Consider the following 144,179-nt stretch of genomic DNA (forward strand, 5'->3'; position numbering starts at 1 on the left):
TAGAAATGTTTATAGGCACTAACAAACACTACATTTTCTGCATAAATTCCTATTTAAACGAAAAAACAAAAACCAAAAAACAAACAAACAAAAAACCAAATACCAAGCCTCACATTATAGTCCAGGACACTGGATGCACAAACTGACACAGTGAACAAAAGGACACCTCTGTCTTATGAAGGTTGTTTGCTGAATTTTGTTTCTCATCTGCCTTTGGTCAAACAGCTGGCAGGTTGGTATGGTTCCAAGGAAACATTTGGAGCAGGTGGGAAAATTCTTACCTCGTTATCTTTCATCATCATATACATTGGTCCTTTTTCACTGATCTTATTTATTGAGATCTCTAGCTTTAGCAGGAATTTCTAGGCTTTAGTCCAAATGCAGGCCTTTCAGTGTATTGGTCTATGTTGTTGCCCCTCCAGTAATGCTTTTTAGTCTTAGAAGGCAACTAAAAACAGGAGGCTTTGAAAGAGTCAACTCTTTATGAAATTTAGATTACATTGTTAAATAATTTTCATAGTCCTCTGTTTCTAAATTAAGCCCTCATAGCCCTGAAAGATAGAGATGTATAACACCACTTACCTGAAATTAAAAGAAATATTAGAAGATCTCTGAATTACATCTGGCTGAATAGCTCCATGCACATGCTGCAGCCCCAGCAGCTAAGAAGTACAGGTGGAAACAACTGGGTAAGTTCCAAAATTAATCCTTTACTCTCTGAACACAGCAATTTGACCATGCCATGTAACTCAGGCAGCCCCAAGCTCTGCTCATCAATGCCACTGGGAGACTTAGCAACATTCCTGAATGTCACAAAACTGCACTTTCTTCGCTGTATTTTTCCTGTCCCTTTTTGGGCATTCTCAATTCTAACCAGCTGAATATGGGGAAAATTAATCAGAGCTTCTGTTACTGCAAAACATTTTGTGTGACTGAAATAATTATCTACATGCAGTTGTCATTTGGAGAGCTCTACTGCTGAAATATGTTGATGAGAAACATGGGATACAACAAAAATACCAAGTTTCTGCAGCAAATGCTTGACATAAGGAGGCAGTAAACTTAAGGGAACAAGGAAGAGGTGAAGGAGTGTGAAGGTGTAAACAGCAAATGGGGAGAAAATGATGTTGATTAAGAAAATGGAGCACTCTAATTCAAGTCCTACAGTATCCCTCCCCCCAACCCTGTTTGTCCCCACAGCAAAATCTGGTTTAAGTCTCTGTGATTCTTCTTCACCTTAGTTTTAATATGGACCTCCCTGAAATTAGTTCTGCCCACTTAACTCCAACAGCAGTAGATAACTGTCAAGTCTACTGTGATATCCTCATCATATCCCTATCCCATCTCCATCTACCCTGAGGCTCCTCCTGTGAGTGACTTGGACTAATCCGAGTAGCTGAAAAAGGGGAGTACATGCAGGTGGCATATTTGCAGTGTCGGGTCTCACCTGTGTTACAAAAAAGGCCTGAAACAAGCACTGCTGTTTGGCAAGATGCAGTAGGTGGTTTTGAGACACAGTTTCTCCCTCCTTCTCAACAAAAGCCACTCACTGCCCATTTGCACACTACAGATCTGTGCCACAGATCACTGCACTGTCAAGCAGAACTTCTAACCAGAGCAAATCACTATGTTAGCAGAGCTGCTCAACTTCTGGACTTGCACCCAGCACACAGATTGAACAGGGTGACACAACAGTCAAAGACTTGCTGGAAAATATCAGTCAGAGCAGTTAATTTTAAATATGAAAATAAAGATTGCTCATATAGCATATAAGGTCCCTGTAGAGGTCCCAGCAAGCCAGTAGTCCCTGCTCAAAAAGCTGGGAAATGTTGGACAAAAGTCTCTGGTTCCTGTTGGTCAGAATAGAAGAGTGCCTGGTCTCTTCTGACCAAAACATCTGTGGAGGAAGTTGGTACCTCTATCAAAAGCCTTCAGTCCGAAAAGGACCAAGTTATCACAAAGACTCTCAAAATGTTATTGTGTTTTCTTCATCCCATCTCCCAGCTTCTTTCCAAGAGAGAGAGTAAGAAGCAAATAACAATATGACAGGGTACTGGCAAATAACTAGGAAAGAAAGTAGGCAATATAGCAACTGGCCATCTGAGGACTCTTCAGTATGTCCTCCATGATCTGGAATGGAAATTTTCATTGAGAAGCTTTCATTTCTTTCTCTTCCACTCTTCCGCCAAAAGAAAACTTTCTTCTCACAGAACATGGTATCAGAGAGGAACAATTGCTTTCATAGTTAATGCAGCCCATAATCAAACCAGGCCATCATTGCCCTGCCTGGAGACAGTAGAGTAAAAGGTTTTTAAGCTAATGTAAGTTAGTTTTTAGTAGACATCAAAGAATTTCTTAGGACATAAAAATAAAAATATAAAAAAGCTAAGCCCAGCCTTGTTTAGTGATCAGCTTTCAATTAAAAAATAAATAAATACATCTGGGTATTTTCTATCTTCAAAAGCCTTGAAAGAAAATAAGCTGCATTCAAAGTGGTATTAATAATGCTCAGTCTATTTCCCCTCTCACTGTCATTCAATGCAATTTTCAGCTAACAAGAATGGGTGCCCTATTTGAGCTGACAAACCCTATTCCCCCTGGTAGGAGAGGCACTTAGCATGGCATTACCATCATTACATCTCAAGGTTAAAGGCAATGAAACTCCAGGAGAGGCAAAGTCAAATCAGTTCAATTGTCTGATTGTTCATACTCATGAAGTAGTGAGGCTGGCAGGGGTCCAGAATAAAACTTAGGGCTTTCCAGAGTAGCTCCTTTAAGGTAATTCATTGCCCTCCACAGAAGCTTAAATCAGAAGGGCTAGAATGGTCACAGTAAATGTGACTCTTGACATTTCTTAAAAGTAATATTAGCAGATAGCCGGCTGCTAGGCCAGATGTCAAAGGTGCATTAAGAGCACTTGGTTTTGATCTAACTCATTCCTAGGAAGTAGAATGGATTTGGCTTTGAGCAACACAATAAAAAAAGATTGTGATTAATGAAGCAGTAGGACTTAATAACGTAAGTTGACTCCCAGTTCCTTCTCCCTGACATTTTCACTGTCCACAAAGCAGTTCTTTTACTTACCAGCAGGGAGATGTAAAATGTTAATCATCAATCTGTGGGCTGTTAAAGAAGTTCCTTTCTCAACTGGAAAACCGAGGGGGAAAGATAATAGGTTTGGTTAACAGAGCTGTTCAGATAATGGAGAAGTTCAAAGAAAAGCTTTCATGGAGTCATCAGGGGAGCTCTGTGCCCTAATCCATCCTTCTTACTAACCTGAGTTCAGCATCTAGGTAGGGACTTGAATTAGGGATTGAGATGGAGAAGACAGAATCTTTCTCTTTGTTCAGATGTTCCAATTCAGCATAGCCTAGAACAGCAAGAGAAAATGAGAGGATATTTCTCCTTGTGCCTTATAATTTGAACAGAGCGCACACTGCCAGAAATAACCAGTTAGTGTCTGCATTTTTGGACTTTCCCCTAGGTAGTGAGATAAAATGCATAAAACTGCAAATTTAAGACAGAAAACTAAATAGAATACAGTATCTAATAAACAGTGGATATTTATAGCAAAAGTGAGCATACAGAGAGCTCTCTGTACTCATTAGACTATTACAGAGAGCATCATACATAGAAAACATATTTAGTAAGCTTGAGTTTGGAAAATTGGAGTGACTCAAATATTTAGAACAGGCTTCCTGCAGCTCTGTAAGACATTTTGCAATCTGTGGGCAAAGGAAACACCAGCTCTGCTGTTCCACAGAAAGGATGAGGATGTAATAATTCCAAATACTAAGCCATGGGGCAGCAGCTGCCTAGCTATGAAAGTCAGAGGGCTCTGGAGATACTACCAAATTCAAGAAGCCTGTCAAAAGCTCAATCCACCTGGGGCATCAGGCTGGATTCAAGATACTAGTTTGTCCTCACAGGGCATCTAAACTTACTTTAACTACTGTCTCCAAGTCTTCAGCTTCAGGTGTACTCTAATATGAGATGTAGGTCCAAAAAAAGAAAAAAGGCTTTTCATACTGCCAGCTGCTCTTAGTAAGAAACTTACTGCATCACATTTCAGAGCTTATTAGCCAAGCAATGAGCTTCAGCTGCTCCAAAACAGCCTGGAGCCCCACTTTGGAGGTGGCTGCTGTAAATTCATCTGAAAATACAAGTATCTGGTTCCTTGCACCATTACAGTAATTATATCACCTCTTCAGAAGACAAGTTTACTTGAGTGTGCCCTGAATGCGATAGCAGACTTCAAAATGGGAAGAGTTTTGGTTTAGGTAGAGGTAGTTAAGTGCAAGGCTGCACTTTTTTGTGGCTGGAAAAAAAAAGGCCTTTTCCTTTCTATTTACCTCTCATTTTGCTTCCTTATTATTTTTTATTCTATTTCTATATATTTGTGTCTTTTCTTGAATTGAATAGAAATATCCGTAAAGGTCTTTACTTTTGTAGTGGTTTTGATGCTTGTGGAGCGGTGGTGGTGGTGGGCTTTTTATTTGAGAGTTTTATTTAGTAACACAGATGTTTGTTAAATGAAATGGTAATTTTACAAGATCTGTCAAATTTTAATTGGAAATCCGGCACCAGCAGTGCCTATAATTTCTTCCACTTTTTGGACCCTGTTTGCTGTAATTAGATGTCATTGTTTCAATTTTTTCGTAGGAGAAGAGGGAAAGGAACTCTTTGTAAGCCAAATTTTCCCTTTCCACAGTTGTTTTGCAAGCTCTTATGTCACAGACTCCCTTGTGGTCAGGCTGGTAGGTGGAGCAATTTGTAAGGAAGGGATTTGTATCTGAAAGTGAATGCAGCAAAGCACAGGTGCAGATTTTGCATCTTATAATCTGATTTCCTAACAGGCGTGTCAATCTCCAAAACACCTTGTGACAGGATAATTTTCTTGGGTTTTTGTGGGTTGGTTTTGGTTTGTTTTGTTGTTGTTTTTTGTTTTGTTTGGGTACAGAGGGGGTGAGGAAGAAGTCATTGATTTATGAGAAAATAACAGAAATCCAAACTGATGCTATTGGAGCAACTGGTTATGTAAACAACAATGGGTAGATCAGGTGCCAAGAAACCACTGGATATGAGCTTTGCAAAAAAGTAAGACAGATTTCTCAAATAAGCAGCAATATGGGGAAGTTAAGTGCAAATTACATGCCTGACCCTAAAAAAACAAAAAAACAAAAACAAAAACAAAAAAAATCCCATAACAAATTATTTAGCACCCAAACAAACCAAAGGATTATTCAATGTCAGTATGTGTTTCTGTTTGAAAATGTTCTTTTTTGCCCTCTGTATTATTCAACAAGCAGGTCACTCCTTAATTTTCCTACTCTTATTATTAGTTTTCCTACACTGATACCAACAGAAGATATTTTATTCATTTTATAACATTTTAAATATCTAGGTGTAGGAATTGCCTTCCCCAGGGCTGAAATGCAGTCTGTGGTAAAGAGCACATCAGATTTTTACTAGTTTTCAGCAGGAAACAAACCCTACATATTACTCCTGCTTTATATGCATGAAGAGACCAGCTTGGTCCTTAAGTCTTATTTACAACAATTTTGAAAGAAGAAAGATGACAAGAAAAGAAGCACTTAGATGTGGCAAACAAGCACGTTCAAGAAAAGACTGATGCATGGGTGCTTGATTATGTATTACTAGCATATTGGCTTAACTAATTAAAGCAGGTTTCCTTGAGACTGAAGGTTACACATATACTATTCCTTTCAGGCTTAAGAGGTTGGACAAAGGTCATGTAGGCAAATCTACCTGTGATAAGGACTCTGTTCAAGAGTCATCATTCCATGAAGGACACAGAGGATGCTTAAGAGCTTCTCAGCTAACGTAGACATGTGTTGTTTCATATTTTGGTCACATTTGGAACAGTGCATAGGTTTTCTTTTCTATATTAACTGATTCTGTTTTTCACAGGAGTCAGTGGATTATCCTGCCACCACCCTTGAGAGAGAGAGAAGGTTCAACTTGTTCAAGAAGACAGTAATGAACTCATTGTAATGAGCACAGGTAACTAGAATAACAATTCCAGTGGAGCAGCTGAGAAAAGAAATCTCAGAGGAGGGCCAGGAAAAGACAAAGGCAATCAGGCTGCCTGCCAAGATCTCCATTCCTTTTTCTCAGTGCCATACAACACAGAGGCCCATTTCTGGCTACAGAATCTTTTAATTGGCTCTCTAGGAAAACAGGCTGTTGAGAGCAGAGCTAAAATGTTATTACAGTTGTAGAAAGTTTCAGATTGTTTCCCAAAAAGCCCATGGAAAAAAGTACAGTAGTTTAGACCTCTATGAAGCAGAAGTAAACAATTTTGTGTTTATATTCAAAGACCACAGAACAGCAAATACAGTAGCAGCCCGCTCATGCATTTGGTGTTTTGAGTACATGTTCCCAAAGTGAGGAGAAATCCCCTGCTATTTCTCCCCTTTGCAGTCAGCCCAGAGAATCATGACTGATGCCTAGACTTGGGCATTCAGATAGGATCTAGGATTAGATCCCATGGCAGCAATGTAGTGAGATAGATAAGGGAATGACAGCTTGTGAGCAGAAGTTGAGGGGTATGGCCACAGTTACTGATGTAAAAAGAGAGGTATGGGAAAGATTGCTAAAAGGCCTTCAGTTAGATCAAGCTCCGCAAGACCAAGGAAAGAGTGCATATTAGAGAACAGAAGGTGAGTATGAACAATGCAAAATTAAGGTAGTGGGTAACAGTCTGAGTCTCAAATAAAGGTTATTTGGGTTGAATTTCTGTGCTGGATAAGGGAGGCTGTAGGACTAGACACTAGGAGAAGCTTGAAAAACATGGCCTGTTAACCACAGAGTAATGCAAAAGCAAGATTTTTATAATGAATGTGCTATTTCCTAAGAAAACTAAAGCCTGATGCCTACTTAATGGCAGCTCGAGGTGGTAAATCAAAACTTTAGTGGCTGTCTAGTAATTAAAATTGTGCATCCCTGACATGCTCATTTCCAGTTGTTCCTCCTGGCAATCAAACACAATTGATGGAGAAATGTACAAAGCTTAAAATAGTTTTTGTGTTAGTGCCTTCAGTGCTTCCATGGTTCTGGACCAACACTGTTAGATTTGAAGGCCACAAAAAGCACAATTTCATCCTTATTGACATAAATAACTGTAAAAAAGATGTAAATGTTAAATGTAAAAAGAATGTAGTTAGGTGAAAGTAATTATTTTAAGTTTTCTGGCAAAGAGAGGATGAACAGCCAGCTGTCTGACCTCTCTCTTGGGATCCCTAAGGTTTCCAATTAGTACACACATTCTTGCAGAGAAAAAAAGACAAATCCATTCTGTGCTGATATCCGATTTGTTTTGTAACAATCTATTATGTACTTAAAGGATAGTAATATAGATGTGTCTACAGAAATTAAATTTCAATGTCAGAGTTCTATGTAGCTCTCCAGAAAGTCTATTAATTTTAGATCAATACCTATTCCATGCTAGAATTTCACTAAATGAAGAAAAAGTCTGGTATACTTCCAGACAAACTCCATCACTTTAGCTATGCTCAACAAAGTTAAGTGTTCTATCCCAGCCCTTACCAAACTCTGTTCACATACTGCCACACACACCAGCCCACAGCATTAGGCTTGTTGGCACAGGCACATTTGCAGTGTGTAAATTTGTCTATGCTTTGTGACTGTAATATTCTTGCAGGAGTAAAGCAACAACAGAAGTTGATGATGAGTTTGAGAAAGGACAATTATCTAACTTGGAGAGAGACATATTTTTCCAATTTTGACCTTAAGTCTGGTCCAGTTGATACATATTTATATTTTATCAGAATACATTTGAATCACCTAGGAAACATGGCTAGTGTTCCACAAGCTCAAAGTTTACTAAAGCAAAGGAAAGACTAAACACACATGGAGAGGTTCACTATTACATAATATATATGAGAGTTTAAGTTTTTAATGGGACTTGAAGTGGAAACTTTCCTTTATGTCCAATGTGAAATACCTGGCAAATTGGCATATTGAGGAATGAAGGAGAGAAACATTTCAATTTCTGATACGAAGCAAGGTAGCAGAAGTAAGTTATCATGAAGCTGGGGCTGGTCTTCTTTGAAACATGGAATACTTTATCATTTTGTTTATTGTGATTTTACGTCTAATGTCTTTACGGGCTGGTGTCATCTGTCATACTTGTAGCTGCAATGTGTGAAGTTTCCTTAGATTAATGATGAAGGAGCAGCAAAGGATAGTATTTTTGCTTGATGCTATGTAAGACTTCCTGTAGCTAAGGTCTCTTACTACAAGGACATTTTCACTCATGCAGAAGTTACAGTGATAAAAAAAGTTTTGTTATGTGGGTTAACTATGAAATCAAAACAATCCAGAGAATCATGTAGGTTCACACAAACAGAGGTGGTCGGTTTCAGCTGACAAAAGATCACCTCTGGCACCAACAAAATCTGGACAGCAGAGACCACTATGTAATTAAGGGACCAAGAGGATAAAGTCCAAAATACTGTGGTGCTCAAACTCCCCTGAGGTAGATACCACCCTCTGGTTGCTATTTAGATGTCATTAACTCAGCATGTGAGACAAATTTAAGTCTCAAAATTCAGATGTGAGAGAAAGAGCATTAACAGATGATATTCTACCCGAACTCTTGTAATGGACTCGAAAGACTAACTATGGGTGCAGACTACAGTGGAGTCACTGCACTGTTATGCTGCTTAGGATGCAGCAGGGACATTTATTTCTCCAATTTAAAGGAGTCGTATGAGTCCAATTCCTCCCTCAGTTAATACTTCAAGGACAAATTGAAGTTAAATACTATCCTAAGTCACATATTTGGGCTTAGGGGTCATGAGTCCAAAAACTCAACTCTGTCTCAATTTGCTACTCACTAAATACTGGTAAAATTCAATAATTATAGTCATCTATGAACTCGTCTTCACAGTGATCATGTTAAGTGACAAAGACTTTTCTTGCTGGAACTTCTGAGGGCTTCTTTGCTCAGTGCTAAGGAGAGGGAGGTCAATGCCTGCCCTAGTTTACAGCCCAAATATCAATTGCTGGCCCAAATCTCACTGAACCAAGACACCCACATGTCGATGGTACCAAAGCAATATGTGCAGGGCCCAAAAAGGGACAACTTCTGCCCTATTTTCCTATGCAGACATACTGTTAGACCCACCTGCCAAATAGGCCAGCATAATTTCACTATCATTCCAGACTGGTGGTCAGACACAACAGATATCTATCATCTATCTATCTATCTGTCTATCGATCAATCTATTACCTATGCTGTTCAGGGTTTCTCTGAGATCAAAAAATGATCCACACTTGGTAATGGAGGTAAATGAAGCAAATGATATTTTTCACTCTTAAAGGTACAGTCAGGTCAAGTACTACCTCAGTCTTCTGCTGAGGAGACTGATAAAGGTCAAACAATGAAGAGTTCCATGATCCAAAGTTCTCTGAAGCAGCATACTGGTACAGTTCTCCACACAGCTACCAGTAAAGGGCAGCTACTATGAAAAATAATTTGCTATTTGGGATAAACAGAGATCGTTTCCTTATTTCCTTCCACACTTGTATACCAACCAGGCAGCTGCAGTCAAGCATTAAGGAGCTGTGTTGAACAAGGACCATGGAAATGGTAAGACTTTGTCTTTTTTGTTTGAAGCAGTTACTTGCTATTGAGTACAGCCTGGCATTTATGCCCAGCATGAGGTCTCTCTTTATGCTCTCCTCTTAAATACAATATACAGAGAAGCTCAGATATTACACTGATTTAACAGTTAGAGGGTCTTTCATCTTTAGTGCTGCCCATATTTTGTTGATCAGAGGTCACCTGAAGTAAATTATTGTCCTCAGTTTGACATACTGTGGTCCCTTGCAGGAAACAACTCTCCTTTTTTGTCACTCAAAGGGTATTTGAAGTTGGCCATACCTCCAATTTGTTACATGTCTACAGGCCCCTGTCTGAGTCACATGGCCTCAGCTCAAATTTCTGGGGAAACAGGAAAGTTCAGATCAAGATTTGCTATGAAGTCTGTCAGAACTTAGTAAAATTACAGATAGACAACCCACATGATTGGACAGTGTGCTCTTAAATTAATGCAGGATAAGAAACCAAGACAAGAAGTAGATACATCATCTATTTGACAGACACAGTCAAGCTGGAAGACAAGGGTGACATAGTGAAGTGTGACAAAAGTAAATGCTACTAAGGTCTGCACATGGGATGGCCCAGCTCCATGCATCTGTACAGGCTGGAGGCCAATTGGATTAGAAGCGGCTTTGCAAAAAAGGACCTGATGTTTTTAGTGAATAAAAGAATGTGTTTTTACATTTTTAGTGAACAAAAAAGCTAGCAGGATCTAACAAAGTGCCTTTGTGGTAAAGTAAGTGTCAGGGCCCTTGATGGATGTAGGCTTGGTGATCTCTCCCCTTTTCTTGAAGTAGTTAAGCTATATTTTCTCTGCTGCAGTGCAGCTCTCCTTGAGATCAGATCACTGTGGAAAGTCATGTGCCAAAGGGCCTTTTGAGGCACCCTGTCTCTTCTCCTGGGAGCTGAGGCCCTCAAGATTGCTTTTTGCCTGTAACTGCTCTGTGCCTGGATAGACCCAAACCTGCAGCCTCTGCCTCATGGCTTGATGTTAGACTTTCCTCATCACTACACCATGACCTGGCAAACAGAGCTGTTGGCAGCAAGAAACACATTAAGAGACAGGAGGGAAACCAGCAGTAAATGTCGCTGGGGCCTTCTAGGAGCTTCACATCAAGAAATGTGGTGGACACAGAAACAAAGCAAATTACAATTAGATGCAGGAAAACGGGTTTCAAAGTACAAAACCAGGAGTGACTGAATGCTGCAACAGGTAGCCAAGGAAAGTTGTGAAATATCCTTTACTGGAAAAAAACCAAAATTTAACTGAGAAAGAGAAACATGATCTAACTGTAACAGCTTTGTAGGTCTAGATGACCTTCAGTGGACACTTACAAACCGAAATATCTATATGAATTGAGGGTAGTCCTGGTGGTCTTTTGCTCCAAAGAGATCATCTGAGGTCAATGTGAGAAGCAATAAACTTCAGAGAGGTCATTCAAGGTCATCTGACTCTCACTGTCTGACTAGAGGTTATCTCAGGTCAAACTCAGAACCATTTATCTATCAAAGAGTCATATAAGGCCAAAGAGATCCCTTAATTCCTTCCTAGCGGATCACTTAAAGTCTAATTTAATTTGAGTGATTTTTCAGAGAATTAATATGAGAGCTACCTTAGTAGATCAAATCCATAGTATCAAATCAAAGTGAAAACAGCCCTGATATTTTGGCCAGAGGTTCTCTGGGGCTAGTTTCAGGTGTAACTAGATGCCAAGGGGATCATCTGAGTTCACCAAAATTACTGAGTGCTGTTTATGACTCATTTGAAGTAAACCTGAAATCCATCTTGTTATCCAGAAGTCATTTCAGGCCAACTGGGTCTACTTTTGCAGTCTGTGGTCATTTGACAGCAATCTGACAGCCACTTAACTATTTGAGAGTCACTTAAAGCCAGCCATCAGTCCACATTTCACTCCTAGGGGTCACTTGAAAGCGACTTGAGATACAGCTAGGGCTCTAAGTGTCATCTGAGGTGAACATAAGATTCTAGTAAGTACTTGCTTGGGGTCATTTGAGGTTAACCTGGAAGTCAATTAACCTGCCTGTGATCACTGGAGGTCATCATAGCTACTCAAGAAGATTATTTGAGGTCAGCCTGAGGGTTAAATAAGTGCCATAAGGTCATATGAGGTCAACTTGAGGTCCAATTAACATGTCTGAAGCTGGGGTCTTCTGAAATCATCATGAAACCCAGGTATACATAAAGCATTGTTTGAGGGTCATATAGATTCTTCTTTGGAGCCTAGTATCATCTAAGGACAGCTCAACATCCAATTTCCTCCTCAGGGGTCATTTTAAGATCAACACTTTTCTCCTTTGGAGGAGGAGGAGCAACAATTTAAGCCTAAGATCCAATTAACCAGCCAGGGTGGATTTGAGGTCAGCCAAAGAATCTCTCAGGGTTCATGGGAGGTCGGTGCTGCCATTGTTCAGTGCTCAGTGGTTACTTAAGGGAAACTTGAGATCAAATTAATTGCTTGGTTTGTCATTTGAGGTCAAACGGGCCCTCATTTGGAGCCAAGAGGTCATTACAAGGTAATCACAGCCTTTGTTTCCTGTCTGAGGTCATCTGAGTTCAATCTGAAATGCAACTCTCCCTGCAGGATCATCTGAGGTCAACCCTTATGGTTGTCAGTTCAGACAAACATGAGTTATAATTGCTTGTGAGTGTCATTTGAGGTCCAATTTGCCCTTGTTTGAGCACCAAGGCTCATCTGAGGGTCATCAACATGCTAGCACATTAGCTAAAAGGGGTAACCTGCAGATAACATGATAGCTGAAGATCTGTTTAGAGGTCAGTGCTACTCTCATTTGATGCCAGGGGTCACTGAAGGTCAGTTGAAAAGGCAATAAATTGCCCAGAGATATACAGGCCCCTGTTTTCATTCCATAACATATTTGCAATCAAATTTATAACCAATTATCCTGCACAGGAATAATCTACAATCAACTTTAATTCCAATTAGTTAAAACAAATGACCGTTTGAGGCCATCTTGGCCTCCTTTGGTGCCAAGAGGTCATCTGAATTAACCTAGACCACATTTCCTTAGGATAACTTGAGACCAGCCTTAAATCCAGAGAAGCACAGGTATACTCTTTGGCCACCTCTCACTTTTATTTGATGTTATAGGGTCTTTGAAGACCACCCTGTCCCTCCCCTGCTCTCTCAGTTGCTATGCAGTGGTAACCTCTATATTTAGGGTCTTTCTCCTCAGTCCCCTAAATTGATTCACAGAAGGTATCTGAGATCCATTTTAGGCTTCTTCTCTCATAGAATCATAGAATTTTCAAGGTTGAAAGGGACCTTTAAGATCCTCTAGTTCCAACCCCCCTAGCTCCAACCCCTGTGCCATGGGCAGGGACATCTTCCACTAGATTAGATTGCTCAGAGCCCTGTCTAGCCTGGCCTTAAAAATCTTCCAGGGATGGGGCTTCCACCACCTCTCTGGGCAACCTGTTTCAGTGTCTCAGCATCCTCATGGTGAAGAACTTCTTCCTAACTTCCAATCTAAATCTCCACTCTCCCTACTCCTATCACCACCTGGCATCCTAAAACATCCCTCACCAGCTTTCTTGCAGGCCCCTTCAGATACTGGAAGGCTACAATGAGGTCTCCTGGAGCCTTCTCCTCTCCAGACTGAATAAACCCAACTCTCTCAGTCTGTCTTCATAGGAGAGGTGCTCCAGCCCTCTGATCATCCTCATGGCCCTTCTCTGGACACACTCCAGCACATCCATGTCTTTCTTGTAATGGGGGCTCCAGAACTGGGCACAGGGGGCACTAGGTTGGGTCCCACGAGAGCAGAGTAGAGGGGGAGAATCATTTGCCTCAACCTGCTGGCCACACTTCTCTTGATTCAGCCCAGGATCCAGCTGGCTTTCTGGGCTGCAAGTGTGCACTGATGGCTCATGTTGAACTCTTCATCCACCAAGCACTAACTTTTTCAGTTTATGCTTGGAAACATATTTCATTCTACACCCATCAAGAACAGAAACATTTTGAAAATGTTTTTTTATTCTTCTGAAACAGTACGAAATAAATTGACAAAAGGACAACAAATAAAAATCCATTCTAGAAAATAGAGATGTAATTTCCCTTCTGTCTTTATTGCAGTAACAATAAATTAATAACCCCAAATAAATCACAACAAGGAATCAAAGAAATGAAAAAAGCCTTTCTGAAAACAAGGTTTGCAATTTCTGAATGTTTCATATGTGTAAACCACATCTCCAAAGCAGTAGCTACCAGAACACATTTTGCTTTGAGTAATCTCAACTGAATTCCTAAGTAAGCTTCTTTCAAGCTTATATTAAAAATCTGAGTTTATAAATACTTTGGGTTTCATTTTTTTTCAGAACTTTACTGCCCAACTAGCCTAAGCAAAGTAAGCAGGAGGTTTTTTTCCCTTAAAATATAAAATAAACCCTCGAATGTTCTTCTAAGCAAAAAAATCCCATTGAAATTAATAATCAGAAAACCCTATGATTTGACAGACAACATTTCCTCTTCCACATTAGTTGTCAAGCAGCTAGAGAAAATGGTTTCATTCCACATGCACCATATTTTTGGTATGGGCCCTACTGCTGTTCCCATTAAAAGCTGCTCTGCTTTTTTCATGTTTTCAATGGGCAAGGGCTTAAGTTTAAGGTCAATGCTTAAACATCCAAAGACAATCTAAAGCATGTGAAAACATATGAAGGACTGAAAAGAAACAAAAATAAAGTTTTCAAACTACTTTAATTATAATTTATTACTGAACTTCTACAGTGTTGGAGATGGAAAGGTCTTTACCCAAGTTTACAGTTTAGTGAAATGTGAATCAGCCCTCCCAGAAAAGTGCATAAAAATGAAACAAAATCAATTAACCAGCAGAATCACTCAACTTTTTCAACTTAATGTCTCAATGCATGGAAAAATTAGAGCTAGGACATATGCATATAATAGAACAATTTCAAATCCTCCCTTTTCTTGTTTCATCAGAAGAATATTCCACACTGAGAAAAATTAAATATTCATGTTTAAATCAACTATATTTTAAGAGAGATTAGCATCTTGCAGCAATCGTCCATTTGAGGGGAAGGCAGTATGAACCCTCATGGGTCCATAAAATGAAGTGAGATGAATCTACACTGAGAGAGAATTCTCACAAGCATTGCTGTAAGTGCAGAAGCTACTCAGCCTTTAATGCAACAGGAGGGTTGTCAAGAAAAGATTGTATGAAGTACGACTTGTGCATATCTTCAAAACTTAAAAAGAAACAAAAGGTACTCATGCCCAGACTAGTATGGAGCTTATTTTTTTGTGTCTAATAAGTTTGTGTTCGGAATTCATGGCAATGACTGGGGAAAAGAACATTATCAGGGTAGAACTTAAACTGTCTTTGGCTTTAAAGACATATTTACATGGCATTTAACATCTAAATTTGAACGCATACTAACAGTTGGAGACTCTTTAAGGAAAATGCTGTCTTTAAAGTATATACATAGGCATGTAACCACATATTCCCCTAAAGCCAAATTTGAAGATAATACTGGAAGCAGACATTCTACCTTGACAGCAAAGGGATCAAAATCCACCATCATTCTGTTGAAATTCAATTAAACAATCTCTTTCAGAGAGGTTAAGCCTTCTGATAAATTCAATTGCTTCCAAAAAAGGCATATAAATAATTGTATCACTATTAGACAAAGTTCTATGTACAGCAGGACATTAAAAACAAGAAGTTAAATATTAAATTGAACATGTTGTTCTTTGTGACTTTTAAAATCTTTGTTGCCAATTGTTTAAACATTCTTTAAAACTTTAAAACTTTCTGAAGTTAAAATACTATAAAAAATGGCTCACTTAAAAGCTGAGTCACATTCAAGGTTACTCCTTATTTTTGTCTTAAAGATCGTAGACTTTTCAATTTCATTAAGTCAAAATGTCCAATAAATTAACCCTGCATTGATTTTGATATGTGAAAAGAATTCAAGATGAAGTTCCCACCAAATTTTTCAGTGTACCTGCTACATCTGAGACTATTGTTTAAAACACTGATTCATTACTCGTACATTCTTGGTTTGCTTCTGCATCAAAATCAACAATAAAGAAAAAGTAGTATTTCTGCAATTTCCTGGAGAGCATCCTGTGACCAGGAAAAAGCCTACACGGGGCTGAGTGGGCTCTGCTGCTGAAAATCAATAATTTGCATGTGTATATACATGCAGTTATTTACGAAATATTTACCAAAGGGCAGATAGAGAAACATCAAATTATTCCCCCTTGGAAATATTCTTGTCACAGTTATTTTCCTAAGAAGGAACAGTTTGTAATCACAATCCACATATAAAAAAAAAAGGCAATGCTGAGACAGCTGCTCTAACTCAGGGTGTGATCTGCTCTTGGCATTTCACCGAACTCTTCAAGAAAAGCCAGCACAATAGTACTGAAGAGAAGTAAATAAAGAGGGTGGGGTTTCTTTTATTCCTTGCCTACAAAGTACCTCAAGAGCAGGCAACTGCTGCCTTCACACACCTGCCTTTTGTTCTTCTGGACTAACCCATGTCAGTGGTAAGAGGTGGGGTTTTGAGGTTTTGAGCAGCAGATGCATGGGCTGGGCTCACAGCCACCAGTTCACAACCTCGTGTCATGCTCCACAGGCTCATCTGCATCATCAGCTCTGCTGGTGCTTGTCTCCATTTCTGTTTTGAAAGCTGGACTGAACTTTTCCAGTGTGAGGTCACTTCTTCTCAAATCTATGGTAAGAAAATAAATTCAACAATGCAGACAAGTAAATGCTTGAAAAGCACATACACGCCTGGCGGTGTCCAGTTCAGGTACTGGTGGAACTTGTTAGGTGTTTCCAGGAGGAAAAAAAGCTGCAGCAGGGCAATCAGAGCAAGGCAGATGAGTTACCTCTGGGGGATCCAAAATGGTGAGAGCTGACACAAACAAACCTTCCCTATCTATTAATTTAGCATATTTTCCCCTCTATTGCCTATAGATGCCACTGCCACAAATAATCAAAAACAGTAACACTACGGTTTCTATTTCAGAACCAAACAGCAATTATTACGCCATGTAGATGTGTGAGTGGAAATTAATCCAGAATAGCAATCAATTTTGGCTCTGAGTCTTTTATCTGCCTTGTAGCAAACAGAAGCACATTCTACCAAATCTAGTATGAACAATGGGTAAGCCAGCTAAGTAGCAGTAAGGGCTGAGTGTATAGGATCCTATGCAAGGATCCTGCAGTGTTTTTATCAAGATAATCCTCTACCAATATTTAGAGCAGTACTCTTTCTCATTCTAAAAATTACTGCTGATGTTATGAGTAGTCATGACCATGGAAAAATGAGCAGAAATCCATTTTGCAGAGATCCAGTGGGTAGAAAATTTTGTACTGAATGCTAATATCAGGCTGATAGGCTCCAACCCCACAGTTTTTGGTCAATAAAACAAGGTGTAAAAGCAATGTTCTCATATTTGCCTTTCCACAGAGAAAGGGTGCCTGATATAAACTTTCAGCTCAACAGGATTTGAGATTTTATCTTTATAGAATACCTAGGCTCTTACCTTCTTGCAATTATATAGCTATACATAGATTAAAATTAATCTTTACTTTGCATACCAGGAAGTTTCAGTCTCCTGCAGCAAGAGTTACAACGATGTTTTGTGATGAAGTTTCTTATTGCACCTTCTCCCAGGTTTGCCGGTCCAAATACCATTTTTCCAGATCTAAAACAAACATTAAATAATCAATGAACTCAAAGTGATTGAAAGGGAGGGAGATAATGACATTTTCTATTTTTTAAGTTAGAGACATGATCCCTTTGTTTAAAGACAATCAAATCTCAGGGTACAACGCAACTTTCTTAGCTCTGGACAAGAAAACTGCCATTTAGCAGTTTTACATAGTTTACATAGTTACAGTTTTACACAGCATTAGCCTATGTGTACTCTACCCCCTCCTCCTGAATCTCAGAGGTGCTCTAAAGGGAGACAGGATAGATCCAGCAGCTGCTACTAGAACACTTCAAGAAAATCTGGACACTGACATTTAGACAACATATGTCAGCATCTGAGTGACTGTTGCTGTCACAGCTCATTCTCATCAAGAAAATTGTTCCATTTGAGGTTTGATGGAAGGCACCTGGGAACAAACCATAGCTATCAAGGATTTATTTTTACCTTACTTAAGGACAGAAAGCCAAAAGCAAGCAGAGCCCTAATCATATCAATATGCAGCACAGAATGGAAAAAGGAAAGGAAAAGAAAAAAAGAAAAAAGAAAAAAAAAGGAAAAAGAAAAAAAAGGGGGAAAAAAAAAAAAAAAAAAAAAAAAAGAAAAAGAGAAAAGAAAAAAAGAGGTATGCTGCTGACAAGCAAGCAAGTCTTTAAAATTTATTAGCTCCTTCCTATGCTCATTTCCATGTGTCTGCATTCAGTCCAATTCAGCAACATTACTAGGGGATCCATTTGTGGAAGTATATTGCATATTCTGAAAGAAGCTGACACAATTACAAACAGAAGCAAGCCACATACACACATATATTAGAAGTACCATGTAATTATAACAGTTTCTAATGTAGTCTGAAGGATCAGTGTTTATCAATTTTAATATTTCTCCACTGTTATTTTCAATAATTGAATTGATATATGGACATCATGGAACATGGGACACAAGAAACACAGCCAAAGAAACTTTATGAATGCTAGTGTTTTCTTTTCATGATATGCGGAGTGGAAACAACACATTTTAAAATCTGAAGTAAGAAGATTTTTAACTCTCATATCTATCTGTAATCCATAGTAACAAAATACAGTCTCTCTAAAGAAAGCAGTTTTCAAATATGACACTCTCCTCTTTTACACAGGAGAAAAGCAATTATTACCAAAAACTACAATAGAAAGCTTAGTGTCTTAATTTCTGGCAGACTCTAAAGACTATCTGTCTCATGGATCATCTGAGGGACTTGTCTAATTGGCCTTTACTGCAAATTAGTATATCAAATGAGGCAAGAAGTGAAATATTTAAATACTGTGTATACACTTCAAATGACATGACACTATATATTTATTTCTGCCTCTTGGTATCATATGGTAAAATACCAGGAAGAACAAAAAATATATTTCCTTCAGCAAGCATAGGAAATTGGACTTTACTAATGCCAAGGCTACAGAACCAGTTTAATATTTTCTCTAAATGTTATTCCATGCTAAGCACAGCAAATAGCACAAGACAAAGTGGTAATTTTCTTACACTGTTGTGAGATAAACAGGAATACTGTCTGCAACATATGTGAAATAATCTGTACTCTCCGCTGAGTACCAGCAACAGTCCAAGAGGAATACTAAATTAAATTTGGAAACATAGTTCAAGAAATATGGGGATAAAATGGGACAATGAACAGAATGGCCAGCAGCCTAGAAATCATGACATACATTAAGAGATTAGAGGGTAGCCTAAGAAGAAAAAAGATAAGATGAAGGAGGACATAGTGACTATCTTTGACTTTAATGAAATTTTCTTCTCTTTGTCAACAGTAGACTGGACCAGACAGAAATATTTCAAGAAGTGAATCAGAACCAGTCTTTCAGACACTAACAATAGCAAACTGTTAAAAACACTCTGGGAAGTTTTTAAGGTCTGACCTGGGAAGACTTTAAGATTTGTCTATACAAGATTTCTAAAGACAGGAATGGGCTGGTACAGAAGAACCAGCTCAACTCCTTGGGTCTCTTCTAACTCTCCAATATTTTACAAACAAGGTCAATCTCCTGGTTATTCCATAACTGATTTTCTTAAAATCAAAGAATTATTAATAGGGTTGGAAAGAACCTCTAAGATCATCAAGTCAAATCAACAACCCAGCACCACCATGACAAATAAACCATGCCCTGAAGTGCCACATCTACATGTTTGTTGAACAGCTCCAGGAACAATAACACCACCACCTGGACAGACTGTTCCAATGGCTGACCACTCTTTCAAAAAATAAATTTCTCCTAATATACAATCTAATCCTCCCCTGGTGTAACTTGAGGCCATTTCCTCTTGTCCTGTCATCGGTTACTTGGGGAAAGGGACAGACCCACACCTCATTAGAACCTCTTTTCCAGGTAGCTATAAAGAGCCATAAGGCCTCCTCCCAGTCTTCTCTTCTTCAGACTAAGCAAATTTTATCTCTGAGGAGACAAAAATACTGAGCCCAGCTTTCCTCCTTCCAAAGCAAATGCATAAATGTGAGCTGATGAGCTTTAAAAAAAAATACACACATTGCTTCTTTTGTGCATAACCTTACCTGATAGTTATGCTCCATAAATGCCTACAAGATTGTATCAGATTTTGGTCCTGGCTCACAGACAGGTGACAGACTGTGTTGATGCAAAGAATGCTTCCTATAGTCCAGAGCTAAAAATGCTCAAATCAGATAATAGTAAGACATTTACAGGTCTTTATTGATGGAAAGTACAGGACAGTTAGAGGCTTCATGGCAAGTAGCACCTTTCCAAGCAGGTGCCCAAGCCATTGATTCAGAAGGCTTTTGTAGATTAAGTTGTAGTCCAGCTGCCTCAGCTGTGCAGGTTTCTACAGGAGAAGCTCAGTTCATGAAGATGTTTTGTCTATGGGCATCAATTAAACTGTAATTTATAAATTGTCGGACTGGAAGTGCACAGCTTGATAAATATTCAATAGATTTGTTCTTCAAAACATATGCCAATGAGTACTTCAGAGAACATGGTTCCCATTTATTACTACACCCTTCACTCACACTTTCTTCTTGAGAACTCTCAGAAGGGAGAATAAGAGGTCTAGCACCTCTAACTCATCGTTTTCACAATTTTAATGAGGTTTTTGACTGCCAGAACCCTTCTTCTCACTCCCCTTAGCAGGCCTTATGCATTGCTACTTCCAATTTGAAACTAAGCCCTCTATCTTCCTCATCTCTGAATCCATTCTAGAAACACTTTGCACCTAGTTTTATTTTTAAATTTTTTAAAATAAAAGTTTTACTCATGTGAACTTTGTTCTGAATTTGGCAAGCAGTACAAGCACAAAAAATCATTGAGTATGGGGACTGAGGAAATTCTGCCCAATGTTTGGGTAGTAAAGGAGCCTGCAGAGATTTCAGTGTCACTACTTTGCTTCTGTGTCCTGATTACTTTTGCTGTTGAATATTTTCATGCACACTATAACCATATCATTTTATCATTTCAAAAACCCTGTGCACATGGCCAGGTCTTCAACTGATATGAAATATCCATGAACTTATGCCAATTTATATCAGCTCAGGGTCTGCCTGAGTTGTCACTGCATGAGGCATATTTTCCAAACAGATGTTATTCTGTCTTCATATGGTATACAAAACCAAGAAACAATACACTATCAGAGAGATAGAGGTCACGTTACAATTGCAAGGTTCATTTCAAGACAGCATGCGGGATGCACAAATGACTCACTTCAAGATAATAACATATGCCACTAAATCAATGAAATTAAAGACACAAAACTTACATAATTTTACAATTAGTAGTAGTGATAAAATTTGAATTAGCCCTGTCAGCCAGATAACATCTATTTTCTCTCAAGTTTCTAAGAGAGTGAGAGCTCAAAGTAACTTTTGAGGTAGCACAGAGGTTTTGATTAAGTATCTTACCTACAAATGCAAACTTAAAACAGATCTTGCTACTTCCAGAAATGTTTATCTTGTGAGCAGATGAAGGTTAGAGTAAAGACAGTGCTTTTACATTGCTGTCATTACTATTTTAGGAAGTATTTCTTAGAACTGTGTATCTTCTACCTGCTTACAGAATCCATCCACAGTTTCACTGCCTCATTTCTTTAGATCCCTGAACCAAAACAATATAGTTTCACAACTTGCTGTTCTGAAAATTTCCCTGAACATAAGAAAATAAAGATGGTTTTGATTAAGTAATCAATTCTTGCTCTTTATCAAGGACTAGACTGTTTTACAGATGATAAAAAACAAAACAACAAAAAGTTCTGAAAATAAGATCTGAGTGACCAAATGTTCATAAGCATGACCAAATTACTTAAAAACAAAAGTAATCCAGAAGAGCAGTATTAAACACGAGGTTCAAGGCAACGTAGATAAATATTATTCCTATTTTAAAGACAATAAGCTGAGCTGTAATGTGGAGTAAGGAGGTAACTGACTGGCTACACTTTTCAGTAATAACTATTACAGTTTATACTTCTGTTCTTAAAAATCCACTTGAACAGTTTCAGATAAGACTTTTTTATACAGCTACATAAATACCTTAAAATGTTTGATAAAATCTAGTGAATAAATACACAATGGACCTCTCTGTCTCTCTATTCTAAGCTATCCTTATGCTTTTGTCACAGTCCTATGACCTAGTTAGGGAAAAGACTTTGCTACTGTGAGATGCTCAGCATATTTTTGATGTTGCTTGTGAAATAAATATTATATGGCAAATACACCTCCATTCATATTTAAACATTCATACAAGATTAATACAGCCATTTAGTACTAATCCTATTAATGAAATGTTAATAGTGATCCCAGAACTAAGAACCTGCTTCCAAAAAATAATTTTTCAATTCTAGGGAAGTCATCTTATGTTTTTATAGTTAGTTGTACTTTGCATTGTTAGACTATTCATAGATATATCTTTCTCCCTTCGATCAGATGCTGCAAAATAAGCAAGAGGAAGCCGAATTGAGCACAGATCAGTGAAGGGGCAGGAATGTCAGGGCACAACTAAGAGACTACCCAGAAAAGAGGATCCTGCAGGACAACAGCCATCAACACAACTGCTTCTCCTTTCATTACAGCAAATACCAGCAAGAAGCAAGGTCACAGGATGGGAGAATAGCCATGGTTCTGGTTCTGAAATTTGATGGATGAAGGCAGACTGCTACTTTTGTGTAGTCTCTCTCTCTATTTTTGTGACTTCCCATGCATGATTTACCGTCTCCATAACTCAGTTCTGAAATTGTAACATGAAGTATGTTTAAATGCACCACTAGGACCTATCAGAAAGACTAGAGATCCAGAGGCCCTAATCTCATCCTCAGAAGCCACTGTGGCCCCATATATTCCATGAAAATGTGTCCTACCAGTTAGGGCAAACTGGACTGCCACACTTAAATTCTTCATTACCTCCCTCGGTCCAAATCTGTGAAAATCTCTACAGGCTCTTCTGTCTCCTATTCCTTATCTCTCTGCATGGCCCTGCAAAACTCCTGTGCTCCCAGCACTGCAACACCACAGGTTCTCCCCACCACATGTTTGGAGCTGGGATATTTACAGCCTGCAAGCCTACAGTCCTTCAAAGCACAGTATGGGATGTGCCATTATTCTTTCATTTAACCCAAAGACCATGGAAAAAATAATTGATTTCTCATACGAAACAAAAAACACTCTGAATTTGCAGACTGGTGTCAGAATATCTGAAATGAATGACAATTTCATCAGAAAAACTTACTTTTTGTCTTCAGGTTTAATCACAGATGGATCAGTGAGGTTTTCCCCAACACCTACAAGAAAATCAACAATGTGTGTTACAAAGAGAGGTAGTAATGATTTCATAATCTGAACCTTTAAAAACGTAATTGTCAAATTTGTCTGTAGATCATAAAGTGTCACAGCTACAGTGCTCATGGCTTCAGCTGCTTTGAGGGTTATCTATATGTAGATGGAAGGCTTACACAAATGCACTAACAAAACTGTGACCAACCCTAGGACTACTATTTAAGTTGGAGTATAAGCACTAATCAGATGTGGATCTTACTGATATTAACAGATCTGCTATCAGATACACATTCTCTTTAAGGTTCAACAAACACAACAAGCTAAAACTTCATGATTTGCAAATGCTTGGGTCTGTTATTCTTTTTTTTTTTCTTCTGTGTGGCCATGGAAGCATGCTAAATAAATAATTTCATTATGATACATGAATGCTGATGTCTGTATTGCAGATTTCCCCAAACTGACAACATACTGCCATTTTACAAGAAAAATCATTTCTTATATTGGAAAAAATCATTGTGCTTTCACAGTTATGAAAAGTGCCTATGATCATTTGATCTGCACTTATTTTCATTTCAATAGGCCACTGATGGTAAGATTATGTTCTGCAATGAGCACCAGTAAAGACTATCTAAATAGCAGACTATCTGAATAGCATATTGTGACTGGAATACCTCCCAACTGCAACACTTTTCAATGAAGGCAATTTTAGTTGATGAAATTAGTCATATGTACCCAGAGATGGCCTTGGTATTATACAGTAAATTGTGATAGAGATTAATGCTAATAGAACTCCAAGGGGAGCTGCCCTTGCACCTTTCCTAAACTACAGATTAGAGAACTACAAGAAGATAAACATGAGGCCAACACTAGAGCAGATTTCAGTTTGTTTGAGATGGAAACTGAAGCCCCAGTCTTAATGAGATTTACATAGATGTTTAAATTATCTACATTTGAGCCAACACAGTTGATCTGGAACTGTCGAGAGCTGTATAATAAACTCAAGCAAACTTCACACAAATTGTAGTAGGCTATGGTGAAGACACACTTACATTTCTATATATTTTTTCATGTGCAGCTAAAACCAAATGAAGGCAAGGATGGCATTATAGGCATATTTTGCATAATAAGCATGTCTTTTTGTAATTCACAGCTTCTGGATTCTGTAAAATGTAAATATGTTAAGTCTCTGTCTACCCATACACATTTGTCTTGACAGAAATGACAAACAATAGTGTTTATACTGTTTGATGGATGCTGTTCATCTTCTGAACATTGTCAACTCTTTTATCTTTTAAAAATATGCCATGTTCCCACTTACACATGTACAGTGAAGAGATCACATGCTCTTTGAAGGAGTCACTAGACTGTGAATAGCATTAAGGACTGCATCTTATGTAAACTGCTTAGATTTATTCATATGAAAAAATGCAGATAGCTGTTTTCACTCTTCTGACAGATATACACCTATGTTATTTGTGCATGTATACATAGGTTTGTTTGATTCTTTGTATTATTTATTTATCTTAATTAAAAATAAATATAACTTTGATGTGGACTGGTTTTTTTAGAGCTGGTTGAAAGGACCCAGCACACTGCCTACCTGCTCTTTTGCTCATAATGCCTAGACATTTGAAACCAAATTATTTTTCCATTACAGCTATATTAATCCAGAGTTAATACTCATTTATCAGCTCCACACAATAGATACACAGGGTTTCTTGAGCTTCTCCAGTATGAAAATGAAAACAGAATTTAGTCCACTCCTCGGTATTAAATTTTCTTCTGAGAGAATTGTTTTGATTGGGTTTCAAATAGTGATCCCATGCTAGCTGTCACCTTGCAAATCCAGGACAAGAAGCTCCCCGCGGGTGTACACATAGGTCCAGTGAGAGAAGGCCAGCATCAGTTCTTCCAGTAAGCTGCTGGGAGTAATCTCATCCCCGTTGTTGTTATTGTATTTCTGAAACTCTCCAGTCATGTACTTCTCAATGGTCAGCCACTGGTTTGCTGAATGGCAGTAGATGAGGAAAACTTCCAGGAACCTGTAGACATAAATGCTGTCTATCAGGAGCTGGCAGGGTAACGATCAGCCTCACAGTCAGCATACAGAATGATGCAAAGTAAATATACCAAAAAGGAGGACACATCTTCCATAGCTGGAACATTTTGAATAGCAAGAAGTACCAAATGGTGGGAGCACAAACGCTTTCTTGATTTCGTAACTCAAAACAAAGCACTAGATCAGAAATTATAGTTTACAGGCAAACAACGTAAACTGATTTACTTCAGCCCACTATAAAATGACCTATATCAAATCATCTTATGTTAACTGTTTAAAGGAAATGCTTGCCTAAGTTTAGGGAACAGCATTACAAAGGAGATTACTTTGTAATCACAGATATCTATAAAGACAAATTCAAAGCTCCTTACGTTTCCTCTTAAAAAGCTGATAGACTATCATCACAAAACAGTGTAAGCAGCAGCTATGCTAAACCAACTATGGAAAAGAAGGTTGTACTAGACCAGGGACACAGATGAGAAGATAAAACTTTGGTGCCTAATACTTAAAAGACAGGGATTTTACCTTGGTGTGTAGGGAATAGTATGAGGCTTCAGCTGATTGAAGGTATAGATTAACTTCTGGGCAGCCCTTTGCTGTTGGATCTCCTGAAGAAAATAATGCTATAAACATTACTTTCCTTTTCATGAAGAAAGGTGCTTGTTAATTTTTCAGAACAAACAAAAACCCAAACACCTGATTGCATACTGTTTAAAAGCAGGAAATACACTCCCCTCAAAACATTTTTCTTTTCCAAAAGATGACATCACAGCACATGTCTACCATGCTGAAGACATTCACAAGAATGTAAGAAGTATAACACCTAAGGCACATCAGGCTAGACCAGTCAGTGTGCCTTGAGGTCTGAACTCACCCTCAGGCAGAGATGTAATACTGTACCATCATGAAAGATCTTTTGCCATGTCTGAACCACCTCTGGCAGAAAAGACTTCACAATAAATACTTGTCCCAGCTTTAGTACATCATTCTCAGACCAAGTACAAATGACCTTCATGGCCCTCCGGAGACCTCCATCCATCTCCTCCCGTGACAGGACTTGGATCATAGCAGCCATCCCACGCTGGGACCAGGAAGACATGCTTTTATCAAGGTTCATTGGTGAACTTTCTTCTAGTCGATAGACCGTCACTTCCTCCCCAGCTTAAATTAAAGGAAGTTTTCTTAGGAGAATTCACACATTGCAGAAACAGAAGAGAAGCGCATTTTTATTTGGTATCTTAAAACAACATAACACCTTTCTGACCTTTGTAAGTCATAATTTAAAAGAGAGGTCTTTATCATTACTGTTCCTCTGTGTGAAAATTTCCCCAGCCCAAATTTAAGTTGCTTACTACATAAATTCTGCTGATCTAGTGTGACAGCTAATGTAAGGGGTCAAAAGAGCTTGTATGAAGTCTCTAAAAAAAGATGAACGAAAGATCTCCTGAACATAAAAAAAGCTCATTGCCTTTTTGGTCTATATAGCTCTATTTCATTTGCTACAGCTTTGTAAGTATTTAAAGATGGTTGACCTTTAAAATTACCTATTTGTAAAGGGTTAACATTTTATCTCCATTGTAGGAACTTCAAATATCCTGAGTATGGCTCCCTCTGTTTATGCATTTATGTGGAAGGGAAAATGTTAGTAAGACTTGTTTAGAATTAATCAAGATCCATAGAATGATCAATTTTCCTTTTAATTGTGCTTAATAAAAATCAAAAAACAACAAAAAACACTCAGAAAAAAAACACACATAAAAAATCCAAAAGAATAAGGCAAACAACACTTAAAAGCTTGTAAATTACCGACTATGAAATTAAAGAGCTAGAGAGTGCCACCCTTTGACGGAAACAGGTAGCTGAATTGTTTCAAAAGTGACTTGGCCACCAGAAGCCAGGGTTAATAGACTGAAAAGGACATGACTTTTCACAGAAAAATTAAATCTAGAGGAGCAAGCTAAAGCAAAATAACAGGTAGTTCCATTGTTTCAAACTACATTTTGCCTTTTCTGAAAACAGAACAAACCTGGTGACTTTTCACTCAGTGGCAAGCTGTCTCCCTATATAGTTGTAATAGCATTCCTTGTAAATCTCCATGTAAGCAAGACACCTTTCTGTTGCCATCATTTGTAAACTAAAAGAAAAGTGAGCTAATTTTTAAACATGGCTTTCCTTCTTGCAAGTAACTTTATTCACAACGGTTATTAAAAGAAACAGGTTTTCACTGGCAAGTGTGATGAGATGACTACACCTACAAAATGGCAAAGAATGGCTTAACAAAGGACACTCTAAATTCAGATTAGAAGACTTCCTCCCTGCTCACAAAACTACTTTCACCGGGTAGCACATTGTAGATGATGTCCAGCATCACGATTTGTGCACATTTTACATTTGTAATAAAGCATTAGAAAAGCCAATATCTTATATAAAAGACCTACGCTAAAGATACTATACCCAGACACATTTTTAAATCTTACATTAATTCTTCATTTTATTATCTTTTGACAATTAAATACGTAGAAAAGTGTGTCTCTCGGGAGCTTCAAAGACTAGAATGTTCAATATGCTCATAGCTATATTAATTATCTGCAGCAATCCAGTCCCAAGAAATACTGTGATGCTGCAAGTATTAGCAAACTGTTGCTGTAAGACAAAATATTTTACCCATTGAAAAAAAGGCATGTAGATCTCAAGTGTCTAGAGGCAGAGCTTCTGCTGCTGTTAGCCAATGCTGCACACTAATTTCAGAACACTTGCAAATTATTTATGTATTATTCAGTACCACTCTTCAGTTACAGCACAGTTCTTTTTTCTCTGGTACACTACAAGTCTTCTGTATCAGGTACAGAAGTAGTGACCTTTCAACCAGCACCTGGTTTTCTTCTTGATGGGTTATCCTATACATATATCTACACACACATGCATGTGTGTGAGAGAGAGAAAGAGAGAGAATGCAGGTATTAAAGTTAAGGGGAATCTTTTTACTGTTTTGAGCTATCCTAATGACAGGTATAGAGAAGATGGAGTGAGATTTATTGCTGAGGTTGACAGCAACTTTGTGAATGCCAACAGATACAAGCTACAGCAAGGGAAATTCCAAGAAATACTGGGAAAAATACTAGGTTCACAGTGAAGTCAGTCAGACACAGGAAGAGGTTGTCCTGCAAAGCTGAGGAATGTCCATTCACAGACATATTCAAAATGCCATTGGACAGGCCCTTAGCAACATGAACTGAACTGGCTGCAGAGAGTTGCACCTAGTGACCCCCAGAAGTCCCTAAATTACTGCATGACCACAATTCCATCCCAGTTCATCTCATGGAAAAGAATTGCTGAAATTAATCCAACGAAATTTCTGAAACACAGTCTTTGAAAAGATAATATACAAACTATTTATGAAGAAAAAAAAATAACCAGGAATTTGATACTCACCAAAGAGCTGGACTGGTGTAAATGGTATGGTCTGAGCAAGTCTCATTAAGTTGTTTCTTTCAACAGCTGCAAACAATATAGATTTCACTACTATACTGAAAAACAACAAACTGACTGAGTTTCAAAAACATGTGGCAAAGCTTTACTGTAGTGTACAAAGCCAAGGAAGATGCAGAGTGATCCTGTGTCATATCTGATCACTATTCTACCCAGCTAGCAACTCCCCCTTCCACACCCATGATATCTCACAAACATCAGCTGCTGCTCTTCCCCAGTTCATTGACTCCTTTATTCTAAGGAAACAGGGATAAGATACTAGCATCCTGTCTGATGTGAACATCCAGGATGTTCACAGGATGAAGCATCCTGTGGTATGTCTTCATCCCCCTCCTTCCACCAAGGGCTGCAGCTACTTTCTCCTGCTGCCATCTCCAGTGCAGCAACACTCGCACTGTGCCAATTAAATGCACTGACCCCAGCTGCCCTTACTGCCTATCTGTCAGGCTCAGAAGTACCTGGGGATTTAGTAAGGCATGGCAAGAAAATCCAAGCTTGGCTTGCACAGAGCCCTGTTTCTTCATCTGGGCTCCTTGCCAAACATCAGTAACATTATTCTATCTCCCTAATTCATGGCTTGTTTCTCAGGCAAGCTTTGAAGTTCTTCAAAACTTCAGAGTGCCAACTAAGTATTTATGGATTTCTCCTCACAATGACTCAGTTATCAGGGAGAGAGGTGCAAAGTAAAAAGTAAGCAACAAAGAGAACAAGACTAGTACAAGAAGGCAATTCAGATGCTAGAGCGCTGACTGCCTAATTTCCCTGTTCAGTGGCTGAAGACAAAACCAGAGTCCAAAGCAAAGAGTGAACCCCAGCAGAGCTGTGATTTTCTGCAGAGCAACCAAAAAGCCCTGGTAGAAAAATTTTCCAGAGCTTGGATACCATCTAGCCTTCTTTTTTCAGATTACTTCTCTGAGCAGAAATAAATTAGAGATTATTTAGCCCAAAAGAAGAGAACAAAGGGGACCCGTGGCATGCCAGCCTTCATTTGAGGGTCCTTGTTTGAGAAGATCTGCATTTCAGACTCCAAGTCTTGTTTATATATTTCAAATGCAACAGGCATTGGTTAACGTGCCTAAACAGCTTTGGAGCATGGACTGAAAATCAAGGTCCTCCCTTGATGCCTCACTACGAGCATGCTCTAGTCAAGAAATAACTGAATGGCAGGGATAAGGATGTGAACAGGGGAGCAGCCAGATTTATGCCCTGCCGGCACCCACTCTAGAGCCTCTAGAAGAAATGTGAAGTGGACTTCCAGGAGTTGATTAATTTGGGTCAAAACTCAAGTTCTTTTGGGTGTGCAGAAAGGCAGAATTGCATTTGCTTGCACAATTTGATAGCAAAAATATGGTATATGATGCAGGCATCAAAATTCTGGCCTTAGATGGCTACCTTCTATCACAATCTTCCTGAGGAAAGAAAGCCTACACTGCAAACCTCTTGAGATGTTTGTCAACTCACAATGGAAACCACTTTCATTTATGCTAAAATTCTTACCTAATCACAAATGGCATGCCTGACAAGAGCCAAATTAACCACTGCAACAATACCACGATGTCAGAGAAATTACTCCTGTACACTGATTGCAAATGATGAGGTGTTATTTCCAGTGAAAAATGCATAGGTTTTCGAACTTCAGAAGGCTGCTAATGCTTCAGGTTTACCCTAGGTTTCCCTTTAAAAGAGGCCAACTCCAGTAGGCAACAGACTTCTACTGTCAAGCTCTCCAGAGTTCTCTGAGAAAAACTGAAATCCAGGTCTTGTGGGAAAATATGTGCTAATTTAGTTTAGGAAAAGATAGGACTGTAGGCAATTAGCATCCAAATTATTTATTCCCTGCCAGCTTTCCAGGACTACACAGGTATATAAACATAGATTAAGTAGTACAGGACCAGTTAATTGAAGAAAATAATTCCAGAAATTATGAAGGAGGTGTGAGGGAAAGTGGCAGCTATAAACAAATTAGTGCCTCTTCTGCCACCCCCAGGATTCAGAGCTCTATTCATTGTTTTTACTGATATTCATTGTTGTTGATATTCTGATATTCATGTTGTTTACTGATATTCATTGTTTTTACTGATATTTTGAAAGCTATTATCTACATTTTACTCAGGATTTTCCAGAAATACCCAGATTAGCAGCAGGCAATTGTGCAACTCTTCGAAGTAAAAATCACAGACAATGACAAGGAAAGAACTAATGTTCTTTTAAATTTGTTACATTAGTCAGGTATCTTTCTGGTGTTTCCAGCTTACCTGAGTAGTGATGATGAAGATCTTGAGATGTTTTCAAGGAGGCAAAGGTGTCTGAAATAATGTTTAAAGGATCATTATGTTAATTATTATATCAGAGATAAATGCATGGGGTTTCTTTAATTCCTTCCATCCCAGGGTTGGTCATGAAACAGATTAATCAGAATTACTGTCTCAGCATTCTAAAGAAGAGAATTTCTAGTAGGTGTAAATTATGTTATATTGTACAGTATATTGGCAGATTTCAGTTATCATGGTACTATAGCCAGATGACTTATATGTTCAAGGAAATGGTGAGAAACCTGTGATATTAACATCAAGCACGTGTAGCTTCTCTTAGCCAGGTACACATCTGGGACATTAAAAGCACATTGCTGTCCATCCTACTTCAGAGCCTCCCGGAGGCATGGTTTTTTGAAGTCTACCCTCAGTCATTAAGCATTCTATTAACTATAATGTTACATCAAAGTTGTAATAACACTGCCCCATTAAACCACAGCATCTAAATTATGTTAAAGTATAAACAAAGAAATAATTTCTGTTGTTACATATCTAGCAGGTACAATAGGATCAGTTTGGTCCAAAAATCTTTGTTTCATAAAAAACTTTTTTAATAAAGCCAATATTAATGGGTATGTTGTCATTTATTAGATGAAATCTCTTTTTTCTATTGGAAAACCATCCTTCAAAATGCTAGATTTAAGAAAATACATATACTATACTATTTTTAATTCTGCAAAATGAGATAATCAGAACCAAATCTTCATCAGACTATTTTCAATATTACATTTTCTTCTTCATATATTTTATTTGCTTATATTTCATTGGCTAGTGTAAGAGATCTTAAATAAAAAAAACACAAAGAAATGTTGGTTGAAGGGAAAATGCTTCAACTGAGCATCCCTGGTGGTTCAAGGTCCCTTTCTCACTGGACCCAACTAGTTTTCTTTCATTCTATATGTAGTAAAACAACAGGCGTGAAAAGGGAGATGAGGGTTAAGTCATTTCTTTTGAGGATGGGAAAAATGGATTTTAATCAAAGCAATGGTGCACTCTAGAGAGCAGCCCCACAACTCACTATGCTTGTGGGAGTGTTCTCCTCCACTGCAGCTTTTTGTGCACAGACAGACCTAGAATGATCAGTGCTTGAAGGGGAGATAAATCTTAAGAGAGACTTGTTTCTGGATCACAGGTAGCCTCAAAAAGAAACAGATGCCCAGCTGCTCAGCCTCTATCAGCTTAACTGGCACAGAGGAAAACTGGAAGACAGACTAAAAGGCAACAAATACAAGTGAAGCTAGCCAGCACTCCACTTTTGTAGAACAAATCAATCCCTTGCTACAACCTTGAACTTCGTCATTGGCCATTTTATAATAAATTAATCCTTCACTAATTTTGTATTTTCAGGGAAGCTACACACAGGAATTGAAACTTGAAAAATCAAGCCTACATGAAAAATCTTTGTATCACAATGGATCCTCAGGTATACACCCTGCTTTAACTCAGATGACCTCTTAGACTGCCAGAAATACAAGCAACACCATCACCTTAAAAAAAGTTTCTTCCTGCTGAAAAGGGCAGTGTTATTGGGCAGACTAGAGTAAAAATGGATTTGTTTTTTTTTTACTTTTAAGATTTTTCAGGTATCACAAGAAAAACATGTTCTTATTAAAAATATTTCACATTAAAGTACAAATTAGTGACTAACATATGAAACAATAGTTGAACATTTTCCTGTAACCATCCACCTCTAGTAAATTAACTTTCTTTTGGATTTTGTACTTTAGAATTTTCAAAATGAGATTTTCAGAATTAAAATGAGTGACAAGCAACTGAAAACTTACTGTCAGTTTCCTCTGAGGTTCTCAACCTGTTTAAAAGACAAACATTTTATATTTTACTTCAAAATATCTGTAATTAGGCTAACATTGCTGTATCTGAAGATAAGTCACCAATGAGAAGGCAAAACTCTCAATGGTTTGATCAGCAACTGTAAAACATAATCCATTGTTCACTACAATAATTAGTAAATAACCTGTTATAAAGAATAGACACATTTTTATCCATGCTTCTCTTTCTGTGTCTCTTCTCTGTTGAGCCACTCATACAATTATATGAACTTGTGTTCATATAATTTACACTGCAATAACAGTATCAGTCAAAGACTACTTCAATCACATACATTTTGTTTATTTTTCATTCAATGTTGAGATGAATTCATAGCTACTTGCTACAAACATTACTACTGCTTGCACAAAAGCAGGCTTTTCAAACTGATGGTCCTTCAGATTACCAGGACTGTAGAGACCACAGCATCTGCATTAATGTTTAAGCAGCCTTTCTTACAGAAGAGAGTGGATGTGATTCACCTCACCGACTAGCAAGATCCCACTGAAGACAACAGACTCAGTGACAGAACCAGGCCACCCAAAGGCCTGTAAGGTCTGCTGGTAAGTATGCAGTTTGCCTGCTTCATGCAAATGACAAAAAAAAGACGAAATGACGAAAAGAAAGAAAAAATAGGGAAAAAAAAAAAAAAGCCCAGAGTGGGTAAAAACCACAGATCTTTTTCCTTTTCTCATGGTGAAATCACATGGGATGTGACAGCTTTCTAGTGTCTTTTATTTTCCATAACCACTATGTCACTAGGTAAGCAAGATATAAAAGGATTTGATGAAAATAAGAAAGAAAAGGAAAAGGAACTCTGAGACAGCACTGCACATGGTAAAAATACCCCCAAATTAAGATAATGATCAGTCAAGCTGGGAGAAAAAACTTAAACAACCCACAATAAAACTGAAAACATTTTTGAAATCAGTACACTTTCACTACGTATAATCAAAGCTCAATACCTATTGAAAACCTATTAATAAAACCTAGGCTAAATATTGCATTAATTTGCAGACTCAGTACGAAAGAGCTTAATCAGAGAATAAGAGAAGCTTTCAGAAGCTGCTAACATTTTAATTATTAAAAAACTGAAACATGCAATTTGCACAGTAAAAGCAGATGCAATTTTTCATGCTCACTAGATTGGAATAATGGCTAGTTAATGATGCTATGGTGATCCTGGTGATTGAATTAGAAAACTGGATTGTTGTTAGACTAAAAAGGAGTGTCTATTCCACCTAAACATACAGTTTGTTTAAATGGATCCCCTTTATCTCCATCAATAAGGCTTCATTTAGAGAAATTTAAACAGCCTAAATTTACTTAACTTAATTTCACATAAATTTCTCATTCCAAGTATACTGCAGAACTGAAGTGGAAACCTGCAGAAAGTATACAAGTTTCTTTCTAAAAGATGTGATTAATACCTTAAAATGCTAATAATACATACAAGGAATTCCTGTTTAGATTGCTCTTCTTGGTGGTGCCAAATATGCTATTACTGAAATCCTGGAAAGAAGAGAGATATTTTTACTGGTAAAATCTGTACACCTCTGTCATATACACACTGCATAACTCAAAAAGATAGAGTCTTGAAAGCACTTGTTATCCTTATTATATGAATAATGACACTGACAGGCAGGCAAATCACAACATTGCCATATGTGCACTGAAATGAAACTGATCTGTTCACATTACAGTTTTCCATGCTGTCTTCAAATATTGAATATAATACTCAGGCACCCACCTACATCTCAATAAGCTCACAATAGCATGTGAAGGATCTTCTAATACAGCCAGTTTTGGAGAAGTCTATTTTGGAAAATTCCAATTTAGGGATAGGCCTTAGTGTTGTTGAAACTAATGTGCACCCTAATCCTTTATAACAGAAGAAGATAAGACTGTGAAGCTTTCCAGTGAAATTTAGAACACTTATTCTTGAGGTCTTATAATTACAGATGTACTCAAATAGTCTTTTAAACCTGCATGTATATTAGGGAAAATTAAGTCAGCTGGGGTCCTCCACTTCTGCTAGTCAGAAAGAGGATTATTTTTCTGATTAGTAGCACAGAAGATTTCAATCCTCAAAAAAAATTCAAAGACAACAAAATTTATAGATAATTTAAGTAGAATTTAGCTTTGAATATTATCTAAAACTTAGGTCACAGGTTTTTTATTTCACTTGTGGATTGCTTCTCAGATTAAAAAATCTTTAACAAACCCAAAACTTTCCTATATACACCCTTACTTTGCTCTCTGCAACTCATAGGAAGGGATTTCTGAACCACTGGTGATCAGTGGGTAAATACAAGAATGACCACTTTAGAAAAAAAATTTCTTTAAAACAGATCATACTCCAAATGGAACAGCTGGATGAAGCAACAGTGTTACATTTCAGCAATATATATAAACCCTCATAAGCCAGACAGGTCTTAAGGAGAGCCACTTCTGGAGGCTGTATCACGGAAGAATAAATAACTTGAAGATGGCATTCTGGAAGTGATGAGTTTTCTGAGATCATCAAAATTCCACCCTTGAATTTTACTCAAAGCATCTTAATGAGAGTTTTGAAGTATTGGATTGCTTGGCTCCTTCACAGTTTCCATGGCTGTACCTTTATTTTGCTTGTCTGACCTTCTGTCAGACAAAGATTTCAAAGATTTCAAAGACTTACCGATTTAGACTCTAAGCTATTTACAGAATCAGTAAATTTATTTCTATTTCTCTTTCTCTTCATTCTTTCATACAAAAGCCTGAAATTTTTAAAATGGAGATTTAAGTTCTTTTCCCTCGTATTTGGAATTCAAATTCTACAACGCTATTTATACTGCTGAGAATACCCCTGTGCAGTTTAGAGAAAGAAACAGTTTCGTCCAGTAGCTACACTGTTTTAAAAAAGGTAGAAGCTTCTATAATCCAGGCTCCTATTCCCAGTCTTCAGGAAATACAAAATCATTTAGTTCATAAAAGTCAATGAGCCTATGTTTAATTACATAGGGAGAGGATCTTCACATTATGAAGCTGTAAATGAATTCTGAAAAATAATAAGTTGCTGTGCTTATTAGCCAGCAATTAAGAAATCTAAATGTTGCAATTATTATCAATATTTAAGCCCCCCTGAGCAAGAAATAACTATCTGTGAAAGATCTGCAGTTTTGAGTGCTGTAGAATAAACTTTGGAAAGTTAGCTACAAAGCTATTTATTTCACTTTTCTAAACAATTCCATCCAGAGGTTCAAGATGTGTGCTCACTCGTCACTTAATGAAACATCCACACGTGCCATTTGTGACCAACGTCTTCATACTTATAACCATTCTGTGATTCACCAATTTATTATGCTACTTTCATAACCTTAATAGAGTAATAGCAGCTGCTAAATTATTTATTTTCTTGCACACATGTGCCAGCAGACAGCTAAGTTCCTCATCTTTCAAGAGGAACTTCATGGCAAAGAACACATAATGGCAAGTCCAGGGACATCAGTAGAGCCACACTGAGCACAGCCCTGCCAAAACTATGGACTAGGATGTGTAATCTTAGGTCTTACCTCTTGAGGATGCCTCAGGTAATCACAAAATGGTATGGTATGCCTACCCATATCTTGATTTTTCATTTTCTGATGCATGAAATTGCGACGTTCCAAACCTAGCCAAAAGAGCAAGTGTCAGCTCTTTCCAAAGTGTAAACAAGCAGCTCTATTGCTATAAACTAAATGTCTACACAGTGCTATAAAATAAACAACAATATACCAAACTGCCCAGCAAACACATAACAGGCTATAAAAGCAATAACAAAATTTCACAGGGTTAAACAAGACTGTTTACATTCTGTGTCAGCAGGATTTCATAGGTGTGCAGCTCTTCTCAGACCACACTGTGCTGAGTCACAGCATTGCCTGATGTTTCTCCCAGCAGCTTGCAGGATGAAGCCAGTGAGATGCATCACAGCGAAGCTGAAAGTTAAGGTGAACTATGCAAAGGATTTCTGAGAATGAAACACCTGGAAAATTTCTCAAAGAAGAGTAATACTATTCCCTTTTCATTCCAACAGAGACTATACAGAATTAATTTCTTCCCTTCAGAGAATGTGTTTCTGAGCAATGAGTAATGATTAATGCATGCAGAGGATCTGCCAGAAGATACAGTGCTGCAGCACTGTCTGTGAGTGTAAATGCCCTGGGATATTCACCAGAGAGTTTATTTTTGCAATTAGCCAGGATGCCACTTTAGAAGATATCTCAGGAGAGGGGATAAGGGTATCATCCTCCTTGCTTGCCACTTATTCCTGAGGATTATTACTCTGCTATCTCCCACAGGAGTCAGGCAGCACTCCTGGAGAGATTTAACTGACCGTTGATCCAACCTATGACTCTTTCCCATCTGCAATGACAAGGCAACAAGCAAGCTGTGGGTGCCTGCAGCCCAATTCCAACTAAAAATTACACCATAATGCAAAAGTGGTGCATGACACTTTGAATTCATTAATTGTTATTTGTAGAAAATCCACGGAGGCTGAAGGACAACACACAGTCACCAATACAGTTAAAGTGAAGTCGTCTATTAACAATTCACACTCGCTTTATATAGAGCCCTTGTTTATATAAATGATATCTTATAGGTGGCTATGTCTTGGCCACAAATCCTGTTCTCACAGAATTCTGCTGGCTACATCATTATCCTGTTATTCTTCTTTTCTGTTGCCAAATCACTTATCTTTTTCCCATAGCTCATCTTTCAGTAACCTTACAACTATGCCTCAAGGCCCTTAGCTTACTCTAGCCAGAGCTAAATAGACAGGACTGCTCACATGTCTGTTTTCTTCCAGACAGTTTCCCAACAGTTATTTATTTCTTCTTTTTAAAAGCTGTTCTGAATTTCACCATCTACAAAACACCACATACTTAGCTGACTGAAATTAGAGACAGTGAGCCAGTTCTTGCTCTGCTTCTCTTGCTCATCCCAGACATTGATCTCTGCAGGCTCTGAGCTCACTTGGGTGTTCTGAGGACAATCATCCACTGTAATCACCTGAGCAAATCACACAAAAAAAATGACAGTTGATTTATAGGATGACTACCTCCTCTGCAGTTCCTCTGATAACCCATGACATGGCCTTTCAGAGCATTGCTGCAGTGCCAACGACTGAACTTGTTCCCAACTGAGAAAAAGATTTTCCCATTTTTGTTTCAAGTTGCAGAGGACGCATTGCTTTTGTCTAGCAATTACTGCTGATGGAAGATGTAGCAGTGCAGCTTTTTAAAATGAAGTCTGAACTACCTCAGAGTATACTCAGAGGTACTCGGTTTCACAGTCCAAGCCTAAGAGATGTTGCTGACCCTAGCATCTAATGCAAGAAAATTGGCCTTAAGTCTTCATCTCATCTAACAGAAGTAACTCTTTACAGTTGATGAAGATCCTGGAAATCTCTTCATAACATTATAAATAGATTTTTATATATGTACACGTATAAATAGTTATGAAAGTTGTGCCATATGTATGACACAATCAATATGCTGACTGTAAAGTTCTAAATGTTTTATGGATTTAAAAAAACCACTGCAGGACTCTTATATACAGGATACAGAATTATGAGGCCTGACTTGCTTAGAGCTTTAAACCACCTGGCTCACTACTCCTTCAGTCTGTTCTAGATCATATGAAGCTTCTCCAGGTCCTCCTGACAGTTGAAGTAAAAGGACTGACACCTTTCTGTGTAAAATCAGTTAACACTTCAGGTATATGGTCTGGCAAAGTCTTTAGCCTTCAATGCATTCAAATTAAAATCCCACACAATCAAATAGAAGGGAAATTAAACTGAAACCAGACACACATACAAGACATCCCAATTTGCATGCAGCATTGTAAATGTAAACATTTTCAACTAAGCAACACTGCAGAAATGGTCTTAATGCAAAAAAACCACAGCTTGGGAATATGTGATTCTCTTGCACCTGAACATACCGGCACCTGAAGGGGCTTTTGATTCTTCTTTTCTCTCCCAAACTTTCCATCTCTGTTTTGTAGTTTTGCTTTTGATACCTCATTGTAGTGTAGATGACTGGATCCTAAAGACTCTGTAAGAAAGAGTCAAAAACACCATAAAACTACAGAACCTTGTTTACTAGGAGATCTGTTGAGACTGAGAGCTGGTAGATATCTCAAGCAAGCTGAGAAAGACTTGAGAGACCCAAGGCTAATACTCATGGCATTTCAATGCGAAGATGTGCACCATCACAATATAAACCAACAAATACTATCCATCATCTCATTACTATTCATAACACTATATTTTAGCTGTTCGCAAGCAAACTTGGTGATGGGCTGAGAGGGCTTTCAGCTGTTAATAAAAATGTTCAGTCTCCATGGTTCCATCTCATCTAAGATACTGCTAATATACCTCCTAGGTATTGTGTACTTCATTTTGGCTCCTGCAATTCCTGCATTGCATATCCGGGGTAGAAAGCTTCCCCAGATGGACCACAGCCCTTCTGCTACCCCAGCTCTGAAGCCACAACCATTGGGATCCTGTGAGATGGGGAGAATCAGAGTGGCTGACACATAGGTGTGGTGCAACTTGGAAGACCAGGCACACTTCAGAAATTGCCTACAGCAGTTAGAGCCAATACAGAGAAAGTGAAGGTGTAACTCAGGATTCTTCACTACTGCCCTCAATTGCAGTATCTCCCAGGTGCAAAGAAAACATTTTTATAATGTCTTGGGCACCCTAATCAAAACTACTGCACAGGTGAAATGTTTTATAATTACCACTTATGGCCTTGAAGGTTTTCCCTCTTTTTTCTTTCTTAGGGGACTGCAAGATGTTGGTCTTGCAGAAACTCCATTCCCTCCAGAGTGGGCTGATCCAGAAGGAGGTGCTACGTTTTAACTTGTTCTGTGAAATGATGCCGCTGTGACGTGACCTGTCAGAGTTGTAGGAGAAGGACTTTGATTCTCTTATCTGGACATTCCTGGGAGGAGTACCCGTGCAATTGCAGTCACTGTTATAAGTGGAATGTATGCACTCAGCCTTCTTTTGTTTCTTCTCTGAGCTGAAAACTCCTTTTTCATCGCCTTCAGAGAATCCCCAGTTCACATAACCACCTTCATTTTTTTCCCAGTCATCACAGGAGGTTGCTGCAGTCTCTTCAATATCCAGTGATGGCTGGACACCATGACAACAAGCAGTCTCTATGGCATTAGCCTTTTCTGATGGCAAATTAACCTGGTTCCATTGATAATCTTCTGGCTTTTTTCCAATGAGGCTGACACTCTGCAATTTTTTCTGCACTACAATGCTACTTTGCAGTTCATCTCTGAATGCATTTTCCTTGTACTCAGCAGGAGTGCCCAAAAAGGAAAAAAGGACTTTCTCAGAAAAAGACCCTCCTTGATGGTCAGAGGGCACCGGTAAAAACTGTCCATATCTGGGCATTGACTTCATCTCAGAGGATACTCCAGAAGTGAGAGTATCACTTTCTGTTTCTATTTTCCGAGAGCTGTCTTCTACAACTTTTTTACTCTCAGCCCTCCATATGTGGTCTGTGCATTCTGACGGCCACTGACTCCTTACCAGGCTCCGTAAAAGGGAAGGTGGCATGCTGTAGTAGTGGTACTTCTTGTCACACAAACACTCAAGGCTGCTCAAGGTCTTGGAATAGAGCACATTGCTCCAGCTATGGGGCAGCTTCCTGCAGCTTCGATGTTTTGTGTCAGCCAGTAAGGCTTCTTCCACCTGTAAAGTGTCTACAGCTGAAAGCACTTTCAGGATGTCCACTGTCAAGGCAGACAGGTCTTGCAAATGTCCTATCTGGCTGTCGAGGGAGAGTAAAGACTCCTTGATATAATATACCTTCTCATGCACTTCTTTAAGCTGCAGAAACATTTCCTCCACTCTACATGGAAAAAATAAAAGATTATTACAATACTAAAACACAGAACTTTATTTCTGTTTCCTAGGCGTTGAAGGAAGACATTAGCACATTACAAAAAGTAGGTGTTGAAGAGAGTCCTTTGATTTATTTTTTTTAATGGTGACTTCCCTTCCCACAAATGTCTTAGTTTGACAAAAGCCATCCAGATTTACAGCACGTCATTCAGATTACTGGGCCAACATCCAGGGACTTACAAGGAAACAGGCTTTTTCCTTAAGGAGTATCTGTTTTAAAAACTGCTACTTTCTTACTACTTACTGTCACAGAACTACTAAACCATGGGAAACAGGTCACAGCTTTGGAAATGTTGCATCAGCTATTGCTGTAAATGTACCATCCTGTGAAGTATACTTCTGGGTAGCCAGTAACCCCGTCTTTCTACATTTCTTGTGCAAGCAAGAAGGACAAGGTTTACACAAGCCTACAGATATTCTTGCACCTCTCTGTTACTGGAGAGTGCTGGAAAAATTTTCTTCTCAACAACCTATTTGGTCTTCAGGAACAGACTTTATATGTCTGATGCCATCAATCTTCAGGTGAAATTCAACTGAGCGAGAAGCAAAGCCTTATTTTATGGTCTTCAAATCCCCAGTGAATAGTGGAGGAACTTCCTGGACTATAATGACAACTCTTCAATGAAATCTTTACTTTTCCCAAAGATCCTCTCTCCAGTGCTCTGTTACTAAGACAATGACAAATTAGCTGCAGCAATATACCAAAGTTGCTCTTTTCCTTTATTACTGAGTAAATAAAAGATATAGTATTAAACTGAGCTGAATAAAATCAAAGACTGGTATTCATCTAAATTAATGTGTTGTATTAATGTTACACAATGCTGTGAAGTGTGTTTCACCTTTGCACTCAGAAAAAAATTCCTTTCCAGATCTATGTTTATCCACTAAATGAAATCTTCTTGCTGTAAATGATTCTGCAGATTTTGAACAAAGCTACTTATTTTATTTCTTTTCTAGAGGACATTAATTTTGCTTGTGTGTTTTGCTTTAGTATGCAGAAAATAAGATTATGAACAGGCAGAGATTAAGAGGCTATCTTTCTCTAGGCAAAACCAAAATTATTAGATGGCATCAGTATTGGCATTCAGTAAGATTTTTAACAGTGCTCACTTCTTTAACTCTTCCCATTAAATCTAACAGCAAATCTATGGCTGATTTCCATAGAAAACTAAAATAGGCCAATACTGACAGTTTTGAAACCTCATCGACAGCTGTGTGTTGATGTTTTGCAAACCCCAACACTTTGTTGCAGATAATGCTTCAACAGTTATAAGGTTATGTCTGTGAACAGCAGTTATACTTAATTACAAGAATTACTCCCACTGCATTCCTACATTTCTAAGCTTTTAAATAAAAATATGCATTGTATGCCATACTCTGGCATGTTTTTGTGATGCTATTTGGTTTGCAAAAGTAAAACACTTTACTGCACCCCTTTAACTCTGCATCCCACACAGCTCTGAGGATATAATTCTGCCAGCAAGATTTCTTAGCCTGCCTCCCATGCAGCTCATTATATTTCCATCAAATTAGCAAGGCTTATGCATGTTACTGCTCCTCATGTTCAGAGTGCCCATAAACTCTTCTAAAAGCACTATCTTACCTAATTCTTTTTATATGACAAAGGTATACGAAGAGCTCAAATTTGAAGTAAAACCCACCTTTCCGTTGTCAGACGGATCCTTTCACTGTCACTGGAACTCAAGCTTTCGTTCTTCTCATGAAAATATTTTTCCACACACTGCTCCTCAAAGTCATGGAGTTTCTTTAACTCCTCATCACTCAGGTACAGCTCTGAATAAAGGAAGCAGGACAGTTTAAAATCTTGGGCTGCTTATGTTGCTAGTCCCCTAGCACAAGAAGACTTCTGAGAGAACAGATTGATTTTAAGTCAGTATAAAGAAACATATAGGGTGGAAAGCTATTTCTCTGATCCAGACTCTACATCTTCCAAGCTCCCTTTTCTTTCCTTTCCTTTTTCTTTCCTTTTTCTTTCCTTTTTCACTGCACTTGCTTGGGGGGTATCTGTGCCAAGCAACACAGCAGTTTTTGCTACAATCATGTAGTACTTGACTGCAACACACAGCTCAGCAGGGAAGTTCCCTACAACTCTCTGGGGTCCCACTCTCACTTCAAATGAGACCTGATCACCTTCTATGCTCTTTTCCAACCCAACCCACCCATGGTCTTCTCACTAAGTAGTCTCTTTATGTCAGTATTTTCATCGATTTTCCACAGGGTGGCAGTGGATCCTTATTGCTGAAACGAATTAATTATACCTACACCAAAACTTAATTACAAAAAATTTATTAAGCGGTGCACAGGCATATAGAAAAGAGACACAAAGGTATATAAACAGGAAAAAAGTCCAAGAGAAATGTAGGCAAGGCATAAGCTCTCTTCTATCTGAGGACTTTTAGATGTGGTAAGCAGTGTTTCAGTTTTTCTTTAGCCTAATACACCTTACAAGTAAGACACCATCTATGCTGTGTCAGTGACTTAATATGATGCATGCATATAAAATAAGCCATGGTACTTCAAAGGCAGGATGATGTATCCAGTCATGATGGAGGAGCTGAGCCTGGGAGCAGCAGTAAAGCAGCTCAGCATTGATTAGTTAAGCCCATTTCTAAACTCTTTAACCACCTGTGAGCGTGTCAGATATCTTCAGGGATTCCTGTTCAGCACAGAAAATCCTAAGCAAAGCACAACCTAGGCAGGGTCTGTTAATCTCTGTTATAGGATATCAAGGATGTATGTCGCATCAAAAAGGATGAGGCTGTATAACTGTATGCACCAACATTCCCCAATGTTTTTTTTAGGTTAGGTAACAGCCGCCAGCCTCCCCTCCTCCCCATTCCCCTGTGTCACCCCACCAAACACCAAGCCCCATTCATTCCTCTTCCAACACTTTGTGATCCTCTCACTGCAATAGTTAGGGCTGCCCTTGGCAGAGCTGCAGGAGCTGCCAAGGGGCACCTTCACCTTGAAGAGGAATCTGAAAGGACCCTGGGATGGACAAGTTGAGGTTGGGAAGGGTGAAGGTGGGGCTAAGGTGCAGTGATGAGCCAGTGCACGAAGGGCAGGATGAATTGAGAATGTGGGTGGCCTCTATACTCTCTCTTGGCCTCTGCTATCACTGGTTCTCCTCTGCAGCTAATTTCTCTGGGAAACTAAAAAGTGTTGTTCTTTTAAGGAAAAATGTACAGAAATGTACCTTCCATATTGTTTGTTTTCTTGCAAAATAAGGCTACTGTATTCTAAATAAAGAGCTGCTGTCACTTCACTTCATCTCAGAGTTGTAAAGTATCTTGACTGATGCACAGTATGTAGCAGAGGAAAAGCCAAATATACAAAGCAAAGCACTCCCCTAGACATTTTTTCCAATAAGAATTCTCAGACAAACGGTTCAAATCCAGTTTTGCAAATAAAATCTGTGTCCTACCCAAAGAAATATTTTTGGGGTTTTTTCAAGGAACTGAGTTACAAATTGAGGGGAGGCTGGCAAAACCTTGTAAACCAACCATTTCTTTTGGTCCCCAGTTTAGTTCTGCTTACTTAGTCCAACATCGCCTTCCTCTTGATCCAGTTCATTTGGGGGCTGATGGTGGAAGATGCGGTTTATCAGGAGTCCAATGTGGCTCAGGAGGATGAAAGGTGGAGGCAGCCATGGCTTCTCATGGTAGGTCATAATGTAGCGGTACCGATTGTACTTCCAGAGCTTGTTTGATATGGATTTCAAATCATAATAAACATTACTGACAAAAGAAATAGAAGGGAAAATGCGGGTAAGGTATTCCTGTGAGGAATATTCCCAATACTGCACAAGATGCTTGTCTACAGTTCTCATTTGACACTGAAGAGAAGTCCCAATCCTCAAGTGAGGTAAATCAGCTTAGCAACTTCCATTTAACAAAACACCAGCATGTGCCTGCAGCTAGTGCACTGAGAATGAGATCTTCAAAGCTGTCTAACAGATTTGGAGATCCAATTCCCATTCACATTAATGGGAACTGGGCAAAATATATCCCTGAAGTGGTTTTGAAATCTCAGCCAGATTACTTCAACTTTAATACATAGCCTAACTGAGAATTCAATACTGTCTGCCTTTTTGGACTGGATTAAATGTAGGAGTCAGGCTAAGGAAAAACTGTTAACAAAATAGTTCTGCTCTTTAGTGTGCTCCCCTTACACAAAATACTTGGTGCAAGAGGTGGCTCCACTAGCAATTCTCCTGCAGGGTACCCTTTGGAGCCATGATGACACTAAACATCACTGTTGTTGCACTGAATAAATTCCCAAACCTATTACCATCGAACCAAACACAGGAAAGCAACTTTAGGTTTTCTGGTACTGTAATTTCAGTTGCACCATCATTCTATACGCCTAGCACATAATCACAAAAATATCAGCTTTGCTTCTGGGAGCATAATTAAATATATTGCACATACCCATTTTTGGTCTCCCTTCTGAAACAATCAAATCACTAGGCAGAAGTTTTAATATATCATCATTGCTGAAGGTTAAAATCTAGACATAATTCAAATCACAAATTCACAGATGTGTATTAAAAAAAAATAAATGCCTTGCCACAATTTCAGGACAGGGATTTCTAATTGGAAGTGGGAATGGAATGAGTTTTGATAATTCCATTTTCCTGAATATTAATTACTACATTTCTTCATTTGAAATATTTTTTAACCTACAGCTGACTTTTTCTTCCCCAGAAATAATAGAACACTAGTAAAAAGTAATTATCTACTCAGGTTAGACTGCTTTTTACTAATATTTTGCAGAACTTGATCCACTACAAGGCTTTCCCTGTTAAGACATGAAATAGTAGCATTACCATAAAATTACTATAGAACTACTATGAATTAATATGGAATTGCTAAAAAGGCTCTTCCTACTCTGGCAGCAGACATTAATAAGCAGATAGTTTAAAACACTGCACTTAGATTTCCATCTAGAACATATCAAATTACACCAAACAACAGGCATCTTGGTACAACAAATAAAGCTTTCAGGAATAAAGGACAAATTACTTCAGAGTTTAATTAATGTTTCTTGTTTGCCCACTGGAGTTGTTCACTTTCACAATCAGATTCCATTTTTATGGCAAAACAGTTCAGGTGTCTGCTCACTATCCCCTTCCTCCCACTCTCCTGCTTCCACTGCTCTTTTTTATAATTCAAAAAGAAGACTGGAACACACCACCATCAACATGCCTCTGATGGTGCATTTTTGGTTGAGGGCTTCTGTAGAAGTGCTGGCAGAACATCTATTAGTTGCACTTGCTTTTGTAACAATACACCACAGTACCTACTTAAAGAAAGCAATAAGCAAGTTGACCATGATGATATACTGCACAAAGAGGTAGACAGCTTGGAGGAAGGGCGTGAGGAAAGAGCCAGGAGGACAGTCTTCATCTGTTTCACAGACTGAAAGCGAAGGACATACAGAGCATGGTTAGCACAAAAATCAGAGCAGAGAACATAAATGGCATGTGCCCCTCATTTGACTCAGCAGGAGACAGAACAGTCTTTGTTACTTTCAGAGAGACACATTATAAAATTTCCAACTACAAAGTCTACCTCCACATAAAGGAGATCTGAGAATCTTTATGATACCACTGCCTCACAGTTTTCATTGCAATTCAGAAGGTGTAGATACGACACAGTGCAAGGACTGCTTTATCAGTATTGTAGTTTTATTCCTTTAGAGCTCTAAAAGATCATATTAACTAATGTGCAATATGGCTACAAACATTTGTGAGATTAAGCAACAAATCATAGAAATTAAGGGTTCCCTCTTCATATTTTTAAACTATTAAATAAATACTTTTCAGTTTTAAAATTTTTAATCAAATTAATCAACTTCTATACCTTTGAGGAAATTTTAAAAGGCAGCAACTCTTTTATAAGACAGCAACTCTAAATTCAGGACATTTCCACAACATAGAGTCATTAGAAAGATTGTAGCCTTATTTCAGGAGTGACACATGTCTACACATTTAGCATTAATACATAATTAGATGGATTAACTTGTGAAACTTAGCTGTGTGTTTTCATTACAAGAATTTAGACTTTTATAATCCAAATACATACCCATTATGTGACTGTTTCAGTAATAATAATGGATGCAACATCTTAAATTATTTTAACAATTTGGGTCTATGCTGAACTATGTATCTTAAATACCTATATCTAATTGCTTGCCTACATTCCTGTACATTCCTATAGTAAGGACTGGTTTACTTGCATCCATCACTGAGCAGCACAAGAGTGCCTTCCATTTGTAATGCTCAAGTACCTCCTGTGGTGCCTGGCTCCCCTTTCTTACACGAAAAGGTGAAAGCCATACTAAAGATAAAACATTTTTCCTATTTATCTTAATCAGTTATATTTTTTCCTCTTTTCAACTGTTTATCTGTTAAAGAATTATGCCAGATAACTCTTATTATGGTGAGAAATATATTTCCTTATTTGTCCTTTCCAGCTTTCCCTTTATTCTTTCTATGCTTTAAGGCAACTTTGTAGACTTTGCTCCAAGAAATAGAAGCTTTGGATTCACTTAATTGGAAATTCATTTCATTGCCAGATTTCCTAGCCATGAACTAGCTTAGAATTAGTACCTATGTGCTTTCATCTGATCTTTGTAACATACTTCATTTGAAAAGCTACATCTGAAGGTTATAAAGCTTAGCCTTTACCAAAACCAGTAATATTTTCACCTTTATTAATGCAGTATTAGTCATTAAGGACATATGTATACTGTAATTAAAATTGTTTGAGAAAGAATAGACTCAACATTTTGTCAAAACTGTAGTAGCCCAAAGTAGACATGTTTCTACACATACTAAATTTAAGCTGTTGAACTGTACTGTACCTACCATCTATTTCTCCAGCATAAACTTCTCCAAACATCATCCAGTAGGGCTGAAATACAATATCTCGAGCCAGAGTCCAAGAAGGAGGCTCCTCTGGTGAAAGGATTGCCTTTCGTGACACTCCAAAACTCAACAGGACAATGGCCATCATGACTACAATATAGAACATGTTTGCTGTCTGGGAGACATGTTTGCATTAAAGAATTAGGGTGTGGTTATAGAAAAAGGAGTCATACATTTTAGGGAAGTGCATCAATCACTGTTTTTAAAAATCAGAATACAAAAACAAGGCTAATAATATAATGTGCTAGAGGGAAAAAAATACTGGACTGAAGTATTTCATAGAGATCCTCAGCCAAAAAGGCCAGAAGTCCTACTTGCACCTCAAGTCCTTTTTAAGATAAATAAGAACTGAAACGTGTATTAACAAAAACTTTATTATGATACCTTTCCTCAGAGATATTTTTTCCAAACTGAAAGCAAGGAATAGTAAGGAAAACTATTTTGCCTTCCAACACTGAATCAGAATTACTATGCAATTCAGAGTATAAAAGTAAGATAATTCCCAATAACTGAGGGAAATTACGGTGGGAATCTGCAGATGTCCCTCAAGACTAGGCACAGTTCAGCAGCAGTTTCTACACAAAAAGAGAAAAAAACCCAACTTTGATCTCAGAGAAATTTTGCCTACTAAAATGGGATATAATTATTTGAATAAAAATGTAAAATAATAATGAGGCAGTCTCCAAGAGCTAGGGGAATTATTTATAGTAGTGATCCCATCTGAAAGAGACAATGATTCCTCTTTCTCTTATTATCAAGCTGGAATAGAAACTCAACCCAAATGCAACTTTTCTCTAAGGAATGAAACAAAAGTAGCTTTTGTGAATAAATTCAAATAAGGAATAAATTAGAGAGAATTGAAATCTGATTACAGTCAACTCACAAGAAGAAAAATACATGGTATTTTAAGGTAGTACATTCACTATGAATTATTAGGTGACCTCTCCTCTGGCAACCATTCTTTCCTGCTACTTCTGACCTTTACGTCTTTCTCAACAGATGCCTTAACTACAAAATTATTGCTTCAAAGCATAATACTTACCATTTTCCCAATCATTGTCAGGTATGGGCCAGCATGCTGATTCACAGCAAAAAGATCAAGGAGCCGAGCATACCAAAATATTATATCCAAGCAGTAAAGCAGCCTCCCTGCCGTCCGAACAGGGGGGTCAGACCAGCGCAAGCCAAAACCAATCATAAATATGATGATAGCTATAGAATCAGTGAAATTCCAGTATTCATAAATCCACACTATCACTTTTTGGCGGAGTTTTCCAGGTTCTGAGATAAATACCTGAGAAGAAGGTGGAAAAAGAACCCCAACAAAATGCCATTAAAATCACAAACACATTCTTTAACTTTTTATGTCAGAATTGTTTAATGGCATTTGAGAATGTACCATTTGTTTCCTACTTTTCTTTTTTTTTTTTCTTTTTAAGAGGCCTGTGTACTGCTTATTGCCATTCACCATTAATTGAGGTTTATACTTAAAAGTGTCATATTGCTCACTATTCCATACCAAAAAGGAAAAAAATTTCTGAGCCTGAACCGATTCATGAAAGAGCATGCTGCTCAGCAGAAAAGAACAGCCAGTATAGAACTTTTAAGTATTTGTATCATTATAAATTAACAAGCATTTTCTAGGGGAATAGTCACAACCTGCAACAACCCTTTCAAAAGCCCTTAAGTCATGGAAAGTACCAACCTAACCTTGTCGATGGAAAAATAACTAATGCCTCCTATTTCAGACTGAAAATACAAAGATCCTTGTATTCCACCAAGGACATGCTAAAAAAAGGAGTGGTGGTAACTAGCAAGGTAAAGAATGAAATGTTCACTCCTTGAACTGTGAGGTGCCCCAAAGGGATTTTAAGCTTCACTGAGCAAATGTGTAAAGTGGAATCTTTGGGAAGCCATAAATAAACCCTTCTCACATTGTGCAAGTGAGGCCATTTGTACAGTGCTATGTGAGATCACACTGATAAGTACCCAGGATAGGAGAGATTTTGAAATGTTCCACCCTGATCCTGCAAGAAATATGTATATGAACACATTAATGTAAACAAGCGATCCTATTCAATTCAGCTGGACAAACACATGAGGAAATAGTTGCAGGACCAGGGCCTACAGCTCTAACAATTAATTGATAAAATCTAGAGAAACAGAGTCTTGTAGCTATATTTAACAAGGCCCTCAGCAGTTAATTAGCTGCAGGTGGGAGGCACAGTGTCTTTGCCAGCAGACCAGAACTAGTACATGGACAAAGAAAGATCAAGAAGACACAAATTTCAAAGTCTCCAAAGAATGTTAAAACTAGAAAAAAGATCTGTCCATTGTCACATCATGAAGACAATGCAACAGCTCAACAGTGATTTCCAAAGTGCTTGCTATTTCATATTCAGTTCTTAATCAGTTGGACTGTCTTTGTTTAGATTTTTTTCAGTTTTATCTCATGCAGTCACAGAACTTGTATGTTTATCCAAGCTTCAACATTTTCCCAGCATCTCTGCTGCCCCTTGTAAACCTTCACCTCTTGTACTGACATTGCAGTCTTTTTAAGTGGTCTCTTGTACTGACATTGCAGTGATCTGTTGTAGCAGACTTCACTCAGAATTCTTAATGCTTTTTTGCAGTTTTATTCCTCCAGAAGCACAGCATGTCAAATATCATATAAAATATGATTCACAATAGTACTGTTTACTGTTTACTGTTCACCAGTTCTACAGTGAAGGTATGTCCTATCTGACTGAAAAGTCTGGGAAATACATAACTGCATTTGTTCCCAGGCTCAAATTTGGAGAGCAAGTTGTGTTCAGAAGCTCAGATCTAATCCACTGTAGAGAATTCTGATTAATTTTGATTGGAACATCATTTATCCATTCTCAATGAATCCACCATTAAAAGCTGACAGGTTTTTGGTTTTTTTTCCAGTTTCATATATAGAAGGCCAGATAGACTAGATGAAGAGCCATGGATTATTCTAAAAATAACACTTAAAAATTGGTAACAATGTCCACACACTAAAGGCAAATCACATATTGATAATAAGAACGAGTGTGGTTCATACAAAAAAATTAAGAAGCAGGTGCCTGCATCAGGCCTCCAAATTTCAATTCAGCATTGAATTTAATATATTCAGTATTACCCTCAAATGACCTGCACATTACCACTGTCTTTACAGAGAAAAACAGAGATTAAAGGATAATCTTTAAAATGCATTTTCAAAACTAAAGTACTGGTATTCAGATAAAATATTTCTCAAAAGTAAATCGCTGATTTTTTTTTCTTTTTTTAAGAATTCAGGATATGGCATTGTTCAGTTTATGGTATTTTCTAGTTTGTAATATATCTTCTATATATAAGAAGTGTGACTGGAAAAGCTTACCTCTCTAACTTTTTCAACAGCAGTGCTGAAAATATAAGTGATAACAAGCCACTCTTGCACACTTGGTCTTGGCTCCATCTTCACCAACACAGTATAAGTGAACAGCATGAGAAAAGCCATGTACGCCATCTACAAAACACACAGTACATAATCCATATTCACAAAAATCTCCCACAGATTTCTGCAAACATGTTAACAGGTGATTATCATGACTATGTGTACTTAAACTACGGGGGCTCTGTCAGATTTTTGAGCCCAAAAGTTTTCCTTAAATTCTCCATATTTTTATTAGAATATCTTTAAACGTCATTAGGAAGATAGTGCTCTAGTGCTGAATAAAATGGAAACAGAAGAGGTAATATTGCTGCACAGGTGCACCTAAGTCCCAAATTCATATATAATACAGATTATTTTATCTGCACAACATTACTTGAAGGCAGGGCTATGCTTTTATTCTAACCTTCTGTAGGAGCAAGTCACCACTCTCAATGCCGTATGAATCATTGCTGGGTAATCAGTGCTCTTCAAAACCCAAAAAAAAACAATTGCACATGGAAAGCACATAAGGGTACCAAAACATACGATAAAGGTATCTGAGATAATAGTTAACTACACATAAGCCATTTAATAATGTGTTGTTAAAGGAGTATCAGTTTATTATATATATCATGGCCTGACCCAACAGCCTGATCTTTAACATCATAAGCTTTACTGACATTGGGCTGGCTACTAAAAATTACTTAATAAATGTATCTTTCTCTACAGTAAAGGATCTCCTACTGATTAATATTCACACCTTCAGAAATAGTTCCAAAAGACAGGGACACAGATATCTGTGAGGTATTTAAGACCAGCTTCAAATCTATCTCTACATGTGCAATTAACCACTGTAAAATGCTATTGTTGTTGTTGATGATTGTTTTGTATTTTTTTAATGCAGTTGTACAATTTTAGCAGAAAAACTTTTTGCTTCATTGTGAGAGAAATGTTTAAATCTATTCCCATCCATTCCCACTGCTAAGTGATGCAAATCCATGCTAAGCAAAGTAAAAGCAGAATCAGGTGATATCTGAAGGAGCAAAGGAAGGTTTTGGTAATCTGAGTTCTAGTATGATGACTAACCGTGTGAAACCAGAACTTGACAATTGGTGCATTGTAGAACTCATAGATTTTCCTAGTGCCAGACAGGTTTCCTTGTCCACCATCTAGCTGGCTTTCATCAGACTTCTGAGTAACCTTCTCCACATCATAATCCTTCTTTAAAAGAAAACAGCATTTTAAAAATAAGAAAACATGTTCTATGATGGCAAAGGTTGTGTCTTGCTAGGGCAAATACAGGCACAGATGTTTAAGCTTTGTTCTGAGTATACAAACCATTACTGCATCTTCATTTTCTCTGGCTACAGTTCTCTCATTTGCAATAATTAACATGCACCCTTTTCCACTATAAATATTTATTAAGAGTTTGCTCTTGTGACTACAGAGAGTGGATGGGCCAGCAGCAGACTTGAATCCATTCCCGTTTCTGCTACACATTTCTTTAAGTTTTTGAGCAAAGTCATTTAGTCACTCTGTGTCTGACTTTTCCTACCTGTGAAAGAGGGATTAACAACTCCCAACACAACATAACTGTGTTATCAAGAACTCCACTGAGAGCTGTGACACATTCTGAAATAAAGGAATGAGCATCACATTCTGCTCATGTATACAGTTGTACAAAAAATGACAAGACAGTAAAATTCTAAATGCAGAAACTAATTGCTAATTTTGATGTGTTGCATGACTGACTAGAAGATGATTAAATAAGTACTCTCTTACAAAGATCTGCCTAAAAAAATTTAACTTCTATATTAATTTCAGTAGAATAAACCAAATAAAAAAAAAAAAAAAACAGCAACACCAAAAGAACATGATATGCAGAATTATCCCAATGTGTTAACATCAGGTCTTTGAAGAGGAAGGAATTTGTCCCATGAAAGAGTGCAATTTCCAGCTACAACAGGTCACTGGAATGTATGACTGTACAGCACATGTACACTGTTGAAATTTTCTGTATGTTATTCTATAATATTTCATATCAGGGTACTTAAGAAAAAGTGGTAGCTCAACCTATTGTTTTAAGCAGTATGCAATATTACATAAAATCAGAAGTTGAGCTTGTTCCTAGAGCAGGAAGGAAGCAGACCTGTCTGAGGCAGGACAGAAAAGTGCTTATACAGATTTCTGTACCATAGGTGCTACCTATCCCACAAAAAAACATTTTTTACCTGACAATGTAGTCAGGTAGACAGGTAGAGAGGTGCTGCAGGAGATAATGGCTTCAAGCATGTTTCTGAATAAGAAAGAGAAAACACAGGTGTGATACTGACAGGCCCACCACAATGCTGCAAAAGTCCTCAACAATTCACCCTCTTTTATTAACTGAGAAGGTCCAAAGCAATCTAAAATACTTATCTGCTCTAAGACAAGAAGAGTAGAGAACAAAAATTTAGTGACAGCTCTCTCTTGAAGATTTATGCGAGGTATGAGGAGGAAATTCTTTACTGTGAGGGTGGTAAAACACTGTGGAATAGGTTGGCCAGGAAGACTGTGGGTGCTTCATCCCTGGAAGTGTTCAAGGCCAGGTTGGATGGGACTTCGAGTAACCTGTGGGTGTTAATCAGTGGTGCCCCTGTCCATGCAGGGGAGATGATCTTCAAGGTCCCTTTCATGTTTCAAAACATCCTATGCTTCTATGACTTTTGCACAAGCACAATTCCCTGCAAAGTATTTCAGGACTCAGTTCAGGTGACTAAAACAAAAGCACAGTGCTTTTCTTGTGTTTTCAATGGAATCTCTTCTAGGCACAGGAGATGCAGGAGCGGTGATGCTACTTTTTTCGAGAAACAGGGTAGCAGTTAGACTTCAGGAAGGGTAAGGATGTAATTCAGGATACAAAATAACAGGGAGAGACTAAAAGCAAAGGATGGCCATGGAGTGGGGAGTGGGAGGGGACTGCAGCTGAGATGCAGGGCAGAGGCTGCTAGCCAGGCAGAGTGGGAGGAAGGAGTGAGTTGCAAAGGAGAGCACCTGGACTACCTCAGTTTTGCTGTTTCCCTGCACTTGAGAGCCCTGCTGAGCAACCTGAATTGAGTTTTAGGGATGTCCTGAATTAAGTTTTAGCGATGCAGTTTCATGTATGATATGAAACCATTCTTAAATTGTTTGGTATACAAAGTAATATATGTAGTCATGTGTAGCTTTAATAGACATTGTGCCTGTGTAAATGGCAAATAATTATAACTTCCATCAAGTTCCTATCATTATGACCTGTACAGAAGTGACAACCACAACAGAAAAAAGTGACACATCAGAGGTGAAGGATAAACCCAAGCATCAAGCCCCTACTTCTGGAGAACACGTCCAGCTGACCGCCTTCTCCTAACTCCTCAGCATTATACTGTGGTAAACAGACAGACCCTGATGATTGATCATCTTAGACTAACCTGAGACGAGGCATCTCTAGAACTGGTTGGGCTCTGATCTCCATAATACCATGTGAATTGGTGGAAGTCTTGAGACTGAGGCACATGAGACATTTCTGCCTTGCTTTTAAACTCCAGCATCAAGATGGTGGGAGGTAGGAGAATACTTATTATGACCTAAAAGAAGACAAAAGATTTAGGAAAATAGTTCAGCAGTGGTAGCACAGACCTGAGGCCACGCACGGTGACTGCACAAACCCTGTGCAACTCTGCTAGTCTGGGAGTGAGCCACAGGTGCAAGGAGTCTCTGTATCACACTTCTAAAGACTACAAAGAATTGCTCTTGACTATTTTGTGGTTTTGAAGAGTGCTATGGTACCTGGGGATACTTTAGATACTCCTGTCTATGACCACATGTCAATCATCCCATCAGCAGCTCTTCTGGAGAGCCAGCAAAGTGGGACAGTGAAAGCAGGTGAGGAGGCACTGGAGAGTGCTGAGAGAATTGGAACAGCAAACAAAACTCCACAAAATGCATTCTTCTAATGTCATTCCACAGTTGCTTTTGCAAAGAAGTAAAAGACAGAAGCAAGCACTGTCTTCCCCTTTGCCCTTCTTTTTTCTCTCAGTGTGCACATTCCAATTCATACTTAAGCATGTCTGTTTGACATGCATTAGACACATTCATAACCACAAAGACATGTATAGAGCTCCTAAACAGTATCTAAATGCTCAGAAAATCTAGAATAATGTTACCTTAAGCCAGGAATTCTTCCTCATCTTCAGACGTCCCATCCACATATCTGTCAGCAGCATTTGTGTGCAAGTGTGGGATACAAAAGACCGCAGCCCCACAGACACTGCTAGTTTTAAGCAAGTCGAGTTGCTCCAGTTCTTCAGTTCATAGGTCAGTAATTTCATGGCCATCTGCTCATTTTGCTTGAATGCTTTTTCCAGCACATCTAAGGCAAGCTGCCCAAATTCCCTAGAGCAGAAAAGAATTAATAGTTAATATGTTCATCAACAACGTGGACAAGGAGTCAGTGTTTATCCTCAGCAAGTTTACTGGTGATACAAAGCTGGGAGGGGTGGCTGACACTCTGAAGGGCAGTGCTGCCATCCAGTGTGACCTAAACAGGCTGGAGAGCTGGGTAGAGAAGAACCTGATGAAGATCAATAAGAGCAAGTGTAGGATCCTGCACTTGGGGAGGAAGAATCCTAAGCACTTCCAGTAGATGGACCTACTGGGAAGCAGTTTGGAGGAGAAGGATCTGGGGGTCCTGATAGTAAAAAAATCCATGAGTCAGCAGTGTGCCCATTTCCAGGAAGACCAATGGAATCCTGGGCTGTATAAAGAAGTGTGTGTCCAGCAGGTCAAGAAAGGTCATTCTCTCCCTCTGCTGTGCCCTGCTGAGGTCACAGCTGGAATACTGCATCCAGTTCTGTGCTCCCCAGCTGAAGAGAGGCAGGGAACTACTGGAAAGAGTACAGCAGAGGGCAACAAAGCTGACTGGGGGACTGGAGCATCTCTCTAATGAGGAAAGGCTGAGAGAGCTGGGACTCGAGCCTGGAGAAGGCTGAGGGGAGACCTTGTTAATGTCTACAAGTATCTAAGGGGTGGGTGCAAGGAAGATGGACCCAGATTCTTCTGTCTAGTTCCCAGTGACAAGACAAGAGGCAATGGGTGCAATCTGGAACACAGGAAGTTCCATTTAAACATAAAAAACCCCTTTTTTCCCATGAGGGTGACAAGACACTGGAACAGGCTGCCCAAGGTTGTGGAGTCCCTTTCCCTGGAGATATTCAAAACCCACCTGTGTAATGTGCTTTAGGTGATCCTGCTTTAGTGGGACAGTTGGACTAGATGATCTCTAGAGGTCCCTTCCAAATCTGGTAATTCTGATTCTGTGATCAGGGATCAGTCAAAACTCACTATCACTATGGCAAAAATGTTCATTTGAAAACTCCATCAACTAAAGTTCAGATAACAATTTCAGTAAGTATTCCTTCTCCTATTTTTCCCATTACTTTATCAATATATGTAGTAAAAAAATAATTTTGTATAGTAAATCTAACTATTTACTTGTAATCACAAGGCTTAGGGACATTCTGTTTTCTGTTTTTTTAATTTGTTTTCATCATAATCTCACTCAGGAATCATCGCCATTGTTAGCAGGCATTGCTAGCAATACCCAAAACCTTTTCTTTTACACTGGCTCTTAAACTTTTCTGTAGGGAAGACACATCAAGGAAGGTAAAACTTCCTTTCATTAAGCTCTGGAGCTGCATGTAAAATAAAGCAGCACATCTCATTGTATTCCGAATCTGAGGCATAGTGTCTACAAAGCATACAATATGTCATTAACAAGAAAAAATTCCAGAAAATGTTAACAGGCAACTACAAATTGAAGAAAATTTTTTGCCTACTTCATTTTTAATTCACTCATTTATTTCAGTACACACTTTCCTTTAGGTCTTACACAAAGCAGGGTTTCAGCATTGGTTTTAGTTTGTTCATTATGATATCTTCCAGATTTGAAAAGTCCAACACAGATGTGCCATACTGCTTTTTAACAAGGGGAACTGGAAGGGAAGCTGTACGGGAAATTTCAGTCTATGCAACCAGACAACATGCTAATAGCTTTTTCTTCAACTCTTGGCCAGACTGCACACTGATGCATAGCTCCATTATATAATATACATAGTAAGTAGCTAAAAGAACTTCTTTTACTCTCCACAGTCCATGCACCACTAACTTCACAGACTCTTAGTGGGTTACAGAAATTTTTAAATTAAGTGAAGGGAGAACTCATACTTTGAGTACTTCTTGAGCTCTTCTGAAGTGTCATCCACCATGTTGCTCTGTTTAGCTTCACGTGCCATAGCTCTATAAAGTTTACAAGCCACAACAGCCTTGACCATGGCTTCCTCTCCGTGTTGCCAGAAGAACATTGCCATCTTCTGCCTTTTCATTAATACTGCCCAAACCAGGAGGTCATTATAGGGGTAGATGAAGCCAGATGACTCATAATTCTCTGCAAAGTTTATATCCTCTTTTGATTTCTTCTTATACTTATGGAAAGCAGTGGATCTTTCCTATAAATTTGATTTTAAAAAATAAAAATCTTTATGAATGGTTGAGGTTCAGATTCATGTAAATAAATCTGCACTCAAGTTTTTATTGTAAGTAGCAAAACTATTTGCTGGTTTTATGACAATTAAGTCACTAGCCACAGCCAGAATCACATTCAAATAACTGATGCTAAGAAGCTGATAACATTAGTGGAGGAAAAAGACCCCTTCCTCTGTACAGATGCCACTTGTAGCACTTCCTTCCATAGTGTTTAGGAGTCTCCTAACTCCATGATCCTAAGATCCTACTTTCAGTCTTTTGTTTTACTTACTTCATGACAGTCTAAAAGCAATCAGTAGACTGAAACATTCAGCATGGACTAGTGATACTTAAAGATTATTTTTACTGTCTGCCACAATCATTACATAAACAAATACATTCATGTCTGGATATCTCTCAATTAAAACCAAAGAAGAACTCCTACTGATATAAGCGATGTTGTGTCAGCAGTATAATGGGACTCAGACTGATTTTTAAAAAGCCATTTAAATTCATTCTACATTATGTTTTGTCTGTCAGCTATATGTGGTGATTTTTGCTCTTTTATCATTCTCCCTTTGAAATAAAATACTATGTCATGATTTTCCAGATATCAGAACTGTATCTCTTCTTAATAGGCTTACTGAAGCTTTTCTTCAATAAGAAATCATGAGAAATCATGAGAAAACATCAGGAAAGTCAGAGTACTCCTACTGTTGCTTCCAAATACAAAGAGTTTTCACTCACATTTGATGTTCAGAAATTTGGTGATGATACATTTCAGTGAATTAAAGCCCTTAGCAACAAATGGATGGAAGTTAAAAAGCATCATAGAATGAATCTAAGTTGGATTTCAACATTAAAAAGGGCAGATCTGTACACTTCATGAACAGTAAGCAGTAAAATATTTCTTCCATTGGAATTTAAGCAGAATTGTAACAGCCTGACCAATATATCTCTAAATTGCTAAATAAAATTATTAGCAGCCTAATACGTTCTAAACAAAGTCCAGAATAGGCAATTCTATTACCTTGTATTTGTAAGGCTGTGCTGTTCTGAAGAACTGAGAATGCAAAGTACTTTCAGCAGATCCCATTCTGCTACCTGTCTGATTACTCTGATGAAGGGAATGAGACAGGCTCTGAGAAAAACTGGAGAGAACTCTCTACATCCAAAGGCATACCATAAAACACAAGGAGAGAAATGTAAATTAGACATGAAGTTGCCTATAGGTATCTCCGATTGCAACGGTGCCTGCAGAAACTGATGTTACTCAAAGACTAGTGAGTCAGCAATCACTATAAATACCACTGGTTACCTTATAAACATCAAGGAAAAAATAACCTTTTACATCTAGTTTAGAAAATATATATTTTTCTGAATCTTTAAATTAAAAATTCTGATTTCTCTAATAGAACCCAAAAAATAGAACAACAAGGATTGCCTCAGATTGGAATCACCCAACCTGGAAGATCTTCCAAGTACCAGCCCTCATGAAAAGTGCCATAAGCCCCTTAAAAGGCCTAATTTCTCTGAACCTTTTTCTGACCATTTCCTCTGAAAGATGGCATGTCTAGCATCCCTGGGAATTTTGTTCAGTTTGACTGAAAGGGAAGAACATTACTACCTGATTCGTGATCCCTCTTCTCTGAAGTTACTAGAGACATGATCGTGTGCTTTCATCCATCCCTGCTAAGGTCATATTTCAAGAAGATACAGTGAGGAGTGTTACAGTTGCTCAAATATCTCTTCTTAAGCATTATTTTAAGCCACTGACCACACAGGAAGCTCTGTCTCTGCTTTTCTTTTCACTCCAATTAACAGTTTTCATTATTTCTTCTCATTTTTCCTGATTAATCTGAGGTTCTCCTACTAGTCATGAAAGAAATACAGGGGAAAGTAGGTTTTTGTTGTTTGTTTTTAACATAAGTATTAATACAGAGTCCAGTTCTAGTCTGAAAGCTAAGGAGAATCCTTGTGCAGTAAATCTGTTCCTCCAATTATGTTGACAATTATGTTCAGCTAATTTAAGAAGTTTAAGCTGTTTTCAAGTTACTGGTTTTGGAAAGTCTATGGGGAAAATGAAAGTGCTAGCACATTTTTGCACACTGTTGTTCTGAGGCAGCTTGTCTGCTTGCAGAGGTGAGGCTATAGTTATGCAGACACGACACAATGCTATGCTGTACAGTGAAACACCTTAAGCATCTCAAAGGTGCAGAGTGGCACGTATGTCCAAGCAGAAGCCTGCACAAATCCACTACACCATGGGTACAGCCCGGCACAACCAGCATGTGACTTCTGCTGTGATGATCACTGTGTCATGGAAAAGCTCTGCCGGGCAAACACAGCTCACTGGCCTGATCAGGAAGATGCACCACTAGCACTGAACTGCTTCTAAAACTTGGTTCAGGGATTTCCATGTCACTCTTCACTATGTCATGGTGACACGCTAGAAGTCTAGTTCAGTGCCTGCTGAATTAAGTATTTCTGTGATTTGGTTCAAGTTGCACGAGCAGAAACATGCAACTGATTCGCAAAGGGGAAAATCACAGTTGGTACAGCCTTGTCATTCTTTACTGATGGATGTCAAAGAACACAACGCAGCTACCAGACACAAAGGTTAATTTACTCAATGAATAGTTAATTTAACAATCACCAGTGGTCCTGGGGAGCAGAGAGTAGTCTGGGGAGGGATTTGTCTTTTCTGTTTGCAACTTTTCCACAGCTAGCACAGAGTCATAAAACAGACAAGCATGGCATACATTTAACTGACGCTCTTCAGACAAACCACAACAACAACCTGAGCTATTTTCATATTTTCTTGATGATCAGTGGTACTTATTTCACCAGTTACCTTGTGTTTTCTGTAGAGATCATTGTAAAGAATTCGGAAATTCTTCCTTGTGTAACTGCTCCTGTAAGCTCCACCGAGAAGGTACTCTATCACCAGCCCAATATCAATCAGTGATATTTTGTAATCCAAGGAAAGTGTATTCTGAAACACCAAATGTCACAAGCATTTCATGATGTTATTATATCCAACATCCAACCACATCAGACCTCTGCTACTGCAAAGGGAGTCTGGAATCAGGCAAAACTGAGAGCTCCTTCATCTGTCAGGAAAATATACACATTCCTTAGGTATAAGAAACTCTGCAAGGAGGGAGAACAAAGGCATATCCACATTTTCAGCCTGAAAACTGTGATGCCTACAGTCCACTGCAGCCAGATGGCACAGAAACGTATACTGCAATATACACAATATCAGCTTGCATTCAATAGTGAAGGTAATTTTAGGTTAATCACCAACAGTTGGACAGACTGATACAAATCTTCTTCTCATAACAAAAGAAAACTGCCATGGTATAATCTGATCATTAAACTAGATCATTGATTAAAAATTGCAAAGTGGACAAAGCATGTGTTTAATGCTGTACAGTAATTCTGGGAGTCTGAAAATCTCTTGTAAATCTCAAGATTGTATGACAACTAGGACAGAAGTTCAACATGTATTTGTTGTAGCTTTGAAATCTCTCACCACTTCTGTTTAAAGCACAACTGCTTCTCAGTTTACCTCCACTTTCCTTCCAAGGTATGAGGTTTGTGACAAACACACTGAAGACAGATTGTCTTCCACACCGATTTTAAAGATTATTGGTAAAATCTTAAACCACAACTCTTGAAAGAGCAAAATGAGCCTGTAGAAGGATGGAATCAGAGGTGTCACACATTCCAAACAGTGTATGCCTTTTGGACTGTGAAAAAATAATTTCCTTCACTAGTCTGAGGTTTTTTATTTTCTAACAGACTTCAACGGCAAGACAGTATGGCCAGCTAAGGCCACCCAGCCCTAGGGAAAAGAAGACAACTGTTGACCACTCTGGGGCAAAAGCACACCTCACAGGACGCCGGTTCTGTCACTGAAAGTTAGGCAAGAATTTCTGACTACCCATAATTGCACATACTTCTCTGAAATAAAGAATATGTTTTATGGTATCAGGGAAGACTGCAATGTATCTCTAATCAAATGTAGCAGCAGAAAAGTCGGTCACACTAGTGGACAAAATACTCTGAAATCCATGGTTTCATCACTCTGCTGACTGCCAAACCACTGTGTTACCATATTCAGTGAGACTATAGCTGCACTACCCATTCACAGACCACTTGTGCATACTTAAGAGAAGCTCAGTTGAAAAAGGCTTTTTGGTGTTTAGACCTGTGTGCAGGTCCCAAGTGAGTTTAGCTTACCCAGCAGCATAGAAAGTTTTGAAACTGTGCACCCATTTTCTACCTAAATGCCACTGTCCTATTTACAGTTGCAAAAGCTTCCCCTTAGATCACACACCTGAGTTTTCCCAGAGTGTGCCAAGATGTAAATAGGCCCTGGGAGAGGAGTCATATCACAAGGTCAAATCACGTCAGTATCACTAAGACAGATTTCTCAGCCTGGAGAAGTTCAATGTATATTCAACACTGAAATTTTCAAGATCTATTGCATAAATTAGACCACAAATATGTCCATCAGTATGAGAAAACAAAGAAAATGGCTTGCTAGAGAGACCAGAATACACTTCACCTATATATAGAACCATCAATAGGACTGACACAGAAGTCACCCACAATAAGAAAATCATACTACATGATCCCACTACATGAGACAACAGAACTCCACAGACTGTCAGACTTAGCATTTTACTTTATCTTATCATTCACACCATGGAAAGAATTAGCCAATTAATCTAATTTTGAATCTAGGAATCTCCTGCAGTGGAGACTAAATGCAAAGAACAGCTCATCCCTCCCTGACTAAGCAGATAACAGAAACATAAAATAAATTAACTGTGCATCTAACTAACAAGGTTGCCATTAAACTACTAATGGAGCTAGTGCTTCAAGAACTAGTCATCCACTGCCATCTTCTGTTCTCCTAGGAAATGCAGCACATGAAAATTGTACTATAGCTTATCACAGTTTTTGCTACTGTTAAACAAGGAAAGACCTTTAAGAAAAACAAAAACAGAAACCAAACCAAAGAAAAAAACCAAACATAACAAACAAACAAAATAAACAGAAAAAAACAACCAAACACGCGGGAAAGCAATGAAGCAATGAGCATAGTTACTACAAAAATTCACCAATTCTTTTTACAATCACTTCATAATGTCACTTCAGTAATGTGAGAAAGAGTCTGATCTACACTAGCTGCTTGGCTTTGAAATTAAGCTACAGGACCCTGGGGAGCATTCAGTATTAGTATGCTAGTTAATTACTTAGGGACATCAGTGTCATGAATATAAAAACACTTACTAGATTTGGAAGGATAATAATGAACCCATCACTTCTATTCCTAAAATTCCTCTCCATTACCTAATAGCAGTGTGCTAGTGAACTAAAGAACTAAAGTTCTGCATTACCATTTTTGCTCCCCAACCTGTCCTGTATCTATTACCTGTTTCACATCTCGAACTAGATGATGCAAAAGTAGATTTGATGGTCCTTGTTTCTGTAGTGTGAAAAGAAAAGATGGTAAATAACATGTCACTTTTTATAAGAAAATCAATACAGTAAGAGAAAACAGCTAAAAGATCTGGGGGATAAACTACTGTGATTCAAAGTCTCATCACCCAAATTTACCCAACAAATCTCTTCAAAAATATTTCAACACCAATCGGCAACACCTCTACTATCTTAAAACTTGAAATTTTCTAGAAAGAAGGTGGTATCACTTTGGCTAAGCAACGTATCATTTTCAGCAAGATAAGCATGTATCATATGTCAGATTAGACCTTCCATTGAGTAATCTGGTTCAAAAATCCAACATTAAAATCAAAATTATCAAAACCCATTATTTTTTTTCTAAAAATTCTAAATTCTAAAATTCTAGGAATTCTAAAAGTCCTTCATAAGAATGTGGTCTAATTATCAAATCTTCTCATGAAAACAGTATTCTTTCTAGGGGTTATTTTCTAAAGTGGTATGCTGGGATTTCAAACACTCACTGTATTGTACAGTTCTTCCAAACGAGATATGGTTAGAAAGCGGTGCATGTTCACTCCATGTTCTATTAACAGCTTAACAAAATCCACACGGTCCATCACTAAAGCATCTAGCATTGCCTGCTCCAAGGCACCAACCTCCAAAAGAACATAGATGAAAAAAAAAGCTTAGAAAATTAAGATTTGGGGGGGGGGAAGACAAATTAAACATTCTCAAACCGCTAGGGATCTCTATCAGGGTGACTTGTCTTCACATATATTTAAAGTGAACAATGCAAAAGAAAAATATGCTGGAGGAAGCATCTGTGTAAAAATTTAACTGAAAGGGGGAGTAAAACTGAATCTCTATAAACCCAACGTCTGTAGATACTTCTACAAATCTAACATTACAACCAGAGTCCAATAATATATCATCTGATCTTTGATTTACTTCAGAAGCTAATGATTGATAATGGAAGGAGCTGAGAGAAGCCTCTCTTGCTTGACACATGACAAGAGTCATTTCAAGGTACTGTATTCCAAGGTTTCTCTACAGAACCTGGAGTTCTCTAATACTGACTTCTTTCAATATGAGAGAGAATCTGTGTTAGGATAAACTGTCTCAAAGACACCACAAAGCGTGGCTATAGATACAACAATAATTAAATAATGAAAGCACTCTACTCAATGCACTGGCACAGAACTCAGCAGGATTTCTTCATGCGAAACAGCAAAGAATTTGCTATATGAGATTCATATAAATCTGTAAAAAGAATTCCTACAGAATACACACGCATAGAAAATGCAGTGACATGGGCAGAATGAAAAAGATGTCACACCAATTGAAGAGGTGACTGTGCTATTGTTGGCACTTGAAGTTAGTACTTATCAGGTATGTGCTTATGGTGGAAGTGATTTTAAAGGTGACCAATAAATATTACAGAGTTTTCATATGGAAAAAGAAAACTTGTGCGCTGTTTCTGAATTAGTGGTGTTTCTCCCTAAAATATCTCAAAGTGACTATTCTTATATTATTTTTACTCTAGCAGTCCTTCCTTGTGATGGTGCTGTGCCTAAAGATTCTGGTAGCTACTAGAATGGCACTTAATGCTTAAGGAGCATAGCTACAGCTGGCTACAATCTTTACTTTCCGAATCTTAGGACCAGGGTTCTAAAAAGAAATTTCCACAACCTGTGCATAACTGTGCATGTTTTCCTGGAACACTTAAAGAGGGTCTAGAGAATAAGTCTTAATGAGGAGTGTGTGAGGGAACAGGGGTTGTTTATCTTGGACAAAAGGAGGCTGAGGGGATACCTTACCACTCTCTAAAACAACCTGAAAGGAGGCTACAGTGAGGTGGGGGCTGGGCTCTTCTCCACAGTTACTGAGGAAATGGGCTCAGATTGCAACAGAGGAGATTTAGATTGGGTATTAGGAAGAATTTATATACTGAAAGAGTGATCAAGCATTGGAATAGGCTGCCTAGGGAAGTGGTAGAGTCACCATCCCTAGAGATATTCAAAAAAACATGTTTGCTTGGTTTTTTTGTTTTTTCTTTACAATGCACGAAAAAAAACATTATTTAATATTTTTTTCTGAGTAGTCTATAAAGAAAAACTTTCAGGAGTATGTATCATGTTATTTTTTCCTTGGAGAAGCTGCAAGACATACAAGGCTTGTTTATTGAAAGCTCTTTACATCCTACTTGAGGGGAAGAACATACTCACTATTTGACAATGACTTTTCTTTTTAACTTGTTCTGAACAATTGCACTCTTCTTCAAAAAATACCAGAAGCAGAAGAGTGGGAGTAGTGGGACTGCCAGTGGAGCTGTAAGGCCAGAGAATGATCAAGGTATAAAAGAAACACATAAGGAGATGAGGCTATTGCAAAATGATAAAATAATTCATTGACTCATTGTTCACTACAGAGCATGTTAGGAAAGTTCCTACATCAAAGCTCTTCTTTATTGCAGACAAATCTGAGGAACTGTGTCAAACTGAAGTGTCGGTAGAAAGAGATTATACAAGACATCTGCAAAGTGGTAGCAAACTGTCAGGACCAGGTGATATTCAACTAAAAGTTTCCAGAGAACTGAAGTGCAGCTGAACTCAACCCCCCTAACAGCAGAATGGTAGAAAATGCAGAACAGTAGAAAATATGGCAATTGTGAAAAAAGCCTCAGGACTGGAAATGTTGTCAAAGTATGGTATATCAATACAACTAGAACTTTGTCAGGGACAAACACAATAAAAATACAATAAGGAATTAATTTACCCATAGCAATATGGGTAAATACAGTAGAGTAAAAGGAAACAAGGTAGTTATTTTGTATAGTGAATTCAGTACACTACCAGAGTTTTAGCAGAGACAATGAGAATAAGGTTGTCCAGTTGATACAGTATATTTGTATCCCCACAAAAGTTTTTGATGACTTCTTTAGAGGACTTTAAAACAATTAAACTGTTGCAAGGTCTTCCAATTTTTTAATAGCTGATCAAATACTAGGGAAAAGGTTAATAACACTGGTGGGAGACCAAGAAAATCCCACATATTAAATACTGACTTAACAATACTTGCTGATGACACAAAAATGCTAATAATAGTAAAACTGATTGAGAAGAGGTGTAGAAAAATCTCCCAATAGAAGATAGCCAGCAAAAAAAATCAGGTGAAATTCAGTATCAGTAAATGTGAAATAATGTGCAATTTGAAAATAATCTTACTTGCATGTCAGTCTTGAAATTAACTCAGAAAAACTATTGGTGGACATATCATCTGAAAGCATGACTGCAAGCAGAATATTAGTTGTAAGCAATCAAAAAAGGCATACAGACTGAGGATTTAAACACAGATGAATAGAGAATAATGTGTAAAACATTGGTATTTCGTTAAATATCTTAATGAAGAGCCCCACATCTTGAATATTGGTACAGTGCTGATCTGCCTGTTATTCATTATTTCCCAAACACAGAGAATCACAGAATCATTTAGGTTGGAAAAGACCCTTAAGGTCATCAAAGCCAACCATAAACATAACACTGCCAAGTCCACAACTGTTTCAGTATTTGACAACGTAATAGTGAAAACATTTTTGCTGGTATCCAACTTAAAACTCCCTTGCACAACCTGATGCTTTTGTTCTTGCTATTAGGGATAAGAAACTAACACCCACTTCACTACAACCTCTTTTCCACTGCTAAGGTCATGGAGTCAAACACTCAAAAGTTATCGGATAATTTATCACCTTGAATAATGGTACAATCAATCATAGCTCAATCGTATACTATGTTTCCCAAGAGGCTTTAGTCTTATTCAGTTCACATGATGAATTAAGCAAGGACCTACTGAGCATTTTGTTCTAACTGTATTGTTCCAGGTTTAGCACACCTCCTATTATTCACACACCATTTAAATCCTGAAAACAAACCAGTCAATTTTTTTCTATTCTTTTCAGTGGATACACTACACCATTTATTTTTACCAGGTGTTATACTACACCATGGTATGACCATCTCCTCTTCATAGGTAGTGAACTGAGTCCAAAGAGATATCAAGCACAAAAAATCCTTTAATTCATGGATGCCCAGTTCTAGACATTTTGGGAACAGTTGTCCATGTATTCAGCCTTATACACCATAGGAAAATAGAATCATAGAATACCAGGTTGTAAGGGACCTCAAGGATCATCTGGTCAATTTAATATCATTGCTTATGTGATCTCTCTCAGCACTCCGTCAAGCAGAGACCCAAAACTTCCCAAAGTTGGGGAATCTACTACTGCCCCTGGGACATCATTCCAATATCTGACTGTACTCATAGTGAAAAATTTTCCTCTTTTGTTCAATCAGAATCTCACTACAAGTAATTTGTGCCCATTGCACCTTCTTTTATCCATGTGACTCTTTGTAAATAGGGAGTCTCCATCTTCTCTGTAGCCCTCCGTTTAAGTACTGGAGCACTGTAATAAGGTTTCCCCTCAGCCTTCTCTTCCCAAGGCTGAACAAGGCCAGTTTTTCAGCCTCTCCTAATACACCAGGTAGTATATGAATTCCAATTCCTCCTCTTTATTTTCTCTACTCCTCTGATCATCCCTGTGGCTCTTCTGTGGACCTTCTCCAGATTGTTCATATCCTTTTTGTAGAGCAAGGAACAAAACTGAACGCAATACTCCAGGTGCAGTCTGACAAGAGCCAAGTAGAGCAGTATGAAGGCTTTTTTATCTCTGCTAGTGACCCTTTTTGATGCAAGCCAGCATCCTGTTAGGTTTCTTTGTGGCAGCAGCAACAGCTCACACACCTCATGTTGAGTCTGTAGTCCACCAACACTTTTCCACAAGGCTGCTCTCTAGACAAGTGTATCTGAGTCTGAACTGCACTCCTGGATTCTGTGCTCCAACGTGTAAGACCTTACACTTCTATACATTGAACTTCATAAAGTTCCTGTAAGCCCACTTCTCCAGTCCAAGTCATCCTGGAGGGTGGCTCTCCCTTCTGGAGTGGTGACACTCATCTTGGTGTCACCAGCAAACTTCATCATGGTGCTTTTGATCTCAACATCCAGGTCACTTATGAAGATGTTAAATGGCATCAGACCCAATATTAGTCCCTGGAGGACTCAACTTGTGACACATTGTCAGTTGGAGGGTGAACTATTTACTGTCACTGCCTGGGTACAGTCTGTCAGCCAGTTCCCAACTCACCGCACAGACCACTTGTCCAGACCATGATGAATCAGTTTCTCCAGGAGGAAGCTGTGAGGTATCATATCAAAAGCCTTGAAAAAGTCCAGGTAAAATGATGTCTACTGCTTGCCCTTCATCAGCCAAGTAGGTTACTTTGCCACAGAAGGCAATCAGGTTCATTAGGCACAATTTACCCCTTATTAATCCATGCTAGCTTTTCCTGATCACACGTTTCAATTGATTTGTAATAGTCCCCAGGAGAATTCACTCCATGACTTTCTCAGGGACTGAAGTGAGGTTAATGTGTTCAGGGTGTTAAGATGTGAGGCCCAATTGCCTGGGTCTTCCTTGGAACCCTTCTTAAAGATGGGGGTGATGTTAGCCTTTCTCCAGTCTTCAGGGACACCTCCTGATCTCCACAGCTTCTTAAAGATTATAGAGAGCAGCTTCATAACAACATCAGCCAGATCTCTCAACAGCCTCGGGTGGATGCCATCTGGACCCATCGATTTGTATGGGTCAAGCTCCTGTAATAGTTGATACACCAATTCTTCCTTCACTGATGATCAGTATTTGCATCAGCTTGAACCTTTTTCCCTATGGCCTGAGACCTAGCATCGTTGGTAAAGATAGATGTGAAGAAGGTGTTGAGAACCTTTGCCTTTTCAGTATTGTTGGTGACTAGTTCACCTCTCCTATTTAATAGCAGGCCAATATTATTCCTCTGTTTCTGCTTGATATTAATCCATCTGAAAAAACACTTTCTTGAAGCTTTTGACATCTCTGGTCAAATTTAGCTCAATCTGAGCTTTTGCTTTCCTAACTGATTCTCTTCATGCCCTGGTAATAGCTTTGTAGTTTTCAACCAGTAGTGTTCCACTTTTCAGCCTCTGGCACATTTCCGTTTTGGTTCTGAGCTGACCCAGAAGGTTGCAGTTAAGCTATGGGGGTCACTTTTCTACCTACTTCCCTTGCCTTTAGAGGGGATAAACTGGTTTTGGTCAACTAGGAGAGTGTTCTTGAAAAACTTCCAGTACTCACTATTCCCACCTCATTTACCTTCCTGGAACCTTCCCATAGGATCCCTTCCGACTGAGCCCTGAGCAAGATGAAGTTTGATGTTAAAATCTAAAACCTTTGTTCTTGAATTAACCTTCACTGTGTTCAGCAGTATCCCAAACTCCACAAGATTATTGTCACTGCAGCCAAGTCTGTCACTAACTGAGATATCACAGAGGTTTTCTTGGCTAGTGAATAGTCAAGTCCAGCTGTGCCTCATTCCTGGCTGGCACATCCAACATTTGTGTGAGGAAGCAGTATTCGACATATTCCAGGAACTTGACTGATGTCAGGTGAGCTGCAGTGTTGTTCTTCCAACAAATGTCTGAGTAGTTGAAGTCTCTGTAGTTGAACCTTTGAAGTCTGAAGTAGGACCAGGTTTTGGTGATTCAAAACTTGCCCGATTGATCTGAGTTTCACTTGATTGTTCTCATCATCTTGGTTTGGAGGTTGGTAACAGATGCTTACTGTAAGGTCACCCTTGGAGAAAACCATTCTGATTTTCACACAGAGGCATTCAATAGGGCTACCTCAATTGCCATGGTTGGCTTCTATACATTCAAGGTTTTTCTTAATATAGGGTGTGACTCGTCCACCTCTTCTCCCCTGCCTGTCTTTATGGAACAGCCTATAGCCTTCTGTCAGTCATGTGAATCATTCCACCATGTTCCAGTTATTCCTATGATATCATAACTATCTGACTGGGCATGGAGATCCAGTGCCTCCTGTTTACTTCCCAGACTGCGTGCATTTCTATACATTCACTTCAGCAGGGTGACCTTTTGCTTCTCATTGAAGGAGACAGTTGAGGCACATTTTACGCTACTCTGGCTGGCCTGGTTTAATCCCAAATCTGTTGTAGTGGTGATGGTGGGATGATCCCTCCATCCAGGTCCTTCAGCTTAAAGCATGCCTCATCAAGCTGTCCAGTTGGTACTGATGAGCCCAGTAAGACCTAGATTTTTCCCACCCTCCCCCCCCCATTGGAGCTTCATTTAAAAGCCTTCTGATGAGTGTTCCTAGCTCCTGAGCCAGGATCTTTTTCCTGCTTTGAGATAGGTGTGTCATCGCATGGCTTATTATGTGAAAGCCTACTGATATTATCCCTTCCCCTACTAATATTGCTCCCTTCCCCCTTCACATCTAGTTTAAAGCCCTGTCAATTAGCCCAGCAATCTTCTGGGTGAAGACCCTCTTCTCCCTTCAAGAAAGGTGTCTCTCGTTTAAGTGTCAACATCCCTGGTGCTGCATATGCCATACCATTGTCAAAGAACCCAAATTTGTGGGGGTGACACCAGCCATGGAGCCATGTGTAGGGTTATTCATTCCAATGTTGTTGCCCATGATTGGAAGAACAGAAGAAAAGATGACCTGTGCACCAGAATCTCTCACCACTCTTCCCAGGGCCCTAAAGTCTCTTTTAATTGCTCTAGGACTGCCAATCTTAACTTCCTCTCATCCTACATGAAAGATCAGTAGGGGGTAGTAGCCCAAGGGCCGCACCAGGCTAGGAAATTTCCTGGTGATGTACCTGACCTGGAATCCAGATAGACAGCATACATCCCTATGAGGGGGCTCTCCACAACAGATTGTCCTCTCTGTTCCCCTCAGAAGGGAGTCACCTATAACCCTTCTTTCTTCCCTTGAAGCTGATGTTGTGATAGGGGTGGTAGGTTTTCTTGAGCATGGATAGACCTCTGGTGTAGGCTGTCCATTGTGCCCATCACCCAGGTCTTAATTTGGTTGGACTTTCCCAACCACAACCTCCTACCTGGGGTGTAGTGGCAGTGCAGTAGCACCTGGGGGGTTGAGGTGGTTAAAGAAGGTCATCTGCTGCCTTGACCATGAATTACTTAGTCTCTATTTGCTCCTCTCATCCATGTTACTACCTCTGGTCTGACAGGAGCAGGACACAGGGGGCCTCTGATCCTGAGTACTATCAGATGGCTACTCCAACTTCTGTTCTGGCTCCATCAGTCTATCTCCTGTTCAGCCCTCCTGATATTCCCCAACCTTTCAACTACCTCTTGCAGTTTTGCCACCCAGCAGAGGAGATCATCCACCCACTCACACCACATGCAGCAGTTTCTGTAACTTCCTCTCGCTGCCAGGGAAAGGCTCTCACACTCCCTGTAACCTGGGACCTGGATGGCTGCCTGTTTCCATGGGAACTGCCTCTGAGTTCCTGTGTTCATTCTGGCAGCTGCTGAGTGCTCAACCTTCTGCCAGGTTGAAACCATAGTTCATCTCTTTCCCAGATGGTGGCAACAACCCATAGGCTTCACCTGATCTGACAGAGCCTCCCTTCGACCCACGTGGGCTTTCCCCATGCACCCTCCTGGTGCCATTCCAAAACCAGCAACAGGTACCTGCCTCACCTTTACCAGCCTGGACTGGCAGTCGATAAATTCAGCTCTCTTCTGTGGAACGATCAGCCACCATCACTCAGAAAAACCATACACACGGTCAGTTTTCCAAAATTTACATTGTAAAGAAAATCAGGACTAGAAAAAACAGCCTTGTATTTCTCAGAAGAAAAAACTTTAAAAGTACTTCTGGGGGCATCAGATATAATTTTATGGAAAAAATACTCTTACAACAAATGGGAATGCAATGTGTTGAGGAAAAATACTGTATTAAATTTATTATCCATAAAAACCTTATTATGCACAGAAAAATTCAGTTAAGAAGGGATATACTTAAGCACCAGATTATTCCTAAAAACCTGAAAATTTTAATCTATAGGACTGATTCAATTGCTACTGTATGTTCTTCCACATGCATGAAGTAATAATAGCATCTGATCTCAAGAAAAAATACCTGAAATAATGTCATGATGCCACATTACCATAGTTAATTCTACCTTTTTCTTTGATCCGATAACATCACAAAGGACTATCATTTACTGATTTCTGTTTCTGTCTGGAGCTAGGAAATCAAAAGCAACACTACTCTGGAATTTATTCCTTTGGAGAATAGAGTACTCTGGGCTACAATGAAATATCCTTCACCACCAACAACTTAACAACAGCTTCATTGAATACAAGTTTAAAATTACTATTCTGTAATTTAGAAAAGAACAGTGTGAAAAAAAGAACTGTTTAGAAAAGAACAGTGAAAACTATGTGAATTTCAGATATCATGCCTCTACTTTATGTAAGTAAATGCATTTGATTTTTCATCTGATGCACTCTGCAGTTGAATACTTTGCAATTTTTAGGACTACGTCTCTTCAAAATCAAAGATGCTTACTCCAGAAGACCAACTCCAAGCATCAACCTATTCCTTAATTAAAGCCTGACAAATGCAAATCATGGATAATTAGTCATCATAATGAAGTGTAAAGCACCAGTGAAAGATAAAATACATTAGTACCTTCCAGTGTTGTCCATACACTAATACATGTTTCTTGGCAATGTCGAGCCGGTTCCAGGCCAACGCCAAATCTAGCTGATCGGAAGCAGACATATTTGTGCCTAACAAACAAGCAAAGAACATTGCATTTTTCACACACTTATGTTACTCCTTTGCTTTGAAAAGGTAATTCAATGGGACTGTATGTCAGACAAAAACAGGTCACATTTGTATATAGGTACCTTTCAAGAGTGCAGTCAGAATTGCCAAATCAGTGTCCTGCTGATCTTCTGACTCCGCATCAAATACGGTTATCTGTTAGAATTGCAGAAGTATACTATTTGAGGTGAGGCAGAGAAGTTATTTCTTCTCGTTAAGGGCTGTGGTAGATTAAACCATACATATTTCAACACAAACAATGGCAGAGATCTAGATATTTTTTTCCTTTGGTTCAGACAGGAAACGTAGGCAAGTATCCTAGGCAAACTGGAATTCCACCTAATGCCTAACAACATGAGTCTATTTACTTTTGATTAGTCTTCAAAGCTGTGAAGGGTAAAAATAGAACATGGCTAGTATTTACAGTTTTCAGCTAGAAAATAGACATCCAAATGAAGTACAAGAAAAATAATAAAAACATATTGGGTAGTTTCCATATTAGCAATCATTGCTATGATTGTCATTATACTCATGACAAACACTTGGTACTTCATCATATTTGAAAATTTATGGAAGTTTGGAGAGTTCCCACTGAATGAAAAAGGGGAAACATAACCCCCCTTTTTAAAAAGGCTAAAAAAAAGGAAAATGCAAAGAGCTACAGACTGATCACTCTCACCTTTCTGCCCAGCAAGATCATGTAGCTAATCCTCCTGGAAATTATGCTAAGGCATATGGGAAACAGGTTACTGATGAGAGCCAGCCAGGCTTCACTAAGGGCAAGTCATCAAGTCATGTCTGATAAATTTGATGGCCTTCTACAACAGGGCTACAGCATTGGTGGATAAGGGAAGAGCAAATGACATAATCTACCTGGATTTGTGCACAGCATTTGCACGCTATGCATCCACTGTTTCACATTTCATCCTTGTCTCTAAAATGGAGAGGCAGATTTGTCAGGTGGGACAATCAATTAACTGGAATGGTGGCACTCAGAGTTGCAGTCAATGGTTTAATGTCTAAGTGGAAATCAGTGACAAGCACTGTCCCTCAGCAGTCTGTATTGGCACCAGGATTATTTAATACCTTTGTCAGTGACATGGAATGAGTGCACCATCAGCAAGTTTGTGGATGACACCAAGTTGGATGGTGTGGCTGACACTCTAGTACAACATTTAGAAGGGCCTTGACAGGCTTGAGAGATGGGCTGATGTCAACCACATGAAGTTCCAAAGGCCAAGTGCAAAATCCTGCATCTGAGTTGGGACAATCCCAAACACAAATACAGACTGGATGGAGAATGGATTGAGAGGATCCCTGACAAAAAGGACTTGGGGGTGCTCATTGATGAAAATCTCAAAAGGAGCCTGCAATGTGTGCTTGAAGCCCATAAAGCCAATTGTATCCTGGGCTCCATAAAAACAAGCATGTACAGTGTGTCTATAGAAGTAATTCTTCTCCTGTACTCTGCTCTCATGACATCCAACCTGGAGTACTGTGTCCAGCTCTGGAGTCCCCAACACAGGAAGGACATGGAGCTCTTGGAGCAAGTCCAGAGGAGGTCCATGAAAGTTATCAGAAGGATGGAGTGCCCCTCTTTTAATAACAGGCTACAAAAGTTAGGCTTGTTCAGCCTGGAGAAGAGAAAGATCTGGGAGGGAGGGAATATGGACACCTTAAGTCTTCCAGTACTTAAAGGGATTATAGAGAAAAAATGGAGAGTGACCCTTTATTAGGGAGTCTAGTGATAGTACAAGGGGTAATGTTTTTAAACTGAAAGAGGGTAGATTTAGAGTAGATATTAGAAAGAAAATATACTCTCTAAGGGTGGTGAGACACTGGGATGGGTTGCCCAGAGAAGCTGTGGGTACTCCCTTCCTGAAAGTGTTCAAGGTCAGGTTGGATAGTGCTCTGAGTAACCTTATCTAGTGGGAGGTGTCCCTGCCCATGGCACAGGGGTTGGAGCTAGGTGATCTTTAAGGTCCCTTCTAGCCTAAACCCTTCTGTGATTCCATTATTCTGCTGCCACATGAGCACCTGCGCTGCTAAGCGTGCCGGCACATTTCAAAACTGTGTTTTAATATTCAGAGACAAGTTACAGTACCAATCTGTTACAACTAGAGGAAAAGATGGAAACGTTTATGAATTACAGGTAACATACTACTAATAGAAAAAAAATAGGAATTTCTTGATCTTTCTTGCAAAAACAAAAGTCTAGTCTAGTCTTTTACTAAAACAAGAAAGGTTGTAATTACATAAGCAGCCAACAAGACTTGAGAACTATGTCTGAATACTAACTAAGCATGCTCTTTGGAGCTACCCAAAATATAAATGAATATAGGCACTTCTATGATATAACTGTATTAGAGATTAAGTATTATTTCCACAGCTGCAGTGTCCATGCCAAACCACCACAGAAGGACCAGAAAGGATAACAGTAAATGAAGGCAGACTAGACTCAGAGCATTAGCCACACTCACAAACTCTCGGTGTTCCATGCATTCCATCAAAATGTGAAAGAGATGACTGGACTGTTTCTGTCCCAGGCTGAATGTGTTTTGAATCATCACTAAGATCTCCTCCTTCACTTGAGGGCGCAACTCCCTGAAAACCAGATATACAAGCAAAAAACAAGTATATTTTTAGCTACTTCTTACTAGTTCAAAAGACAACTCAGTAAAAGATAAAACTTGTGCTGAGCAGAGTCATGCGGAGAATTCATTTCTGTCTCTCTATTGACTTATTCCTGCCTTTATAAAACAAAACAGAGCAAAGGCATCCCATAATATGAATTATTATTTACATAGGCATTAATTCTAGCCATACACATATAGTATTGGAAAGAAGACAAATAAAAAGGTAATCATTTTCAAGGTACTGCTAAAAATCACTAAAATTTAGAAATTTTTTTCTTTCTTTCAATAATCATATAGCAATTAAATTAAACTCCTCATTGTTTATTCAATAGGCTTCATTTTGAGGCCACCTTTTTTTCCTCTCATTTACCTTTGAAATGATGGGATTTTTTTTTTAAAGATCAAAAATATGGAAGAAAAGGAAAGTGAAGAAAAAAAATTCAATACAACACAAAAGGGAAAAACACCACTTGCCCTAAAAGACTACTTAGAAAAGATAATAAATAAATATTTAAGATATCAACTCTATTAAATGGCTCTCTTTCTTTAAACTGGCATTAACACAGGCCACCTTTTAAAATTTTGATCTTTCCTTTAAAAGCCCTTTTGCATTTGAAAAACTTTCAGGGAAATATTAATTGGTTATACAAATATATACGTGTATATATTTTTCCACTTTGCATGTAAAATTGTCATCAAGGTACGTTTACTAGAGTCTCCAGCTGAAGTTGCATGGGAGGTGACAGCCAGACGATGACAGCAAGTTTGGGTTACCACTGCAAAACCAAAACCAAGGAACCTTAGTTCTCCTCTTACTGCAGCCTACAGTTGCTCCTACAGCAACTAACCACAGCCCAGAAGTTAAAGTCAGCAAAAGATCATGGCAGGGTCATTACTAGAAGTGAGGTAAGGGTTAATATAAAATGCCAGCTAGTAACTGTTTAGAGATCATGTTGACCTTATAGAAGATAACACAGAATGCTTGTTTAAAGAAGCTAAGTAATAGTTTGGGTTAGCTATAACTTATAAGGGAAAATATCTATCTAACAGCCTTGAGATGAGAGGGAGAGAACATTCCGGGCTTTAAGATAAAATATAGCTAATTCAGACAAATCAACCTGGGCTGAAGGAATGCCAATGCCCAGAGAAGAAGGGGTAAAAAGTTTATCCAGAGAAGGACCTTTGCTTCATTTTTACTTGATCCCCATGACCACCGACGACCACCACCAGGAGACACCACGAAAGCACAGAAGGGAGGAGATTATGAAAATTACCTCTTGGGACTAATTTTAACACAAAGCAGGAGTAGATGATGTATAGGTATATTGGGAAATCTAATGAATATGTAAAACTTCAGTGTACATAACAAAAGCCTGATTACGAGATTGATGTGCAAGTTAGGAGAAGAGATCAATACCCCTTGTCCCTGGAATAAAACATACCTCTTTATAACTTTCCAAGTTGTAGAGTCGTTTTCCTCAAGTTAGAAGCATCAGAAATTACCTCTGTGGTTTTGAGACAGGATTTTTCAGGTGCCTCCCAATAGGACAGACCAAGCAGGAGAAGCATTGTACTACTTACCCCGTATCACCTGTGTGTTTGTGGATAAAAGCCAGGATATCTGCAGCTCTGCCAGTGCCCTCATAGACCACCACTGGAACAGCTGGGCTGGCCCTCATGTACTCCCACACCATTAGGATCACATTGGGGCCTCCTTCCACCACCAACCCAACTATAGGTACACCTTGGCCCATTCCTGTTTCAAAACACACCTAACCAGTTACAAGCAGGTCTCAGACACACAAAAAACCTGAAACACTGGGCTAGTAAGTACTCATGAAGGAGTCTCATATACGGTTCAACAGAGAGGAAATAATGCCTTCACCACCTCTAATTTGACTTAAACTTTTTAAAGACTCCACAGAACTTCTGCAACCAGATAAAAAAGACCATAAAAGCCTCCTGTCAAAACTGTAAGCAGCCCTAGCACTGGAAAGAAGAAACATTCTTCAGAATCTTTATAATAGTTCTGATGTGCAGGAACACTGACAGAGTTTGAAACGTTGTCAATATCCATTTGCTTACCTACACATAGAAAAATAATCAAGCACTTCTTTACAGACCTCCTCAAACTTTCATAGCGTCAGGGTGATTTTTTTTACAATCAGAAATAAATTTCAAGTAAGATGCCGCAGAAATTGAAAACCAAGAGAAAGTCTGCCTTGCAATAACTTACAGTAAGAAAATATTTAAGAAGCTGAGTAAGATGCTGTAAATATAAACAAAGTAAAATGGGGTACATTTCTAAGTCTGTAAATACTGCAATGTGAGCAAATGTAGGAGAAAAGGATTCAACATCAGAACCCTGCTGATGTCTTTTCAACATATCTCAAGATTTAAATCACTAAGAGTGAACTTCCACAGATACCTTATATAAGATATTATATAAAAAGAAATACTTGTCTATATAATACATATTTATTTATTTCTATACCATAGCTCAGTTACTGTATAGGCAAACATCTGAAATTTTGAGACCTGACAAACAAACATTGGCCAAAGGAGTTCTTTTCAAAGACAGTCTTTGTTTCTGTATCTGAGGCAGTCACACACTGGCAAAGTAGAAGAGTGATGAGGATAAAAGTAATGAATAGGGGAAGAAGGTTTCAAATTCCACTGAGAAATCAAAATGTGAGTTAGCCCAAGTGCACAATACTTTGTAAAACTGCTGTCCTTCCAATATTCATGATATTCAGAGTTCAAGACATATGCAAATAATAACATTCACTCACTGTAACATTCTAAAGCAAATGAAAACATATAGCATGTAACAGAAAATGTCAAGTACTTTCATAACTTTTAGGATAGGTTTTTCTGTCATAAAGCTGACTACAGCAATACTCACTTGTGTGAATTTTTTGAAGTGATATATACTTCTCCAAATTCCTCCTGAGCATCATTTCATTCCCATATTTCCCTACTGTCCCATCATCTGCCATTAGAAAATGAGAATGCATACTGTTGAGGGTACTTAGCTTGCTGAGTGGATTACCAAGAGTCTGATACAGGCAAACTACCTAGAAAACAAACAAACAAACAAACAAAACAAAAAAAACCCAATAACCAACCAAAGAAAAAAATAAATAAATTTAAAAATTCAAAGAAGCCAGTAATATATCATTATTTATATTGGCTTAATTGTATTTCTTCATCATATTCTAATCCTACAAAAGCCTCCATCATGTTTTTTCCTGCTTTGCTCAAATATGGCTTTTCATTTTATTCTTAACAGAAAAAAACACACAATACCACAGAAAGCATTTCTGAGTAGGCTTGCCGTCCTTAGGCAGGGTCACTGCCTGCCTTTCTTGCTTACAGTTGAAACACAATGGCATGTTTTTCCTAGGTGCTTTCCCATTAAAGGCATGTGAGCCATCATTTATCAGGAATTATTTCATGTTGCTTGTCAAGTGGTTTTAGAGTTATGTAGACTGTGCCCTAACACAGGCACTTTATATATAGAGTTCTAGTTCACTGATTAGAAGCAAGCACACTTACAGCCTATTTGTGTTTACCGTTAAGCTGATTGCTCATCCTGAATTACATTAATATAGAAATACATCTACAAGAGAATGGCCAAATTAATTACAGAAATTGAAAAAGGAATGGCTATTTCCTGTAAAAATAGCAATACTTATAAACTATTCATTTGCATATAAAAAGCAAAATACAGTGCCTCAACTGTACAGTGCCCCAACTCAATGCCATAGAATCCTACTGCTGAGTAAAATCTAAGCCTCTATTACTGAAAAAAAAAAAAAATCATATCTGTGAAATGAAGTGAGCAGAAAATAAAGCATGAAAGAAAGCTATGCCATCCCTTGAACATGAAGGCTTGTATTTTAAATACGTTCAACTCACATCTTTTCCAATTAGATCCCTCTGGTTCTCAATGATGCCCCATGGAGGAATTCCAACAGCACAGATCTTCCTCAGATGTGGTGAGGCTCGGCCTTTCAGAGCATCCCCCACATGCCTGGACACTCCTAAGCAGATAATTAAATCATCATTTTTCTTATACATTTGGAGACCTGCTGCATGACACCAGTGAAAGGATTCCCACCATCTAATTAATTTTTTGGCTATTTCAAGCAGAAATAAACCATCCCACCTCACCTGTACATTTGATGTGCACAGCGGGAATTGTAAGGCTCAGATATAATGTAACAATGTTGCAAACTCAACACACATTTGGAATTAATAACACTCATGTATGATGCTAATGGTGCTTTCTACCTCGATAAAAAATTCATTATTTAAATAAATGTACGAAACAGTTCTCCTGTAAGGTCACTGGTTTGAATAGAAGTTAAAGAAGTAAAACTTTCAGAACTGTGGCTTACTGAGCACCTCAGTTTTTGACAGAAATCTGCAGGGACTTTCAGATACAGGTTAGATAAACAGGGTAGTTTATGGATTATTATAATTCAGGATTTCTTATTTATGAAACCCAAGTTAAATTTGGATTTGCTAAGTCATTCAAAAACACCAGTCACAGTCCTCTGTGTCTAAATATCTTTTTGAAGTAAAAACAGTTGACTGCAAATAAGTTCTGGTTATTTGCTATCGGTGTTTCTTATTACATGCAGAATACTTGCTATTTAACTAAAAGAAGTATTATTAAAAACACTCAGAATGTCTGTTAACAGTAGAGGAATGTGATTTCACACTTTGTTATATGTATCTCCTTTAAAAAAAAAAAAAAAAAAAAAAAAAAAAAAAAAGATTTTTCATTTTGGGAAAATATACAACAAATTATCAAGCAATTTCATTATAATTGCCCTAGATGTATATGTTTATATGTAGTGAGACAAGACCAGGTGCCCTGAGTTATTGATGAGTGGGTGTGGGTTCACCTGTGTCTGGCCTCCCTCCTGAGCATGTGCAGGAGCAGGGGGCCAATAAGAGAGCAGCTGACACCCACAGAGAGAGCTCTCACTCTTCAGTGAGGATGGAGAAGCCCACAGCTCAAGGAGCCCCAGAAGCAGGCAAGAAGGGGTAGATCCCGGAGCCCCAGGAACAGCCCTAGGACATCGTCCAGGAATGGGCTAAGCCCCGAGGCCTCAGGATCAGCCCTAGGAGCAAGAAGGGCTCCTCCCGCTACATTTATATACAAAGAAAGAACACCAGTGGAAGACTGAAACAAAGAAAAACAATTACACTACCGCTGTTGATGCCTTCTGTAATTATCCATGCTCCAGTAGTCTCAGCAGCCTTCACCAGTCCTTTGCTGAAAACCTGCTTGACCTTTGAGGGAAGCTTGAAATCTTGAATGCCTCCATGAACAGAGATCACCAGCTTTGGCAACTCCATCTGCCATTCTTTAAGCATCAGGTGCAACAGCTGATCCAAACTGCTATCATAAGAGAGTCGAAGATACTGTAAGAAACAATAGTAGGTAAAATAAGTATCTTTTACATACTACAAGGAAAGAAACTCCAACATCTTACAAAGTTCTCAGCATTAATGTCTGAAAGATATTGTTCAGGATTAGCAACTTCACACTACAGATAACATGAAAAGCACAAAAACACATCAATTAGCAATACAGTCAGCAAGCCAGACTACGCCTAATCACAGTGAAGCTAAGGGTAAAAATATAATACACATGCTCTACTATAAGTTACTTTTAGATTCCCAAGATCTCTTTAGACAAACAATCTGATATTCACCTAGAACCACCTTTTGTCATTCTTATGCTGAAATCACAAAAAGAAGTAGGACACATAAACCCAGCACCTGTTACCTTGGCGTGGTAGGTGTGGTCTCCATCTTGAAAATTGATTGTACCAAATGCATCTGTTGGACTCAACTTTGTGTGGTTTTGCACAGACCATTCACCTCTCTGTGAGGCAGCTGGATAAGCAGGCCAGCTACAGTCTACTCCTGGGTGATCTCCAATCAGCCGTCCACAGCAACACCTTACATTAAAAATAAAAAAATTATTTTCTACAAACACACTTGCATTCATCTCTAGGACCTCCATCAGAATAGCCCAAATAGGGTTTTCTACAAAGGATATTGTATTTTGCTGACACAGGAGATAATAAAAACAGCTGAAAAAAATCTCAAAATGTCAAAACATAAAATAAAATCATAAATAAGTTTTGTCGGATGCTGAATTGTTCACTACCTGATGGACACTAGTAACAACTAAGTGGGCTGGAGTAGGTGATCTTCAAAGGTCCCTATCGATTCAAACCACACTGTAATTGGGGTGACTATAACAATCTGAGAGTCCCATTTAGTCCTTTTGACTCGTGCAATGCAGTTCAAATTTACTGGTGTTCTATATGAGACTGCAGAGGAATTTCTTAGGACACCAAAGCTCGCTATGGTTATTACCACAAATTACTACTGCAGGTTATTCTAGGCTTTAAAAAAGATCTAGGAGTTACTGACATTAATCAAGAGAAGAGCAACTCTCATCTAGAGAGGACTTCAGAGTAACCTTCATCCTAACCTTCAAAACACCAGCAAAGTGCATATACAAAATACAAAACTGAAGTGCAATGTTAAATGAAATTTAGCAGACTTGTGACATTTAAGACTGGTGAGTGGGTGAGTAACCCAGCTTCCAAATTCACTCAATTCTACTGCCATACAGGCTTTGATGGACTCCAGACTTCTACAAGATTAACTTCAGTATAATATATGTTGACACTTGACAGTCCAGTTTTCCTCCAGACATTTCAAAAGTTAATGTAAAATAACAGTATTGTTAAAAATTCCAACCAATTGATTGCAAAAGACCTCTATGATCACCTCATGAAACTCTCAACACCCACCTCCCAATAAGATAAGTAAAATATATTTATTAATATCTCTATCTCCATGCCCACAGGAGCATACCCTGAAGTGCCTCATCTACATGGTTTTTAAATACTTCCAAGGATGGTGACTCCACCACTTCTTTGTGCCTGACTGCTCTGTCAGTAAAAAAATTCTTCTTAATATCAAGTTCAAACTTCCCCTGGTGCAACTTCAGGCCATTTCCTCTACTCCTATCATTATTTACTTGAGAGAAGAGGCCAACACCCACTTCCCTGCAACCACAACCTCCTATAGGTTGCTGTTGGGAGCAATAAGGTCTCCTCTCAACCTCCTCTTCTCTAAACTAAGCATCCCCAATACCCTCAGCCCCTCCTCATAGCTCCTGTTCTCCAGACCCTCCACCAGCTTAGTTGTCCTTCTCTGAACTGAACTGAACAGAGAGAAGTTTTTCCCTTTTAGTCACTTAAGATACTAAAGAGCTTCTAGCAACCCAAAATCAGTGACTGCCCTGGGACTCAGACAAATTACTTGTGGATATAGGGGCAGGTTAGAAATAAACAATATCTTCAAAACTCTGAACAGTTATGCTGAGAAAGTTTTCCATGAAGATGAGTGAGAACTAACTAGTGAAAGAGAAACAGACTAAAAATAACAAAAGAAACAAACAAAACAAAGAAAAAACCCACACCCAAAGCACATTAAGGAAGTGAACTGATTTAGAAACATACTTTTTGATACCCAGAAACTATGAAATTATGTTTGCACTCCAGTTTTTCAACACTGATAGGTTACATTTTATTGATCAATGCTCTGCAAAATCAGACTGGAGAAGGAAGGAAGCCTTGCACACTCCTGCTGATTTTTAACTCAGTTGGAAAAAAGATTATTCAGTAGATAATTAAAGAGTTGTAGGAGTCTAGCACCACAAAAAAGACTTTAGCTCTATTGTCATATGTGTGATGATGGTTAGCTAGAAATCAGAAGGCAATAACGACTATCAAAAATGCCAAATTTTTGTCAAGCTAATTCAACACGGATTAGCTAGCCTAGACGACCTACACCTTTTCCCTAGATGCAACAAATAGCAGAATATAGCACAGAAATACAGGGACTTGCCAAAAGGAAGTCAGGCATGTACTCAAAACTGAATTTTGGAAAAATGAAGAGGAAATAACCTAGGTGGGTGCAGAGAAAGACTCACAGAGGGCTTTAATTGCCAAGTTAGTCTAACTGGAAGTGCCTGGTCTGGCTCACTGCATGATTTCACAAACATTTGCACTGTGGAGATGGCAGGGGTAAAAAGCAAACAAACAAACAAAACAAACAAAAAAAAAAACCAAAAACCCAAACAAACAAAAACAAAAACCGAAAACAAAAACCGAAAACAAACAAACACACCATCAAACTATGAGCACAGAATGACTATCTGTCTCACACGTAAGCAGCCCCTCCTAGAGCAGCAAGAGCTGCAGCAACTTGCCTTCTCAAAAGCTGACATCAGACAGAAAGGAACTAACCATCTGAACAGAAAAACCAGTAACCTTGAAAGTGAGAGACCAAATGAACACTGAAGTGTTTTATTAATTAGCATTATTTGTACTATGAGAAGGCCATGGTACAAGAGCCAGGGCAGGGCAGGGACTGTCTCCTCTGCATGGTGCTTGCCAATCCTCTCTGGGTGCAGCCTCCTCCTGTTTGGGTCCCCAGCATGGGAACAACAGTGACAAATGTGTTGGAGGTGAGGGGAGGCCACCAACATGGCAGAGGGGGCTACTGTCCTGCAAGGAGAGACTGCAGGACCAGGGCTGGTTCAGTTGGGGAAAGGGGCAACTTTCAGGGCAACCAACAGCATCCCCAGTACTGATGGGGATGGAGAAGACACAGCTGGGCTCTTCACAGTGGTGTGTGGTGGTAGAGCAAGAGACAGAAACACAAGCTGGAATACAGAAGATTCTGACTGGAAATAAGGAGAAGGTTTCTTCCTGGGAGGACAGGTCAGCAATGGAGCCAGGGCCTGGAGACGATGTGCTGAATCCATCCTTGAGGGTTTACATAGCAGCTGCTTGAAGTCTTTAGCAGCCTGGGCTTGAGCCCCTGGTTGAGCCTGCTCTGGCAGGGGCTGGGACTGGAGACCTCCCCAGGTTCCTGCCAGCCTGAGTTAACCTGTGATCTTGTGAAGATATCATTTGCCTTGGTGGAAAATGTGTTTGCAATGACTTCACCTTCTTTCCCTTAAAGAGTCACTAAGCTCCTATTGATGGGGGGAGCAAGGTCAGTAATACAAAACCAGGCTCCTGGAAAAGTCACACTAGAAGCACCAAGGGTAAATACAAAAGGTTGACACTTCGGTTAAAGTATCTGCAGTAGCCAGACCACAGAATTAGGCAGCACTTTAAAGACTGTCCAAAAAATATTCCTAAAAAGTCAGATATAAGAGAGAACACCTCAGATGTGCAAGGATGCAGAAGTTCTGCACCACATTGCTGAATATTCATGAAGATAGACCCACCTAGGTTCTTTATGCAACATATTTGTGAGCACTGCACTGAAGAGTAGATAAAGGGCATTTCAACACACCAGAGAAACATGCAGAAAGGTGCCAGTAAGTTACTCAGATTTGATTAGCAACTACTAAATGCAGTAATTCTACTTAATATTACCAAATAGTTGCATAACCCACTCATAAACCGTTTGCAGACCTTGGAAGTTCTCCACAAGAAATCATTAACAGATTTCATTTGCCTGCAGTATTAGGTCAAATCATAGTAGGCATCAAGTACATTCACACCAATTTTGGACTGTTGTGGAAAATTACAGGTAGAGTTTCATTGCTGTTCTAATAAGTACAATACAACCAGGTATAACACTCATATGAAAATTATTTCCCCTTGTTAGGAACAGCAGAAATTCTACTAGAACAAATCCCTGTGTAGACCTAAAAGTATACAAGGAGACAAGAACAGGTAGCATTAGGCTGACTGAAATGAACATCAGATATCCACATATAAGTTCTGCACTTACAGACAGATCAGCAAATAGCGTTCACATGGATTTAAAGACCATGAAAATGCTCAATGAAAAGTGAAAGAAACAACTATAAGATAAAAACCTCACAAAGGTAAAGGATGTCTTTGGAAAAAAGGGTGAAAATAAATAACAAACCCACCCTTAAGGGTGCACATTTCCAGTTTCTCTTTCTCCATCTTACACTATAATATTCACATTCATGCAGTGAAATGGTGTTTGTTTTGGAGGCTGATTTGGCAGAAAGGTAATTTTGGCTTAGTTTTCCACGCCCTGACATTAATTTTCATACCAATGGTCTTCCCAGACCAAAACACAACATGGTGATCATGTGGGGGGTGAAAGGGAACAACTGCAGAAATGCTGTGGTCTTGATTTAGACAGGATTAAACCAGTATATATTGAAGCACAAGTTAACTTAACCTAGATGCCCACAGGCGTAGCTGCAGGTTAGCAGGAAGGATTAAAATCCTCCCTGCATTTCTTCCAGAACACCTACAAAAGTTTGTGAATCTCTGTTCTGCTCTTATGCAAAAATGATCACACAAGCCCTCTCTCAGAGGGAGCTGTCTTTTTTTGAACAGATGCCCCACAGATCATTTACCTTAATTACAAGGCCAACACCATTCTGTATATTTGTCTTTTACAGTGACCTGATTTCAAGTAGTAACTTATTTGCTTTTTGGAAAAATATGGCTCTTGTTTCACGTAACTCTTAGAAGAATAAATAAAATGTGAAACATAATGAAAAGGAAAATAATTGTGCTCATGCAGGCGACAGTAGTTCTACTTAGCTCCAGCTTCCTAATCATTAATTATAAGAAAAGCATTGTCTTCAGTTGGTTCAGCCTTCAGAGGCCTTTAACAAAAAATAAATGCCACGTAAAGTTAAAATTTTTTTCCAAGAATTAATAATTTATCACTTTCTTGGGAACACCAGCTGAATTTCAAATGTTGGATTGAAAACAACTAATTAAAACAAGCCACAAAATACTAGCTGTCTGAAAAAAACACACACAAGTTAAGAGGCCTAAAGTGATGTAATTTGTGCAGCTTTCCTTTTGAAATGCCCATTGCAGAGATGAAAAAATCTTCAGAAAACCATTAGTCAGAAATATTTCTATTACTCCCTTTCCCTAGCCTTTATCATATTCTTCCTCTTTCTTTAATTCTTACCATTCTCCATTGTTTTGGATTCAGTCTCCTTCATATCAGTCAAGACATAGCTGGAATTGTCTCCCACTTAAAGGCCTATTTCTGCCTATCATTCTTCAAGAGAAGATTAAGGAAACCTTTTCCACATAAAGTATTTGGATAAAATTTTCTATTCCCAATAAATTACAGATTATCACACAATTTATTTTATGCAAATCTTTGCTAAACATTCTCACAAAAATGTTGCTCTGACTAGATATCTGAAAGATTACTATTGCTTTCCTTATTTCCTTGACTAGGAATATCCACCACTAACTTTAGTTCATTATAAAAAACAAAGATATATATTTATGCTTTCCTACCTGATTAAATTCTGGCACACCTGGCATCCTGCAGGACACCTGTTAGAAAAGATGGATAATTAATACATGCTCATATAAAAGAAAACATCTGTAATGGTATTAATAAAATATCAATTCATCTGTGACAAAATTCTCATCAATAGCATTAAAGGCTATTTTATTCTGCGCTCACCCCTGGAAGATGTGCTGGGTAACTTCAGTGATTTCTTTGGAATTTTATAGACCAGACTGTATGTCAAATATACATTCCATAGATGTCTTATCTAACTTATCTACTCTGCATAATCCATGTGTCCAAAACGATATAATCAAAATGACAAGCTCAGAATATGATTTCATCAAGTTTATTTAGGCAACACCACCCGCTAGATACACAACTGGAAATACCAAATTATGTTTGCTTTCTCAGGTCCAAAAAACAAGTTGAGGATTTGATCTTTTCACACTCTATGCCATCCTGAGCAGAAACCGCTATCCCAGAAGACTGTAATCAACAACAAGCATTATTCTGAGGAAGGGAAAAAATGGTGGTACAGGATTTAGAATTCCTGTGCAGCAGTAATTCCATGTAACACAATCTCTCCATTAACAACCATACCAATAAGAATACTACAGTTTTGGTTATTGGATGGAGAGAAACATGTTTAAGAAGCCTAGGAAGGTCAGTGGTTACCAATTTCTAATCCAACAAACAGTATCATTTAAAGCATGCTGGTGCCAATATCTATGAAAACCCATTAACACCACAAGTCACTACGGAATTGAAAAACAGCAAAGAATTCCATCCAAGATACAAACACCACCCATAAAAATTATTGTAATTCTTTCTAAACATAACAGAAAGAAAATAAAATTCATTGTTTTACCTGTGGGGATCTTTTGTACTGGGAATGATGTGTGCACATTCTCTTTTACTGAAGACCTCTTCAATCCAAGATTTAGGGGACTGAAAAGACAATTCAAATGCAATTGTCTTACTGAACTTAAAAACACAGGGCCAAAAATTGAACTATAACATCTACATGGTTGCATACACATAATATGTAACATTTCCCATCACTATGTTAGATGAAATCAAACACTTAAGCTGAAACCACAGCTCTGAACAGTCCAAACCTTTCACCCCCAAGTTTTGCACAGCTCCACGGAAAGATCAGTATTAAAATTTATTCCCACTCCTCTCTAATAAATATGAAAATTGTTTATTTTGTTTGGTTTTGCGTTTTTTGTTTGTTTTTTTTTTAAGCTGAGTTGGAAGGGACCCACCAAGGTAATCAATTCCAACTCCTGTCCCTGTGTAGAGCACCTTCAGGATCACACCAGGTGCCTGAGAGCATCACCCAAACACTTCATGAACTCAGGCAGGCTCAGTGCCAGAACTGCTTCCGTGGGAAGCCTGTTCCATGTACCACATGGTAGATGTACCACAGCAGAAGTGAAAAGGATAAATCAGAACAGCTTAAAGGACTGAACTTGCCTTCTGCCAGAAGACTAGCAAATGGCAGTCTTACTGGGGCTGTTAAGTGTTCAAAAAAAACAAGATAATTTTTTCTTTACTTGAAAAAGACAGTTGATTCTTTTCCTAATACTCTTAGAAGACTTAAGAATAGATTCATTCTGGTTATGTGTAAGATGAACTAGGACTATGGTGAAATGCAAAAGCAGGGACCAAAGACTAGACCTAGCACTTAGAGAGTATGTCAGCTGTTCCTTTTCCACTGGCCTCCTGGAACACTGTGAACACCAGCTCAGTGAAGCCTGTTGCAGCCTAGTAAACTGAACAGTCACTGTGGTACAGAGATTTTTTTTCCCAAATAATCTCAGTGGGAGGCTTTGAACCTTTCTCTTCAGGTCTATGAGGATCAAACTACCTGGAAAGAATGACAGTTTCTGAATGATGAACTTTGAAATCTCCGGGACTGACTTTAGAAAACCCTCAAAGCAAATTATTAATTTTTTTTGTCATCAAAGGATTTTTTCATGTCTTCAATGAAACATGAAACAGATGGATATTTTATCATAAAGAGTAAACAGAATTATACCAGCTATTATTTTCTTATTCTTCCAGATGTTCGTCTTACTATCTCTTGTCTACCTTACACATGGAGGGCAAACTCTCTAGGACAGAGCACAATAGGGTTCTGATTTATGATTAGACATACAAACCAAACAGTAGCCAAACAATAAATATTTATTCCTTATTCACTCTGCATGTTTTAAAACAATTGTTCCTCACAGATTGTCTACCCTATAAAAATAAGGAAGTACTTGTCTCCATACTTTTTTTTAAAACATGCCTTTTGTACAATGACTTAGAATAACAATTAAATTCATCAGAATGCCAGTAATTCAACTTGCTAGGAGTAATGATGGACATGTTTATGGCTGAAGTTCAGCAATAATTCTTGCAAAAGAGAACACCTCTCCTTTATCTGCTGGATAGAGTTATGTTTCTTAATAAGCAGGCTCATTTGAGGGTTTTTTACTTCAGCTTCATGTCCTTAAATACACTCTTATAATCTCCCAGCCAGTCACGCAGCTATGAAGGGTCACAAGCTACCTGAGTGAGCTATCAGCTTGTCTGCAGATGGGGACCCAGATTCCACCAAGATTAATGAGAGTCCTCCCTTCGGTTTTAAAGTACTCTGAGACAGGTTCCCACAGACAAAGATGAAAGAGATCATTAAAAAGAAGTTTTCTGGCATTGGTGTGCATGCATATTCTTCTCAGAGCAACTAATTGAATTTCTAGTTGAGCTTCTAATGAAGGAGTAACAGCATGGAAGATCTTGTGGGCTGGACAGAGCACAGGCACTCAGGAAAATTAATTACCTTATAAAAGGACCTACTGAAGGCAAGGTGCTAAAATTAAATCCAGATAAATGCCTTGGAAACGGTGAAGCAAATTTTATTACCTAAGGGCAGGCATACAAAACCTTTCAGTAGTACTCGTTAGGAATCAGTGTTATATCATACTTAACTAAACAACTTTATTCTAGTTGTTTGAGCTCTTGAGCAAAAAAAGTGAGATGTTTCTTATATTACAATACCCTGGGACTCTCATTTTTCCGAAACTCACTACTCTTTCCGGTAATTGCCTTTCAGTGTGAACTAGGGAACAAAAAAATCTTTCTATGTTATGGGATGCTTTGAATACGAATGAGTTTTATTAGACTTTTTCTTAACAAGAACAGGTGTGACAGAACAGCCAAGAGGCTGACAAGCCTTACAGCATCTGCTGAGGTGACATGCTCAGTCTTGTATGAGAAGAAACATCCAACTGCTGTCGCTTTAATTTAGTAAGAGCTCTAGTATTTCAAAGTAATTTTGAGCAATCTGTTAGCATTGCACCGTCTCAGGTAGCTTCCCTTGAGCTACTTTACCTTCTGCATGACATATTCTGCAAAACAAGTTTTATCTGGGTACCTTTCCAGGTGTGAAGGCCAGCACTGGAGATAAACAGCCAACTGCAACAGCGATTCCACATGGGCAACACCAGCAAAACATGCTGCCAGGTGAGCAAGGCACTGACACTTAGCTAATCCATACGTGAGTACACTTGAAAAGAAGTGTCAAAGATTTTTTTTTACCTCCAAAGCTCAGTGTTCCTCATCATAAAGTTACACATAAAGACAAAACACAAATCAATCATTATAAAGGGGGGACAGGTCATCTGGTAAACAACAGCTGTTCAGTGTGGTTATTTCAAAACAAAATATGACTAAACTTACAGTCCTCGGGGATGACAATACACTGTGCAAGATAAGATAAAATATCTAAAAGGGGAGATGAAAAGGCTTCTATTCTACTACCAGCTTTTTGAACATCTAAGCTGTCTCCTAAGAAACATGCCTTGTTTAATACATTCTCTTTTTTTAGATTTCAGAGAGTGGTTATGATTTGAGACAAAAATATTGATGCTTAAAATTCCGGATATTTTGTGTTTTCCTTTTCCAGTTTGTGCATTGTGTTTTACTGCAACTCAGACAGTACAGGCAGCAAACAACACATGCCCCAGCTGATCAGGAGACTCCAGTCACCGTGGGTCAGGTTCAAGGTCTGACAAAGACGATGGAAAAACTCCTATAGTTTCAGATCACATGCCAGGCATCTAACCTTGCTACTACAGATTTCACTGAAAAAATTCCCATCTATTACAGGTGAACAAGGTCACCAAGAAGTTTCTCTGACCTTTGAATCTAGAATCACCAAGGACACACCTCACGCAGTGGCACACCCTAGCACATTCATCTCAGTTAATACCAGGGTTCTCAGTAAACAGGAAAGAAAACAACTTTTCAAAGTGCAAGAGACAAAACATTGGGAGTCTTTGCTCTGCTCTGAAAACATAGTATCTATCCGTGCAAATATTTCAACATAAATTTTCAATTATTACCTTCTACCTCCTTGCTTCCTCTAGTTTTACATTTAAAAAATCAGTACTTAATTTATAATCTGCATATCATTCTGACGAAGTCTGTAATTTTGACATTTATTTTCATCTCAAAACAGTAAACATGAAAACATCACGAAATATCATATGCAAACCCCACCATGTTTTTCTTTAATGACGTTTCAATTAACAACAGGAAAAAATAAAATACAACCCTGTACTTCATATTGTGAAGCACAAACTTCAAAACTGAAACAGTGTGAGCCATTACATATTTACGCTTATTCTTAATTTTATGCAAGGTAAAATCCTCGTGTGATATGTAAAATTTACATTGTAACAATAATAGTCACTTCTTAATCTAAGGCTTTGCTAAGATTTCTAAGCAAACTATAATCAGGAAAAGGGTTTTAAACCATCACTCTTTTCACACTCATCCATGACTTAAGGGCTGAGCAATTAACAGTGAAAAGAGGAGACTTCTGAACTGCTGTTTGCTCTTGGCTCCTGGTTTTGTAAAAGATCACTGTAAAGTGTTTATTTCCTTTCATAAAACTCTGTATAACCTTTTAAATTATCCATCATTTAACTAAACTGGGTGACAGAGCACTGGGAACGGGCTGCCCGGCGAGGTTGTGGAGTGTCCTTCTCTGGATACATTCAAAACTCACTTGGACACATTCCTTTGTGACCTCCTGTAGGTGACCCTGCTCTGGCAGGGGATCTTTTGAGATCCCTTCCAAGCCCTAACTTTCTGTGATTCTCTGACAAGCTTCAACAAATTAAAATTGCTCTTGTTGCTACAGTGAGGTAGCAACACCTCAGTCATGATCAAACCAAGTCCATTCTACCACCAAATCATAAAGGATTAAAAATACACCTATATATTCCTTTTGACTGGCAGATTTCTGTTCTGATATAAAGAAGACATGAATCTAAGATTATATTGCAATTTTCCTTTCAATTTTCCTTCCACTAAGTCCTGAGACCTTTGGGAGTTTTGCCTTTTCATTTCTTGCCAGTATGAGGATTAGGATTGCTGCTTATACTTCCCTGACACAGAAGAGGCTTTGGAGATTTCTAGACTGATTTAGTCAATGGAGTGGCAAGAGTTTGGCTCAGAAATTTAAGGCACATGAGTAGTTTTTAGAAAACTGCTTTTAATCACTTCTCCAATATCTTCAGTGTCTGAGATCCTTGCATAATGCGGTATTAAAGGGACACTGGCAGGTCAAATTTGGTTAAACATAGGTAATTGTCAAAAAATTAAGGTTCTCGGAAGGAAAGATATTAGAGCATAGCATTTCGAGAAACATCTGCACCACTCATTTCTTTAAAATCACTGCTGACTGGGAGAGCACATAAAACTTAAAAAACAAGCCTAGCACAGAGATAATGCATCCTCCAAAATTCAGGGGCGCCATCAGCAAGGTGGGTGACCACGCTGCCATCCCTGAGCAGTCATGCATCACTTGGCTCACCTGCCTCAGAGGATGGGGTGATGTAGCTCTGGAATCACCTGCTTTCACCTGGTGCCCTCACTGATTCCCACACACACCCTCCAATTGCAGATGGGGGAGTATGCTAATTTTTGCCGCTGCTTTCTACTGACCCGGCTCACCTGCTCCTAAAGCACCAGCCAGAGTCAGAGCCTTTAGATGCACTGCACCAATTAAACACTGATAAGTAGAGGTTAATGGGCATTTGTCCTGCTCTGGAATTAGCTTTACTAAACCAAGATCTGCAAGAAATATTCAGTCCCTTCAAGACCAGACAATAAGCACTGTTCATAGGCTGAGTACCAAACTCAGGAAAACTAGGTTACGCTGCCAATACTAAACAAATCTGTAGCACCATTAGCTGTACTTATGTCCTCTTTGGTGTGAAAGACACAGCCACACACATTTTCTAATGCAACAGCACACTGCTCCAGACACTGTTCATTTCCCTGCAAAAGGAAATGCAAAGGCACACCTCTCTGTGTCAGAATAATTTCATCCATTATTTTATACATAACTATTTATTGGACAAAACAACAACAGCAACTGCCTTCAATGACAAACTGCAGATCCAGACAGGGACAGATAATGAGAAAACATAATGGCTAGCCAGTTTAGATTACAGGCTAGTTCATTTAAGCAAAGAACAGTTGTGCTGGAAACTAGCCAACATAATCAACTTACATAGCACTTTCTGAAACTGCAACAAATCTGTACTGACAATAGAGAGGAGTAATTTCTATCTTGTGTCTTAGCCAAAACAAAGTTGAAAAGTGCTGCCAAGCTTCATGCCTCTGTTCTGTACACACAGTATCCACTACACACACTTTTCTAAGGCATTTCTCAAGAACTTGGGTCTTCCTAATGATCTTAACTAATATTTTTGCATTGCTAAGCAGGTTTGGTAGAATTTCTGCCAAATAAAACATAGTAACACTTCATATAACTAATTTTTCAGTTATGAATTTTTTATTACTCTCAAGATAATTAGATGAAGACAAGTATACATTAAATATCAACACATAATACTGGGGCTAAGAGATTTGTCTCAGGAATACAGTATACATAAACAATACCTTTAAAGAAGCTTTACTGCTGATGGCAGTAAGTAGAAACACTCAGGAGATCTATAACTCTTTGCCAGTGCCTGGGAATGAGGGAGACACCATTTCAGGTGAAAGCATACCTGAGAGAAGTCAGGGTAGTGTAACCAAACCTTACTCAAATACACAGTGAGGGGAGGGAAAGAACTTCCCATTACTACAGCCACTGTAAGAGTCCAGCCTCTGTGTACAGCACAGTGTCCTTAAATACCTTAAATGCTTTAAAAAAATAACTACACATAGAGCAAGTAGCTTGTAAGAACATTAGTTACCTGAAATGCAGCCAGAGTTCTTGTAAGCTGACATTCAAGACTATTCATAAGACCTCAGCCTGTAAGTACACTTGTATCTCTTGAACTCTTACCTCTGGGAACTTCCCATGAGTTATAAAAGCTAAGGTGCACTTGAAGGTATCATCATTTTATGCATAGTAATTCTGAAGTTAAAAACAGGACTCCAGAAATATTTCTGCATCCAATGGCAGCTGGTAAATTACTGCCAGCCTTAAAGAGACTTTAATAGGCTGTCTTGCATAAGCTTTTCAGGGCAGGAACTTTCTGGTTCTGCATCCATTACATGAATGCTTATAGAATGAAGTAATTTAACAGCTGACTAACAAACACCACTTTGGAACCACATAGGGCTGAAGTGCATTGCAGAAGTCCGGGGTCATGCGCAATAAAACATGAACTCAACATGAGGTTTTCAACAAACTATTAGGTCTTCTAGAATTTCCTTGTGCTCAGGCTATGCTGTCAGAGGACTACAGTCTTGCCTTTAACACAGACATGCTGTGGTTCCCCTCAACTTCATCACTACAGTACATCAGTATATCTGCTAATAACTAGAAACTTTCGCTATTCCAAATTTTCTTCCCTCTTCCTTTGCCCAGGTGTTCAGGACTCTGCATATCTGTGAAAATAGTGCACTATAAGTAACTTAATTTGACAGAAAATGTCTTCATTACATCTCAAAAGGACTCACCAAAGAATTGGGCAAATAATTTTATCTGAATGTTTCCACTGTCATCCAACAGTTCACTGTTCCCAGTTATAAAACAATTATCAGTTAATCCCAAAATGCCTTGGCAGCCAGAGTGCAGATTCAATAGCACTGAAAAGTTTTCTGTTTTCTCCTTAAGAAAGATAGCACATCACTTCAGGTCACAGCAGACTTTCTGTGATTGTTTCCCAGTAATTCATTCAAATACATCCAGTTTAAACACTCTCAGGTCTTTAGGCACACTACCTTTACTAATAGAGGACAAGTCATATGTACTGTCAGGGTAAATGTAGACTCAAGTCAGAGAGGGAAAGTAGAACTTGTTAAAACTCTCCACTAATTCTGAAGAGAGATTTTATCTTAGATTTATCCTTAGCACAAATGGAGAGTGTGTCAGCTACTCAGATGTACATAAATTCAGTCTTCAAACAACAGCGTGCTATGGTATTTTCTTCCACATTTTCTGGATTGAGGCCTTACATCAAGGGTTCATTAAAATGTTTCCAATATTTTGATCCCAAGCTTAGCCAAGAAAAGAAAAAAGTTTTGACTGCTTCAGGCTTTCCAATATGTTACAATTGGAAGAATACGTCTGAACACAAATAGCAGTGGGGTTATGACAAGAAAACAGAAAATACTAAATACAAAATTCTCACCCTTCCCGAGAAATTCCAGCTTGATGCCTGGAGCACAGAGATATAAGAATAGCCTTACTTTACTGTGCCTCTGTTGGAGACAAGAGTTGCAGGTTTTCCTTGATGAACACTGCTAACTGTCTCACACTGACAATATTTTGGAAGTCAGTAGAAGTATTCATATAGCAAAGCAAATCAAGCATTTTTTCTTCCTACTGCAATATAGTCAGAGAATCCCATGAATTCAAGATAACTTCCATGTCCCCTTTAAAGTAATATTGCTGCAAGTCATTTTTCAAGGAGCTGAAAATCCCAAGCAGCCCACAGAAACTGCCACTTCAGATGTATTGGTCAGAGGGTCAACACAATGCTTCAAGCCTTGCTCAGTTTCCATTGTTTCCCTGGAAGCCAGTGCTGTTTCTTTGTTCAGCACTTGATGTTAGCAAACAGATAAGTAACTTGCTTTTTTTGAAACTGAGCCTCACCTGCCTGGGACTGAGCAATCACAGAGGTCAACCACTCACTGCTGTTAAAAACCTCTTCCTCAATGAAAGGAGTCAAAATTACACAGCACAAAGCTCTTCCCAGTTTAACCCAGGAGATGGAAGATAAGAAAATTACCTGGTTGTTTCATATTTTCATAACGCAGGGGTTAATATTGAGAATTAATAGAGAGAAGACCCTTTCTCTGAAGATAGGACACGTATAAAGGGGAAAACAAATCTAATTTCCAAAATTCAGCTGGAAGAAGTATGGAGGTCACCCATAAGTCTCAGCATGATAGCAATCAATATTAAACTGCAAGACGATGAAGTTTAAAGGTTACCAGTAACCCACACAGCTCACCTCTGGAGCTGCACGACTCTATTTGCTTCATTGTTTATTTCACTCAGTAATAAAATCTTTTTGTGGTCTTGACAACTGCATACATCTGCCCTCACACACTTTAAAACAGGCAGACTCACGGGCTGAAATGCCATTTTCCAAAGAGAGCAGGAGTACAGCTTAGATGAATTCTGAGACTTCAGGCACAGTGCCACTGCTGCATTTCTTATCTGGCTTCAGCTCACAATGCTCCTTGCCTCTGCCCACCCCACCACCTTGCAAAAGAAAAAATAAAGAAAGCTTTCCTTTGTGGTGCTGTCTTTCTTTTTAAATGTAAATCACACTGTGAATTTGCCAAACACCACAGCCCCACAGAGAGTTGCCTTGATCCACCTGGAGGAAAACCCAGCCATGGCCTGGGAACAGCCATCGGGGACTGTGTAGACAGAAACATCCTCTACTGCCACAGATGCCACCTGAACACACCCTCAGGATTTCCACCAGGACATTCCATGCCTTTGTCCTAGTGTGCCATGACATATTCTGCAATGTCAGCCTCATCACCTGGTTTATTGCACTGCAGACTGCACCAACAGCCAAAGAGACCCCAGAGGCTTGGGTTTGCTAAGGGCATCGAGGAGCAGCTGTAGTTGCTGTTTATGCTGGGATGGACGAGATGACCTGGCAGCCACTGCCATTTCCCTCCCAGAACTGAGCAACTCCTGCCCCCAACACACACCATGCTGCGCTCCCAGGCACGCTCCCTGCAGCCATAAAGGTCTCTATTCCATCTCTGCTCAGCCACCGAGTGGAAGCCCCAAAGCCCACCCAAACTCCTAGCAGCACTCCCTGCTCACCAAGCTGCCTGGCTGCTTCTGTGTTCAGAAAGTCTCATGAACTGTGCTGGTGCAGGGGTTGAGGGAAAGGCTGGAGCAAGAACAAGGAGGCCACTGGAAGAAGCAGGGACAGGAAGAGGTGGCTGGGAGGGCTGGGGGTGCTGGCACTTCCATCCAGCCCTCCCAAAGTGTTGGTGAGCCAATATGTAGAGGGATGGGTGTATTTCAGGAGCTCTTTGGAGCAGTACTAGTAGAAGCTAGCTCTATCCCTCTTTGGAAGGTAAATTATGCCAATAAAACATAAACATATGCAGTAGTTTATATCAGTAAGATTGTGATCAAACCTGGGATTGTTCCACCCCAGCCCGGCTGGTAAAAACTAATTTCTGAAGTCCAACCTCAGCAATACAGCCTGACCCAAACAACATTACAGTCACAACCTGGATGTGGCCAAGTCCCTCATCTTCTCAGTGTAATCCCTAGCACTACATGGCAGCTAGGAAACCACTTTTATAATGACAGTGTGTTAATTTCTTTATACCACAGGGCTGGCCATGATTGTTTACCAAGTTCCAGCCCATTGCACCTGGAACCACCTAAGGCTGGGAGGCAAGCATCTATCCTGTCACAGCTCCTGTGTAGTTTCATCATTAGGAACAACACTGAAGAGGACTGAACTCAATTCTCATCAGTAAGACTCAATAATTTGGTAAAAAACCAAGCATTCATTTCATTAGCAACCCAAGGACACTTGATTTGGAAAAAGTGACAAGTTGCCAGACCACCAGTAGGTTTTTTTTAAATCCTTTTTTTGACTTGCATTCATCAATATGCAGGATGACAGCACCCAGATTCCATCCTGGTGGAAGGAATAGCACGAAATTCCAGAAATTTGGTTTAGATGCTTCCTTCTGGTCCTACACAATGAGCAAGGGGAACTGGATAATTCACTGCACTACAGTAAAACTTCAGCCCCTAGGAGAGCATGAAGACAAGTGCTACATAAATCCTGCCTGTCTTGAGGATGAATCACTTTGAAGCAAATCTATGGCCCCTTAAGGGGGTATCGTTCAGGTCTGGCAGGAGCAGGTTAAAACCAGCTCTCAAAAGCTGAGGTGAAGTGTTAGAAACACAAAGCAAAAGAACTGGTTATTCAAAGGGTACAGAGTGGTTCACAAGGGTTTACTTAGTATGCATGTTACACAGAAATATTACACTTATTACAAGAATCAGGGAAGCTTTACGCAACAGTTGATAGAGACAGTCTGAAAACAACACCAAGGAAAAACTGAAACTACCTAAATCAGAGCCACCTAACATTCACCTTATGCTGTGAACTGCCTGAAGAGTCTCACACTCATTTGTGTGAGGATTTTGAGAAATAACAATTTTGAGAATTGCAGTTCTCAAAAAATCAATTACCCGGCTTGGACATACCACTGCTACAGATAAGCAACCTAAAGCCCATACATTAGCTTGTTGGTGGTCACATGTAGGGGGACCCATCTCTTCAGCTGACATGGTGCTGTTGAGTGTAAAATAAAGTTAAAATTTTCTGAGCCATGAAAAAGCAGGGTGAAAGAGTGACACATTTAGGAAAAAAAAAAAAAGCAGGAAGAGTACATGTACTATTGAAGTATGAAGAACGCTATATGTACTATTGTACATAGTTGACATGGATTTTCCTTGTGGAAAGGTTTCATTCAGATGTATACAGATTATATCAACACTGACAGACACTGTAGATGGGATGCCACAATTCAGCATGGTCTCTGCCACCTTATTTGTATATTTGTAGCCCAAGTCATGTTCAAGAGTTGTGGTCATAGCAACATGAAGGGTTTGTCCTTCTGTTGTTACGGCTGCAGCCTCCCCCTGACATGCCATCCTGTACCCCAATGCCATCATTATCAAACACTGGTACAGTTCTGTATGATTCTTATAAGCTTTCTTCCTGATACTGGTGATTTCCAGGAAAAACGTACTTCAGTACATTCGCTGTTGGGTAATCTCTGTGGCCCTGGCCTTGTAACAACCAAGAAACCTTCAGCATTTGTCCCTTATCAAGTAATAAAACAATTAAAGAAACTTAGGTTCAAACATAACCAAACCTATTTACTGCTCATTATGGGTTTTTTAATATTACTTTATAAGCCTACTGCTACTACTTTAAATAAGAATTTTTCAATATAAACTTATCAAAGAAAGAATCTTTAAACTGATTTTCAATTTGTTTAAAAAAACAAATAAACAAAGATTGATGATGCACTTAAGCCTCATATCAGTATCAGTTTATTCTCGCAGTGGTTCCAAACAACACTAAATTAATGGATTCCTTTTTTTGGTAAAAAAAATAAAATAAAATAAAAAATCTGGTATTCACAACTTAAAACCCCAGCTCATTTTTAGTGCACAATCCAATACTATATATATGGAAAATTTTATTCATAAACAGAAATACAAAGATTCTGTGTACAAAAAAAAAAAAAAAAAAAAAAAGGGCTTCAACCAGCATCATGGTAGAAAAGACTTACTAGGCAGAAGAATTTTTTTCCTGCACAAACACATAATAGTTTTCTTACATAGACCCCTTGTAACCTTCATGTCATTCAAATGAACTGCCACAGAATCACCACGCCAGGATGCCCTGTCCACAGCGTGGGCACTCCTTTTTTCTAGAAGTTTTTCGTGGCTACCACAATACAAGCATGTGAGCGCATGTGAAATCACAAGAGTCTGCATCGCCGGCAGCGCGACGCTAACCGGCACCGACACCAGAACATTAAAACATTGGCAAAACAGCCCCCCGTAGCCTGAGATTGTTCTCTTTCTCATAAGTCCAACAGATCTATTCTCCCCCCAAGGCGTCTGAACTTCGAGATGAAGCCTGATGCCATTTACAGATGTGCCCAAACGCCACTCACGACACTGTGAGTGAAACGCGCACCACGGGAGGAGCAGCGCATCTCGAGGCGGCATCCGGCTACCTGGCCGCCCCGTCGCCCACTCCGTGCGGGGATGCCGCTACCCCTCAGGCCAAGAGGGCTCTGGCCAGGATGAGGACGAAGAGCATCACCCCCCACGACTTCTGCTTCTCTGGCAGCCTCCCCTCCGAGGAAAACTTTCCCAGCCCGTCCTGTCCCGCACCGCCCTCACCTGCCGGGCCGCGGGTCGGCAGTCGCCCCGGCGGGCCCTGTGCGGGGTCCCCCGTGGCCGGCTGTCCTCCCCCGCCTCGCAGCGCTCGGGGGGTGGGTGCCGCCAGTAGCCCCCGGGCCATTCCCGGCTGCCGCGGCAGACGGAATCCAGCCGGGAGAAGATCAGGTCGCGCCACGCAGACATCTCCCTCGGCGCCGCCGAGCCCTGTCCCGCGGCGGCGGGAGGAGGGCGGCTCCCGAGGCTCCGTCCTTTACCCTTGACTCCGCAGTTATTGATTTGCTCAGGAGTTAAGGGGTTTTTTTTGTGTGTGTCTGTATGTGTGTGTGTTTGTTTGTTTGTTTCCGCGGTACTGGAAGGTGCACGCTGCCCCGAAGCAGCAGGTGAGGTTTTCACTGTGGAACAGCCGAGTGATGGCCCTGCCCTCGCTGCCGCTCCCCCGGGAAGCTCCGAAAGCCGGGATGAGATCCTGCTCCAGCCCCCAGGCGAAGCGGCCCCTTGGTTCGACCCTGTCAAGTTTTTCATCACCCCGAGAATCTGGGTCTCAAGTATACCAAACTCGGCATATCTTTTTTTGCCTCCATTCTGACTGCCTCTCAGCTTCCCTTCCAAAGCCTGAAAGGTTTCTCCTGGATCATTTTTAGGCTATTGTGAAAATAAATCCACATTGTAAGTTACAGTTACAGTAGTCACTGTCAACCTAAGAGGAAGGTCCAAAAGGAAAGGAATTCTCTCTTAAATTATGAAGGCTTGACCCATAAGTAATAAACAACTATTGAAAAGGAAAAGTGAAAAAGTAACAGTAAAAGGATTGCAGCTCATGATGATAAGCAGCTCAGGCTGTGTACAAGAAAACCAGTATGTGACTAGTGTATTCATTACGGTTTTCACCTCAGCCCTCCTTTAGCCATTATCACTGTGTCCTCCAGGGCTGAAGACCTTGAACACATTGAGAACCACAGCCATCGGACCAAGTCAAGCACCTGCAGCAATTATAGCTGGCTGGACTAGCACAGCAGGCCTACTTTCCATTTATTCTGAGTTGTATTTTGTTTCCACTCTTCTGTATTTCCTCCAACGTGTCTCTCAAACCTAACTTTTCTTCTAATCTCGATTTTATGTTTCCCCAAATTTACCTTTATCCAAACCAATCCCAGTTCTTAGGTTTCTTTGTCCTGATCTGCTTTTTTGCCTAATGTTTTTCTTTTGCCAATTTCAGCTGCGTAGCTGTATCAACTGTAAGGTCCAGTGCCCACATGCCTCCAGATTTTATCTGTATTTCCCTCCCACTAGATGTTTCTCACATTTTCTGGTCTCCCCATTTCTAATTTCCCTGACAAAGTCTCATCTTCTGTGCTGCCCAACTCTCCACCTCCCCTACAGAGGAGCCCTGATAAGGCTGGGAACAGAGCCATCAATATCACTAGGAAGATACTCCCACTGCCAGGTCAAGAATCTAGGATCAGCAGCACTCTGAAAAACAGAGCAGAAAAGCCTGCTCTTAATCCCAGGGATGTGCCCTAAAGCCTTTTGAAACATTAAGTGTTAAACTTACAAGTGGTTTCACATAACAACTCTTCTTTCAAAGGCAAGGAAGGTGAGAAGACTGTTTCTACCCTGCTGCCAAACAAGCATCCTCTTATGCTGCTGCCATTTTGTCTTTAGTCTTCTTATATTGCACTTCTTACACTATAGGCCTTAAAAATGCAATAGAACTTCCAATAACAGAACGTACTGTTGGAAATTTTAGTAGGTAATAAACAGCATCTTTTTCTATCTACTCCTTTTAAAATATTACATTATTTTCCACTAAATTTTCTCTGAGTCAGCATAGAAACTTTGTACTCCATTTGCTAGTTTCACTGACATTTATAAATTAAATAAATATATTTTAATAGGACATATCAGTCACTGTTACCAGGCCAAATCTTTATATGAATCTGAAACCTGTAAAAAATCTAAATCCCAGCACATGCCAACGCTCTGGACTTTGACTGGGATATAGCTAGATATACATATTTCTCTGATTGCAAGCATTTCCTTAATTCGAAATTTCTGCCATTTCTTTCTAAATGGTGCATCTTCTTTCAGAAATGAGAAATTTTCAGTATTCCCTGGAATCAAGAATTGCCATTTGTGATCTAAAATGAAAACCTAAAAATCTGGTTTGCAAAGCTGTATAAACTAATCCTCATTATGCAAATTCTCACACCCAGTTACCCAGAATGCCACTTAACATAAAAACAAGTGTGGTGTGGTTTATAGCAGACATTTCAGTCGTTCGAAGTCCACATCACTATCAGGTACTTTTTACACTGTTACCTTTAGAAATCAGAAGTGCTGAGATGTTTTCTCCAGCGTCCTCTGCAGAATATCAGTCGTATTGATACAGACTTACCTTAAGATCAGCTCTCTCTTTCTTGTCCATCCTTTATGCTTCTTTTTTTTTAATATGCTCTGTATTCCCAGTGTCTAAGATGTCACTTCAGCATCAGTGCAGCAGGCTCAGTTCTTGGATTGCCATTAGGAACAACACTTCACACCTCCTGCTTTTCATGTCCTAGAGAAATAAAATGCAGACGTTTGATTGCATTAATAATGTATAACCTTTCATTGTTTTCCAAGTCCAAAAATCTACCGAAAACAATCATAAAGAGGATAATGCACTTAACAGAAACATTTATCAAAGCAGGAATGGCTTTGTTTCTGGTGTTTCCATTGGGTGCCTGTAAAAGCATAAGTATACAGATGTCCACTCTGTTTAGTATGTTCTTATAAGACCATACCTGCTACCCAGCAAGTATATTGAAATGTATTTTTCCATCAACTGTGTTTAGTCAGACAGGATGTTCTAAAAGAGTATCTGGATTTTAGAATGAAAAGCCAAACTAATCTATATCTTACACACTAATCCTCTTTAGAGAGAACTCCCAGTTTCCATAGTTTCATTGTCTCCGAATACACTGAAGACAAAGGGTTTCATAAGACTACAAAGCTTTGCCTTTGCCTCAGCAGATCTTCAAGAACAGATGAAGCTGCAATGAGAGGAGCAAGGAACGAAAGTGGTGAAGGCTGCTTCAAGTTTTCTTCCTCTATCCCTTATTCCATATTATTACCAAAAAATCAGCTGGCCACTAGGCTTATTTACCTTTATGGTCCAACATAAATAAAGAAGACTCACAAGTTATATCAACACCAAGGGCTGGCAGCAAATACACTGAATGCACACACATCAGAAATTATGACTCTTTCAACTACTGCTTTAGTATGCTGTGGAAAGGCCCTGCAGAAGACTATTTTTCTTTATAGTGCAAAATGAATCTGTTTCACCATGCAGATTCTGGACTAGAACAGAAGGGAATCTTCTGTCTTGGTCTTCTACTTCAACTTAAGAGTTTGTAGAGGCAGCCTCCCAGAATGAGATTGAATCACGCTTTATTGCTTATTTCACAGTATGAAAATATGCAATTATTATTGCAGTTATGACTGTAGTAAATCTTCCCTTCTGATACCTTTGCACACCAGTATTAGCCATCTGCCAATGAGGGCTTTTGCAGGAAAGCATATTACTTATTGATATCACTGATATCACTTATCATGAATAAACTGTTTTTTTGATTAAAATTCAGAATGACAGAAACCAGGTAGGCATAAAAATGTTCATCAGCTGCTGACTCTCATGAAAGATATGCTTCAACAGGAGGAAAGAATGAGGACAATTTTGAATAATGACTAATACACAGCCATGATGCCACATGTCCTTATGGTGGTTTTTTTAATCAGTGTATCCAATGGTTACAAGTAGGTACTGATATCTGAATATTGCTTAAAATCCTTCAAGATAGTTCATGTATTTGCATGAAGAATTATTCAATGTCATGAGGACTCTCTGCAGAATGTATTCTATGAGGAAAAAAGGTTTTTCAGAAGTTTTTATTAGTGTCTGTAAGCTGCCAGGAATGTAGTGGGATAGGTTTTGTCAGCTTGGTGGTCACAATCACAAATATCCAACTATCAGTTCTTCCAAAATGCATTCTGTAAACACCTTTGAAGTCAGTGAAGACCCAAAGAACAAAATGTGACTGTATGATTTAACCTTATTACAATAATGAATAGTTTCTGTGTATCTAGCAATAGTCCCATGGAAACCAGAATACTGCTTCCTAAGACATGTCACTGTCCAGGATTGAGAAATAACCAATCAGACAGTGTCACTGGTCTCTGTTACTCAATTTTTTAACAAAATGAGTGAACAAAGCCTAAGAGGAGACTCAGTCTGGGAGTGTGCTCAGCAGCTTTCAGAGGCAATGGTCTCCATCTCTTCAGAAGAAACTGCTCACAGTGATGGAGAAGCACAATGTACTTTTGAAGGGTAACAATCATGGAGACAAGCACAGGTAAGATGCAGGATCAAAGAATAATCACTTCGGTTGTTCTTCTGAGCTCAATATTAGATGACTCTCAGGTGGCATGTGCAAATAAACAGTAACACCTGAAAAAAATTCTGATTTCCTGAGAAGCCTTTCTTGAGCTATAACACAACTGTAAGAATACTAAAGAGTTTTGTAAAACTGTCTCAGGAAATAGTGCCTCTCTTTAGCTTTCTCTGTCATTCATTGTATCCCTCAGATTGGTTAACAGATTTTTCATACATGTCATCTTCCAGAATATGCCTAGGACTTGTGAACTCAAACTTTTCAGTTCGTTCACCTGGGTCAAATGCCAGGCATATGGAATAATCAGTAAGAGTTTCTCTGAATGTTAACACAGAGACTTCAAATCTTCATTTTAAAACGATTTTCAAAAGCTGTTCTTTTCTTTCCAACCTATTTCTCATAGCAGATACAACATCTTTCTCCGAGGAACTAAGTAGAAGGTGGAATTTGGCGGATGAGGATTTCTGTTTCTGTTCACACTGAAGACATGACAAAGCAAATGCTTCAAACTTTAGAGAAAAGGAGACAAATAAAAAAACTTCCTCTTGAGACTGAAATAAAACAAACTTATCCACAGAATCTCTTTATTTCAAACTAACCTAAAACTATCTAAAAATTAGGAGTTAAACAGCAATGAATGCACAGGGAGCACTGTGCTTCACAGCGAAGACGGAAGGCTGTCCTTCACTGACCCGTGGCTGGAGGCAAGGGGAATACCTGAAGACACTTATTTGGGTGTCAGTCAAGTGCATTGAGTTCACATGCCCTCAGACTGCAATGAGTAGAAAACTCAATGCAATGCCAGATTATCCAGTGTACAAAAATGGGACTATTTATGGAGAACAGTATTGTCCCAGGCCAGTCTTCCAAAGGGTGAGAGCATCAGAAGGCACATCCATGTTCATGTGACACTGTGCCTTTAAGATATAATCACTGCCTGCTCTGTAAGTGAGTCCAAAACACTCACCTGTTTGGTTTCATAGGCTGCCCTAGCAATTGTGGGTTTGGGCAAGGGATCCACTTCAGGTACAGCCCCACAGCAAGGCCAGGGCACAAGAGTCAAGCGGCCATATGTCACATATGGAACCACCATGTGAGCTGGGTCTCATCTGCAGGCCCTATCTTTGACCACTCCCCACTAAAAGCAGAAGGCAGCCAACAGCAGACAGAAGTCCCATATAAAAATACTGAGATGCTAGTGTCAGTAAAGCGGGGCTCTGTTATGGTTATTGTAGCTTTCAGGCTGCATTTTGAGGAGCTATCACATACTGAATGACAGAAATACACTGTATCATGAGCCGTCAAACTGATTTAACTTGGCTTTCTGTTGCAGGCCGCCTAAGTTTCACCTTTAAGTACCTAGATTCCTAAGAAAAAAGCAAAGTAAATTTAAGCTTCTATTCAGCAAACTAAGTAGAAATTTAGGAAGTTTATTTTGGATTTCTTCTCTGGGCCAGTCATCCCTTTCTAAAACAACATTCTTTAGCTATGACCCAATGTCATACATAATTTTTATACCAATGCATTTTCTAATTGCTGAACTGTATTTTTAAATGATAGTTTTTAACATCACAGAAATTAAAATAATAAGTGAAATAATTCTCTTAAATACCTACCTGATATGAAAAGCCCTTATTCATTTTTCCTTTCTAGGGGAAAACCAGCCTTAGGAGTGGAAAATAGTATTGTTGCATCTTTGGCTCAAGGTGGTGCAACAACTTATTTTTTTAATACATGACCAGATAAGATTTTGGTTTGGTTTGGTTTGGTTTTAAGAAAGACCACTAGAGATGCTGCTAACTATTTCCTTGACTACTTGAGACACATGATAAAAAACCAAGGACCTCATCTTGGAATGCTAACAGAGTAAATGCTCACTACTGTGAGCTGTCCTGAAAGCACAGATCGTGTACAGCATGATTACACAGAACCATCCAGGTTGGAAAGGGCCTCTTGAGCTCATCAAGTCCAACCCTCAGTCCACTCCCACTGTGGTTACCAGACCATGGCACTGAGTGCCACATCAGTTTCTTCTTAAAAACCTCCAGGGATGGAGAATCCACCACCTCCCTGGGCAGCCCTTTCCAGGGTCTGATCACCCTCTCTGTAAAGAACTTTTTCCTAATATCCAACCTAAACCTCCCCTGGCAGAGCTTAAGCCCATACCCTCTTGTCTTACTGGTAGCTGCCTGGGAGAAGAGATCGACCCCCCCCTGGCTACAACCTCCTTTCAGGGAGTTGTAGAGAGTGATGAGGTCTCCCCTGAGCCTCCTCTTCTCCAGACTGAGCACCCCCAGCTCCCTCAGCCCTTCCTCACAGGATTTGTTCTGGATCCCTTCACAGCCTCCTTGCTCTTCTCTGGACCTGCTCCAGCACCTCAATCTCCTTCCTAAACTGAGGGGCCCAGAACTGGACACAGTACTCGAGGTGTGGCCTCACCAGCGCTGAGTACAGGGGCAGAATCCCTTCTCTGGACCTGCTGGCCACGCTGCTCCTGACACAGTCCAGGATGCCATTGGCCTTCTTGGCCACCTGGGCACACTGCTGGCTCCTGTTCAGCTTCCTTTCAATCCAGACTTCCAGGTCCCTTTCTGCCTGGCAGCTCTCAGCCACTCTGTGCCCAGCCTGGAGCTCCCCATGGCCAAAGTGGCCAAAGTGCAGGACCTGGCACTTGGCCGTGTTGAACCTCATCCCATTGGAATCAGCCCAACTCTCCAGTCTGTCCAGGTCCCTCTGCAGAGCCCTCCTGCCTTCCAGCTGATCCACACTCCCCCCAACTTAGTGTTGTCTAAGAATTTGTTAATGGTGGACTCAATCCCCTCATCTTAAATCATCAATGAAGATATTAAACAGAACTGGGCCAAATTAAACAGAACTGGGTCCATTAAACAGAACTTCCATCACTCTTACACCAGTGATATACACAGGTAATCACCACACAATGTGGTCTAACAAATCTGCATAGAAGTATTTTGATTGCTGAACTCAATATTGAAATTACTGGTCTTTATAAACTAGCAGTTCTGGACTAACAATAACTCAAGACCACCATAACAAAGATAAAACAGAAATCTCAAAACAATTTGAGACTGAATAGTTAGCTCTGACAAATCCACGATATTCACAGATAAGCTTCACAATATAAATGGGAGAGAAAGGAATGCATGGAAATGGTTCAAAATAATGAGAAAGATAGATAATGAGGAGCCTATTCTACCTTTAATGCTGTTTTCTGGCATTAAAAAAAGCAGGCAAGTAGACACTCTCCGTGTCTCATTTGTATGACGCAGAGAGACTCCACAGACCAAGCTGTACATTAATGCACTTTGGGGATATTCCATTTTATGTATGAACTCTGGCAAGCACATATTGGGTATCAAAACAACAATCATTTCTCCCTCAATACTATCCATGTCCTAGAAATTAAGATATTTTGATATTAACACCACAGGTTTGAAACATTTTTTATTTGCTATCCATAGTTTTCTGTCTCATATTGTACTATATTTCACAATTAAAATTTAGAATTATATTTATGGCTTTAATTTATAAAGTGAAAAGGTGGTTTTAGTGCCTCTGTACTTGCACAGTACAGATTTGAAAATACAGAGGTTTGTGTAAAGATTTTCGTTTTTTCAGTCACAGGTTTCTCTAATTCCTAAAATTTAAAATCAGAAAAACAAACTATTATGAGATAGACAAATGCAACATTTTGTGATTTTTTGATTTAAAAAATTGCAGTTTACAACTGACAACCATGAAACCATGGGATTTTGGTAGATTGTTTTATGCTCTTTTATGCTCTTTTATGTTCTTACGTAATAATTGTATTTTCACATCAGAAATAATTGGTTTTTTAATGCTAAGATGTAAAAGAAACTGAAGGCAATTTTTATATGCTACAAGTTGAAGCATCAAAACAAGATATCCAGCAGGCTTCAAAGAGAAGATATTTGGCACTTTGGGGAGATCCAATGGAAGTAATTATTATGTGTTCCAAGTTAATTAGAAGACCACTGTGCACTGCTCAGTTGAAGGACATTACAAAATTAACCTGTGTGAGAACAGTGAATAGATGTTGTTCATTTCCATTCATAGCTCTACATGAAAAGTCTTTCCCCTGGCTTATACTTCATTGGAAATAGGACAATACCATATTTTTTACTTTTCCTGCTCTCATAGTTGGTAAACCACTTATTTCATCATACTCCAATCCAAACATCAGCCCCAGGTATTCATTTAAGAAAACTGTGAAAAATTGTAATGTTTGCAAGTCCTTGTCACTTCTTTTAAAAACTACATTATAAAAAGGCAAAACAAAACCAGGAAAACTACAACCACCATTAATTTTTAGAAGCAAAAAAAATTACAAAAAATAATAATTAAAAAAAAACCAAAACAAAACCAAATATTGGCTTTGTCTCCATCCTCCTTTCACAATTTTTTCACCTGGGAATGGTAACATACCAGTAGTAAGGAACCTATTTTTTACTTCAATAGTGAAAAAGTTATGATCTGTACAGCTTTAAGAGAGGAGGAGAAAAAACAATGATTTTTAGGTCCTTAGAAGTGACTAAAAAGTGATGAAATCTGTTGCTTCTTTTTACCAGGCATGTTTAAAACATACATATTAATAACTAATTAGTGTGCTCACAAATTAGTATCAATAATTATATTTTTGCTGCATCAATATCATATTCTCTGACACAAAAAGATTGAAACAGGAATCTTAACTAAGTGGTCTTTTAATACTTGAAAAACCCTATTTAAAACTTCCTCATATGTTTCAAATATATTTTTACCTATATATCAACATTTAAACACTACTTCATGAGTTAATTTCTTATGAATTAGCACTTACCTTTTCCTTCCTGATATTTAACAAGTACATTTTAAGTAGCCTTTGGCCACCAACTGAGGTTTCCATCCAATACACAATCAGACAAAGCTTGCTTTCCAGCTGTAATTAATGGAAACAGTGCAAGAAGTAGTGACAACAAATCTCCATGTGTTAAATGAACAGCACTGTTTTTTTCTTTTCTTTTTTTCTTTTTTTTTTTTGGCCAGGTGTTGTGGTGAAGAGAGAAAAAGGAGATAAACCAAAGGTTCTTGACAGAACGTTTTTACTCCAGTTATGCTGAAGACCTTATGTCACCTTATAATCAGGAACTTGTGACTTGATCTGCCTTTATTTATGTATCACAGTAAGGAAATGATTAACATTCATGATGTCACTGCTTGAATTTTCATTTGCAGTTCAGAATAAAAGCAGACCCAAAACATTTTCCAGAGTCACTGTAGTTTACTGTGTATGTTTATTGCCACCTAGAGAGTCAAGGTTATAACTGTAGGCATGGAAATAATTAAGCCAGACCAAGCACACTAGCTGTTTCAAAATGCCTCTTGTAACATAAGCTTTGCTATACCAAACTATGAATCCATGCAGTCTAACATCAATGGACAGAGTGTGAAGACCTGCCTCTGAAGAACAGCTATGAAAGGCTGAAAGCTTATGGGTGAGAATTAAGAGACTGAGGCAAAAAAGGGAACCTTGAGGTTGGTGTCTACGATAGGCCACCCACCCAAGGGGAGCCTGAGGAAGCCTTCTCACTACTCCAGCTGCAGGAAGCATTGTGCTCACAGGCTCCCATCCTGCTGGGGGATGAGAGCATCTGCTGGAAAAGTAGCACGATGAGCTGAAAATGATCCAGGACTTTCCTGAAGTGTATCAAATGTAACTGGGAAAAAGGGAAATATTGCACCCATTTTTTAAAGGTGTAGAAAAGAGCACCCTGGGAACTACAGAACTGTCAGCCTCACCTCTGTGCCTGGGAAGATCATGAAACAAATCCTCACAGAACCTTTGGTGGGGGACATGGAGGACAGGGAAGTGACTCGACACAGATAGCATGGCTTTATAAGGGCAAGTCCTGTTTCACCAATGCAGTAGTGTTCTGTGATGCAGTGACTACATCAGTGGTGAAGGGAAGAGCTATGGATGTCTATCTGGACTTATATATAAGGCCTTTAACATGGTCCTCCATAACTTACTTCCTTCTAAATTAGATGGATTTGATGGGATGGCTGTTTGGTGGATGTATCAGTGGATGGATGGAAAAGCTAACTGGATCCTTGGCTGCACCAAGAGAAGCATGGCCAGCAGATCAAGGGAAGTGATTCTTCCCCTCTACTCTGCTCTTGTGAGACCTCACCTGTGCCCAGTTCTGGGGCCCCCATTACAAGAAAGACATGGATGTGCTGGAGTGTGTCCAGAGAAGGGTCATGAGGATGATCAGAGGGCTGGAGCACCTCTTCTATGAAGACAGACTGAGAGAGCTGGAGTTATTCAGTCTGGAGGGGAGAAGGCTCTGAGGAGACCTTACTGTAGCCTTCTGGTATGTGGAAGGGGCCTGCAAGAAAGCTGGTGAGGGACTTTTTAGGATGTCAGGTAGTGATAGGAGCAAGGGAAATGGATTCAAAATAGGAGGGTAGGTTTAGATAGGAAGTTAGGAAGTTCTTCACCATGAGGGTGGTGAGACACTGGATCAGGTTGCCCAGAGTGATGGTGGAAGCCCCATCCCTGGAAGTTTTTAAGGCCGGGCTGGACAAGGCTCTGAGCAACCTGATCTAGTGGGAGGTGTCCCTGCCCATGGCAGGGGGGTTGGAACTAGAGGATCTTAAAAGGTCCCTTCCAACCCTGAATATTCTATGATTCTATGATTGTCGCATCCAACAGTAGTGGTCAGCAGCTTAATATCTAGATGGAGTTCAGTGACAAGTGGTGCCTCTCAGGTGTTCACGTCCGGACCACTACTGTTTAAAATCTTCCTAAACAACAGTGTTGAGTGAACTCTCAGTGAGTTTGATGACACCAGCAAGCTGAGTGGTGAAGCTGTCATGTCTGTGGGATGGAACGTCATCCAGAAGGACCTTGACAGGCTTAGGAGGTGCAAACTTCATGAAGGTTGCAAGGTCCTGCACTGGATCAGGACAACACCCTGTATCAATAAACACTGGGAGACAAGGGGATTGAGAGCAGTCCTGCCACAGACTTGGGGGTACTGGTAGATGAAAAGCTGGTTGTTAGCTGGCCCAGAAAGCCAGCTGTATCCTGAGCTGCATCAAGAAGCATGGCCAGCCTGTCAAAGAAGCTGACTCTGCCCTTCTGCTCTGCTTTTGAAAAACCCCACCAGAAGTACTGTGGAGAGACTTTATTGTGGCCTTTCAGAACTTAAAGGGGGCTTACAGAACAATGGGAACAAGTTCTTACAAGGGCCTTTAGTGACAGGGATAAAGGTTTTAATCTAAGAGGGGAGATGTAGACTAGAGATAAGGAAGAAACTTTTTACAATGAGGCTGGTGAAATACTGGAACAGGTTGTTCAGACAGGTGGTAAATGCCCCAACCCTGGAAACATTCAAGGTCAGGCTGGACAGGACTTTGAGCAACCTGATCTAGCTTAAGATGTCCCTGCCCATAGCAGAGGGGTTAGGATTGATGATGTTTAAATGTTCTGTCCAAGCCAAACCATCCTGTGATTCTATTCTGCTACTCCTGAGCTCTCTTAGGATTTGAGACAGCAGCTTATTTAAAAAAAAAATTTTCTTCTCATACATGCAAATTAAAACATCTTAAGCACACTTCCAGTTTATGTACAGCCTTTGAACAAGAGGTCTCTGGAAAAATGGAACTGGAAGTCGACACCAGTGTTTTGGTAGGCCTCAGTGACACATGTAATCTGGAAACACCAGACACTGAGCAATGAATGACATGTCTTAGTTACATCTTTTGACAGCTCTAATGCAAAGTTCATGTAATCTACCATCACTCCCCCTCAACTGGCTAGCCTTCTGTATTACCTTAACTCAGACTAACTTCAAAAGATTTTCCAAGGCTTTTAAATTTGCCTCTATTTGCAAACAGATGAATGGAAATAATTACACAGCTCAGCAAATGCTCTGAAAGTAGCCATAACATTCCAGACCACAACCGACAGCCCAGGACTAGAACAAACTAAGAGGAAAGAGTTTGCCTACAGCATAATTGCAAATGAAGTAAACTAACAGCCTACAACACAGTGCAAGCTTGATTTGTGTTAAAGGGCTTATTCGTTATGGAACAGGCAAAATATGATAAAACACCTCCTGTCCTGTGAATACAGAGGAAGAGAGACGATTTTAACACTACAATCTTAAACACTAAAAGTCTATTGATGCATACCTGCAGTGTATCAAGCTCCAAGATTTTAAGTGACAAAAGTACATCTGTAAAGATACTAGCTAATAATACAAAATAACAGATACTAGATGGCATGAAATATTATAAAAAATACAATTATAGGAATGTGTATATTACCTAGTGTAAAACTGAAATTAAATCAAACATCTCAACAAATCTGTTTCCTTACTAATTTGTACAGGCTATAGTAAACATGTAAGAGAGATAGAATTCTTGCTGAAAAAGAAATTTAAAAAAAAAAAAGTTTGAGAAGTACCTCCTAAGACAAGATGATATATTTGGACTTTAAAAATATAACTAAAAATGTACATATATAAAAAAAAATATTTTAAAATTATGTATCCAACTAAGCAAATAGCAGGTAGTAGCATATCCAAACTAGCACCATGAAATTCTTACCTCCTTACTTCTCTGGGCACTAGAGATCCAAAAAACCTAAACAAGCACTTCACAAATGAAGATTCCTTGCAGAGCAAATACCGAAAAAAAAAATTCTAAATGTTTACTAAGAAGGGTGACAAGCTAACTATTTTAAGCAAAAAGAGCTAATAAAATAACAAAGTTATAGAAATAACAATCTCATTAAACATTAAGAAGCTCACACATAGTCCTAGTTTTCAAATACACACAAACTTTATTGTCCTTCAGCAAGTACATTAAAAAAATCTCAAGTTGCCTTGTCCAATGATAATTCCAGAAAAAATTAGTGTTTGCTGTCCTTCGTGACAAATCACACATGACATATCTGCCCATATGTCTTGTCTATTATTAAAGACAAGTATTTGTAAATGTACTTCAACTTGCAAATAAATAAAAAAAGCAGTAAGTTTGCATTTCACAGCAAAAAACACTAATTCAATTAAGTTCTGTAAAAAGTTTTCCCAAGATCCATAGAATTTGCAAAAACTACATCTTAGTCAGTTGTCTGAAAAATGTATATGGTAATTCTACACTGCATTGACTTTATGTGACACATCTGCAGATACCTCCATTTTGGTACGAATTTGTTCAGACCTTAAGTAACAGAGAATAAGAACAGCACTAATATGAAAATGGACCAAAAGCTTAGAAGCTGGCTCCACACAGCTTTGGGTAATGTGAAAAGGTGAAGATGAAAAAACTTTTTCTTAAGTAGAATACGAAAAATTTTCAGAACAGTGCCATTTTACAAAATAAAGTATCCCCTTTCCCATCCCCTTCCCTGCCATACTTGGTTTTTGTTTGCATAGAAAAGGGAATGTTTTGTCTGGTTTTGGTAGACTCTTATTTTTTGGTTTAGCTATTACACATTAAGAACACTAAAAGGCAAAACCAAACACTGAAATCATACAGTTTCTGTGCTTTATGATAAATTCACATTATAAATACTTCGCTTTCAGCTACCACACTTACATCTTTTTGTTCCAGGCTAGGCAAAATCATTTTCCCTTGCCTTCTGCTATGTAACATAACCACCTGTTTCTTTTAATTCCATCCCAAAGTTCTAATTTTTTGTACTCTTACTTTAGCCAGCCTGCATATTTTCAAGCATACTTGCTAGACATCACAGCCTCCTCCACACTGTACACCTCCAAACAGTGTACTACTAAGTACCTCACAGCAATAATCCCATGTGCTTAGACAGACTTGGTTTTTTGGACTGACATAACACTGTTTCTTCAAGAAGGCAGAAGCATGCTTATTTTTCTTCCCAGTAGATAAACTTGAATCCAAATAAAGACAAGTTTCCTGTAAGTAGATGAACAACTATGAAACAACTGATCAGGTCTCCATTTCAGTCTCCATGGTATCAGTTTTTGATGGCATTTTAGCTTCTGGTGGAGTGTCTCCATCTAGATTCTGAATATCAGACAAATCAACAGCAGGCAATGGTGTTCTCCAATACAGGAATGAGTTATATTGGAAGAAATCTTCTTGCTTTGAAAAAAGAGAAAAATAAAACATTAATGTGTATAACAGCAGTAAAAAATAATAAAAAGTCTTACACAGCTTTTCCATATTAGCACTCTTTAATTTGTTATACAGCAAAAATGAGCTATTCCTAATGAAAACACCATAGCAAGTCTCAACCAAATCATAATGTAGCTTTGTCCTTTTAAATATTCTTGCAAAGAACTACTGTAAAACCTCTGGGAAATACTTCAATAAAACTCAAAAAATTTCTTCAACTTTCAATCTTTGCACAGAACAATACTGTAGAAGTTGTAGAGTGACTGGACCTGACATACAAAACCTTTTCACTGTTTTTTCTTCTTACAATGCTATACAAATTTCATGCACATTTAGAAGCTGGTATTGAGAAGAATTGTTTAGAAGAATTTTTTTTTTAGAATTGTATCAGAATATGATACTTGCAGGAAAGGTAAAAGCACTGTGCTGATTTTCTAACACGCTGCATTTCTGTACCTACATTTTGTACTCAGGTATACATGGAGAAAATTAAGATCTCCTCTAGAGAGAGGACTGAACGGTTTAGAGGCAGGAAGGGTAAAGTTTAAGAACTCATAAGTACTACAAGAAAAACCTTGGAAAAACGTACTTATTTATTACTTCTTATTTATTTACTATTTACTTGGAAATTATAGAATTATTTATCTGTTGGAAAACACACTGCTTATAATAACAAAGCTGGATTATAAACAGTGAGCAATCTGCACATTTCTATGGACATGATACATACAAGGAGAGGAATTCTTAAGTCATTCTTTAGGTCTTGAGCATGTATTTTCTTCTGACATGTAAAAACCTGAATGCTGCCATAAAATGCATCTCCATTTAACACTCAGTTATACTATGCTTATTATCCAAATGGAATTTTAGAATACGTTAGTTTAATGTCTCAACTGTGAAGGGTGCTGAACAGAAGTATTTTTAACAAACTGTTTTGGTATGGTTCTTGAAAAATTTCATGCTTTGTCTGATGGGTCCATGAAAGAATACAAAAGTTAAAAAAAAACTGTAGTTAAGTATTGTCCCTAGATTTTGTCAGATACTAGAAAAATTATGCTTCCTCCCTACTCCTAAGAATAAAGAAATACATACATAAACTATGTTTTCCATTTAAAGTATACATATGAAAATGAACAAGCCGAAGAAGAACAGAAGACACGTGCAAACACAGTAACAGAACTGGACTGCTTGTAAGGTTAACAAAACCACTGTGGAATTAGCAGCATTCAGATCATACTTATTAATTTAATTAACGACACAACCAACAAACCGCTAAAGAACAGTGCCAACCTATAGCTATATTTTCAGAACGATGTAAAAATCATCATCAGAAATACCTTTGTAAAAACTGAAAACAAACAGAAGATGGAAGAAACATCTATTGCCAGCTGTTAACTCAGCTTTACTTTAAAGAGAAAATATATTTTATACAAAACTGTACTTAGGAAAAGAACATGTTAAAAATATAGTCCTACATTCTGTAGAAAGTCTCTTTATTGTGTGTAAATCCAGAGGGCTTGTTACTTTCCTCCCACTGCTAAAGCTTACACCATTATGGTTAATAATCCTAGGGATGAGTAAAGAATTCAGCATCATATTTGTGATGGAACAAAATGGTTCTGCAGAGATTTGCTCATTTTGTTCAATTTGCTTGGCTTCAGAAGACATCTGTACTCTCTTCAGAAATGAAGGTTATGTTTGCATTTAAACAGTGCAAACTAATGAGCATGTATAATTTCCATGGAAGAAGGAATGTCTTCCACAGCTCTTTCGGGTTTTAATTCTACCATTCACCACCAAAAAAACCCCTCAAACCAAACCCAGCCCATCAGAAAAAAAAGAGGCAGGGCCTGAGAAATAATTTTTTGTCTTAAATTACATAACTATCAAGTGACTGATCTTTTCAAAACCAGTATAAAACTGGAATTCAAAGTCCATTTGACCAGGTCAGACTTTTTGCCACTTCCTTATCATTGGATTTAATACTTCCATCTTATTTAAAAGGTGGGAGGAAAGGTGTCATTTATATGAAAACCTTCTGGATAGGCATAAAACCTGATGTAGCATTTTATTTTTACAAAACTAAAACCTTCCTAGTAAAAATTTTTATAGCCTATTGTGCAAGATATGGTGAAGGCCAAAGAAGCAGAACGTACGTTGTCCAAAGTCTATCAGAAACATCGGAAGTAAAGCGAACATTTCACTACATCCTAATTATTAGGTAACTGATCCCCTTCCCCTGATGACTGCCTTTCCTAGATGTTTTAGTTCAAAGAAAGCTGTTATCTTTACTGAATCCCATCCCAAACAAAAAAGTTAAGTTAGTTGTCATATATTGCAGTAAGCCTGATCTGCACCCTCTAACACAGACATGGTACCAAAATAAACTCTTCCAGCTTCCGCCGTACTTTTGGATGGGAGTGTGGCTCACAGACTTTACGGCGAAGCCCAGAGAGGCCGTTTATTACCATTTCTTCTATAGCCGAAAAAGAAAGATCTAGAAACATGACTCCTTCTGCAGTGGGAGAAGAAAAAACAAAAACGGACGAAACAAAAGCTTCATGGGACCAGGACCGACCACCACTAGGGGAGGGAGGCACAGCACGGGAGGCGGGATGCGCTCAGCGGTGCCTGGCGAAGGCTCGGCAGCCGCAGCCCCCGCCCCCCGGCCCGTTCAGCCGCTCCGCCGGCCCCAGGACCCGCCGGCCCCCCCGGGTGCCAGCGGCGCTTCAGCTTTCACCAACACCGCCCGAGATCTTCTCTCCCCGTAGGCAAGCAGCCCGCGCTCGGTCACAACGACACTACGGCATCCTCCCGGGAAGCCTCCCACCGCCCCAGCCCCGCTCCGTTACCTCAGCGGCGGCTCGCTCGTTGCCGCTGGGGCGGCCGCGTCCCTCGGCCGTCCGCTCGTCCTGGGGCGCCGCAGAACCGCCACGCCGCCGGCGCCTGCCCCCCGCGTCCCCTTGCTCCCCGCGGAGGCCGCTCCCCCGCAGCCCGGGCCGCTTGCCCGGCGGTGCCTCGGCTTCCTCCAGCTTCCGCTTCGGGGCGGCAGGGCCAGCGCTCGCCGCTTCGCCCCGGGAGCGCCGGTCGGGGGCGACGGCGCGGGGGGCGAACGGCGGCGGCTCGCGCAGGAGCCGTTTGATAGGCACGTGGCACACTAACGGCTCCGCGCGCCGCTTGGCCATGAGGGGGCCGAGCGCCGGCACCTCCGCCGAGCCCGCGTCCCCCGGGAACGTACGCAGCGACTCCGCGCCCCCTCGCAGAGCGCATGCGCGGCCCCCGCCCCGCCGCCGGTGCTCGGCCCCGCCCTCCTCCCGCCCCCTGCCCGTCGCTCTCCGGCTCGCCGCCGAGCTGCGCGAGAGCGGCCGCGGCGGGAGGCGTGAGGCGTTAGGCGGTGCTGCGGCAAGGGGAGGGAAGGCGGGACGGAGAAGTATCCACAGACGCATCCGGCCTGGACAGCGACGGATAAAAATCACACTTGAGCGACATCACTTCATACTGCAAACTTTAATATCCCAGAAAAATCAAGTCTGTTACACATGCTGAAAACCGCGGGCAACCTCCTATTCTTACCTCCTTAACTGATTTTAGTGTGATCTACACATAAATAAAAATACAGGACGCTTTACATTGGTCAAACTTATTCCATATGAAGAAGTATAACAGTGAGGATTATGCAGCATTTTATTTTACACCTGATACCATGTACAGTTTAAGAGTGACATAAGTAAATGGTCTTGGCTTCAGCTGATGAACACCTCAAGCATCTATCCCCCCCCACTCCATGTATACAACTGAAAAGAAGAATGTTACCACATTCAGTAATACACAATTATCCCCATGCATAAAAGTGATGCATTTTAAGAACTCAAATACAGCTGCAGGCATAACACTACTAACTCATAGAACTTACAAGCTTCCAGCTCTTAATGCGACTGGTACTACTGTAAAGATTCGGGAAAGCTGACATTTTTAAGAGTAGAAACAGAAGTATCACTGTATACCTGGTAAAAGTAAGTAAAAACATTTTGGGGAAAAAAAAAGAAGGTGCGGTGGCAAAGAACAAAGCCATCAGAACTGAAGATAGTGACATTCAAGCAGAAAGCAAGAGTTGAGTGGCCCATTATGCAAAACAAGACTACTAGGCTTCAAGTGTAACTACAGCCTAAGTAGGAGGCAGAAATTGGGCAATACTGCCACCAGCATAATCAGCATTCAGTTAATCTTGTCCTATTTTAAGGAGTTTGAAAAAAAAAATCAGTAAAATATGGCAAGTCTAACTAAGGTGAAAAAAAAAATCAGAATTAAATCGAAGAATCACAAAGTCCCTCAAGAGCTAATGAAATAGTAAGGAAATTAAAGCAACTTGAAATCATTTTTAAGTGTTCAAATAAGATAATAGTTTAAGCAAAATCCTAATTAAGAACTTCTGTAGATCACAAGTGTTTATTCTCAATAAGGATCCTGAACAGAAAGGGGCACACTACTACTCATACTCAGGCACGTGGCCTTGTGCAGTGCTGAAATGGTAATAGAAGTGTTTCTTCCTTGCAGATTTTTTTAGTTTAGTAATAGGGGCATAAGTTTCTTGCCTTACTGGGAAAAAAATCCAAAAGCCACTAACAGAGCTATTAAAAGTGATGTGATTAGGACATCACCACGAAAAAAAGGGGAGAGAAATAATAAGAAATAAAAAGGTATTGTTCCATGTTATTATGACCAAGTAAGAAGAGCCCCTTGGATTTCTTATTTTTAAGGAAATTTTATATAGAAATTTCTATACTTCAAAGGAATTTCTGAAAATTGACAAAATGATAGAGTAACCAATATATTAAGAGATAGCTAACATGATGCCTTCCCTCAATGTTTTCTCATGTATCTACCTTCTAAGTGATTCAGCCTCCTGTATAGCATCACAGCTTGTAAATATTCACCTAAACTACCTGTACCAGGAAAAAAACCCAACATTAGGATAAGGAACCAAGAAGTCACTAAGTCACAAGGGTAAAGTGCCTGAAGTTACAAGGAACTGTCTACCAATTGGCCTGCATGTGCTGACTTCAGGAGAGATGATTAAGTTACAGTGCATATTCTTTACATCTAACTTTATTTTTCCTCTTTGAGGAACACGGCTTTTCCTGTTGCATACCTATACATGGAATGGGTAACTCAGCTATGTTGTCAACTTTTTTTAAAAGAGCTCAGGGTATAACATGACTTTATTATGTTTAAGAAAAAATAACTGCTTCACTCTGTCTTGAGCGAGTCAGTAGGTGACTCAAAAATCACCATATTTTTAGATGGCAAAACATCTAATATTTCAGTGTCAACACTACCAGATTAATCAAAGTCGGTGTTATTTGTGAACTGAAGCTAAAATACTTCTTTGTGACATGCTGTTGTTTCTTAATGCAGTGCTCTGCTTTCACATATTTTAAATTGCATATGGGTTCAAACTTTTGATTAAATTGTTAACAGTAGTACGAAGAGTAGAATTTGTATAATAATCTACTTTAGTAGTTTTACAGGAAATCCTGTAAAAGTTCTGATGGCTATCATATCTATCAACAATTTTACACTTTTCCAACCATTTCAAACTTTATAATTTAAGTATATGTTTAGAAATACTTCTCTAAATGTGACACAGGTAGTACAGGAAGTACTTCTATGCATTCCTAACATCACAATGTAGAAAAAAGGCAGTAATTAAGTATCTATGAAAAATGAGGCAGCCTATGCAGAGAATTAGCCTGATTATGGTAAACATGACATTTTATTCTCAATGTTTTTGATCTTTAATGCATTCCAAAGCGCAAATACAGTGTATGTGAACATCTCCTCTGTTTTCACAAGTATATTACAAATATGCATGTCATAGTACATGTCTGGATAGCAACACAAATATTAAGAAAATAGACACTATCTAAATCCTATTAGGAATATGAAGGCACCACTGATTTGAGGTTGTGTCCAGACATCACTCAGTCCATTTTATTCTCATTTCTACCTTTCAAGCCAACATTTTTTTCCTATGATTCTATTTAGACCACTTCTATTCTGGTTTTCTCACCACAAACAACACACATTCATAGTAGTATTTCATCATGGAGAGTTCATTCACAGTGTAAGTTGACAGTACAGATTCTTTCTCCATCTGAAAAAAAAAAAACAACAAAAAAGCAGTTTTTAAAAACACCTTCACAAGAACTACATAAATCTGTCTTGGTAAGGAAAAAAAAAAGTATTTACAAAGTTGTAGAGGCCCATCTCTACAGTTAAAATCAGGAAATCAAATAATTTGCAACACACAAACATTTTATTATCCTAGACATTATTAGAATATGCCATTATGTTGAACTAAATTTAAGTAAAGGCTTATTCAAGGGAGTTTTGTCTGGATTGTATCAATACTATTTATTGCAAACTACAGCATCTTTTTACCTCTATATGGAATCCATATTGCAGTATAACATTTTTTATATCCTCATAGCTTAATTCTATAGAAAGTTCATTTCCCAAGTTTTCAAAATGGTAAAGGAGAGGACCTAGAGTACAAAGATAAAACAGAAATGCATATTAAAAAACCAAAAAGATAAAAAATTAAAAATCACAAAGTGCAAATAAGGCTCACATATTCAAATAGAGACAAAAGAATTGATTTCTATCACTCAAATATTATTTTTATAATGAATTTCAGAGTCAATGCAAAATGAAAACAGGTTAATTTAACTGTTCGTTAAAAAATTAAGACTCATTTCCTACCAGATCGTATTTGCTTTACCTTAACAGTTCTGATGTTTGGAAATTTGGACAGCATCACTGCTGTCCCTACACAACAAAAGGTAGGACGCAGTCTACTCAGGAGCTCATACATTTTATGACTGGACAGGATGGCTGTACATACTTTACTGACTGACTTTCAAGTGACTGGCCAGTTTCTACTACACAAAATGTTTTAACTGCCGAGTTTTGTCTGCTTCTCCTTCACCACCAGAGACTTAAATTAAGCCTATCTTCTTCTGAGTCAAGGCTTACGTGAATCTTCCCAAAACTTCTGATGAGAAGCACAGTACAGGCTAGACAACAGATGAAAAAAAAATGCAAGGATGTCTTTACATGCAGAAGTTGCATTTGCTTACAAAAGCAGCAAAAAAAGAAGAGATGACACTACATATGTCAAATAACAAATCTTTGATGGATGAATGCAAAACCTACCACTAGGAAAAATTACCTCACCTAAAAACATCACATGATGCTGACTTGCTTCTCATTAGCAATCTTCTGGACATATCCTGAACACAACTGAAATTAATTTCCAAGCCCTAGATATTTCTATGCAGCTGCACAGACTTTTCAGCACAGACATATTAACCCCCAAAACTCCTTTAAAGTACCAGATGTCCAATATGTTACCACACATAAATCAGGACTAGCAGGAAGAGAGGCTGGTGACACTTGCCTACATTTATCCATATTCCTCCAGGCTTCAGTATTTTCCATATAGTGTCAATATAATCAATAACATTATGTGCTGTATCTATGAAGAAACAAGTTGCTATGCAGTCCCATGTATCTGCACAAAAATAGCAAATTATATAGAGATTAGTCTCAATGTTTCTACCCCTATAACAGTTCATCACTTAACCCAAGTATTGTAACACTCAGCACTACCTTGAACTAACAACTGAAGGCTCATTAGTTCACAAGTGAATAAACATTTTGCTTTATGTCATTAACAGTTAGGCTTAGCATCAGGTGATCTATGCCTGTGCACATATCCAGTCTAAAATATATTATTTATGCATTTAATAACATTTTCATATACATTATATAAAATGAGGTACATTTTACGAGGTTATAGACTTTCCTACAAACTTCACTGCCACAACTGTTAGAATTACAACAGCAAACACATTCAGTGGTTTTGGGCCTGTCTAGCTAATATCTAGAACAATTCAAGTCTGTACACTAAACAGTATTTCCACAAATCACATAGCTTTAAAAGACTTTACTCAGTATCTGAATATTTCTCCAGCTGTTATTTCTTTCTAATAAACAAGCAGGATCTTTCAAGTCTACCTTGTAAAGCACAAGTGTCCCTGTTTTTCTCTAAAAATGCATCCTTTAAATTTCAAAAGTTTTAAGTTCTGCAAGTAAAAATAAAAATTTAAGTCTCAATTTATGCCATTATTAGATGTTCTAATGTAAGGCAGAACCTTCAGAAAATTAAGCAGATCTAAGAAAGGTTCCTACAAGAAAATATATGGAAGTCTAGCTGAACAATAGAGGACAGAGCAATAGCTATATAATCCCAGCAAAGACTGGCATGAGTCTGGTAGGGACAGAAAGGTGGAAGCAGCAAAAATATGTCTCAGTTGATAATCCCATAATGCATAAGGAAAAAATAGTGACTTGCAAATAGGAACATATTATAATATTAGACTATACACAGAAGAACTGTGTAAGTGCTACTCTTCATCAAATCATAGAATCATAGCATGGTTCAGGATGAAAAGGACCTTAAAGATCATCTAGTTCCAACCCCCTGCATGGGCAGGGACATCTCTCATTGGACCAGGTGGCTCAAAGCCACTTCCAATTTCCAGCTGAACACTCTCAGGGATAAGGTATCCACAACCTCCCTGGTCAACCTGAGCTACTGTCTCACCACCCTCACACTGCAGAATTTCTTCCTCATGTCTAACCTAAATCTACTTAGTTCCAGTTTAAACCCACTACCCCTTGCCCTGTCATTACATGTCCTTGTAAAATACCCTCCCACAGCTTTTCTGTAAGCCCCCTTCAGGTACTGGAAAAATAAATCCTAAATATGCAATTGGAAGAGCAAGCTCTAAAGATAGTATCCTGCAGGTTCCATCAACATTATGTTAACTGTAAAGCATTACTTCCTAGCTTCAAAGAGGACAGCACAACTACCCAGACCTCACAAAAAACCCCAGTTTTTGTACTGACGGAAGCCTCAGTCTTTGATAACCTATTTCCACAAAATATTTCTCTTAAATATATACTATCGACAGTCAATAATTATAAGTTTGATTTATAATTTTACATTACTGAAACAGTTTGCCTTGCATTCACACCAGGAAATGAATAAAATACTCACATTAACTTTTTTACACTACAGAAGTGACTAGTTCCACTGTTCCCTTTGTAACACCACTTTTTTAAATTAAGTCAACCTCTTCCTAATACTACTATGCTGTCTTACTCTGAAAGAGACTACTGACTTCAACACAGACCTGTTATCCAAGGAGGTATCCACATATTTTTATAACTGAGAAGAAAAGCTGATTTTGAGTAAGAAAATCTTCCTACAGTACTTTTTGCTACATGCTTTTGCATACAGTTCCTGTGTACTTATAATAAATGGTCCCATTAAAATACCTTAAAGATAATTACATGAGTAGCCTAAAATTTTACATTTACTCACTGCACTCAGAATAAATTTCTTGGAAATCCCCTGCTGTCATAGAGAAGTTTGAACCAGAAGGAAGACTGTGAGGATCGACATCAGGGAAATAAATTGGGCGTATCTGATCAGCAGATCTTCTGTTATTGCTGAACTGATGAATCCAGGGATAAAGCTTACATGAGTTAATTTCAGAGCATCTGCAAAATATGGAAACCAGCACAGTTCAGTTTAAGCTGATTTTTTTTTATAATCTAGAAATGTAGGAGTCAAAGACTTTAAGCAACATCCAGTTTTTTTGTTGATAAAGTTCTTGCAAAAGCTACACATTTTGTAAATGACTTACCCAGTTCATAACACCTCAAACTGCTCATATATTTATAGCGTGATGAAAAAAATAATTTAACTCTGAGACACAAAGTATCACCAAAAAATAACACATTTTTTCATTTTAAAGCTTTTCCCACTATTTACCATTTCCCTCTAAAGTCTTCACTGAAAAGAAAACATGACAGGTTGGCCAATAAAACTGTGTGTGTTAACCATTCCAGCAGTCTCCATGTGTTCACAGTCAATTTATATTAACCTTAGAACATTCTGTAATAATGGAGACTTCCCCCAAAGTATTGTAAAGAATAAGAGATCTGAACAGATTAGAATGGTTTCTTTTCTAACTATCAGGAAACATGCACCTCCTTCTTTTTGTTTTCCCAGAACAAAGTATATTCATGCAGACTTTTAAGACATTCCCACTTTAATATGAAAGACCAATCCCTCTCCATACTCAGTCTTGAAAACCTCCTTTTCCAGTTTCAGTAATTTATACTTCAAAATTAAGTACTGCAGACCTTTACAATTCCATCCTTCCAACAAAATATGTATTATATAGTTTACGTTATAAAAATATAGCATCTTTAAGTATGATACACTTTATTTTCTTCCATCAAGGCAGGACATTTACTGTTCAACACTGTCAAAGAGTTCTGGCAAAGATGGGTAACCCAGTATTACTTCTGACCACTGAGATAAAGAAAAAAAATTTAACTGTCTTTATCTCAAAGCATTCATGGACATACAACAAACACAATTAAGCAGTCGCATCAAGATTTATCTACAATTACATTATTTCCATTTACTAGCATGAATTCTACTGGTATTAAAGCTTTTCTAAATTAAGCCTACTGTGACTCTGCTATAGAGTGATCTTATATTACTTCAATTGAACTTTCTCAAATAGTCAGAAGTGGGACTACTGCTTCAGAAGGGCTGTCAGACTGAGGCTACTGACCCTATGCTCTCAATCTCCAGCTGCAGGAAGGAGGAAATCAGCAAGCAGCTGCTCATGTCTCCTCTACACAGATAACACTCTAGTGTGTTGCTTTCTCTCCTGCCAGATGTCAAAAAGAAGTAACCTATGTCCTGTGTCTTCAGACTGCCTCAAAATGTCCATACACTTTCCAGAGGCAGGAAAGCAGATTATGCTTTTCACAGGTTTTGCTCTTCCAAAGCATCCAGGAAATTGTGTCTGTACATCACCAATCTGCAATCTGTTATTCATCCAGAACTCACCCAAAAAGCACCAGTAACAGGAACCTTACCCCTACAAGGAAAAGCAGTTTCCCATAGAAAACCAATAGCCTCAGAACCACTGTAAGTTAGCTATTTTATGGTCCCTTTATTTCAAATTAGACTTTCCTCATTGGAATAATACACTCTTAATATTTCAAATAATTATAGTGTCCACACTTACACAATCTACACAACATGCAGTGCAATTTTATCCACAGTAATTGGTGTTTTTACATGCACAAAAATCAGCAGATACCATTTTGTATACAGATGAGTTAAGACACACATATCTGGGTGCCCACTCTAGTAGCTGGCTTGACACTCAGTATAATAATTTTGTCTTCCTAAAAATAAACCAAGGTCAGAGAAATAAGGCAGATCCAAATTGGAAGCACACTAGCAAAAGCTTCATGCTTTTATGAACTATAAACAGAAAATAATAAATTTAGTTAAAAACTAGTTTGCAAATCCTTCTTGCTGACTACTCTTCTTTAAACATTATCTTCCACTTTTCTCGATCATTGCCATTTCTTCTAGTTCAGGGAAGGCAAACATTTCAGAAGACCAACTGGGAACAACCACATAAAACTGAAATGAAGGATCCCAGAAGTCCCTAAAACCTTAATAGACATCCCAAGTCCACAGCTGGCAGTTGGCCACAGTTTGATCTGGGAGGAAGGAGTCCTTACACTTAACTGAACTGACAAATTCAGAGCTGGATTAGCAGTATTCTCTTTCATTTTATTTCAGCTAATAAGAAAAACTGAAACCAGTAACTTGCCCAGCAAAGATGAAGACTATAGGAGCTGAGCAACACTCAGTTTTGTTGCCTAATATCTAATAGTGTAAGCAACTCTAATGCATACACACCTCTTCACTAAGCATCTATAAATAAGAAACGCTAGATGAGCATTAGATACTAAAAATGGTTACTACCATAAACTAAGCATGGATCTTAGGAATTCTACACACAGACCAAAGACTAATTATTTAAAACAAGCAAAAAACATTTCAGAGCTAATCAGCAGTGTTTTTCATTTGACTTTCAGATCTGAACGACTGTGACTGCTGATCAACGCTCACAAAGATAGGAAATTAATACTTTTATGCTGCTTTGAATAATTTCCAAAGTTCTAGAGAGTGTAAAAGCCAGTAAGTCTCTGTAACTAAGGATGAGAAGAATGTGACATCCTTTTGGTAGCTGCAAGGCATTAAGTCAATTCAACTGTAATAAGCAATTTCATCACCAGATGAGTCATTTAAGAATAATGCAAGGAAAAAACAAACCAAAAAACCAAACCTCTAGCAAATACTTATTTTCATCACGACGACCACTGCTGTTTTAAGCAGATATGCAGCAGGCACAGTCTTTTCCCCTGGCTGTTTCTGCTCACTTAAGATCATCACAGTCCACTGAGGACAGTCAGTCTATAAACTGCTCCAAAACAATGCAACAATATAAAATACAAGCCGGTAATTCAGGTGTTTTCAGCAAAGGTTTATCATTTCAGATTGAAGAGTGAGACAATGGGCAAATTCTGTCTCTCTGAATTTGATACTAACTCACAGACCACAGAATGTTGGGGGCTGGAAAGGATCTTGAGAGATCATGGAGTCAAACCCCCTTGCCAGAGCAGGACCACCTAGTGTATGCCACACAGGAACTCCTTCAAAAAACAGAACAGACTCCCAGATTTCTTTTCAAACTTGCCCACCCTCTTACTTAAAAAACCAACCTTCTTTCCTCTCTTACAAGTTAATTATGCAACCAGTAATTTCCAGTGCAAGTGACATAATACCAGATACAGAAAAGTGACTCTAAATTAAACCTGTAAAGTAAAATTTACCACATTCAAATTTAGTACTTCAGAGTAATTGCAGAACTATTAACTATATTATTTTAGTTGCTACTCAGTGACAGGACTTGCTTGAAGTGGTTCAGTGTGCTTCACTGCTTGTTTTTCATGCCAAAACTATTTTAATTAACACTTTAACTGGTTTTCTCCGTTAGTAATCACCACCGTTAAGTATCATGCACATATTAACTAGCCCGTTTGACACCGGTGAAACAGATGAGAAGTAAATGATAAATCCTATTCAAGATTTTGCAGAAAATGTGTGGTACAAATAAGTCTTACAACTTAAAAGCCATGCTTCCTGCTATAATCTTAATGACTAAGACATAATGCTTGTGCTCCCCCCCCCCCATTTATCCCACTGATTTTTTTTTTCATTAAAACATTCTAAAAAGTGGTTACCTTGTGTACTGTGTTAGGATTTGCAGATTTGGATTTTCATTTATTTAAGTTTTTCTCATTACAGTTTTGCCTCCCTAGGATTTAATCAGCAAGTAAAACATAAGCTATGTACCTGTTGAGTACAAAGTTAGAAGAAAAGAGCATAAAGAGGCTCCATTCATTTCCTTGGCATGCATAACCGAGCATAGCTATTTCCCACGCCAATCTACCTAGCCCAGCACCAGGTACCAGGATATTAACTTTGGAGAAATCCCTGCAACAGAACAAAAATAATAGTTAAGCCTTTATCTGATACCTCTTAACAAAACTAAAGGGCTACTTAAACATTTTTTCCCATATACTTAGATATTAGAAATGTATTTCCTGTATGACTCTGCTTTCTAAATACAAATTGAACCAGTCCTTTTCAGATTGGTTAACTGTACAGTCAAAATAATTCACAGAAAATGACACAAAATAATATATAAAGCCCTCATTTAGCATACAGATCAAAATTACAAAACATGTTTTTCCTGAAAACTTAATAGTTATCAAGCTAAACTTAAGTGAATTAAAGAAAGAACATTATCATTACCACCAATTATTTTTCTGAGACGCACTGATAACTACTGAACAGTCTAGAAATCTTCTTGATTAGGTAGCATACAAAATAAATGAGTATTTTGATCCCAGAAACAGAAAGCAAACAAAACTTCCATAAGCCAATGAACAATTCACGCTGTAAAAACCTTAAAGCACCTTCTCAAAACTGTGGGTTTTAAATATGCTGTTAACTGATTTAACTCAAGCACATCAAGTGACGAAAGATTTCCTACATCAAAGTACATTGCAGCTCTCTAACCCTTCACTTCCCGTAGCTAGGCATCAAGTTGATGACCAGAAGGCACCCAGCAGTGTTTGCCGAGATACCTAGAAATAAACCTCTCCAGTTCAGCACCCAATACACAGAAGAACTAAGAACCTCATAATTTTCTACTCTTTCCAGCAAAAAAAGGCAATACATATCTAGTTTAACTACTAGAGTTCCATCACAAGGCAACCAAACCTTCATTCATAAGACAAAACACTCTCATGCCAGACTGAAAAGATATTTAATCTGAAAAGAAGTATCTTCAACTTCCAGTTGTGATCATGACTTTGTAATTTTATGTGCCAAAAAACCCCAAATCTGAAGAGTCAGGCTACCCTCCCTTTTGTATGTCACATTCAAAGACAAAATGTGTATCAACTTATATGCCACTAAATAAGTGAAGCCACAAATCAGAACTTCCATACAATGAAAGAAAGCCAAATGCAAGGTCTTCGACTATATGAAACTCTAGGATGACAGAAAGAGTTCAGAAGTGCATTGGAAAAGAAAATGAGTGAGCAAGTCATGTAAATTCTGGAAAGCAGTACATGTCTGAAGACTATAACCGAAAAATAAAAGAAAGCATTCTTTTCTGAAGGCCACACAAACTAACAAAAAAGTTTTAACAATGCCTTTTGTGTTGCAGCTTAATCATGTAATTGGTGAAGCCTCTCAAAGGGAAAGTAATCAAACTTCTTCTAATTCCTGATTTTCATTTCCATTCAATTACACTTTCAGGTCCTTTGTTTTTCAGATTAAAAACAAGTAGGAAATCAAGTTTTTGCTATTAAAAGCACTCCTGTGAAGCAAGGGTTCTCCGTACCTCTCTTGTACAAGAAAAGCCAGAATAATGCTAGCCAGGAAGTCTTACTGAAAAAGATTAATTCAGAAAAAAGTACTGCTCAAGATGATGTTTTTCAAACAGGGACCTTGATGGAAAAGGAAGAAGGAAATACACTTTATGGAAGTGAAACAAACCCTAATCTTACAGCAAAAGCTGTATCTATTAACTTTAATTCCAAAACGAGTCTATTTCATAACTTCCTTACAATTTTACTCAAGAAATACTTAGATCTCCTCAGACTTTTTCAAGGAGGACACTTCTACAACAAGCTGACTGAAAAGCCTTATGCCACTTTCAAGATTATCATACACTGATTAGAAGAGACCCTTTTCTTAAAAAAAAAAAAAAAAACCAAAAAACTAGTAACAAGGAGGTATACAGGTGTAATGACATTTTACAATCTGCACTATTATTCATCATAAAACAAGATAAAGCCTCTAGCAGGCAAGTGTGGCAATTTAAAATTGACTGTAATCATCTCTTATTTTAACTCACAATATAAAGCTTTTGTATCTCTGAAATAAACTTCCCAATTCTACCTCAAAAAATATTTGCAGCAAAGGTACTGGAGTCTGTCTGGAAACTTGTTAGCAATTTAATTCATGCCTATGCTCTTCGTATCAGTTACTAGGGTCTGGGACTGTCCACCAACTTGATTTTAGCATACATAGAGACCACAGCTAAAAGAACAGAATATAATCTAATCAATTACATGTCCTTTTAATACAGACATTAGCCTTCAAGGTTTGAAGAAGGTTTGGTTTTTTTACTCTCTAGTCAGAGAAAGCAAGTATGTGGCAAACTGACTGTACAACAAATAGTGACTGTTGATAGTGTCCTGCTGTAAAAATATGCCTTTTTCTTTTGAAGACTTAAAATCAATTGTTAGTGATAAACAATTGATGAATTAAAAGTATTAAACCAGTGGTTGTGGAAGCACTATGATACAATATATTATACTAATTTTGCAATTATTAAAACAGGTAAAAAATAATTCCATAGAAACTTTTTTTTTTTAAATTCTTCACAGTAATAAAATTTAGGAGGCTAGAAAAACCTACTTTCTTTGGTGGACAGATAATTGTAGGAGTAGGAAGAACAATTAAAAAAAAAAACCAACTCAAAACTGTTACAAGGGATAACAGCCCCAGGTTATCCACCATGCAGCCCACCTTGCACTAGCAAGCAGCAGCAGCAGGGATGTGTGGTGTGTTTGGCTTAACTGTTGAAACTGGAAAAGTCTTTTCAAAAGACAGTGGAGAAATAGCAGAAACACCTAAAATTTGTCATGCCATTACTGTACTGCATTTTGAACTGAGACCTATTTTCAGCTTTTAGAGTTTTAAAACCATTAATGAAGATTTTCACTTTATGTCCTGTTTGAAGGGGAAAATTATACATAATAAAAATAGAGGTTTCTTAATTTATGCCTATTTGCTACAGCAAAAACATTATGGTCCTGGAGGGACAAACTGAATTTTAGAAGAGGAAAAATTAGTGTGTTACATCCATAACCCAACCTCATTTGCATAACTAAACACTGCAAATCAGTATTAGCTAATGACTATACGTGTAAGAAATACTCAGCTCATACACACATTAGTGGAAACATCAGCAGAGTCACATGCTGGGACTCCTTTCCTGATGTCATCTTAACTCTGTAATGTGTGTAGATTTCAATAGTGAACAGATCCTATTACCAGTATAGAAATTTTCATTCTTTTACTGTATCACATTCTCAGATCCTTTTTTAAAAGGGCAACTACTTTTCAAATAAGATAATGAAAACAGCTAATAAGCTCAATCATACGAAGAATTCTTCTCCAAACATAGTAGCTGAGGCTAATACACATACAGGTAAAGACCTGTAAAGCTTTCAGTGGACCACAATAACACTTAAGATATAGTTTGCTCTTTAGTCCAATGTTTAATTAAAATTTAGGCTAAGGAGAAATTGACAGAAATAAATACCACGCAATGACAGATGTATTTTATATAAAATTTAAATAAAATTCAGATAAAGCAGAAATTTTATCATCATTATAAATGTGACTGAAAGCAAGCAAGAATAGCCTAGCTCAGCCTTAGGACTATTACGGTATGTTTTTAAAATAAAATGGAATCTAAGCACAGATGACTTCTTCTGAGCTGCTCTGCCATTATCTTGGAAAATGCAATAAATTACTGGCCAGCATGAAAGATTTCAATTCCAAGTTACAGGTGATTTCAGAGGTCAAGTTAATGAATAAAAGGAAACTCTGGAGAAGGCACCTTAGTTTACTGTTCTTGGCCAGGGAATAATTTGGTAAAAGGTTAACAATTTCTTTGGTTCCTTTCAAACAAGCAGAAATTTTTACATCCTTTAACGTTAAGTAGAAGCAAAAGAAAACAAAGATGACCAAAAAAAGGGAATTAAAAAAATATATCTGGATATTTAGATTTTTAACTTATGCTTGCCCATTAAAATGGACATTACATCAAGAAATAAAAAGTCATCTATATTTTAGTCTTTTCTCCTACAGAAACCAGTGATCATGGTTCTTTCAGACCCAAGAAATACAAGAAATTCAAATGGTTGATCAAAAGGTAGACAATATTGTAGAAACATGTGAGCTGAAACACAAATTCCAACATTAATAATGCAGGAAATCTATCAGTTCTTGAGGAAGATCTATCTTATGGGACTTAACATAAAATTGCTTTGCTGATCCTCCTAACCAAGATTCTCTGTTAAGATGCTAAGCAGAAAGAAGTAATTATTTCTGAAGATGAATAGGAGGCAGAAATGACTTTTGCCATTTCATTTTCAGATGACAGTCTTGTCAGAAGACTGGACTGAAACACAACATAACAGTAGCACCTACTCACAAGACTGTTCCAATTTACAGCTGCTTTCAACCATTGCTTGTATCTCTTCTGCATCCTAGAAAAGCAAGAATATAGAGCACTTCATTTCTTTTCCTGTTTTTTGCATACCAACTGAGCCAATACAGGCCAATTTTGCAAAGAACAATAACACAACATGTGCATGCATCGAGTGAAAAGTATTTGTATAGTTTCAAAAACTCACTCTTTTTTATATAATTCCAGTGCATGGAATCTACAATGCTAACTGATAATATTAACTAGAAATTGAATGTATAATTCCACTAAAAATCCATTAAAAATCCATTAAAAAGTAAAAAGGTGACTTGCACTAAGAGTTTTAAATTTCAGATATTTATTTCTCCATCTTTTTCAATGCAAAATACACCTAGACAAAGCTATTTTTATCATCCAGTGCCAACAGTACATTTTCACTAGCACTTCCATTTCAGCATCTCAGGAGACTTCAATACTCTGTACTACAAAAGATAACTCCAAAAAAAAAACCAAAAAACCCAAGCAAAGCTGAGCTCTGAAATTTTATCTACAGGCGGTCTTCCCACATTAGCAACCACAGCCAGTCCTGTGACTTTGCACCCACTATACACAAACAGCCCACACAACTTCATTAAGGCCAGGTCAGGCACAGCCTATCCCTTCAAAATTTAACAACTGCTCCCCTCTGAAACCACAAATGAACCAGAATGACCAGACAGCCTGCCCTGATAAAGAAGTTACTTCTTGCACACAGGTGAGGTGGCACTGCCAGTTAAGCCTCATGATGAGCAAAGAGAACAGGTTCTTCTGAACAACTGCTTCTTGCCTCCAAAAGTCAAGTACACCCAAGCTGGAGAGCCTCTGGTCACAAGGGAAAAGAGCAAGCTGGTAACAGTAAGTAACAAAACGTGACCAGAGAACACTTTTTACATAACCGCTACTACAGCTGCATAATGATCATGCATATTAAATTCTTAAACAGGTATGATGTGTTACAAATTTTATAAATAAGTTTAATTTGAAGACTCAAACTTGGAATAGAAATGTTTGATCTATACAGGGATGTTTTGAGATTTTTGTAGAAACAAACTAAACGTAACTAGTATTTCACAGCCATCATAACAGGGACAGAACTGTCACTTCAGTTGTGCTAAACTACAAACAGAATTCCTGGTGAAGAAGCACAAAGCTATCAACTTCAGATCTACCCAATCTCTGACCATGTATTGATTCCTAATACCAGCTGCTGCTTTTGAAACACAGCTCATCATAGATGAATAAGAAAGCCTACACTTTCCAACTTCGGTCATGAATCTCTAAAACTTGACAGAAGTTACCTCTGCCATAGCCAAAACACTTGAAAGCTAGCACACAGAGAAAAAAGATGCATTATTAGCACAAAAACATATTGCAGAAAATTCATCTTTGCATAAAGTATCTCTAGTGGTACATCCTCTTTGAGGTAAGCTAGCCCAAGACAAAAGACTAAGCAACCACATCAGTTCCTTGTTCTGCCACAATTAAGCCTTTATTAATGAAAATCTAAAGATGTCTAGTGGAAGTTATGTTCAAAATGGTCTAAGCGTTGTGCCAGCAATTACTGAGAAGGAAGAAATCTCACAGGAACACCCATTTATAAAGAAACCTAAATTCTGACCTGTTAAAATTTATGAGTATGAAGTTCATAAATATTGCCATTATAAGACTGAAGTTTAAACTAAGATTTGCTTTACAACGACTGGGCTGACTAAATGACAGGATCTCTATACAAATAATTACTAAGAAGTAGAAGTAGTATATTCAGATATTCTATCAGTATACTGCTACTTAAAGCAAACTAAAAAAACCCTGCACCAAATACTATTTTGGTGGTTTTAACAAGCCAATGCAGTCACAAAGTGACCTTGACATATACAGCAAAGCTTTTTTTAGACTTGCCTTGTAACAGCTGTCTGAAACCAAGGCTAGAATTCAGTATTTGATGTGTTAACTTCTTAGTGCAGTTGAACGCCACTACAGGTTATGAGTTTTCTTCCTCCTTTCCTCCTTCTGCCCTGAAGGGTGGTAGTCAAAACTTGCAGCTGGAACAAAGGTTCTTCTGTTTACGTGCAACACACACACACACTCTGAAGAATCTGCTTATCTGAACACTTTACCTCACTGAGCACCGTGTTACCAACTTCCTGAGGTCTCTTGCTTGAAAAGTTAACACATATTCCATTACATCACACTGTAGAAAAAAAATACTCCTAGTTTACCTGGTATTCCTTTGTGAAGATTACACTCTTCTCCAACACCTTGTATTAGAAATAAAAACGTTCTTGATGGAAAAAATCTATCATTTTAAATCCAAGCTTTTTATTACTCGATAAAACCTTTGTTAGATTCATGCAACAGGATATGCCCACATAAAAAATAAGTCTTAAAATACTATTACCATCTTTCTTTTGGAAAGTTCTTTACAATTTCATTAATGATTGGCTGATAGCAGGAATCTCTCTCAGGCTTCCCCTCTTCACTCCAGTCTCTCACAAATTGTTTCAAAGTGGATTTTAATTTGTCCATGTCAAATGTTGAAGCTGGTGTAATCTTTCCTCTACCCTGATTAAAGTGAAGGGAAAAAAAAAGTTAGTGGAAAATATATCAAGTACCTTTAGTGTTGGGCAAGGGGGTGTGTGGAATAAGGTATAAACAGACAAAGGCCATGGTATAAAGGTACTGGGAGCTTTAGCTGACAAAGCACTCGACTTTAACTTCTAGAACCAGGGTGCAAATCCAACCTAGAATTCTAAACACACAGAATTTGTCTCAGTTCAGCAGACAAGAGACCAAGTTCCACATCAAATAAACACAGTATGGCATAGCAGGGAACAATTCAGGATAGCACCAGGCCTCAGCTAGTGCAGATGCTGAACTGCTTATCCTCAGAGGATCCCTGGAGTTACTGATGAGGAAACACTAAGCTCACATTAGATCTGCCCCTTACTATACCTTGCCTGCTGATACCAAAAAAAGGATTACAGTTTCCATCTCTGCCAGCCTGATGGCAATTTTTTGCAGATATGCCGCAATGAAAAAGCAGGTAAGTAGTGAAGATGTTTTTACTGATAGCAACATTAAAAACATGTGGCCTAAAACTTTTAACTGATTTGGAATGCCATGACAGGTAGTAACCTGAGACAGACAACACCATTTATGCTTTACATTGTTAAATGAAAACAAAGTATCTTTAAAATGTAACCAAGGTAGAGGTAATTAAGAAGCAAAGAAAGACTGCTGGTTTACATGTAAGCAATTACTGTAATTTTCTTCAGAGTAACTAAAAGGACTAAAACCAAACAGTTTTATTGAACATGAGCTCTACTAGATACGGAAGACAAGAGCGAGAAAATGGCAGCAATCAGGAAGTAAAATGAAGGCAATAAGAAAAAGTTGGAGACCTACAGGTATAAAAGACAAATGCAGAAAATCCCAAAGCATACAGAATTCAAATTTGCAGAATGAAAAAAATCCATTTTAACATACATCTTCTCCATATTCTTTATTTTCAAAAATACGAGCGCAGTCATTCACAATGGTCTGTAGTATCTCTTGATTATGATCAATGCACTTCCGAATCTTGTCAAGGTGAGGAAGGAATTGAGGAAGAAGATTCTGTTGGTTGGCTGGGAGAGATTTAAACTGCCTCTCCGTTCTGTTCACTCGTTCATGCATATTCACTCTAAAAAGCAGAAAGTTTAAGCATTTAGATTTTTGAAGCATTCAGATATTTAGACTGTTAGATTCTCCAATTACTATTACTCATTTCTTTAGACACAGAAAGTGTAATTCCTTACTAGAGTACAAGTTTTCAAAGATGTTTGTTCTAAGCTTTAGTTGTACATTACCACCCTTTTTAAGATGTTATTAGTTTATAAGAATAATTGTTTTCTTCTTGGAGTTTCATCACCAAACATTTCTAGTGCTGGTGATGACTACCATAATATGCAGATCTACAAAAATCAATGAAAAACCAGCACCCAAATCCATAAAATCCAAACAAATTATTTCAAAAATCAAATTTAAATTAAATTAATAGGTAGGTGCTGTGGTAAACTTTGGCTACAGAAGTAATGAGATGCAGTGGGTGAATACAGATCCCTCAAAGTAAAAAGCTTCTGAAACAGAAGTCACTGTGTAAGTCAGTGCTGAACCTTATCAGCACTCTGGCAGCTACATTAAGATACTAAACTGCTTTCTTTTAACAGCATTTCCCCTCAAGTATGAATACTGCAATTTGATCATGTAACTGATCCAAGTTAAAAATAGAAAGCTTCCATTTCTCCAAAATGAAAGTTACATTAAGAAGGTGATTCTACAGCCAAGAGAGAGAGGTGGTTTTTTTCTTTCCTCTTCCTTCTCCTCACCCAGGACAGCTCTGTCACACACCATATTCTAGTATTCACCAGGCCTGCCATAAAGATCATTTAATTTCCTAACCCTGAAAAGTCTTGTATAGATTTTGTTAGATTTCTGTCAGTCTAGTGAGTCAAGCTGGACGAGCATAATAATAAGGACAAGCTAGCAAGCGGCCATTAAGCCTTGACAAGGGATACTGCCCCTTTTGGCAGCAGCAAATCGTTTTATCAGGTCAAGGAGTACTGCAGTTTATAAAACTCTTGTGTCAGAAGCACTAAGTTGAAAACTAGCCACCACAGAGAGTAAGATGCAGTTGTTGCAATTTTTATTGCAGCCTCCATTTGAAAATTTTACCAGCTAGTATTTCCAACATCATATATTTGCTACCAAGAAGGCCATGTTCATTGCAATACCTATGACACCAGTTTAAAATTACACTCAGGAACAAAAAATAGAGAAGTAATAATGAAAATAAACTGATCTTCTATATAAAATGCATCAGCCTATCTTAATACCACCTCCTTCAAAGTTTTGACAGAAAAATTCCTTGACCCATAATACCCTACCTCTCCATGTGGAATTGCAGCCTTCTAGTAGAATGAAGGAATCACTGAAATCAGAACTACAGACAAAAAATGAAGTCCGGGTATCTCCAGAAGAAAAGAACTTTAGTCTGGACTCACCTAACATCTCTCATTGCCTTACTCACGCTGACGTTTACAGATAGATTATTTTTAACTCATAATATATATAATTTCACTTGAAGTTATTTCTTTGAGGCAGAGGCAATTTAATTCAACTTCTGTACTGGAAATCTGAGTCACATCCTTTTCCTATGCATTTATCAAAACAAAAATACTCAAAAGGAACCCAAAGACAGAGTTGGAGCATGAAGTTGAGAAAGATGTTCACAGCTTCTAAAGCCTGAGAATAAAATTATGTCACCACTATCAGTAAACTACAGTTGGATGCTGTTATAGTAATAACTGACACAGAGCCCTTGGCATGGTGTCCTGGTTTTAACTTGTCAAGCTGCTATATACCATGGTCACTCTCCCCTCACCCCAAGGGAATCAGAGAAAGAATTGGAAAGGGAAAGACTCATGGGATGAGATAAAAAAAATCAGAATTGAAACAGAATAAAAATATGTATAATAGAATATACAAACAAGTGATTCAGGCAGCTGCTCAACACCTGCTGCCCAGCCTGTCCCTGCCTATCAGTCTCACAGGAGAGAAACACCCAAACTTCAGTCCTGGAAGAGAGAACTTCCTGGCGAATTCCTAATTATACACTGACCAAGACAGTGCATGATACGGAATATTCAACTGGCTAATATGGAGCCATTGCTCTAACTATGCTCCCTTCCAGCTTCTTGTGCACCCACACTCTTAACAGATCATGGCAAGTTTAAAAGCCCTTATTTCTTAGCAAAACCTAAGAAAATCAGTGTATTACCAACATTGTTCTCACATAAAATCCCATGATAAATCCAACTGGTAACACAAGCTACTGAGAAGAAAATCAGCTCTATACGAGCCAAACCAAGACATATGGCCAAACCAAACTACAGAATTCAGTTTGGAAGAGACACCAAAGGATCACCTAAGATCAACCTCCTTGTCAAATACGAGGTCCTGGAAAATGAAACAAGATACAAAACCAGCAAAGAAATATTGGAAATATCACCCATTATTTCCAAGAGCCTCACTGTCATGAAGAAACTGATGGTTTGTATGGGTTTTCGTATGATGGTTTGTAAACTGATGTATGTGAGTATGCACTGTAGGTACATTCCAAATATGCTTTCCAAATGCAGACTAACAAAACATCGTTTACCAAAGTACTGCAGACCACTGGAGTCTTTCAGCCAGTCCTCCCAACGCACAGCTTGAGAAACTTCATTTTCCTTTTCCCTTTTCCATTTAATGGATTCAGATACAAAGCCAGGTTCTCCCACCCCTTACTGCATTCTTATAGGGCCATTAATAACTTTTCTGACTCAACAAATGCCTAGTGAAGTTACAACAAAATAGCATCCTTCAGCCCTATCAGCAGGTCTTATTTCTTGTGCAAATTAACACGTCTTTCAAATTTTTCCCCCAAAATCGAAGCACTGCTTGTCTTTCTTTGCCAGCCAGAGCTGATGTGGTTTTGCGCATTTGCAACGTCTTTAAGCATTTTATCTTACAGCGAGTCCTTTCAGACCCTCTTCAGGTGCGCCGCAATTTGACACAGCATTATTATTTTTATTATTATTATTATTATTTCTTTCCTAGCTGATAAAGACATCGAAGAGACGTGACGCGCACCCCGGAAGAAAGCGGGGAGGGTGGGGGGGTCAGAGGTCCCGTCCCGCCTGGGGCTCCAGCCCCTCGCCAAGAGGCACAGCGCTGCCCGCCGAGTACCGGCGGCGGCCACGCCAAAGCGGACGGGAAAGCGAAGGAACTCTGGGCGAGAAGGCCCCACGCACGGCGGCAGCTTTCGGTTACCCGTAATATCGGAAGGCATTGATGATCCTCCGGAAATGCTCCCGCTCCAGCCGCTCCTCCTCCGCCTCCCCACTGGCTGCCGTGGCGGCCGCCGCCAGCGCCCTCGGCTCCGGCGGCTGCCGCCTCCGCCGCTCGTCGCTCAGCGGGGCCGGCCGCTCCGCCTCGGGCTCGCCGCCCCCACCCTCTCGCGGCCACGGCAGCTGCTCCCGCTCCGCTTCATGACCCCGCCGCAGCCCCCTGCGCATCGCCTTGGCCGGCGGATCTCTCTCTCCCAGCGGACGCGGGGACGCTGGCGGCGGCTGCGCTTTACGGGACACGGTGCACGTGGCCGACATCCCCGCAGCTGCCGCCGCCAACGGTCGCGCCCGGCGCGCCCGCTCACTTCCGGCGGGGGTGGAGAGAGGCGGCCCGGGGCAGCCAGGAACTATCGCGAGAGGACGGGCGGCGGCGAGGGAAAGAGGCGGGCGGGGCGAGCCTGTGTGTGACGTGACCCGATCCGACCCGACCCAGAGCGGGGCGGATCTTGACCGGGCTGCGTCAGCCTCTGGGGTTTAGGTGCTTTCTACGCTGCGAGGTGCGGGGATAACTACTGGGCTCCAGCGTCGTTAGGCAGAGGCATCCCACCACGGGCAGTCCTGTAGGACCGTGTCCTTGCCACATGCCCGCGTTAGGTGTCACAAGGAAGGAGAAAAAAGCCACGGTGGAATAGTGGCATTCCCGGGCTGTACGAAATGGTGGGCAGGGAGGCCGAACACCTCTGGGGTGAACCTGGAGAGGATGCGTGGCTGCCTAGCACGAATCCCCGGGTCCCACGCTGAAATTAAAAGTACAAGTTCAGCAATTAATGAAGCCCAGTTCTGGCTCGGTAGGTAAATGCTGTGGTGAGGTACCCCAGCAGGGGAACAGCTGTGCTGACACCAGAAAGAAGTCCTGTAAGTACCTCTGCACCAGACTAAACAAAGATTATGCCTCCTGAAAGCAAGGAGACCAGCAACTACCGTGAGAGAAAAGCAAGGCAAGTTAAGCTTTGCTAGCAACATAGGAGTCTCTAAATTTTCTCCCACAATATTACACTTGCACCCAGAGACCAATTGAGGGCATCCTCCTCAAAACTCGTTTGACTGGGTGCTGACACCATCTGTGTCTCCTGCAGCAATTAACCATGATCCTTTCCAGCTGGCTTTGAGAAAAGGCAGATTTTACCAGAGGGCTTTCTTTTTAAGGGCCCACCCCCTTCTCAGGGAATGCTGTCTTGTATCGGTCTGGTCTGGAGTCACACAGGAAGTGGTAATGCTTTGGTTAATCACATAAAGTAGCAGTGGAACAAGAGAATTTTAGCACACCAAAACTTAAGTGGAAATAAGAACACCAGCTTCCTAGCAGCAGCACTCTCACTTTACAGTTAATTTTTCTAGTTTTCTTTACCATCGTGCTACTTATGTACTGCTGTACCCTAAATTTCAAATTTGTCATTACACCTTTGGCCCAATTGTTGTATTGAGCATTTCGATTGAAAGTGGTGTTGTTTACTTCTTAGTGCTCTCATGAGGGTATATGCTCGCTCTTTTTTTTTTTTTTTTTTTTTTTTTTTTTTTTTTTTTTTTTTTCTTTTTCTTTTTTCTGTGGTGTCTGCAGGGGCTGGCTCACTTTCTGAGCAGCAGCAGTGTCTGTGGGGGTAGACAGCAGCTGCAGGTGTAGCAGATACTCTGGTGATGCTGGTCAGCTGTATCCTGACCTGTGCCCTTGTGTGAGGGGGGTGAGAAGCAGCTGCGGGGGGGGAAGAGTGGGGGCGTTGGGGTGTTCTCTGTACCAGGGGCAGCTCTCACTCTCCCAACAGCAACTCTCGGCCTCCAAAAAGGCATGCACATTCTCATGACTGTGGTTTTTGTCTCACTCCTCAACAATATATGAACAAAATTAACAACACCCACCAAAAACGAAATGCTATTGCTACTAAAATCTGGTGGATTTGGCCTGAAATAAGATGAAGTGGTACAATCTCCCAAACCAAAACTGAAAATGTAATTACCAAGTTTTTTATCTGTATGAAACACCAGTGCACCATGCATCACAATATACATCAATATTAAGGACCATATTGCAATGATGGCTCTTAAGCAGCTTTATTTGCTTCTAGCATTTGCTCAGAAGCTTCTAACAATTAAGCTGCTGTAGCACCTTTCGGGAGTCGTCCTAACACCAATTCTTGTGAAAGTTATAACACTTCAGTTTGAAACCATGCCTGCAAGTCTGTGCGTGCAAAAGGACCAGCACCCAGTAACATTTGTTCTTGCACCCTGTATAATACATCAGTGTTCTGTCTAGGCATCTCAGCTGTGTTTTCACACCGCATTTGCCATTTATGATGAAATTGCAGTTGTTGAGAAGGAGCTAGAGTATTAATGAGCATTTTTGTGCCATATGGTGTCAACAATTGAGCAGTAAAAGGATGTTGCAAAAGAGATTGAGTAAATGACAATTTCAAACCATACTGTGTAAGGGTGGCTTTGGCTTCTTTTATCATTTTCCAATCTAATGCAACCCTTTGACCTCCTCCCCCCTGGAGGGGGGATCAATTGAAAAGCCATGGGACCCATGATGGGAACCATTTTTCCTTCAACTATAGCATTTCAAATAATTCCCTTCCATCTAGTTACTAGATCCACCCCCACCATTCCCCCCCTCCCCATGTTGGATCTGGAAGGGGTGGAGCAGTGTGTGTTAAAGGGTTAAGGGAAGTAGGAGCAGGAATAGGGAATGGATCAGGAGGTAAAAATGGATTAGTGCCCCTGGGTTGTTTGGGATATTCCCTGAAGCAAAAACTAGGGTGTTTTTCAGGGGTATACTCATCCTTGGTCTCCAGTTCTTTCAGTTTTTTCAGTAGTTCCCTTAGTTGCTTGTCTCCAAGTCTCAGTTCTTCCTTTGGTTGTTGCTCTATAGCAGGCATTGCCGGTGTTGACAGGGGAAGTGGAGGATAGATTGATAGCAATGGTGGTTGAGAAGATGAACTGGGCAATGGAGGGGGGAGAGGGAGGCAGCAGTGGCAGAGCAGCCGGGAGCCATGGCAGGCAGGCAGGCAGGAGGGTGGGGGTCTGCATTCTGAGAGATTCCTCACCCATGTTCTCCGGCTTCTCTCCCTCTGGGTCCACCAACAGTTCTGGTGGCAGCGGTGTTTTCAGTCACTTTTGGTTTTGCTTCTCCGTCCCACTTTTACTTTTTGGCTGAACCACAGGGTCAAATGGCACAGTTGGCCAAGCTTGAATTAGTATAGCCCCCACAGGTGCTGGTGGGGGTATTTTAGGTGTCTCAAATAACTGTTTAGAGGTCAAGTCCATATTTTGACCATTTGTTGATAGTGCTAATCAGGCATTAAGGCAGCGAACACTGAGGCTGCTGCTGCTGCCCTCTCACTTTTTATTTCTTTTAATATGTCTTGAATCAGACCCCACAATGTGGCTAATTTTCCAGCCTCCTTAGATCCTTTGCTAATTTCATCCCATAGGGACTTCCCAAGTTTTTTATACATTTCCAGCTCAAAAGCTATACCGACAGTGGGGATCAGGGCTCTTTCTTTAGCCCACTGAAGCAGCTGCTTCAGACTGCCACTCTCATAATGTATCCCTCTCTTGGACAAGATATGTTGGAGCAGCTTAACTACTGCCTCTTCCTCTTTACTGAGTGTAGACCCCATCTCCTCCCTGACCTGATTAGAGTGAGATTCCTCCAGCAAGCGTGTTTCTACCAGCTGTCAGGGCAATGAGCTGTTTGGTCACCTTTCCCGCTACCCTCTCATTCCAGATGTCTTCATCCCTCCTGGGAAGCAACAGGAAGAAGGTCCCTGTTCCAGGCACCATTTGTGGGAGACCAGTAGACAACACACAGATTAATGTAAGCAAAGTATTTCCGTTTATTGAGAGTAGCGGTAGCCCTTTCCTATCCAGTCAGGCTAATAACATAAGCAGACTGCTGATTGATACAACACCTTTTTCATATGCCACAGGGCACTATCTAACTGGTGTAAATACAACTGTTTATGCACGGTCTATGCAATGCTTTCCCTTCCTGTTATTCTTCTTTGCTGCTGCCAACTCCCTTATGCTTTGCACGTAGCTGATCTTTTAGTAACCTTGTGGCTGGGCCTCAAGGCCCTCAGCTCACTCTGGCTAATGCTAAGTAGTCAGGATTGCTCACATATCCATTTTCTTCCAAAAAAACTCTCCAACACTTACTCTTCTGCAAATACAGCTTGACATTTTTGACCACGGAAGTGTCCAGTGGTAGTGCCAGAGAGGAAGCACAGACAGTACTCTGACAAAAGAATCATTGTTTCCAAGGGCACATTAAGCATTTCCTTAAGTAGAAAACACCATGTAGCTGACAAAAATCAACATCTGAATGACACACAGTGTAAACAGAAATTCAGTTTTTAGCCTTAACTTTGAAGGTTAAAAAGAGACCAG

General features: G+C 39.0%; 3 protein-coding genes across 4 annotated transcripts in view; all 3 read right to left on the minus strand.

Annotated features, from left to right (window-relative positions):
* Positions 1-16,266: 16,266 nt before the first annotated feature.
* On the minus strand, positions 16,267-100,217 carry TRPM6 (transient receptor potential cation channel subfamily M member 6). The gene is made up of 40 exons (XM_030467587.1): positions 99,821-100,217; positions 99,224-99,297; positions 87,813-87,928; positions 86,947-86,985; positions 81,378-81,552; positions 80,797-81,010; positions 79,493-79,617; positions 78,477-78,648; positions 77,153-77,327; positions 75,416-75,539; positions 73,019-73,091; positions 72,798-72,898; positions 63,703-63,837; positions 63,153-63,206; positions 60,558-60,698; positions 58,734-58,868; positions 57,407-57,687; positions 55,348-55,576; positions 54,613-54,768; positions 52,250-52,384; positions 51,128-51,256; positions 48,785-49,036; positions 47,683-47,857; positions 46,117-46,231; positions 44,349-44,548; positions 42,452-42,584; positions 39,611-40,737; positions 38,807-38,919; positions 37,747-37,873; positions 36,394-36,491; positions 34,296-34,354; positions 32,800-32,825; positions 30,959-31,009; positions 28,647-28,712; positions 26,089-26,375; positions 25,740-25,822; positions 24,992-25,197; positions 23,109-23,160; positions 17,264-17,370; positions 16,267-16,388 (listed from the first exon to the last, which is right to left on the minus strand). Exons 1-40 carry the CDS (start codon positions 100,215-100,217, stop codon positions 16,267-16,269), a joined length of 6,579 nt encoding a protein of 2,192 aa, XP_030323447.1.
* A 13,459-nt stretch (positions 100,218-113,676) lies between these two features.
* Positions 113,677-118,249, minus strand: CZH9orf40 (chromosome Z C9orf40 homolog). Its single transcript, XM_030467220.1, has 2 exons — positions 117,868-118,249; positions 113,677-114,982 (listed from the first exon to the last, which is right to left on the minus strand). Exons 1-2 carry the CDS (start codon positions 118,198-118,200, stop codon positions 114,827-114,829), a joined length of 489 nt encoding a protein of 162 aa, XP_030323080.1. The 5' UTR covers positions 118,201-118,249; the 3' UTR covers positions 113,677-114,826.
* A 254-nt stretch (positions 118,250-118,503) lies between these two features.
* CARNMT1 (carnosine N-methyltransferase 1) overlaps positions 118,504-144,179 on the minus strand; it is a 34,591-nt gene continuing 8,915 nt past the window's right edge. Inside the window, exons 1-8 of one of the 2 annotated variants that reach the window (XM_030467108.1) lie at positions 139,720-140,083; positions 136,354-136,549; positions 135,266-135,429; positions 128,385-128,525; positions 124,467-124,645; positions 122,475-122,588; positions 121,457-121,560; positions 118,504-121,169 (exon numbers count right to left, since the gene is read on the minus strand). In XM_030467108.1, coding sequence (XP_030322968.1) covers positions 121,068-121,169; positions 121,457-121,560; positions 122,475-122,588; positions 124,467-124,645; positions 128,385-128,525; positions 135,266-135,429; positions 136,354-136,549; positions 139,720-140,054 — 1,335 coding nt within the window. In that variant the 5' untranslated portion in view covers positions 140,055-140,083 and the 3' untranslated portion in view covers positions 118,504-121,067. Of the gene's footprint in view, positions 121,170-121,456; positions 121,561-122,474; positions 122,589-124,466; positions 124,646-128,384; positions 128,526-135,265; positions 135,430-136,353; positions 136,550-139,719; positions 140,084-144,179 lie in introns of those variants that run through there. The other variant, XM_030467109.1, reaches the window with a different exon arrangement.

This window comes from Calypte anna, chromosome Z (genome assembly GCF_003957555.1).
Source record: "Calypte anna isolate BGI_N300 chromosome Z, bCalAnn1_v1.p, whole genome shotgun sequence".
NCBI lineage: Eukaryota > Metazoa > Chordata > Aves > Apodiformes > Trochilidae > Calypte > Calypte anna.

Coding starts and splice junctions, on each gene's coding strand:
- CZH9orf40 (XM_030467220.1), bottom strand. CDS start 118,200: ATGGCCAAGCGGCGCGCGGAGCCGTTAGTGTGCCACGTGCCTATCAAA. Junction 114,983..117,867: donor ACGAGCGAGCCGCCGCTGAG/GTAACGGAGCGG, acceptor CTTTTTTCAAAG/CAAGAAGATTTCTTCCAATA.
- TRPM6 (XM_030467587.1), bottom strand. CDS start 100,217: ATGCCGCCTCGAGATGCGCTGCTCCTCCCGTGGTGCGCGTTTCACTCA. Junction 87,929..99,223: donor CCAACAGCGAATGTACTGAA/GTACGTTTTTCC, acceptor TGTGTTTTTAAG/TTCAGTAAGACAATTGCATT. Junction 17,371..23,108: donor ATTAAACCTGAAGACAAAAA/GTAAGTTTTTCT, acceptor TGTTTGTTTTAG/ATCTGGAAAAATGGTATTTG.